The sequence below is a fragment of the Pongo abelii genome, chromosome 6, assembly GCF_028885655.2.
Source record: "Pongo abelii isolate AG06213 chromosome 6, NHGRI_mPonAbe1-v2.0_pri, whole genome shotgun sequence".
In the NCBI taxonomy this organism is placed as follows: Eukaryota; Metazoa; Chordata; class Mammalia; order Primates; family Hominidae; genus Pongo; species Pongo abelii.
In genome coordinates, this window is record NC_071991.2 from 67,605,846 (window position 1) to 67,750,024 (window position 144,179).

The 144,179-nt window shown below is 37.3% G+C and overlaps 1 long non-coding RNA gene across 1 annotated transcript; it reads left to right on the plus strand.

The window, feature by feature from the left end:
- Positions 1 to 44,273: 44,273 nt before the first annotated feature.
- Positions 44,274 to 119,237, plus strand: LOC129060375 (uncharacterized). Its single transcript, XR_008527025.2, has 6 exons — positions 44,274 to 45,166; positions 92,374 to 92,500; positions 110,614 to 110,736; positions 112,520 to 112,765; positions 118,348 to 118,603; positions 119,157 to 119,237. It is a non-coding gene; the product is annotated as an uncharacterized LOC129060375 (long non-coding RNA).
- The last annotated feature ends 24,942 nt before the right edge of the window (positions 119,238 to 144,179 follow it).

Consider the following 144,179-nt stretch of genomic DNA (forward strand, 5'->3'; position numbering starts at 1 on the left):
AGGATGAGTTCATGTCCTTTGTAGGGACATGGATGAAGCTGGAAACCATCATTCTCAGCAAACTATCGCAAGGACAAAAAACCAAACACCGCAGGTTCTCACTCATAGGTGGGAACTGAACAATGAGAACACATGGACACAGGAAGGGGAACATCACACACTGGGGCCTGTTGTGGGGTGGGGGGAGTGGGGAAGGATAGCATTAGGAGATATACCTAATGTAAATGACTAGTTAATGGGTGTAGCACACCAACATGGCACATGTATGCATATGTAACTAACCTGCACATTGTGCACATGTACCCTAGAACTTAAAGTGTAATAAAAAAAAAAAAAAAAACTACGGCTAATATCTAGAATCTACAATGAACTCAAACAAATTTACAAGAAAAAAACAAACAACCCCACCAAAAAGTGGGCGAAGGACATGAACAGACACTTCTCAAAAGAAGACATTTATGCAGCCAAAAAACACATGAAAAAATGCTCACCATCACTGGCCATCAGAGAAATGCAAATCAAAACCACAATGAGATACCATCTCACACCAGTTAGAATGGCAATCATTAAAAAGTCAGGAAACAACAGGTGCTGGAGAGGATTTGGAGAGATAGGAACACTTTTACACTGTTGGTGGGACTGTAAACTAGTTCAACCCTTGTGGAAGTCAGTGTGGCGATTCCTCAGGGATCTAGAACTAGAAATACCATTTGACCCAGCCATCCCATTACTGGGTATATACCCAAAGGGCTATAAATCATGCTGCTATAAAGACACATGCACACGCATGTTTATTGTGGCACTATTCACAATAGCAAAGACTTGGAACCAACCCAAATGTCCAACAATGATAGACTGGATTAAGAAAATGTGGCACATATGCACCATGGAATACTATGCAGCCATAAAAAATGATGAGTTCACATCCTTTGTAGGCACATGGATGAAATTGGAAATCATTCTCAGTAAACTATCGCAAGGACAAAAAACCAAACACCACATATTCTCACTCATAGGTGGGAATTGAACAGTGAGAACACATGGACACAGGAAGGGGAACATCACACTCTGGGGACTGTTGTGGAGTAGGGGGAGTGGGGAGGGATAGCATTAGGAGATATACCTACTGCTAAATGACTAGTTAATGGGTGCAGCACACCAGCATGGTACATGTATACATATGTAACTAACCTGCACATTGTGCACATGTACCCTAAACTTTAAAGTATAATAATAATAAAATAAAAAAAGAAAACTATACTTTGCCTTTTTATGAGATTAATAGTAAAGTAGATTAAGTAATATTAATTATAGACTCCTAGAAAGTAGGTAGTATACATTTCCTTTCTCAACACAGGACATACTAGAAAATTGCTTTTATAGGTGATCTCTTTGGCTTTTCTATTTTTCCAATTAATTGGTTATGACCATACCACTTAAAGCTTATCTTTCTGAGCACCATGAAAATGCTCATGATTGTAATACTTTTCATAAGCATATGTTTAAAAATGGTTTGTATTTTTATGTTTTTTAGAATACTGATGTTTTAAAAATATTTTATGCAAATATCTTTATGGTTTTTTTATGGATAAACTGTCATATACCATAGTCTTATTGTTTTCTTGTGGATTAAGAGTAGATTGGACAGATTGAGACTCTGGGTACTTTTTTTGGAATAGTTTAAAAATATTATATAACATATTGAAACTATAGAATATTTTTCCAGAACATTAAGGAAATTTATAATTTTACTGCTTGGCTTTTTGTCCATCAGATTGTTACTTGGTTAAATGACTTTTGATTAAAAAAAAACACTAAGGCTAATAACCTTGTGTTTCACCCAAGTAGAAATATAAGGATGAGATGTTTTATGTGCCCTAAAATAAGCTAGTTATTGTATTGTCTGGCTGATAGTACCCTGTTATGTAGATAGAGGACTACTTGTTATATTTAAATTGGTAACTGGGTATTTCTGGAGTGTATGAAATAAAAAATGTTTTAATAGCACTGATATGTGTAGTACTTTAAAATTTCTTGGTAACTTCCTCAACATCTTATGAGATAAACAGGAAGAAATTACTATTGTGTCAATTTAGTAGCCAGGGCATTAACAATTTAGGTAAGTTTCCAGGTCTGTACAAGGAGTCAGGATTAGAATAGCCTTCAGGTTTTGAAGGCACATGCATTCTTCAAATCCGCGTTTCTGATGAGTCACACTGGTGAAGAAGAAGCCCCTTTTAAGAGATCCTTACTCTCTGCTATTTCTGTGGGTAGCACTGTTTTGGTTTATTTGAAACCGACTTACTCATGAATCATTAAGCTGGAAAGGATATGTGGTCAGTTTATTATTCTTAAAACATATGCAAAGGCATTGGTCTAGTCGTGGAAATAAAGTATGTTAGAAGCGTCTCTTGTGCAGTCAGTACTCTATTGCTCATATTAATTGCTTTCCTACACATTTAAAACAAGGTTTCAAGTGGATAGAATTATTCAGAAAGTTGAGTATATATTATTTGGCTGTGTAAATATGCATATATACACATATATTCACATATATTTGAGAGGGAGAAGGAAAGAGTCTGTTTATATGGCCACAACTAAGGTAGTTTGAGGTAATAGAAATAGTTGTTTTTAGTGTCAGGAATTCGGAAGAAAAATGAGGGCAACAGTGAAAGTGAGCTTGAAATGTCTTTCCTAATGATTGACTTGTTATAAAAGATTATTTCTCACTGACAAAAAAGTTATCATTTTATTAATTTTATTTTTTATTTTTTTATTTTGTCCAGTAGTTATTCTTTATTTTACTTGCATTCTTTGTGTAACCCTGGCCAGGACACACCCTAAATTCTCTCCAACTCTTTTTCTTTTTTTCTTTTACTTTAAATTCTAGGATACATGTACAGAACGTGCAGGTGTGTTACATAGGTATGCATATGCCATGGTGTTCTGCTGCACCTATTGATCCATCCTCTAAATTCCCTCCCCTCATCCCCCACCCTCCAACAGACCCTGGTGGTGTGTTGTTCCCCTCTCTGTGTCCACGTGTTCTTATTGTTCAACTCCCACTGTGAGTGAGAAGATGCAGTGCTTGGTTTTCCATTCCTGTGTTAGTTTGATGAGGATGATGCCTTCTCTCTTCATCCATGTCCCTGCAAAGGACATTATCTCATTCCTTTTTATGGCTGCATAGTATTTCATGGTGTATATGTATCACATTTTCTTTATCCAGTCTATTATTGATGGGCATTTGGGTTGGTTCCATGTCTTTGCTATGTAAATAGTGATACAATAAACATATATGTGCATATGTCTGTATAGTAGAATGATTTGTATTCCTTTGGGTATATACCCAGTAATGGGATTGCTGGGTCAAATGATATTTCCCGTTCTAGATGCTTGAGGAATTGCCATATGTCTTCCACAATGATTGAACTAATTTACATTCCCACCAACAGTGTAAAAGTGTTCCTATTTCTCCACGGCCTTGCCAGCATCTATTGTTTCTTGACTTTTTAATAATCACCATTCTGACTGGCATGAGATGGTATCTCATTGTGGTTTTTGATTTGCATTTCTCTAATGATTGGTGGTGGTGAGCTTTTTTTCATGTTTGTTGGCCACGTAAGTGTCGTCTTTTGAGAAGTGCCTTCGTATCCTTTGCCCACTTTTTGATGAGGTTGTTTGCTTTTTTCTTGTAAATTTGTTTAAGTTCCTTGTAAATTCTGGATTTTTGTCTGATGAGTAGATTGCAAACATTTTCTCCCATTCTGTAGGTTTCCTGTTCACTCTGATGATAGTTTCTTTTGCTGCGCAGAAGCTCTTTGGTTTAATTAGATCCCATTTGTCAATTTCAGCTTTCTTTACAATTGCTTTTAGTATTTTAGAGATGAAGTCTTTCTCCATGCCTATGTCCTGAATGGTATTGCCTAGGTTTTCTTCTAGGGTTTTTATGGTTTGGGTTTTTACACTTAAGTCTTTAATCCATCTTGAGTTAATTTTTGCATAAGGTATAAGGAAAGGGTCCAGTTTCTGTTTTATGCATATGGCTAGCCAGTTTTCCCAGCACCATTTATTGAGTAGAAGAGCCTTTCCGCATTGCTTTTGTCAGATTTGTCGAAGATCAGATATTTATAGATGTGTGGTGTTATTTCTGGGGTCTGTTCTGTTCCATTGGTCTATAGGTCTGTTTTGGTACCAGTACCATGCTGCTTTGGTTACTGTAGCCTTGTAGTATAGTTTGAAGTCAGGTAGCGTGATGCCTCCAGCTTTATTCTTTTTGCTTAGGATTGTCTTGGCTCTACAGGGTCTTCTTTGATCCCATATGAAATTTATTTATTTTATATTTCCATAAGTTATTGGGGTGCAGGTTGTATTTAGTTACATGAGTAAGTTCTTTAGTGGTGATTTGTGAGAAAATATATGCTTTAAAATCTCTTTCAGACATGGGGATTATGATTTTCTTTTTTTTAAGAATTTTACTTAGTTTTATTTAAATAATTTTGATTAAAAATTTCACATCCATTAATTATAAAAGTTTTCACTCATTTTTAATAGGCACATTTTAATACAATCAAAGAAAATTCATTTTTTTAAAACATGAAAAATGTATACTCATATAGTTTACTTTCAGTTTAATCTACACTTTATGATAAAAATATGTTAGAACTTTGGACTTTTTTTATTATTATTATTATTATTATTATTATACTTTAGGCTCTATGGTACATGTGTGCAACGTGCAGGTAAGTTACATATGTATACATGTGCCATGCTGGTGCGCTGCACCCACCAACTCGTCATCTAGCATTAGGTATATCTCCCATTGCTATCCCTCCCCCGTCCCCCCACCCCACAACAGTCCCCGAAGTGTGATGTTCCCCTTCCTGTGTCCATGTGTTCTCATTGTTCAATTCCCACCTATGAGTGAGAATATGTGGTGTTTGGTTTTTTGTTCTTGCGATAGTTTACTGAGAATGATGATTTCCAATTTCATCCATGTCCCTACAAAGGACGTGAACTCATCATTTTTTATGGCTGCATAGTATTCCATGGTGTATATGTGCCACATTTTCTTAATCCAGTCTATCATTGTTGGACATTTGGGTTGGTTCCAAGTCTTTGCTATTGTGAATAATGCCGCAATAAACATATGTGTGCATGTGTCTTTATAGCAGCATAATTTATAGCCCTTTGGGTATATACCCAGTAATGGGATGGCTGGGTCAAATGGAATTTCTAGATCTAGATCCCTGAGGAATCGCCACACTGACTTCCACAAGGGTTGAACTAGTTTACAGTCCCACCAACAGTGTAAAAGTGTTCCTATTTCTCCACATCCTCTCCAGCACCTGTTGTTTCCTGACTTTTTAATGATTGCCATTCTAACTGGTGTGAGATGGTATCTCATTGTGGTTTTGATTTGCATTTCTCTGATGGCCAGTGATGGTGAGCATTTTTTCATGTGTTTTTTGGCTGCATAAATGTCTTCTTTTGAGAAGTGTCTGTTCATGTCCTTCGCCCACTTTTTGATGGGGTTGTTTGTTTTTTTCTTGTCAATTTGTTGGAGTTCATTGTAGATTCTGGATATTAGCCCTTTGTCAGATGAGTAGGTTGCGAAAATTTTCTCCCATTTTGTAGGTTGCCTGTTCACTCTGATGGTAGTTTCCTTTGCTGTGCAGAAGCTCTTTAGTTTAATTAGATCCCATTTGTCAATTTTGGCTTTTGTTGCCATTGCTTTTGGTGTTTTAGACATGAAGTCCTTGCCCATGCCTATGTCCTGAATGGTATTGCCTAGGTTTTCTTCTAGGGTTTTTATGGTTTTAGGTCTAACATTTAAGTCTTTAATCCATCTTGAATTGATTTTTGTATAAGGTGTAAGGAAGGGATCCAGTTTCAGCTTTCTACATATGGCTAGCCAGTTTTCCCAGCACCATTTATTAAATAGGGAATCCTTTCCCCATTTCTTGTTTTTGTCAGGTTTGTCAAAGATCAGATAGTTGTAGATATGTGGCATTATTTCTGAGGGCTCTGTTCTGTTCCATTGATCTATATCTCTGTTTTGGTACCAGTACCATGCTGTTTTGGTTACTGTAGCCTTGTAGTATAGTTTGAAGTCAGGTAGCGTGATGCCTCCAGCTTTGTTCTTTTGGCTTAGGATTGACTTGGCGATGCGGGCTCTTTTTTGGTTCCATATAAACCTTAAAGTAGTTTTTTCCAATTCTGTGAAGAAAATCATTGGTAACTTGATGGGGATGGCATTGAATCTGTAAATTACCTTGGGAAGGATGGCCATTTTCATGGTATTGATTCTTCCTACCCATGAGCATGGAATGTTTTTCCATTTGTTTGTATCCTCTTTTATTTCCTTGAGCAGTGGTTTGTAGTTCTCCTTGAAGAGGTCCTTCACATCCCTTGTAAGTTGGATTCCTAGGTATTTTATTCTCTTTGAAGCAATTGTGAATGGGAGTTCACTCATGATTTGGCTCTCTGTTTGTCTGTTATTGATGTATAAGAATGCTTGTGATTTTTGTACATTGATTTTGTATCCTGAGACTTTGCTGAAGTTGCTTATCAGCTTAAGGAGATTTTGGGCTGAGACAATGGGGTTTTCTAGATATACAATCATGTCATCTGCAAACAGGGACAATTTGACTTCCTCTTTTCCTAATTGAATACCCTTGATTTCCTTCTCTTGCCTAATTGCCCTGGCCAGAACTTCCAACACTACGTTGAATAGAAGTGGTGAGAGAGGGCATCCCTGTCTTGTGCCAAGGGATTATGATTTTCTGCTAAGTAGTTTACTTTTCTCATATAATAGGAAGTCCAGAGTAGGTGTTTGCTGGCATTGATTTAGCTCCCCGATGCTTCCATCAAAGATCCAGGATCTTTTTGTCTTTTAGTCCAACTGTCCTTGTTTTGTTGACTTTTGTCCTTAGGATTTCTGCCTGTGGTCACAAGATAGCTTCTGAAACTTCAGTTAATTACAGGATGCCTCACTAAGCAGGAAGCTGGAGGGAAGTGGCTACGCCTCTTGTGCCTATCTCCTTTTGTCAGGAAAGCACAATGACAGAAACCTACCAGGAGACTTCCCTGTGCTTCTCATAGCCAGGACTGGACCACATAACTATACCTGGCTGCAAGGGAGACTGGGAAATCAAGGAACAAAATTATGACTGGGTCAGTCTAGTCATAATCCATCACCTGTGCCAGGGCACATTGCTACCCCAAGGAATGACGTGTGAGGGTAAATATTGGCAACAACTAGCAGCATCAGTCTCATACGGTCATAGATATATCCTTCTCTACTATGATCTACTTAGTGCTCTTCTATATAATAGTATAATCCATGCATTCACTAAAAGAGAATTACTTTGTACTCTAAAATTCTTTACAAATGTCAAAAAATGCTCTGTGAAGTATCTTAGTATTTTTATTTATTGATTCTGTGTCTTTTATATTTGTGGGGGAAAATTCAACTGATTTGTCAAAGATTTGATTACAGATACAGAATACAGTAGAATTGTAAACACCCCTCAAAATTTGTAAATAGAAATTGTAAAACTTTCATGAAAGCAAAAGATATTTCCAAATTTACGGCGTATAGTGTGTTGCACAGGAAATATTGTTTCTCTCACTTTCTTGATTCTATAGCATTTGATAGTGAACAGATACCAAAGTTTGATTCATATGTCCATGTTTCATCATTCAATAAAGATGTTGAAGTTCATATTTAAAAACAATCTTAATAAATATATAGTAAACACTTTGTTTCAGGAATCATGCTAGCATACTTGCATGTATACGTACATATGCAAGTTAAAGTCTTCTCACAACAACAAATTTCTCAGTAACATAAGGTAGGATGTACAAAAAGTCTAAAGCGCTAAGTTTGGGGTTTTATTTTGTTTCCAAGACTTGCAACTTGAGTCTTGATATGAAGTAGGAGCCTCTAAATATGGGGTAGCTGGTCTTTTTTAAACAAAAATGAACAAACATAAAATCAAAACCTGCTGTTTTTCTAACTTAGGGATATAGAGACGCAGCAAATATTAGATAACAATATTTTCCTACTTTTGAGCCAATTGTTTTGGCATCCTGAAGATATAATTTAAGTTACATAGTCAAAAGAAATAATGCTGTTACATGTAGAAGATATTTTCACATACAATTTACATTCAGTGTTCATTCTAAAGACATACGAATCAAAAATGATTGAAGGAAAATAAAGTATCTAGGTTCACAGACATTTATTTTGACACCATGATCATCAGGCCTCCATGATAAAGCATGTGGCTAAAAGGTGTTCTGCCTTTCACTTTGGAGATTTGGAAACAGAGTCTCAGGGACCAGTAACTTGCCCAAATTCTTGCAGGTTTCATAGCCATGACAGCTCTGGCAACCCTAAGGGTCTAAGGGATAAGATTTCTAAATCCAATTCATACAACTAACAGTGGCGCTCAACTGTGACTCACATTAGAATCACCTGGAAAGCTTTTTAAAAAATACTAATGCCTGGCCTCTACCCTATAGCAGTGAATCCGAATTTTTGGTATTGGGGTCCAGGCATTGATTTTTTTTTCTTTTTAAATAAAAACACTCAGAAAGCCAAAAATTTCCTCAGGTGATTTTATTATGCAGTGTAGGTTGAGAAACATTGATTATGCCATAGACCTGAGAATATGATTAATTGGGTTGTTGAATCAGGGTGATCGTGATCCATAGCCAATAGGTTCTCAAACATTCAATTCATGTGCTATTTCATGACCTGAAAGCAAATGCAGACAAGTTTTTTGTGTCTTATTTGAAATGCTGTTGTCAGACAGCATCATCTTTTCCAGCTATTCTTCTCTTTTTATTTTCAGGTAACTCATGCGGAAGAGTGTGCTTGCTTCATGTTGCAACTTAGTCCTTCATATGGTTGTCCCAATGCCCCATTTACCTTTGGGGCCATTGGCACAGCCTGGAAGTTTAGAACAATGCAAGTCATCTTGAAATCTAAAACATGATTTCTGGTAATGCCTTAGGAAGTACTTTCAGGTTAATTTGTATTTCCAAAGCACCTCGGACTCCTTCCTGAAATAGATTAAAAACTGCTTATTGGCAAAGAGTGAGGGGAACTAGGTGAGGGGGATTGGGCTAACACTGGCTCCATGTGATTAGTCCTGATTTAAATGTTGGAAATGACAATGGAGTTTGTTTATGGCTTTTCTCACCCTGAAGATATCTTTACAGGAATATATATTTGAACACTAACTGGGTAAAGATTTATAGGGACTCAATTCTTTTTCAAGGAGCTGAGGGCCTAATTTTTATCATACACACCAATATATTTTTTTTCCTTTCAGGAAATGTGTGGGCGTATGTGCTTTTAAAAATTGTATATCATACTCTTCTTTCTTGCCTCAATGTTGCTTTGATAAAATGACTTACTTGAATCTTAAACTGATTATTTACCAGCTATAGGACTTGGGAAAAATTGCTTAACTCCTATGAGACTGGGCACAATCATCTCTGAAGCAAAGATAGGGTTATCTATGGCTTATTGTGGTTGCAGAAATTAAAGAGATAATTTCCATAAAGCAACCTAGTACAAAGTCTGGGATAGATAGTTCTCCAGAAAACATAATTTATCCTCTCTTCCTTCCTCTTCTGTCAAACAGAATATATTCTCCAGAAGAACCTGATATAGGTGGTTTGTACATAAATGAGAATTTGCCATTTTTTAATTTCCTCAAGTATTCTGTCAGAGTAGACTTTAATAATAGTAATACAGTTATAATGTTTGCCATATGCTTTACTATGAGAGTTGTTGATTGGATGGCTTATCTTCTTTGGGAGAATTCAGTATCAGTGAATAGGAAAGGTTATTTTTGAATGTGGTTGGTCAGGGAACAGAGAAGTCACTCCATACAAGCAGCTTTCTACTCTGCGTACAAGGTAGATCCACTAGAAGTCTCGTTGAGTGATGTGTTTGTGCAAACAGCAGTTAATGACCATGTAGGATAACCCATCATCAGAGCTCTATCCCAGCTGACTCAGAGTAGGATTAATCATGAAAGCCTGGATTTAGATGTGTTTCTGAAGATACACGTGTCCTGGGAAAGAAATTAGGCTGGACTTTTATAGAAATTGTTATAAAGAAGCAACAATAATTAGAATGGAAAAAATGGCCTTCAGCCATTTAGTGTCCTGGTAGACATGAACCAACACAGCCCACTTCAGGCTGGCAGATGTGAGAGAATCAGTGGAAGGGAGGCTTGAACCATCTTGAAAATATTTCCCAAAGCCTCTGCTGCTGGGATACTGGTCAGAAGTGCCCCAAGTCTGTTTATCTGGAGACATGGAACGCTTTATTTAAGGACCTGTGGAGAGAAGGCAGACAAGACCGTAGAGTCTGCACTCTCATCCTCTTGAGGGCACACCTTATTTACAAAAGGAGATTTAGATTACTTGATCCCATAAATCTTGGCATAGAGAAACGCAAAGCAAATATTTATTCTACAAGGATGGGTTAGCAGTGTTAAGGCACTGAAATTTACCTTGTACAACTTTAAAGAAGTTTATTGAGTTGTTAATGGAATAGCATTACCTATGATTAACTAATGTTGAGAAACTGCTGGCAGGTTCCTGGTAAATATTTAACAACACTTATGAATCAGACAACAGAAATGGAATAAAATTCCAAAAAAGCTATAGTTTTTTCATTTGGCTTGAAGTCAATATAGAGAAGTTATTTAAAATAAGACTTTTGTCCCACAGAATTCTCCCCTTTGTTATTGTATATCCTTCAGGTTTATGGGACAGCACTAGAGGAAAGTGACAGCTTCAGAGGAACTTCAGGTAAGCTGGCTCCATTTTGGTGACATATGTATAGAGGCATAAATACCTGGTTTTTACTGAGAATACCCTGGATAATTATTAAATTGGATTTGGACTAAGGAAGAAAAGGTCTTCTTGTTTTTCCTTTTCTCTCTCCACATGTATGTATGTATGTATGTGTGTGTATGTATGTATGTATTTATAAAAATATTTGAAACTTTGAACTCTTGAAATCCTAGACTTGGTTTCCTTGAGAATGACTGTTTTCTGTTGAAACTTCTTTTCATGCCAATTCTATCTGACTAGTTTCAGCTCTTCAATAACCAGGACTCTGTGATAGTTGATGTCATAGGGGTCTAGAATATTGGCATCTGACTTCAAACAAGAGGTCAAAACTAATTTCCAGACAAGTTCCAAGTGTGTTCGCTAACTGCTATAAAGAGCACTAAACATTCATGATTCATTTAACTGTGTCTACACCACATAGAATGAGTGGAGACTTGGTACTTTTCTAGTCATTTATTATCCACCTATGCTGACAGATCCCATTAATCAGACTAGTTGGTTAATTGACAGATCTCCATTTTGCTTTTTGTTTATAGATAGTTCTGGTGTATAGATGCCAAATGTGGTATTCTATCATTGTGCACAATTCTTAAAATGACTTTTGGCCAGTCTAAACACTGCCTAGGAGTTGTTTATCATGCTTGATTTAATACTCCTCCTGAAGCATGTATACTATTAATTTCTGCTTGAGAATTTCCAACAAGCAAACATTTACACAAAGAGGGTGATTCCCTTCTGGCTGTAGGGATGGATCAAGACAGTGCTACCAAAATAGATATGACTGTGTCCAAGTTCCTGAGACTTTAATCACATTTAATCACTGTAAAAATTGTGCTGGGAGGAAGGAAGATGTGGTGGCTCTCTGTGGCTGCACAATATATCTTGTCAACTCTTCAGCGAAGCTACGTACATGGCTGCAATAAAAGGGCTACCGTGTGTGTGTGTGTGTGTGTGTGTGTGTGTGTGTTTGTATTTTTCCAACTTCATTTACCAGTTTTTAGTAGAAAGCCATATTTTGTGTATTTAAAAACACTGAGAATAGGGCAAGGCAAAAAAAAAAAGATGTTAGGATAAAGGAAAATTTCCCACAGGAATTACCAAGAATTTATCCCACAGAGGAAGTCCTTCTCAATTGCTTCTTGCTCATGGAAATATTTTCACCTGCCTTGCCAAGGCCTTGATACTGATATCTGGAAGGTATTAAGCAATCCAGAAAGTTTATTCATCAACTTTGATTCATCTTAATAAGAGAGCTTAGAAATCAAAGTTATTTCCCTTCTTCCTGCAAAAAGTTCAGGATTTGTAATGCTAAATGGCTTGCTCCCTACTTAGAGCAAATACTTTAGTCAAATTTGATATATTGACTCATAACCCACACATTAGAGCCAAACATATCCTGTTATGAAAAATTAAGACTCTCTCGACACACAACTTGGCTCTGAATTTGATCCCAATAAACACATTTTGTTTAAATGCTCCATTTGAAAAGTAAATTAAAATACATTAGAATAAGTGTTTCTGATTCTGAAAGATAAATCTGGATCCAGGGCAAAAAATCCTGCACATGTTGGGTTTCCTCTCTGAAATCAATGCCCTTCCTTAGGGCTTCTGAATCAATGGATCTGAATTTGAGGCTGGGGTAATGGCTGTGGTTGTTGCAAAAAAAGAAGAGAAGGGAATTGAGTCTGTCTTACAGAGGCAGATCCTGGTCTAGTATGAAGAGCATCATTGATGCTTTGGATTGAACCTGAACTCTAACAACTCAGAAACTGCCACAGTTCTAACCATTAGAACCAAAAGATAATTGCCCAGATGGATGCACTGTGCATGATCTGCAGTCATAGCATTTTGATAACTATAAATCAGCAATGCTAAAAATACTGCTTTTTTTAATGAAAATATTTGAGATCCAAGGAAAGAGCAGACTAACAGCTAACTCCTTCTAATAAAGGCAGGCTTCAAAGAAGTTACCCAATCAGACAATATGTTGCCCAGTTTTCCGCAAGAAAAAAGGTCTCTCAAACTTAAAAGCAGAGTTTTTTTCCACTGAAATCAAGAGAATCCTTTAGGTTATGGGGACGTGATATTTATTATTTGGGGAACTTTAGATCTTGGCTATTTTTAGACTTACTTTTTCTGTATCTTTAAAAAAGTTTTCTAAATGGAGATGCTTTCATTTCTTGTAAATGTCAAAGCCACACTGCAGCTGTCTGCCATGTCCTCAGAGGTGCTTGCCCCGTGCTCACTTTCCCTGCAAGGTCAAGTTGACCTTTGAGTGCTGAAGCCAAGGGAAAGCAGGACCTGGTTAGAAGCAGCTAGACTGTTAGTGGCAAAGTTACCATATGGCAGCAGGCTCCGCTTAGCAGGGAGGAGAAATAGGAAATTGTGGATTGTAGGAATGAGTTTGAAGCCCTTGGAATCTGGGAATCAATTGTATATTCATTGAGTAAACTCAATGTTGTTTTCAGCATAAGTACCTACTATGTGCCACACACAATTCCATACTGTTTCTTACTGCCTTTGGCCTCATGGACTGTTATGCCTTGTGTCCTTCCTTCACCGCTACTAGCAGCAGCATGGTCTAATGGAAAGTAAGAGGGGTTCAAGTAAGAGCCCCAAATTCATATTTGAGCACTGACCTTCACTTCTATGACCTTTGGCTACTTAAATTACCTGACCCTGAGATTCCTAATTTATAACACAGGAATAAAAACACTGCCTATATTTAAAATCATTGATATGCTTAGTTAATTTTAGCTAATGATTTTTTTCTGGAGTTTTTAGACATGAGAAAAATATTTAAGGGACATGGCAGCAGTAAAGAAGAAATAAACAGATGTAAGTTTGGAAAATAGTATTTGTGAGGGGAAACCAGAGACCAAATGTGGCACGGGCAGTTTATGAACCAAGGTGGGTGGGATGGGTTGCCTGGGAAAGGATTTTAGAGGCATGCTGCTAAATGAGTCAGTTATATCCAGAACTGGTGTCCAGTCCTTTCTGCCCTGACCCCAACTTTATGTGGTTTGATTGATAATACAGCAGTCATTTTGATCCTATTTACCAGAACCACCTGTAGCAAAACAGAGCCCATCCTTTGTGCATGAAGTAGAGTAGGCCTGTAATCTTGGCGAGAGGACAAGTGGTTTGAGTAGAATCATTGTTCTGCTCTGAGCTGGGAGATTTCTATCTAAGGCCAGTGGTACCTGAATTAAAGTTGGGAAGTATGCAGCAAGGTACTCTTGAGCATGACCTTGTCTTTTTGCCAAGGCTATGTGAGTGTTCATAAAACTGAGAAACAGGGTTAGATGGGCAGACTCTTGGAAAGAGATAAATAAATGCCTTTTTTTCTTTTGCTGAATGTTTCCTTTTGCAATTTTTATTTCTTCATGTGCTATAATGCATCTTGATTTATTTTGAAAAAGTGAACATAGTCTACTTAGCTGGCCAGAGGTCCAGCTGAGAATAAACAGCAGCAATGTGTCAAGTCAGAGCAGTTGGCTAAAGCCAAGCAAGCATGAACGTATCTGAGATGCACAGAGGCGGGTGAGGCTCAGAGTCTAAGGTCAGATAATCAGTAAGTTCTTGCTTTATAAATGGGGCTAAATTATGACCTCACCAAAGAATCTGTGCTCTGCGCTTTATGTAGCCTTTTGGGGTGGGAGTTTAGGTGCAGCTTGCCACCAGATAGACATCTACAGGTACAATTTACCCCTAATCAAGAAGCACTAAAATTGTTTCATGTTGGCAGGCCAGGAGGGAGTGGAGATGATGGGATAGGAGGTAGACTGAATGAAGAGGAAGAGTGCATAAAGTGTGTAATCCTCATAGAGGAAACTGAAAGTTGATTGTGTCCAGATGGTTCTTGGACTGTTGGTTTATTCCGACAGTGATAGCAGCCAACTGCAAGAGTGACGTCCTTTATTGTGTGAGCCAGATTGAGTACTAGTTCACAAGTGGAAGTGTTGAGCTTAGATGGAAACATATTCATCTGAAGGAACAGTGGGGAAGGTGCAGTACACAGTAAACATGCAGTTATGTGGGTAGACCACTGGATGGAGAATGAGGACATTCTCTTACTGCTTCTGTTTTTCACGAAATGGGAAATGAGGCTATCAGCTGACAGTGAGAAGGTGGAAGGGTTGTTGGAGGTATGACTGGGGAGTGAGTCGCAGAAGGATCAAGGTTACTGGAGGTGAGGTGATGATCATGAGACATAAAAGCTGAGATAGGGGAAGGATTTTCTGCAGGGATATGAAGATCACAAGAACTGTGAAAACACTGGTGATTAAGGGACAGAGGGAGCCACAAGCTAAACTCTTCAAGAAATGCCCCATGAGATGGATGTCGGTAGGTGACCACAACAGGGAGGAGTATTGGGTACTATGATGTCAGAGGTTACTTTCAAATTGCTAGAAGTTTCTATTGATATGAGAAGAACAATGATTTGGAAGGAGCATTAAGCACAAGAAAGACAACTACTGAAACTACTGGCCTTGTGGCATAGAGATTTGAGAGACAAAACAGCAACCCCATGAGACGACTAAGGCTATAAGAGAAGCAATGTCCTCAAAGGAACTCAGGTTTCAGATACAGCAAGACGGTCAAGAGAGCATTTACATAAAATGTTTAGGATACCTGTGGATTTTGCTGATGACAGATTGGGAGTACCAGAGAACAAAGAGGAGTAAGAAAGATCAGAGTTGCCTGGGAAAGTAGGTCAAGTCAGGAGACAGACAAAGCCATATGGAAATGACCATGTGGGTGCTGAGGATTGATCTTGGGTCTTAGGAGATAAAAAGATCTTATGAGCATATTTTTTTTTTTGTAGCAAGGGAATGTGAGGGCTATGAAATTTAGCCTCATCATCATCATCATTATTAGACTGGATCAGTACTTATTGCTTTGGATAGAGCCTATATGAGATTTATTCTGTTAGTGTAGCTTCTATCTCTCAGACTATGTTTATTCATAGTGATCCATTAGACTTGAAAAAAATCTCAGAGGCATTTAGTTTATTCCTATGTGTTTTCTGGTCAGTTCTATTAAGGTATAATTTATATATAAAATTCACCCTTTTTGGTATATATTTTCATGTGTTTTGACAAATGTGTACCCTACCAAATCAAGATCTAGAACAGTTTCGAAAGTCCCCCCAAATCACTCTTACCTACCTTCAGTGCCTGGCCACCACTGATCTGCCTTTTGTTCCTATAATTTTGCCTTTTCTAGAATGATAATTAAATGGAATCATACAGTATGAGGCCTTTTGAGTCTGGATTCTGCCACCACCATACAGTTGAAATTCATTTTTCTTATCTGTATTAAAAATTTGTTTTTCTTGCTGAATTATATCTGTATTCCATTGTATGGATAAACACAGTGTATTTATGAATTCACCAGCTGAAGGACATTTGGGCTTTTACTAGTTTTTAGTGTTTGTGAGTAAAGGCCACTATAAACATTCAGTTTTTGTGGGGACAGAAGTTTTCATTTTTCTTGGGTAAGAGTCATGAAGCAGGATTTGTGTGGTTAAGTACATACTTAATTCCTAGGAAACTGCCAAACAACTTTTCAAAGTGGCTGTGTCATTTCACATTACCACCCGCAATGCCTGAGAACTTGAGTTGTTCCACATCCTTGCCATGTTGTCTGTTTTTTCCTTTTTTTTTTTTTTTTTTTTACAATTTTTAATCAATGAGTGGGGTAGTGTTATCAGATTATGGTTTTAGTTGACATTTTCCTAATGACTAAATACTGAACATTCTTTCATGTGCTTATTTGACATTTGTATATCTTCTTTGGTGAAATGTCTGTTCAGTTTTTTGGCCTGCTTTTAAAATTACCTTTTTACCTTTTCAAGAGTTTTTTACATATTCTAGATACAGATTCATTATCTGACATGTCTTTAAAAACATTCTCCAGATCTTATTTTGCATAGCAGAAACTTTAGCATGGATTTATTTTTGGGCTGTCTGTTCTGTTCCACTGGTCATATGGCTGTGTTTGTGTATGCAGTCGGGTCCACAATCAGTGGGCATGTAACTGCTAGAGGGTATGGGTGGTGTGAACCCTCTGTACTGGGTGGATGGGTCACCCTCTGGGACTGGGTGAAAAGGAGCTGATGGTGGGTAATGAGTTACTGCTTCTGGTTTTGCAGCTGCGTCAAGTGGTTGGACTGCTACCCCAGGGCACAGGCCTGCCTTGTCAAAGCAGCTTTCCGTGGCCTTAGGCTCCACCAGGGTGTCACAAACCCCCCCATCTAGATCCTGAAGCTCCTGAAAGTTTTATCCACAGATGGTTGAGAAATCAGTGCTTCTGGGATGAGAATTGGGCTGATGGCTGTTCTGCCATCTTGTTGATGTCATTCTCTGACATGTCTTTCAGTAATACCTTGTTTAGGTCAATTGGTTGTATTTATTTTCTTAACAGTATATTTGGAAGAGTAGAAGTTTTATATTTTGATAAATCTAATTTCTAAATTTTTTAAAAATGGAACATGCTTTTGGTTTTGTATATAGCAAATCACTGCCTAACCTAAGATCACAAATGTTTTCTCCTAGGTATTTTATGAAGATTTACATTTAAGTCTATGATCCATTTTATGTTAATTTTTGTTTATAATACAGGATAAGGGTGAAGGATTTTTTTTTTATTTTTGCATATTGATATCCAATTTTTCCAGTGCCATCTGTTGAAAAAACTATTCCTGCATGCTCATATTTCCTTTGCACCTTTGGCAAAAAAACTAATTGACCATATTTGTTTTAGTAAGATACTGTTTTGTTCCATTGATTTATGTTTCTATTCTATGTTAATACCATACTTTCTTGATTACTGCTTTATAGAAAGTCTTGAAATCAGGCAGTATGAGCTTCACTTTCTTCTTTTTCAATTTTTTTGGGGCTATTCTAGTTCCCTTGTCTTCAATTTTATTTAATAAACAGGCATGCAAATTAAAAAATAAAATTACTTTTTAAATTATTTAACTTCAAAAAAAGGGAAGAAGTTCCCTTTTATTTCTAGTTGGCAGAGAGTTTTTAGTATTATGGATATTGAGTTATATGATTTCTCTGCATTTATCAAGATAATTCATGTGGTTTTCTTTTTAAGACTGTTCATACAGTAAATTATATTGATTTTCCCCCCAATATTGAACAGCTTTGTATTCCTAGTTTAAACCCACTTGGTTGTGATGTATTATCTTTTGTATACAGTGCTTGATTCCATTTTCTAAGATTTTATTGAGAATTTTTGCCATTATGTTGATAAGGAATATTGGTCTGTAGTTTTCTATTCACTGTAATTCTTTCATCTAGGTTTGGTTTCATGGTAATGCTGGTCTCACAAAATGAGTCGGAAAGTGTTAGCTCCTTTTCTCGTTTTTTAAGATTTTATAGATAATTCATATTTCTTCCTTAAGTTATTGGTAGAGTTTGCTATAAATACATCTTGTCCTGGAATTTTCCTTTTTGGAAAGTTTATTTCAATTTCTTTGAGATAGACAGTTGTTTACATTATGTATTTCTTCTTGAGTAAGCTTCGGTAATTAGTGTTTTTCAAGAAATGTGTTCATCCCTTCTGAGTGGTTGAAATATTGGTGTTTGTAATTGTATCTCCTCTCCCTCTTTTTTTTTCTGTAATTCTGCTTAGAGGTGTATCAGTTTTTCCCAGCTTTTAGCTAAATTGATTTTTTTCTCCATTTTTTTCTTTAAAAAATTTTATTCGTTTTTCTCTTCTCATCTTTCTTATTTCCTTCCTTCTGCTTGTTTTGGGTTTAATTTGCTCCTTTTTTTGTTTTTGTTATGGTGTAAGTTTAGATAACTGATTTAAGCCCTTTCTTTTCCTTTTTTCCCATTTTTATCTTTTTTGAAAATCAATATATCGTAGTTGTACATATTTTGAGGGTCCTTTCTTCTCTTCAGTGTATTTAAGGCTATACCTTTTCCTTGACTCACTGCTTTTGCTGCTTTCCACAAACCTTTTTACATTGTATTTTACTTTATTTCAAAGAAAAATATTTTCTAATTTCCTTTTTTACTCTTTAATTCATGAGTTACATATAATCCTGCTGCTTAATTTCCAAATAAGTGAGAATTTCTAATATCTTTTTGTTATCAATTTCTAGATTAATTTTTTTTAGTAACATAGAACATAGTTTGTATGATTTTGCATACAAAGATTTGAGATTGATACAAAGGTTGAGATTTGCTTCATGGTCCAGAATGAGACCTGTCTTGTTGAATGTTCTTTGTGCAAAAGAATGGGTGCTGTTGGGTGGTTTTTGTAAATACCAGTGAGCTCACAGAAGTTGGTTGCTAGTTTTGCTAAGGTTCTATAAACTTACTGGTTCTCTTTCTATTTGTTTTATTACAGAAAAATGAAGAGAAAAATATTTAAGTTTCCAACTGTAATGTTGGATTTGTCCATTTCTGTTTCTAGGTCTCCTCTTTCATTTTGCTTGTCATATCTTTGTCATTAGGCACCCCTGCATTTGCATTGTTATGTCTTCTTTGTGCATTGACCCGTTTGACATTATATAATATCACTTTTTCCTTAAAAATATTCGTTGTTCTGAAATCCACATTATGTGACATTAATGCAGTCACTGCAACTTTTTTTGGATTAGTGTTTTTGCATAGTATATCTTTCCCCATATACTTATTTTTACCTTTTTTGTCATTAGAATTAAAATGAGCTTATCGTCAATCGAATACATTTGCATCTTGTTTTTTTCTTTTTAAATCTATCTTTATTTTATAATTAGTTTGTATTAACCATTTCAATATAATTGTAATATAATTACCATTATGGTTGGTTTAAAACATACAATCTTGTTGTTTTCTACTCTATCTTTTCTTTTTCTTTTATTATATATTTTAAGTATTTTTCATTTCCATTTTATTTCCACTATTGACTTACTATTTGTTTCATTATATTATTTCCACTATTGGCTTTCTAAAAATGTTTTTCATCTCATTGGCTAGCATTTGCCGTATATATCTCTAATTAATTTCAGTCTACCTTTATATAGTCCACCTCTTCATGAATAGTGTAAGAACTTTACAACAATATACTTCCAACTACACCCTCCCAGACTTTGAGCTTATATTGCTATAGATTTTACTTTTGTATGTCCTCAACATATACAATAAATGTGTATTACTGTTGCTTTCAAAAGTCAATTTTCTTTTAGAGTAATTAAAATGGAAAAAAGCCTTTTGTTCCTCTTCCTTTTAACCAGTTTCAAAGATCTTTAATTCTTTGTATAAATCCAAGTTTCTGACTTGTATCATTTTCTTCCTGCCTGAAGAATTTTCTTGAACAGTTTATAGTACATGGTTGTTGGTAATGAATTTTCTTTTTTGTATGAAAGTCTTTAATATGCCTTCTGTTTTGAAGGCCATTTTCATTGAGTATAGAATTCTCAGTTGCAAGGATTTTTTCCTCCCGGGCTCAAGTGATCCTCCCACCTCAGCCCCCCAAGTAGCTGGAACTACAGGCGCATGCTACCAGGCCTGGCTAATTTTCTTTTTTTTTTTTTAATTTTTGTAGAGAGAGGGTTTTGCCATGTTGCCCAGGCTGGTCTTGATCCCCTGGACTCAAGTGATCTACCCGCCTCAGCCTCCCAAAGTGCTTGGGACTACAGGCGTTAGCCACCACACTCAGCCTTAGATTTTTCCTCCCTCTTCTATCATGTCTTCTTACTCTAGCACTTTCTTTTTTTTTTTTTTTGCATAAATGAATGAGTTTATTGTTGCTGTTTTTGCTGTTACTTGTACTTTTCCTACTGTAAACTGGATCTGCAAATGACTCAGAAGAGAGCCTCAGATCCAAAAGTGAAATTAAGGTACCTTTCGGCTTCTCCTTTGAAGACTTATTTATTTATTTATTTATTTATTCATTTATTTTTATACTTTAGGTATATCTCCCAATGCTATCGCTCCCCCCTCCCCCCACCCCACAACAGTCCCCAGAGTGTGATGTTCCCCTTCCTGTGTCCATGTGTTCTCATTATTCACTTCCCACCTATGAGTGAGAATATGCGGTGTTTGGTTTTTTGTTCTTGCGATAGTTTACTGAGAATGATGATTTCCAATTTCATCCATGTCCCTACAAAGGACATGAACTCATCATTTTGTATAGTATTCCATGGTGTATATGTGCCACATTTCCTTAATCCAGCCTATCATTGATGGGCATTTGGGTTGGTTCCAAGTCTTTGCTATTGTGAATAATGCCGCAATAAACATATGTGTGCATGTGTCTTTATAGCAGCATGATTTACAGTCCTTTGGGTATATACCCAGTAATGGGATGGCTGGGTCAAATGGAATTTCTAGATCTAGATCCCGGAGGAATCGCCACACTGACTTCCACAATGGTTGAACTAGTTTACAGTCCCACCAACAGTGTAAAAGTGTTCCTCTTTCTCCACATCCTCTCCAGCACCTGTTGTTTCCTGACTTTTTAATGATTGCCATTCTAACTGGTGTGAGATGGTATCTCATTGTGGTTTTGATTTGCATTTCTCTGATGGCCAGTGATGGTGAGCATTTTTTCATGTGTCTGTTGGCTGCATAAATGTCTTCTTTTGAGAAGTGTCTGTTCATGTCCTTCGCCCACTTTTTGATGGGGTTGTTTGTTTTTTTCTTGTCAATTTGTTGGAGTTCATTGTAGATTCTGGATATTAGCCCTTTGTCAGATGAGTAGGTTGCGAAAATTTTCTCCCATTTTGTAGGTTGCCTGTTCACTCTGATGGTACTTTCTTTTGCTGTGCAGAGGCTCTTGAGTTTAATTAGATCCCATTTGTCAATTTTGGCTTTTGTTGCCATTGCTTTTGGTGTTTTAGACATGAAGTCCTTGCCCATGCCTATGTCCTGAATGGTATTGCCTAGGTTTTCTTCTAGGGTTTTGATGGTTTTAGGTCTAACGTTTAAGTCTTTAATCCATCTTGAATTGATTTTTGTATAAGGTGTAAGGAAGGGATCCAGTTTCAGCTTTCTACATATGGCTAGCCAGTTTTCCCAGCACCATTTATTAAATAGGGAATTCTTTCCCCATTGCTTGTTTTTCTCAGGTTTGTCAAAGATCAGATAGTTGTAGATATGTGGCGTTATTTCTGAGGGCTCTGTTCTGTTCCATTGATCTATATCTCTGTTTTGGTACCAGTACCATGCTGTTTTGGTTACTGTAGCCTTGTTAGTATAGTTTGAAGTCAGGTAGCGTGATGCCTCCAGCTTTGTTCTTTTGGCTTAGGATTGACTTGGCGATGCAGGCTCTTTTTTGGTTCCATATGAACTTTAAAGTAGTTTTTTCCAATTCTGTGAAGAAAGTCATTGGTAGCTTGATGGGGATGGCATCGAATCTGTAAATTACCTTGGGCATTATGGCCATTTTCACGATATTGATTCTTCTTACCCATGAGCATGGAATGTTCTTCCATTTGTTTGTATCCTCTTTTATTTCCTTGAGCAGTGGTTTATAGTTCTCCTTGAAGAGGTCCTTCACATCCCTTGTAAGTTGGATTCCTAGATATTTTATTCTCTTTGAAGCAATTGTGAATGGGATTTCACTCATGATTTGGCTCTCTGTTTGTCTGTTGTTGGTGTATAAGAATGCTTGTGATTTTTGTACATTGATTTTGTATCCTGAGACTTTGGTGAAGTTGCTTATCAGCTTAAGGAGATTTTGGGCTGAGACGATGGGGTTTTCTAGATATACCATCATGTTGTCTGCAAACAGGGACAATTTGACTTCCTCTTTTCCTAATTGAATACCCATTATTTCCTTCTCCTGCCTAATTTCCCTGGCCAGAACTTCCAACGCTATGTTGAATAGGAGTGGTGAGAGAGGGCATCCCTGTCTTGTGCCAGTTTTCAAAGGGAATGCTTCCAATTTTTGTCCATTCAGTACGATATTGGCTGTGGGTTTGTCATAGATAGCACTTATTATTTTGAGATACGTCCTATGAATACCTAATTTATTGAGAGTTTTTAGCATGAAGGGTTGTTGAATTTTGTCAAAGGCCTTTTCTGCATCTATTGAGATAATCATGTGGTTTTTGTCTTTGGTTCTGTTTATATGCTGGATTACGTTTATTGATTTGCGTATATTGAACCAGCCTTGCATCCCATGGATGAAGCCCACTTGATCATGGTGGATAAGCTTTTTGATGTGCTGCTGGATTCGGTTTGCCAGTAATTTATTGAGGATTTTTGCATCAATGTTCATCAAGGATATTGGTCTAAAATTCTCTTTTTTGGTTGTGTCTCTGCCCAGCTTTGGTATCAGGATGATGCTGGCCTCATAAAATGAGTTAGGGAGGATTCCCTCTTTTTCTATTGATTGGAATAGTTTCAGAAGGAATGGTACCAGTTCCTCCTTTTACCTCTGGTAGAATTCGGCTGGGAATCCATCTGGTCCTGGACTTTTTTTGGTTGGTAAGCTATTGATTATTGCCGCAATTTCAGAGCCTGTTATTGGTCTACTCAGAGATTCAACTTCTTCCTGGTTTAGTCTTGGGAGGGTGTATGTGTTGAGGAATTTATCCATTTCTTCTAGATTTTCTAGTTTATTTGCGTAGAGGTGTTTGTAATATTCTCTGATGGTAGTTTGTATTTCTGTGGGATTGGTGGTGATATCCCCTTTATCGTTTTTTGTTGCATCTATTTGATTCTTCTCTCTTTTTTTCTTTATTAGTCTTGCTAGCGGTCTATCAATTTTGTTGATCCTTTCAAAAAACAAGCTCCTGGATTCATTAATTTTTTGAAGGGTTTTTTGTGTCTCTACTTCCTTCAGTTCTGCTCTGATTTTAGTTATTTCTTGCCTTCTGCTAGCTTTTGAATGTGTTTGCTCTTGCTTTTCTAGTTCTTTTAATTGTGATGTTAGGGTGTCAGTGTTGGATCTTTCCTGCTTTCTCTTGTGGGCATTTAGTGCTATAAATTTCCCTCTACACACTGCTTTGAATGCATCCCAGAGATTCTGGTATGTTGTGTCTTGGTTCTCGTTGGTTTCAAAGAGCATCTTTATTTCTGCCTTCATTTCGTTATGTACACAATATCGTTCAGGAGCAGGTTGTTCAGTTTTCATGTAGTTGAGCGGTTTTGAGTGAGATTCTTAATCCTGAGTTCTAGCTTGATTGCACTGTGATCTGAGAGATAGTTTGTTATAATTTCTGTTCTTTTACATTTGCTGAGGAGAGCTTTACTTCCAAGTATGTGGTCAATTTTGGAATAGGTGTGGTGTGGTGCTGAAAAAAATGTATATTCTGTTGACTTGGGGTGGAGAGTTCTGTAGATGTCTATTAGGTCCGCTTGGTGCAGAGCTGAGTTCATTTCCTGGGTATCCTTGTTGACTTTCTGTCTCGTTGATCTGTCTAATGTTGACAGTGGGGTGTTAAAGTCTCCCATTATTATTGTGTGGGAGTCTAAGTCTCTTTGTAGGTCACTCAGGACTTGCTTTATGAATCTGGGTGCTCCTGTATTGGGTGCATATATATTTAGGATAGTTAGCTCTTCTTCTTGAATTAATCCCTTTATCATTATGTAATGGCCTTCTTTGTCTCTTTTGATCTTTGTTGGTTTAAAGTCTGTTTTATCAGAGACTAGGATTGCAACCCCTGCCTTTTTTTGCTTTCCATTTGCTTGGTAGATCTTCCTTCATCCTTTTATTTTGAGCCTATGTGTGTCTCTGCACGTGAAATGGGTTTCCTGAGTACAGCACACTGATGGGTCTTGACTCTTTATCCAATTTGCCAGTCTGTGTCTTTTAATTGGAGCATTTAATCCATTTACATTTAAAGTTAATATTGTTATGTGTGAATTTGATCCTGTCATGATGATGTTAGCTGGTTATTTTGCTCGTTAGTTGATGCAGTCTCTTCCTAGTCTTGATGGTCTTTACATTTTGGCATGATTTTGCAGCAGCTGGTACCGGTTGTGCCTTTCCATGTTTAGTGCTTCCTTCAGGAGCTCTTGTAGGGCAGGCCTGGTGGTGACAAAATCTCTCAGCATTTGCTTGTCTGTAAAGTATTTTATTTCTCCTTCACTTATGAAGCTTAGTTTGGCTGGATATGAAATTCTGGGTTGAAAATTATTTTCTTTAAGAATGTTGAATATTGGCCCCCACTCTCTTCTGGCTTGTAGAGTTTCTGCTGAGAGATCTGCTGTTAGTCTGATGGGCTTCCCTTTGAGGGTAACCTGACCTTTCTCTCTGGCTGCCCTTAACATTTTTTCCTTCATTTCAACTTTGGTGAATCTGACAATTATGTGTCTTGGAGTTGCTCTTCTCGAGGAGTATGTTTGTGGCGTTCTCTGTATTTCCTGAATCTGAATGTTGGCCTGCCTTGCTAGATTGGGGAAGTTCTCCTGGATAATATCCTGCAGAGTGTTTTCCAACTTGGTTCCATTCTCACTCTCACTTTCAGGTACACCAATCAGATGTAGATTTGGTCTTTTCACATAGTCTCATATTTCTTGGAGGCTTTGCTCATTTCTTTGTATTCTTTTTTCTCTAAACTTCCCTTCTCGCTTCATTTCATTCATGTCATCTTCCATCGCTGATACCCTGTCTTCCATTTGATCGCATCGGCTTCTGAGGCTTCTGCATTCTTCACGTAGTTCTCGAGCCTTGGTTTTCAGCTCCATCAGCTCCTTTAAGCACTTCTCTGTATTGGTTATTCTAGTTATACATTCTTCTAAATTTTTTTCAAAGTTTTCAACTTCTTTGCCTTTGGTTTGAATATCCTCCCGTAGCTCGGAGTAATTTGATCGTCTGAAGCCTTCTTCTCTCAGCTCGTCAAAGTCATTCTCCGTCCAGCTTTGTTCCATTGCTGGTGAAGTACTGCATTCCTTTGGAGGAGGAGAGGTGCTCTGCTTTTTAGAGTTTCCAGTTTTTCTGCTCTGTTTTTTCCCCATCTTTGTGGTTTTATCTACTTTTGGTCTTTGATGATGGTGATGTACAGATGGGTTTTTGGTGTGGATGTCCTCTGTTTGTTAGTTTTCCTTCTAACAGACAGGACCCTCAGCTGCAGGTCTGTTGGAGTACCCGGCCGTGTGAGGTGTCAGTCTGCCCCTGCTGGGGGGTGCCTCCCAGCTAGGCTGCTCGGGGGTCAGGGGTCAGGGACCCACTGGAGGAGGCAGTCTGCCCGTTCTCAGATCTCCAGCTGCATGCTGGGAGAACCACTGCTCTCTTCAAAGCTCAGATGTAAATGCAGAAATCACCAGTCTCCTGAGTCGCTCACGCTGGGAGCTGTAGACCGGAGCTGTTCCTATTCGGCCATCTTGGCTCCTCCCCGAAGCTACTCTAGTACTTTCTAATGAGAAATCTATTGTCAATTTTACCTTTCTGTAAACTTACCTTTAAGTAATGTGACTTTTTTCTATGTCTGTTTTTAAGATTTTCTTTTTCTTTTTACTTTTCTGCACCTTATATATGATGTGCGTGTGTGTGTTTTACTTGTCGTAAACTCTGAGCTTCTGGGACTTATGATTTGATGTTTTATTAGTATTTTTGGAAAATTCTTGACCACTATTTCTTCAAATATTTATTTTGCCCTATTCTCTCTCTCACCTCCTGGGATTTCAACTGGTGTATGCTAGACCATTTGATATTGTACATAGCCTGTTGTCTTAGTCCATTTGTGCTGCCATAACAGAATACCACAGACTGGCTAATTTATAAAGAACAGAAATTTCTCACAGTTCCAGAGGGTGGAAGTCCAAGGTAAAGAGACTGGCATGTGGCATCTGAGGGCTACATCCTCCTGACGGGGGGAATGCTGTGTCCTCATGTGGTGGGAGGTGGTGGAAGGGCAACAGAGGAACAAACCCCTCCATTAAACCCTTTTATAAGGGCGGATGATCTCATTCATGAGGGAGAAGCTTTTGTGGCCTAATCACCTCAAAGGCTCCGCCTCTTAATACTATCACATTGGAAACAGCTTAATTTGGGAGGGAATCCATTCAGATCATAGTACCCTTGTACACTCTCTCCTGTTTCAGCCACTATCCTTCTCTCTGTGTTTCAGTTTGGGTAATTTCTGTTGACCTATTTTCAAGTTTATACTGATTTTTTTTTTCCTTCAGTACTGTGTCTACCTAAGTGACACTTCAGGACATTCTTCATTTGTTTCTTTGTATTTGTTTCTAGACTTTCCATTTGACTCTTCATTTTTATCTCTTATGAAATTCAACATCTGTTCATGCATGTTGGCTACTTTTTTGGCTAGAGTTTTTAACATGTCATACTAATTTTAAATTTGCAATGTTATGGCTCATTATACAGGCCATCTCTGGCTTTGTTCATTGTTTTTTCTCTTATAAGTGGGTTGTTTTGTCTTTGTTTGTGTGTGCCTCATAATTTTTCACTGAATGCCAGGTATGTGTAAAACAGTAGAGCAAGAAACTAGTATTTATGCCTGGAATGGGCACACCCATCTTCTGCTAGGCTGTCATTGTGGGGTATTAGGTCATTCTACAAAAAAGTTGAGCCAGATTTGGGTTGTGTTGTTACTATGAGTTTATTCACTGTATCTCTGACATCAAATTCCTCCATCATTACTTTGTGTTCAGGGTGGGGTCTGCCACTCGGTTTTTATTAATGTTGCTGTACCACCCTCATCATTAGACCCTCTCTGTGCACCTGTATTTTGGAGATAGTTTGTCTCTATTCTTGTCACTGCCACAGTGATAGGCTGTTATTGCCTATCATTTAGCTTCTGCTACTCTAGTGGGGAGAGGGGCTCTGTTTTATTATTAAATAATCATGGAGAAGAATGAGTTGGTACAGATTTCCTGTCTGTCTGAAATTTCCAGAAGTTCTATATTCTCATAGTGGCCTACTCTTAGACTTTAAGAATGTATTAAATTTTAATGGAACTTGTCTTTCTTACTTGTATGGCAGCCGGCCCTGTCTTCTTTCTGCTGTCATTAGTAAGTCCATGCTTATATTCTCTTTCTTCTTGAAGACACCTGTCTTTTCTTAGGTTGGAGGTATCTAATTAGCCTAAAACTTCACTTCTTAAGGTTCAAGAAAAATTAAGATTTGTAGTATAGCCAGCTATTTCTGATGGATAGGGTAGGAGTGACATTCTTTCCTCATTGTTACATCCCAGCAGAAACCAAAGCCAGCATAAGCTTTTAAGGAAAATATTCGTAGCATTTCACTTTTATTCATACTAGAATGGATGCTGAAACATTTTGATCTTAACTATTTGATATTTATTCTGATAAAAAATAGAGCTGGGCTTATAGAGCTCTGAGCCCAGCTTGCGCAATTCCCAAAAGGATCCAACTGTATATTCTACAGACGATGATTCTACATGAAAGAACCACATCCTTGGGCACTGAGTTGGCCTTCATAGTCATTTATTGCCATACTATGAGCATAATGAGTCACAGGCACACTTCTAAATATATCAACAGCTCTGCAAAGTGTTTCAGGGGCACATCCATCAATTATGGTCATGGGAAAGGTCACAATAGTACAGGCTTTCATCATAATTCAGCTCTTCCTCCCCAGTTTGCCTTGGGTGTGTTGAAATACTGTGATTGTTCAGTTAGAAGCATTGTTCATTTTTGAGGACTAACTGGAAATGAGTAAAATATCTGAGGGAGGCCATCCCATTTGAAGGCTTATTGCCTCATTCAAAAGCTTTTTTGTGTAATAAAAGTATCTCAAAAACTCTTCTGTGAGATTCACCAACCTCGTTCCTTCTAAGCCATTGATTATAATCCATAATTTCAATGGAAGAAAAGATCCACTGTGAACTTGGATGCTAGCCCTTTTCACTGAATTCCCCTCTTACACTCCTGTTAATAACAAAAGCAGTGTAGTTCTCAGTGCTGTGGCTCTTCTGTCCAGCACAGTGGGTATTTCTGAAAGTGTAACTCCATCAGCATCAAACAGTCCATAGAGCCCTCTGACATTTTAATGTAGCTATAAAATAGGGTACGATCTTACAGAAAGTTACTCTGGAAATTAGCCTTGGATAAGAGAAAATTGTTCTGAATCCTGTTCCCTTGAATAGTGTTCTTTTTATTATTTTTTTTAATACCAAAAGCAATGATCCTGGCAATACTCCACAGCCTGTATAAATAAAATTAGATATTAGGAACCAGAAAATCAGAAAACATTTCAAGATTAAATATTAAAAGATCAAAAGCCAACACTCTTAACCAGAATTTTTAAGCCAGAATATTTTAGTTTCCCTTTGGTGAACAGTAATTTAAAGCAGTTAATGCTTTCCTTTGCTAACTTTTAAAAGTTATATAGATTTTTCAAACCTCAAGATTATTCACTTAAATAATTGTAGGAACCTGTTACTATATTCTGCCCACATTATGGCATATCAGTGTTTCCTTGGAAATTAAAGGTCATATTTTCCCCATACTATATAGATTCAGAATGAATTCCAAAACGAAGTCACACCTCTTTTTTGTCTGCTTACAATTTGAAACTCATGTGCTTTCCTATCCAATTAATATGGAGGGTTTATTTTAACAGTACTTCATCACTTCTTATTATTCATTCTCCATGTATTTATATTAACAATGAATGGTGAAATAGTTAAACTCCTAAGTTTATGATCACCCACAGCCCTGTGAAGGTCTGGAACCACATCATAAAAGTCTTTTGACACAAAAGTAGAACATATTTATTTTGGAAGAGAAACAACATTAGTGGAGATTTGGATATATTTTTGTTTGTACTAGAACTAAATTAATCAAGCCAGACAAGATTGCCTAGCAACATCTGACATTAAAAGATTCCATAACAAAAAATAAACCACATGAAGGATAAGACAGAAGACAGCCCAAATCCCATCCAGATAAGAGTCATACTCTGTAAATGGAGCTGCCTTTAACCCTAAAGAGAAAAAGTAGAAAAGAAATTGGAGTTAAATACAGAGGAAGAACTAAGTTAACATAAACTAGTATATATTGAGTGCCTACTAGATTTCAGATCCTGCACCAGGACATGGCATACATCTCATTTAATCTTAAAATACTGATGATCTCCATTTATAGAGAAGCAAGGCAATGTAGTTAAATACCATTTAACCTGTAAAGCCTGACATCTATTTAGATTCTTGCTAGATTCTTATCACTTACAGAAACCTAGGCAAATTTGTTATCTTCAAATTGCAGCCAGAAAGTAGTATGTTTTGAAAAAACTACCTTTATAGGTTTGAAATCGTTTCTCAGAAAGTTAACTAGAATATTCAACTTTTCAAACTTTCTGATTAAATTAATTCTTGTTGCTGAAACAGACACATACATGGTGTGCCCGCATCAAGGCAGAATTCTGTGGAGGCAGCACTGATAGGCAAAGCTGGCCAGGGCTACTGCCACTTTAGAGGGGAGGATGGTTCTGATGGTAAGAACCAAGAATTGATGGTTAGTGCTAGGTTTGGAGATTCTTCCAAAACTGTAAGTCTTTTAAATAACAGAATTAAAGTTTTTTTTATTTGTTCTGAAAAAGCTGGAGAGAGAGAGAGAGGGAGCGAGTGAGAGAGTGTACAATATCAAGTTATAGCAGAGGAAAGAAGACACCAGCTAAAAATAATTCTTAAGATGTAACACTCTACCAGAGCAGGGGGTCAAAGGATGTGTTATCAATGGATTCATACATATGCTTGTTTTGGTAGTAGATGGAAACCCTGAAGTGGTGACATGTGATCAACCATCTTGTGATTTGCATGGTTTAGACATTTATGTGGCTTTCTTATTTGGCTACCTTTTTAGTATGGGTATCTATGTTTGTGTATATGTGTGTTTTTTTTCTTTTCTTTTTTTTTTCTTCCCTTATGCCATGGTCCAAGCCACTCAGCACCCTGCCGATTTCTACCTCAGTGTTATCAAGGGGCTACAAGGCTCAGACCCAATTAAGAAGGAGCAGAGAAGCCTGTAAAGTCAAACCTTCCAGGGACCTGACTCTTCCCCACTACTCCATCTTCTTTCCTAAAATCACTGTTTTCTTTAGAGTGAGCAGAACTAGGCTTTCCTTTAGGCTCTTTTTCCAATCTACACAGAGCTGTCAAGGTCACATTAAATTAATAAAACAGTTCATTTTTTTTAAAGTCACATTATCTAGGCTAGAAAGAAAAATCAGAATGAGATACAAGTGGGATCTAGAAAAGCTTAATGAGTTTAATTCTACTCTTCAAACTTGGCAGGGAAAAACGTTGGCTTTCTTGGCAGATAAGGTGAGCATTCTCTCTGTTCATCACCATATTGAACACTTTAAGAAAGAGCAGGCGAGTAAGTTGGCTCCCGTGAGAATCACTTGGCCTTACTTCTAACGGTATTGTGAAAACATCTATTCTCTTTCCTGAATCTTTTCAGCAACAGTCTTTCTTCCTTCATCCCTCTGCACTTTCTCCCCTGAAAAACACAACAGAAGACATATCCTCCCAAGGTAGGACAATCTACCCTGGAGCAGTGGGCTCAAAGACACAGTAATCCTTCTTCCTCCTGTTTCACTAGGAGTTACGCATATGCTCCCCTAGCAAGCTTCCCAGTGTATTGTTAGGGACTAACCTTAAGGAGTCTGTAATTCTCAAAGGCACCTTAAGAAATATCATCTGGGAATTTTCAAGGTTATGAGGTCTAAGAGAAATATCATAGTTTTCATATTCTTCTAGCATCTCTCAAAAAATTACATGAATCTAAAACACACATCCTCATGGATAATAAAAAGTATTTTTACATTTATATGGGCTTATAAGTAAAAATAGTTTTCTGCAATGAGAAATCCAAAAGCATTTTGCCTTAGAAGAACAATACTGGAAGATATTTAATCCTGTCATTTAAGAATCCTGGGTTTTGAAGATTACTCAGGAAGGCATCATCACAGCTCATTATAGCTGACTTGAGTAGAAACTTGGATATTTTGAAGTAAATGTTTTATATGTGGAAAATGTTTTGGAAGACTTACATTTAGATAGAGTTTCTGGCTACAATGGTTGATTTCTATTGAGCCTTTTGAGAAAGACTTATTTACAGCCAAACTAGCTGTATATGAGTGTTTGGGCCAGGCAGTGGAGACTAGGAAACTAGGCGAAGTTTGATTGTGTCCTTTGCTACTTCTTTGTGCACTCTTTTGCTTCCCTTTCTTAGCAGCACATTCTCAATACTCAAAGAAGTTCACCTTGAAGTGCCACAGAAAAATCTTATTGGTAACATGATCCTACCAGGTCTAACTGTGAGTCCCAAAGGATCTCCTCCAAGTCAGGAATGGGACCTCCTTCATTCGGGCCTACTTCTTCAAATGGCCTTATTACCAACTAAAGATTTCTCTGGAAATATATATATATATATGTGTGTGTGTGTGTGTGTGTGTGTGTGTGTACATTGGAGGCCTGATAAATGTGGTGAAATGGAATGGTTCCTGTGTTTTTCAGAACCATATGTTTCCTAAGTGACTATTGCTTATTTTCTTTCCACATTCTTCACACACAAACACCCCTGTTGAGTATATTTGTTAAGCAGAGTACCACAGGAATGTTGGTTTTCTGTTTACTTGTTCCAAATTGACTAGGGGCGAATTCCACCTGGAATCCTAAGTTTTCAAACAATCCTGAGCAGCTAGGCCAATGGCTTGGCAAGGGGGACATGCATAATAGGGAAGATCCATTCTCCATGTATGCCAACCTTCCTTAATCCCTGCAGCAAACGCTCAGTATTGTGGGGTAGGGGAGCCCTCTTTTTAGAAAATTTTGATAATTACATTACAATCCTTAGTCATTGACTATCCTTTGCTTTGGAAGTAGACACTGTTCTGTAGATGCTGGAGGCCCATTTAGTGATGCTTATAAAGACTACTGTCTTTGTTCTTTATGATAAAAGGAATGCAAGTTCAACTCGAACAGTATCAACGAATGCAAACAAACCTATAATCTTACCATCCCAAATAATTTTAATACATTTTGGTGAATATCCTTTCAGTCCTTTTTTAAAAAGTCACTATGCATATGTGTGTATAAAAGAGGTGCTAGGTAGGAGAGGAGGAGAGAGCCGGGAGGGGAGTGGGCAGGCCTATTTGTCATAGTGCTTTGGAGCTTTCTTTCATCTTTTAGCTCATTGTGGACATTTTCTCATGACAATAAATATTCCTCTGTTAAAGTGATTCTCAACCAGAGACAATTTTCACTGTCAGAGAACATTAGGTAACATCTGAAACCTTTTTTTTTTTTTCTTGCTACTGGCATCTACTAGATGCTGGGGATATACTGCTAAACATCTTACAACGCACAGGACAGTCCCCCATAAGAAAGAATTACATAGTCTAAATGTCAATAACACTAGACTTTGCCATGGCAGATGAGCAGAAAGCAAAATGGTATGACCTGAGTTTACATATAGGCATTTGTCAGGCCCAAATCTAAACCATCAGATTAAAAGGAAATAATATCTATAAGGGTTTAGCATACAACCTGGAATAATAAGGGCTGTATACATTTTAGCTATTATTTAGGCTTAGAACCAACAAGTTTTCTAACTTTGCAGAATTCCCTCTCTGTTACTTCCTGCAGCCAGTCCAGTGTGGACTTCTCTTCACTGTGTCCTTGGTAGTTGATTATCATTTTGGTCATGACAACTCTGGTCAGAGCCTGAATTGCTATGCTCAGGGTCATGTCACCAATCCAATATGTGCAGCTGAACTCAAACAACATTGACAACAAAACAACCAACTTTTTAGAAAAGGCAGTCTCCTGTAATAGCACATTATATATACATATATTTCTTCCCCCTAAATGACCAGGTGAATATAGATAAGGCTGTTCTCCTTCAAATCAGTCATATTTTTAATTATTCTTCAAATTATTTTGTATTAGAGTCTGATCCTTTTTCTTTCTCTTCATCAGAAGCCAGGAATAGGTTTGTTGTATTGATGCTGACAGAAAATTAATTTTGGTATTCAACTTTTTACATGCAGTATTCATATTTTTGAAAGTGTCTCTTGATCTGTGTTCAGATGTCTGTAAAGCACCTTTTTAGTTGCCTGGAGGGAAATAACACATGCTTCCAATTTCCATTAACCTCATATTTCTCCAGGGAATGTCTCATGCCTTTTTCATCTCTATACCCAGTGCCTACCACGGTGCCTGATCGTAGGTGCTTAACACACATTTATTGAATCAAACTGAATAGGACACATTTCCCAGCATCTGAAATATCAAGTATTATAAAAGGTTAAATAAAATTGAAGAGCAATAGTTGTTGCTTTACCTGTCCTTAGCTTATTGAATCTGTCTTTCCTTCCTTCTTCCCTCCCTTTCTTTTCTGAGTTCCTTGTATTTCTGGGGCTAGGCAGGCAGTGGGATATAGTAAAAAAAAAAAAAAAAAAAAAAAAAAAAAAAAAAAATTCAGAATATCCAATTCTTTGACCATCTTAAATTTAACCAGTTGTGTTTACATATGATCTTTTCCGAGATCCTTTTTAAAATACTGTAAAGTGGGAGGTACAACATTTTAGTGTTTATGTTGTTTTTCCTTAAAGGACCAGAAAGTACTGACCACACACAGAGAGATTTTCTCTGTGTTCTGCTGTAAAGTAGATCACTATTGCTGTTTTCAGAAAATGAAGCCAGTCTAATTCCAAAGAGTTCAAATTGTCATCAGAAATATTGCGTTGCCTAATCTCGCACGATAAACAAGGTTCACTTTACACTGCAGAGATTCTTGGGAGGGTAGTAGTGTTCGCTTGAAGCAGCTCTTCTAGAGATGCTAGTAGTATCCATAAGTCACTGGAAAATTAGTTGCTAGTTGCATTTCTGAGAAAGTTAAGTCAGAGTCTTGAACCCCACCAAATTCTCTATCCATTGTCTAAATGCAAAGCACTTAGAGCCCTGTTTGGCATAGCATCAGCACTGTACAATTGTTAGCTTTTTATGGAATAATAGCAGGCATGCTGGTCTTGTTTATTCTTTTATGAAGGAAATGCTTTCACATTTTCCCACCAAGTACCATGTTTACCATAGGCTTCTGTAGAAATATTTTATTGGGTTCCTTTCTATTCTGAGTTTTCCAGGAGTTTCTTTAAAAATCATGAATAGGTACTAAATTTCATCTAATACTTTTTCTGTACCTGTTGAAATGATTGTATAATTTCTCTCCAATAATCTGTTAATGTGTTGAATCATTGATTTTATTATACTGACTTTCCATTCTTGAGATAAAACCAAATTAGTCAACATGTTTTGCCTTTTGTATTTATTACTAGATTTGGTTTGCTAGAATTCCATTTTGGTGCATCTCTATTCAGAATGAATTTGACTGTAACTTTCCTTTCACTTAGAAACCACCTCAGGTTTTAGGATCAAGTTTTTACTACTAGATTCAGAAAATAAGTTGTGAAATATTCCTTGTTTTTCTGTTTTCTCGATTAATGTTTCTAGGGTTAATATTATAGGGACCTTAAAATGATTGGTAGACCTTGGGTGTCATGTCATTTAGTCTTTGTGTTTTTTTGTAGAATTATTATAAACTGATCAATTTTATTAATTTTTGTGTTTCAGTATCTTTTTGCATTTCTCCTTGATTTTGTTAAATTATTAAAGAATTTGTTCATTTTAGTTAAGTTTTCAAATTTAGTGATATAAAGTTGTTCAGAATACTCTTTTAATCTTTGCCATTGCGTCCCTCGTTTCATTTCTAATGTTTGTGAATTTCCCCTGGTCGTCTTGTTCAATCTTACTGGAGTCTGTCTTTTTTTTTTTTTTTTTTTTCTGGTTTCTCAGCCTCATTAACTTTATATTTATTTATTTATTTATTTTTAGTCTTTTTTTTTTTTTTTTTTAAAGATAGAGTCTCGCTCTGTCGCCCAGGCTGGAGTACAGTGGTGTGATCTCGGCTCACTGCAAGCTCCACCTCCCAGGTTCAAGCAATTCTGCTGCCTAGGCCTCCTGAGTAGCTGGGACTACAGGCGCCCACCACCATGCCCAGCTAATTTTTCATATTTTTGTAGAGATGGGGTTTCACCATGTTGGTCAGGCTTGTCTTCAACTCCTGACCTCAAGTGATCCACCCACCTCAGCCTCCCAAAGTGCTGAGATTACAGACGTGAGCCACCGTGCCTGGCCGTCTTTTTGTATTTTGGTATGTCTTTGGGGAACAGGTGGTGTTTGGTTACATGGATAAGTTCTTTAGTGGTGATTTCTGAGATTTTAGTCCACTTGTCACCCAAGCACTGTATACTCTACACAATGTATAGTCTTTTATCCCTCGATCTCCTCCCACCCTTTCCCCACTGAGTCCCTCAAAGTTCATGGTATCATTCTTATGCCTTTGCATCCTCATAGCTTAGCTCCTAATTATGAGTGAGAACATAGGATGTTTGGTTTTCCATTTCTGAGTTACTTAAGCTAAAATAATAGTCTCCAATTTCATCCAGGTTGCTGTGCGTGTCATTATTTCATGCTGTTTTATGGCTGAGTAGTATTCCATGGTGTATATATACCACATTTTCTTTATCCACTCATTGTTGATGGGCATTTGGGCTGGTTCCATATTTTTGCAATTGAAAATTGTGCTGCTATAAACATGTGTGCAAGTATCTTTTTCGTATAGTGACTTTTCCTCTGAGAAGATACCTAATAGTGAGATTCCTGCATCAAATGGTAGATCTACTTTTAGTTCTTTAAGGAATCTTAAATCACACTGTTTCTAATAGTGATTGTACAAGTTTACATTCCCACCTACAGTGTAAAAATGTTCCCCTTTCACTACATCCGCGCCAGCATCTATTAGTTTTTGATTTTTAAATTATGGCCATTCTTGCAGGAGTGAGGTAGTACCTCCTTGTGGTTTTGATTTGCATTTCCCTAGTACTTAGTGATATTGAGCATTTTTCCATATGCTTATTGGCCATTTGTATATCTTCTTTTGAGAATTGTGTATTCATGTTCTTAGCCCACTTTTTGATGGGATTGCTTGTGTTTTTTCTTGCTAATTTGTTTGAATTATTTGTAGATTCTGGCTATTAGTCCTTTGTTGTATGCATAATTTGTGAATATTTTCTCCCACTCCATGGGTTGTCTGTTTACTCTGCTGATTATTTCCTTTGCCATGTAGAAGCTTTTTAGTTTAATTAAGTCCCATCTATTTATCTTTGTTTTTGCTGCATTTGCTTTTGGGTTCTTGGTCATGAAGTGTTTGCCTAAGCCAATATCTAGAATGATTTTTTCTTCTAGAATCTTTATGGTTTCAGGTCTTAGATTTAAGTCTTTGATCCATCTTGAGTTGATTTTCGTCTAAGGTGAGAGACGAGGATCCAGTTTTATTCTACTACATGTGGCTTGCCAGTTATCCCAGCACCATGTGTTGAAAAGGGTGTCGTTTCCCCACTTTGTTTTTGTTTGCTTTGTCGAAGATCAGTCAGTCCCCCACTCCCAACCTGCTGGGATTACAGGTGTGATCCTCCTCACCCAGCCACATTTCTTAGTTAGTATTTTTAGTTGCCAAATAGAAGAAGTTTAAGATTTTAAGCCAACTGAGGGGGGTCAAGGCTAAGTGTTTAATTTTAAATGCCTTAAATAGCCAGTTTTGAACATCTTTAAAGGCCAAATCTTTGTAAGGATTTGGCATTATTTCTGTGTTCTCTATTCTGTTCCATTGGTCTATGTGCCTATTTTTACAACAGTATCATGCTGTTTTGGTGACTATAGCCTTATAGTACAGTTTGCAGTCGGATAATGTGATGCCTCCAGATTTGTTCTTTTTGCTTAGTCTTACTTTGACTCTTTGGGCTCTTTTTTGGTTCCCTGTGAATTTTAGAATTTTTTTTTCTAGTTCTGTGAAGAATGATGGTGGTATTTTGATGGGAATTGCGTTGAATTTGTAGATTGCCTTTGGCAGTAAGGTCATTTTCACAATATTGATTCTACTCATCCATGAGCATGGGATGTGTTTCCATTTGTTTTTGTCATCTTATGATTTCTTTCAGCTGTGTTTTGTAGTTTTCCTTGTAGAACTCTTTCACCTCCTTGGTTAGGTATATTCCTAAGTATTTTATATGTTTTACAGCTATTGTTAAAGGGGATTGAGTTATTGATTTGATTCTCAGCCTGGTCGCTGTTTGTGTATAGCAGAGCTACTAATTTGCGTACATTAATTTTGCATCCTGAAACTTTGCTGAATTTATTTACCAGTTATAGGAGCTTTTGGAATGAGATTTTAGGGTTTTCTAAGTATATGATCATACCATCAGCAAAGCGACAGTTTGACTTCTTCTTTACCAATATGGGTGCCCTTTATTTATTTCTCTTGTCTAGGTGCTCTGGCCAGGACTTCTAGTACAATGTTGAATAGAAGTGGTGACAGTTCTTGTCTTGTCTTGTTCCAGTTCTCAGGGGGAATGCTTTCAACTTTTCCATGTTCAGTATAATGTTGGCTGTGGGTTTGTCATAGATGGGTTTTATTACCTTAAGGTATGTCTTTTCTATGCCAGTTTTGCTGAGGGTCTGAATCATAAAGGAATGCTTGATTTTGTCAAATGCTTTTTCTGTGTCTGTTGAGATGATCATGTGATTTTAAAAAATTTTCTGTTAGTCTTTAAAAATCAGCCTTTGGGCATTTGATTGTCTCTGTTACATCTGTTATATGTTTAATTTTTATTCACTTTTGTTCTTTCATTTTCTCTTCATTTCTTTAGGTTTTGTTTGTTATGTTAAGTTGGTTGTTTAAATTTGTCTCCACAGTTTTCCTTTTTAAAAACTGGTGTGTCTGTCTGTCTGTCTGTCTGTCTTTCTGTGTGTCTTTCTTTTTTTTTTTTTTTTTTTTTTTTTACCAAGTCTCACTCTGTTGCCAGGCTAGATAGAGTGCAGTGGCACAATCTTGGCTCACTGCAACCTCCGTTTCCCAGGTTCAAGCGATTCTCCTGCCTCAGCCTCCCGAGTAGCTGGGACTACAGGTGTGTGCCACCATGCCCAGCTAATTCTTTTTATATTTTTAGTAGAGACGGGGTTTTACCAAATTGGCCAGGATGGTTTCAATCTCTTGACCTCGTGATCCGCCCGCCTCAGCCTCCCAAGGTGCTGGGATTACAGGATTGAGCCACCATGCCCAGCCACATTTATTATTTAATATTTTTAGTTGCCAGATGGAAGAAGTTTAAGATTTTAAGCCAACTGAGGGGGGGTTGAGGCTAAGTGTTTAATTTTAAATGCCTTAAATAGTCAGTTTTGAACATCTTTAAAGGCCAAAACTTGATGATGAGCAAATGAGGCAAGCACTTTTCTATGCATTTCATATGGCATGGCTAATGACTGCAGTGTCCTCTCTTTATACCCTGCATGTTGTAATGAATGATGTCATTAGAAAATTATCCCTTTCTTCAAGCAGAGGTATTAATCCTTGGATGTTACTCAACCCACAGACTAATTAAATCCTTATTTTCTGTCTTCTCTTTCCAAAATTGTATCAATCATTGAGATATAGTATGTACATATTGTAAAAGCCTTATTGGTAGAAGCATCACATGACTGAGTAGTTTCTTCTATCCACTTGTCCAGGCATAGCAAAAGCAGCATTTTATGCATGGATTATAAATTATATTTTACGTAAAAAGCAGAAGGACAGCACAAATCTGATCCTGATTTGCAACATTTCCTATTAATTGCTTACACAAGATATGTATTTCAGTACCTTTCCAGTCCATTTCAGAGTTTCTTCTGGAGAAAAACATTTCCATGTTTAAGGTGCTATCATTATCTGTGAATTAGGGACTAAAATTAACTGCATTGAAAGCCAATGCTGTCATATTTGTGATTTTAAAACAACTGAAGTATGAGATTTTCCTCCTGTAAAATCTTTCTTCCAAATAAATTATTTTGATGACTATGGGCATGTTTCCTATATAAAATGTGCCTGGCCCATGTAAGTGTTTAATAAACTTCTGTGAATGAAATGAATATGACATTTTTTATTTGAGAATTCCTGCCATGTACTGTATCTGATGCCACAATTTTAAAGGCATAACTTGAAATTCTGTAGTTTCAGGAAAAATATTTTGTAATTCCAACAGCTACTCGTGACAATACCTGCAGTACCTATGTGGTGGGGCTGAGGTTGTGGGACCCTGCCTGTTAAGGCATTTCAAACCAGTATTGAGGCTATATGTAGGACTTGGACATAGTCCTGGTACAAATTATTTCCCTCCACACCAAAAGAGTATATAAATTTAAACATGTTCAAATTGATTTATGTGCCTGATATTTTTAAAAATGAATATTTCAAACTCTTAAAACTGTCCATTGTGTTTCATTTTTGAGGAATGAGCCTTTAACACTAGCAAAGATGTTTCCTTAAACATGTCAAATCTCATTCTATATAACAGTATCAGATGAAAAGGGACTTATATTTTATTCATTTAGCAATGTGTCTGCCATTTTCTGAGATGTGTGTGGGGGGGTGGGTTGTGGAAAAGATAGAGTGTTGACCAGTGGTGATTTCAATTCCTAGAAATGAAAATGTTACTAGCTTTGGAAACAAAACCATCTTGGATTAGAGACAATCGCCAGGATTGACACTATTTACACAAATGTAGTCAGGCACCCACCATCAGCCTACCAAAAATCTAAAATCTATGAGGTAATATTCTGTCTGAATGCAGATGCTAGGTCCTGGTATATTGTATTTCCAGTTCAATAATGTGAATTGGAGGTGAAGGTAGTTTGACTGTGATTTGAATAACAAGAATAAATAAGTGATTTCCCAGAAAGAAGTGATTGCATTGGGTTGTAATGAACAGAAAATTATTTCAGATGGATTAAGCAATACTTTGGGGAATATACTGTAGCCACCTTTGAGAAGGCGAGCTTCTTCCACTTAATCTTCCAGTTCTTCAGCTGTATGTAACATGATAGGCAATCTATTATTTTGTTCGATCTTTGGTTTTTCATAGTAACATCGTCACCTGTTTCTCTTAATGTTTTTCCTCTTGTTTTTGTTTCTAGTATCTGCTGTATGAGAACATTTTATATGCTTACTCTCAAATTTTATTTTTGGTTTAATAATTCTGCTTTTTCCAATAAACACCTTTTATGGTTTGAATAGTTTCCCTTCCAAAACTCATGTTGAAATTTAATCTCCAATGTAGTGGTGATTACCTCACCTCCAACTGAGGGATGAGGTCTTTGGGAGGTAATTGGATCATGAGGTCTTGGCCCTCCTGAATGGATTAGTGGATTAATGGTTAGTGGATTTTAATGGGTTATCATGAGAATGGAACTGGTGGCTTCATAAGAGAAAAAGAGCCCTGAGATAGCACACTCGGCCCCCTCATCATGTGATGCCCTGTGTGGCCTTGGGAGTCCTCAGAAAATGCCCACCAGCAAGAAGGTTCTCACCAGATATGGCCCCTTGACCTTGGATTTTTCAGGTAAGAAATAACTAAGAAATAAATTCATTTTCTGTATAAATTACCCAGTTTTTCATATGCTAAGCAACAGAAGATGAAGTAATACAACATATTTTTTTTCTTTTAATGATTATACCCCTAAGATGCTATATTGCTCCTCCCTTTAAGCTCATGTTACCCAAGGCACGATAGTTGCTTAGAAAGTAATATGTGTGAGGGTGACCTTCTTGATGAGTTTAGTTGGTTTAGAGATGTTGGTAGTGATTTTTCCCTAGAGGTGCTTTTTAAGAAGACCGTTGGGATGGAGTAAAGGACAGAGTGGGAGGATGGGAGAAGGACATGCTCAGGAATGGACAGATTTGCTTACTTATGTTGTTAACCCTTCACCTTCCAGCCAGGCCAGAATTGTGCTCCAAGTATATTCAGCCACCTCCAGTGGGCACTGGATGGGCCCTGGCTTTCCTGTCTTGTGCTGGTGATATGTAAGGCAATGACGTGCTCAGAGGGATGCAGGAGAGAGAAAAGGACACACAAAAATCACTCTGCCCCGTCCACTGTGTCTTTGAATCTGTAGGGTTGCCTGAGTCATAGTGGAAGAAGCTGGAAAGATGGGAGACAGGCGAACAAGAAAGCAGTAGCTGCTGGGTGACTCAGGAGTGTGGTCAGTCCTTGTGTGTGGCAAAGAACAAGGAAGTAGATATTTGTGCAACATATATCACCACTTCCTGGTCCTTCCTATCAGTAAATCAGTTCTTGAAAGCACTCCCTCCCCATTCTTGTATTCATGACTCTTACCTGAACAACATAATTCACCCTGCCAGGGATCAAAAAATAATTCAAGAAACCTTTTCTTGGACCCTTGCCTTCATTGTGCCATGGTCCACAGGAGGTTGTATAATTTATTAGTGGGCCTTTTGTGTTTTATCATTTATGTCCCTGTCTGATGAGTAACCCATTTTATTTTTTAGGCAGCTGATGTGGCAGTTGCATCAACAAGCAGCTATAAAAACTAAGCATCTGTAAATCCTTCTGATAAATATTTGTGAAGTTTCAGAATCCTCATGTCTGATCAGTGTAAATCAGCAAGCAAGACAGTCTCCTAGGAAAGCCATTTGGAGACACAGTAGTACATTCTGACCATGGGAACTTCCTCATGAGGGTCAGGGATAAGAAACTCATGAGGTCTTCAGCAAAGATAAATTAGCCTTCACAGAAGCAGATGCTTCAGACTACTAATACTAAATTTTACTGGGTCAAACACTGAAAACCTCACTTCTGAGCAAGGAGGAGTTGGAGGATCAAAAGTCTGGTTGAAGGGGGCAAAATAAGAGTCCGTAAAAGATGTCCCTGCAGTTTGCCCTCCTATTCTCATTGAACAGAGGCAATATTCTACATGATGTGGAAGAAAATTTTAAACGGAGTTTTTGTAAATTTGCAACTATAAATAAGCAAGGTAAATAGACTTTAATATAGATATACCCCTTATGATATTTTCCTGAATTTTGAACATGGGCAAAAATATCCTCCCCGCCACCCAATATATTTTTCACTCGAGCAATCCCTAATATTACCTGCTTTGTTCACTAAAAAGATATTAGAAAGTAAAATCCCAACTGGATCAACAACCTCATGGGCTAGACTCAGCAGTATAAAATTAGAAAATAGCTTCATTTTTTCTGCTACCAGTTTTGCAAACCTCTCTGTTAGATATTCCTTCCTTTTTCCCCATGATATTTTATGGTCACTTTCAGTTTCATTTTTTTCAGGTATTAAAAGCTCAGTCTGGTCTAAACTAAACTTCTGATATCCAGTTTAAAGCTCTTCCCTTTCTTTTGGGCCTGACCTAGAAGGTTGGGGAAGAGGTATGGTGAGTCTCTCCTCTCTTTCTTGTTCCGTATCCTTCTGACATGAAAGATGTCATGGTGGTGATGTGCCTCTGGATCTTCCAGGGCTAGATGGGACAGAGGATTAAGACCTATGAAGACCTAGAAGGCAAAAAGAGTCTCATGTACTTAGCTGGTACTCTTTGTAGAGCTTACTTGGCTGTCATGGGCTCTCTGTCATGGCAGGCTCTTTCTTTAATATGGCACTATCGTGGGTTTCCTGGTCAATTCCTTGCTGCAGGAGTTGCACTTTCTGATGAACCCATTTCCTTCTGTTCTTTTTGCCTGTTGTAGTTGTACCTGCCACCCCACAGTTTTACTTGCACTGGGATCACTCAGATGTGATAACAGCTTGTCTGAGTGAACTTCTTTCAAGGTTACTCAATCCCAGTGGTCTTCTATAGTCTTCCAACACTGGGAATCCGGCCACTTTTGAGGAGTTTATCATTTTATCTAATTGTTATATCTTGGAACAGGTCCAACTTCTATAGCTCAGGAAGTATGATGGTAGCAGCGGGGCGTGTGTGAGAGAGATTTCGGTGAGAGAGACTTCAGCAGTCTCTGCTCATCCAGTCATGGCCTGTAAAAGGCAACATTGATGCTAGTGGAATGAGGCATAGGCCAGCTGAAGACATTTACATTGTTGTAGTTCAGTGTGAAACCCAAATAGCCAAATGAAAATTTCTAAACATTTGAAGATGACTTTTGGAGACAAACCGATGTATTTTAAGACTCAAATGAATCTGAGATGATGGTCCACTAACCACCATTCAGAATCCACACAGGGGTTCCTGACTGGACCAATGAGAGTGTATTGGTTACAAAGGAGGATTGAGAATGTCTTTATCTGAATGTGCCTGTAGGTGTCACCAAAGTAAATGACTCCTTTACCCTTGGTTTGATAACGGGGGCAAAAAAGTAAAGTAAAAAAATGATATATTGTAAAGCCTACAGGGGTAAAAAAGTAAAGTAAAAAATGATATTTTGTAAAGTCTGTCTATGTTGCTATATTAACACCACAGAATAGCAGCAACAAGGTCATTCACAGTAAGTCTGCAAATTCTCCTTCCATTTTGCAATTACGATTTATCTTAGACAATGAAAGTATACTTGGCAAGGGAACAGTCTTCAGTGTATAGCAAGCAAGGAAAACTCCTTTCTCCTCCCCAGCAGACACATCTCCTTCAAGACAGGAGAAGTTTCTTCTTTACCTGATTCTAGTCACTCATTAGACACACTGTCTTTAGGCAAGGAATACTGATGCCTCATGAAAGAAAAAAATTACGTGGGCATTGGTAGTTAAAGAAGAAAAAAAGTGAAGACAACATTTAAAAAAATGATTGGGAAACATTCAATTCCAAAAGTATTTAAATTTTTTTCCTCTGCATTGTTTTTTTTTTTAAAAAAAAAAACTATAAATTTTGATTCTTTAGAAAAAATTAGTATTTTTTCTCTCCTTTTAAGGAAGGAAAATCCACTGCAAAATGATCAGCTAGAAACTCTTATCTCTGAGCTTTCACAGCCAGGGACGGTATGTGATGTTACCCAGAAAGTACTTGGACTTGGCACTTGTATTTCAGTACTGTGAAGGATGTTTCCGGCTGGGCTCACATTCTGTACGTCATTCTTCTCACCAAGAGGCTAAAACAGCATTTCATCACAGAATGGCCAAGACTGAGACCCACTGAAAGAAGAATGCTCAACAAAAAGGAATTTACACAGCTCCAGCGCCACGTTAACAGAGTGTGAACAGCCTTTCCTATGTTAGCAAGAATTTTGTAGGCCTAATGAGAAAAAGAATCCTCTCTAGAAACTTCTGGTATTTAAAGTGAAATCTAAGCAACAGAAAGACACAGAGAATAAGGTCTCTGGAAATGTTATTTGTCAATGAAACATGGCTCAGGACAAGAAAGACATAAAATACCGAGAATTATCAGCAGAACCTAGAAGAAAAAAAAATTCAGACAAGGACAGAATATACTTGTAGTTATTCTAGAATAAGTACTACATATTGTGTGAGGAAGAATTGAAAGTTGACGGTAAGACTTCATTGTATATACTTTGTGATAAATAAGCATATGCGAATACTAAGAGTAATCTTAGGTATTTCAAAGTAATATCTTCAGATTCTAATTTTAAGTAAGGATTTAGGCATTTTCTACTGACTTTTTTCCTTATAAAGCCCTATGCCTTTCTGGTATTATTACCTATAGATACATAGCACAGTCATAATTCTGTTGTCCAGATTGAAAAAAAAAACAAAGTAAACAGCATCTTTTACAAAGTTCTGTCATAATGAGACTTATTTATGTTTGGAACATTTTTTTCTCTTTGGTAATGTTACTCAAAATATTATTCCACTCAGTATATACAGTAAAAAGTTTTAAATGTGCTTTAAAAATATTTCTCAAAGTTAAAGATCGAATTACCACATGGCCCAGCAATTTAACTCCTAGGTGGCATATATCCAAGAGAAATTTAAAAAAACATATGTCCACAGAAAAACTTGTGCACAAATGTTTAAAGCAACATCATTCATAGTAACCAAAAGATGGAAAAAACCCAAGTGTCCATCAACAAATGAATGGATAAATAAAAGGTAGTATATCCATATAAGGAAATATTATATGACAATAAAAAGGAATGTGGTGCTGATACCTGCCACAACATGGATGGACCTTGAAAACATTACACTAAGTGAAATAAAAAGCTGATCAAAAAAGACCACATATTATATGATTCTATTGAGACGAACTTTCCAGACTAGGCAAGTCAATAGAGACAGAGTAGATGGCTGACAGGGGTGGGGCGGTCTGGGGAGTGGGAAAGGAGATTAGGAGGTGACTGCTAATAGATATGGGAGTTACTTTTGGGGGTGATGAAAACATTCTGGAATTAGATAATGGTGATGATTGCACAGCATTGTGAATAGACTTAAAAACTACTGAGTTGTATCCTTCAAAGGGGCAAATTTTATGGTATGTGAATTATATCTCAATTTAAAAAGATGGATTGTTTGTTGGGCATCATGAATTCAGTTTGAATTTCCTTCATTAATGCTTCCATGGAGAGAAAGTTTCTCATTTGATCAATTAAAGAGTGAAAGGGTAGTCATAGGACTGTACCTCTCTGTTTTACTTGTAGGGATAGAGAAAAATGTCTAGGAGACATGTATTATACTGGGGTAGACAGACAGATGTAGTCTTTTATTAGTCACTCTGAATACCTTTTTCCACTGTGCAGCCTATCAGTGAATACAAATAAGTCATTGCCTAAGGTAAATGAATCACATTAAATTCAGGGGGTGAGGAATCCTAAAATAAACAGTGGATTTATATTAAAAATAACACATTTGGCCAGGCACAGTGGCCCACACCTGTAATCCCAGTATTTTGCAAGGCTGAGGTGGGCAGATCACTTGAGCCTAGGAGTTCGAGACTAGCCTGGGCAACATGGCAAAACTCTGTCTCTACGAAAAAAATACAAAAATTAGCTGGGTGTGGTAGCACACACTTGTGGTCTCAGCTACTTGGGAGGTTGAGATGGGAGGATTGCCTGAGCCCAGGAGGTTGAGGCTGCAGTGAGCAGTGATCACACCACCACATTCCAGCCTGGGTGACAGAATGAGACCCTGTCTCAAAAAATAAAAAGAAAAGTAAAAATAACACATTTGCAGAGTTTCGTGTGTATATGCATAGATATTATACAGGAAACCAATTTAAAATTTTTCTGTTTCTGCTTTTACTCTTTCTGAGTGAAATATAGTGATACCCAAAAACACCTTTAAAACTACAAGTATAATTATTTTAAGTACAATACTTTCCCCTTCCAAACAATATGAATAAATTACATTCAGTTCAAGACAATCTTGTCATTATATGGTTTACTCCAGTGGCTTTGAGTATAAAGTGTATTTACGAAAACCCAATGGAGTTTTGTAACTAGCAAAGCCCCAAATATGCTCCTAACTATAACATGTGGTGTTCAGTCTGCAGGTGGATGTTCTGAAGGCTTTTTTGTACACCTTGGACTGTTTGTGTTTTACCATGTGCTGCTGTTCCTCTGGCTCAGGATGGATTCCCGTGATCAGTAATCAGTAAATTAGTGACAGTACCTGAGATGACATTTATTTTCAGCTCTTTGAAATGTTTATTTTTACTTCTTAATGTTTTTAAGTGCACTTAAAAGGTGTCTAAACATTGTTCCCTCCAGAAGCCAAAAAAAAACAATTTTCACATAGTTGCATCAAAACTCATTAAAAAGTACGGGTGGAGCTCATGCATTTCTAGGCAGCCTAACACTTAAAAAGAAAAGATGAAAGAGTAACAGCAGAATAAATCTAAAGCCTCTTCTCCAAAGAGATCAAGAACTGCAGATATAAAATTAGGTCTTCCGGGAATAAAGCCCTCATCACTGCATTTGGAGGCTCTGTCCCCTCTTCAGCCTAAATTCATTTTCCTTTATTGCCCTTCCCAATATGAAGCCTGCCAGTAGACAAGGTCCACCCATCTTTGTTTGAAAGACCTCACCATGAAATAAAAGATAACAGCAGAGGGGACTCATAATTTATATCCTAGAAAATCAACCCAGTCCACTATTCTTCTTCCTAAGAAGACAGCCAAAGATAATAAAAAACATAAATAAAGCAAGCAGCACAAAATAACTAAAACAAGAACATTTACTTTAGAAGAAACAGATAATTCAGAAAAAGGGGAATGTTAAAAGAACCTAGTTATGTTTGCATAAAAATTTGAGAGGATATTGCATGGAAAAATAAGACTAGAAAAGTACAAAAGGACAATGGAGAACAAGAGATATTTTGTCTTGAAGATACAATTGCAAAAATTCAGTAGACAGTTATGAAGATGAAACTAAGAAAATCAGAACAAGAGAAAAAAGACAAAAGAGAAAAATTTTAAAAAGATAAACATAGAGGTTCAATCCCAGAAGCTTGACATTGACCTAATATTCTGGGAAATAAGAGAGGGAATTGGAGTGGGAGAAAGTTAGCAATGGAAATATGCAAGAAAATTTTTCAATACTAAAGCACCAGAATTCTTTAGGCCCATTGGGTTCCCAGGATGCTGAAAAAATTTATATCTGAAATTTCAGAACACAAGGAATTTTTTTAAAACTTTATAGTTAGGATGTAGTGAACACAACCGTATTTATTATTCATAATGTTAAAACGAACCAGATTGACATCAGACATCTCACCAACAATACAAGATCTGAGAAGCAATGAAACAATGCATTTGAAGCTCTGAGAAAAATTCTAGGCTTAGTCACTTGGCAATCAAGTGTGATGGTAAAATATAGCTATTTTCAGACTTTCAGAAACTTTCTCTTATGTACTTCTGTAAGGAGGTTACCTGAAGATTTGCCTCCAGTAAAACAAAGGTAAAAACCAAGAAAAAGACATGGGGGAAATATACAGAAAAATAACCCAGTTCTATTGAAAACAAATGCCAGCACACACATCAATCATATACGAGATCTGGAAAGCTAAGCCCAAATTACAGTAAGGCACAATCAAGATGAGACCAGCAAGGTGGTATCAGAGTTAGTGTCTAAGGTTGCAGGGAAAGGAGAGAAAGAACTAATGACAAGGACAAGAAATGAGACTGCAAAGTTACAGGAAATAAAGTTCGTGCTGATTGTATGTGATTTTTCTAAGAGTAGTGAAGACTGAATATTAGAACTGAACACTTTTGATAGGTAGAGACAGTATTAACTAGAAATTACTATCTGAAAGCATGTGACAGCAAAAATACAAAATAAAGAATGGCTTAAAAACAGTTTGTTCTATTCTAAAAAGTTCAATAGTCAGAATTTTAATAAAGAATTTCCATTAATTCACAAAGTCCCAGGTTCCATCCAGCTATTTTCCTCTGCTGCCCAAGGGTATGACCCTTGTCAGTATTGTCTGCATTTTACCCAACAAGAAAAGTGGAGGCAAAGCACACAGCGCTTCCTTTGCGGAGATTTGCTCACCCCATTTCTGTGTACATCTCATTGACTAACAGTCACATGAGTGTACCTAAATGAAATTGGGTGTCACTGTGTGCCTGTGGAGGTTTGGGCAGGGGGCTGTCTATTTGTGAAGATAATGAAACTGATAACTGGGGACATAAAGGGCCTTTTCCACAGACCCCAAGCAAAAGTTCTTTTGGTGGTAGTTTGTAAAATAGGTCTTAATGGCACCTTTTATTCCCTGTTGAATTTCCGTTAAAACTTCTATTGTATTTGTGAAGACACAGGACGCAAAGATTTTTAGAAAACAAATAGATTGGCTAAATCAGGGCATTAGGGTTTTTGCAGAGATCCATGAATTGATAAGGATCTCAAATATTGTTATTAAATAAAATAATATTTACGTATTTATTACTATTCATATGGGTACACTTCTGATTCATAAAATACAATTTCACATAACTGAATTTATTGTAGCTTATTGCATTTTTCATCAATGTCTACTTGTGTAAATAGAATTGTTGGGTATCATGGCTGTGGGGGGCACATTGTCATTTGGGGGTGATCGATGAAAACTTCTGATTTTAGAAAAAGTGACCTCATACTAAAAAGCATTGGGAACTATTGTTATCAGATGTTTTGGTAAAGATTTGTGTGTTATTTATTCTTGGCTTCGTTTCATAAGCTCTACCTTGTCTTTTTGCCTGAATTATTTCTCTTCTCATGTTGCAATATTTTATTGTTTGTAGGGAACCTTATATTGTTTTTGAAACAGGTTGGGTATAAGCATATACCACCTTCACCTTCTCTGCAGCCAGGTACTGGCTACTGGGGTCGATAACATTTTAGTATCTAGGAATTGCAAAAGAACTCTCATCTAGGTGTATAAGGATTTCCAAGTGGTTGGGGCAGTGGCCTTTGGATGTATAATTGTCCTTTGAACCCATATTTAATTTTGCCCTTTTCTTGTTTGAAATGGCTTGAAATGTGCATCAATTTTCAACTGGCTTCTAGTTTCCTGGAAATCCTGGTTTCCTGTTAAACCCTTCAGAGTTTCTTCTCACACTCAGTGTGCCCCAGACTTGCGGTGCCTTTAGCTCTTCACCACCTTACTCATCATCTCTTTTGAATGCTTGGTTTCCCTCCCTCACTTTTTCACTTTTGTTCCCTGGATATTTAACATTTTTGTTATATGTGGTCAGTTCTTTAAATCGTAAGTGGTGCTATTGGCTTGTTTCCCTTTTTTCTCCTACGATGGGGAGGAGATACTAAGTATTTTCCCTGGAGATCTTTAGTTTTCTTTTACATTTATTTGTAGCCTTCTCTGGGGCTATTCAATGTAGACGTTCTCTCAGTTATCTTGAGTTTCTATGGATTAGCTTGTCTAAACAGCCAAACATAACTGACAAATGTACAATTTTCGTCTTGGCTTGGGTCAATCCCCTGCTCTTTTATGAGCTGTACTGAGACCTTTGAAATACTAGTTCCTCTCTCCACTGATGGCTGCTGGCAAAGATGCAGGCAGCCTGAAGTTGATGGTGGCACGGGCCGGTATCATTGCAAATAGCTGCGGCATTGTAAACAATGCAGACTATCTTGCCAAGGACTACTCATTGACCTTGTTTGGCTCTGGGAGCAATGAAATAAGGCTATTGAAATAAGTTTGAGATTATGAAACACTAGACTACCATCAAAAACGTAAAAATAGGATAATCTTTTTCAGCAGAGTATGTAAGAAATTTTCATAAAAAGCATTATCACTCTGTACAGACTGGGGATTTTCTTTTGGTTTGAAGAATTTGACATTTGCTGTGATTTACCAAAATGAATGTTGATGGATCTAAGCTGAATGTAACCTGAACTGTGAATAGAGCCAGAACTGTGCGGAACTTCCAGTCATCTCCATAGAAATATAGAATGCACTCTAGTTGACTATTTTAGCTCTGTGGACTTAATATACTATACATTTTCAATGTAAGCCAATTTGTCTAATAAAATTATGAAAAAAAAAAAAAAAAGAAAATACAAGGGTAAGAAGAGGAATCATGTGGAAGAAGAGTAAACATCTGGTATTAAATGTTTATAGCTACCTTTATATAGAATATGCAGATCACTTTAGGTTAAGCAATTACCCAAGTGCTAATCAATAGTACAGAAGTCCAAAGAAACCCAGCTGGAGTTCTGATCAGGAAGTCCATATTCCACAGGAGGCTAATAGAAGTGCTTCTGTTTTTTGTGTTTCAATTAGCAATCCATATGGAAATTAGCAGATTGAGCAGAAATTTGCTTGTGTTCGTGAAGTTGGTGGCTTATAAATTAGGATAATTTCACTGCTTGGTAAGATTTTAAGTTTTCAGGAAAAATGATTTCTTTAAAAACATGTTAGAGGCATTCTGCATATTTATATGCCTATGGAATAAGAAACCAGTGAGGCCTTACCATACCCTTAAAATAGTGCCCAAGGCTTGATCCCTAAATGGTCCTGTGGCCAGCCATTGATTTATGAACCTTTCAAGTTGTCTGGAGCTAACTATCAGGGTACTAGGTCCTGCTTCTGGAAGGTTGTCATAATTGGCTTCAGTTATTTTTTTATGTTGGTGGGGCAGCTGATCACTTAAAAGGACAATGCTGGCATTTCAGTGAAACTACAGTACAGGTTGTTTTTTGCCTGCTTGTTAATGAATGTTTATATAATTGTAAGTGTGGGAGAATTTTGTATGAGACTTGCTTTCGTCACAACTTGGCAGTTCAGTTTTACTGAATGGTTGACTTCCAAATCAACCTGAGAAAACATAAGAACAAAGAATGTATTATTGGCTATGCCTATCATTTAAAATGTTTACTATTTTAAAGAACTAAAAGTATGCCATTTTCTTTAAATTTTATTATAGCTTTGATTATTAAAGGTGAACATTATTTGTGTTAGCCATGTGTATTTTTATTTTTCTGAATGTTCAGTTCATGCTCTTTTTTGAATTATCTTGTATATATTTTATCCAGCTTGTTTTTACTATTTAGGTTTCTGAGGTTTTACAATGGGCAGAAATAAAAAATTTTAGATCTTAAAATCTAGTAATCTGTTTCTTTGTTTTTGAGCTTATGCTTTTTCTTCTGTGAGTGACAAATTTGTTTATTTAATTTTGTTTTTTATGTTATAATATTTGGTGTTTTTTTACATTTTACTATCATTATTTTGGAATTGTTCAGAACAGTTTCTCAAACAAATCTCCTTTTCATTCATGGAACGCCTCATTTATTACTTTCTTGATTCTTAAGTATTTGACAGTACCATGCTCTTCACCTCGTTAGAACTTCATAACATGTTAATATTTCGTAGTGCTAAACTCTTCCCCCATTACTCTTCCTTTTCAAAATGCTCTTAACTCTTCATCATTTATTCTTTCATATTAAATCTAGAAATATTTCAAAAGAAGCCCCCTTGACATTTTGGTGTAATTGCCTCATAATTATACATTTGAAAAGATCTAACATTTAATAATAGTCGATTTCCTCATCCATGAACAGGGAAAATTTCACCATTTGTTCATGTTGTTTAAATGAATAACTCAGAAAGGACATTCATGGTTCTTGCTCATTTGTTTAAAAAGACTATTTCTATATATTTTTCGTTCTTGTCTACTATTTTTGTTCTATCTTATTTTTTAACCAGCTATTGCTGACATGCCAAAGAGTGATTGCTCTTTTGATTTTATCTGGTATCTGTCTGATTTACTGAAATTTCTTATGAAATCTAATAAGTTTTCAATTGATTATCTTGAATTTTCTAGGTGAACTAGCAAAATTTTTTTGCTTTATATTTTGATAATAGTTGAAAATCCTAGAAAAATTCAAAATACTGGGATTATGAGCATCCTTTGTCTATTCCAGATTTTAATGTATGGCTGCCTAATAGTTCCTCTATTAAGCAAGAAAATGGCTATTTTAGGTAGATTAGTGTTTTTGCATATAAAATGCTTTTTCATCCTGATGCTAACAAAAATTTTAAATCAGAAATGGGGCTGACTTTTATCAAAATGATTTCTAGCAGCTGTTGAGCTAATCAAATGTTCTGTGTGTTTGTTTTGGGTCTCTTGATACATTACATAGAGTTCCGATTATTAAACTCCATTTATCCAAGGAGATGTTTCCAAAGGTAAAACTCAGTGAACCCAGCATACATTAACACTTTATTAAATCTCTCATATAGAGATTATAATATATATATAAAACAAAAGGAAACTTTACTGACATGTTTCTTTGTTTTTCTTAAATAGCTCCTCAATCATATCAGATATCTAGAAAACAAAGTTGAAATTTTTTTTTTTTTAAATATTAAGGCTGAACTTTCCCCACCCTTTGTTTGTTTATTTGTTGCCTTAGGCTCGGAAATGGGTATTTTGCTTGGGAAGATTTTTCTCTTTTCAATTATATTTGGAAATTTTACTGTTTCACAAAATGACTTGCCAATGTTTTTCTTTCACATAGCTTATTCCTTCTCATACCGGTTTCAGGAAATTATCTGTGGCCAACACTGTTTTGTTATTTTTGTTAGCATGTGACTCACGTCCTCTGTCTTCCTTCCTTCATTTAGTTTTTAAAAAGCTTAAAGGAAAAGACCAAGGGATTGAGTCTATGTAGCAATGACAACAATTGAAAAAAATACATGTGTAAATGCTAAGATTAAAAGAATCATTATTTAACTAATAATCTTGAATTTTGTACAAACAAATTACATGTAACCAAGGTATTTTGTGAGCTATCAGGGACTTAGACTGTTATCTTTTAAAATTGAAATTTGCAGGCTGAGGTTGTTAATACCATCTTTTTAGGGAAAGTCCACATTAATCACATTTTTTTTTCTTGGGGCTCAGCTCTTGTGTTCCTTGGCTGTAGCATTCTGTACAAATTCATTATAAGTGAAGGATATGAAGAGAGTCAATAAAGGTTTTAGAACTTCTCTTCACTAAATAGCATAATGAGAAAGCCTAAAGACTAGCTAGTATAATGAGAGAAACTGAATGGTCAGATACATCATTGCAGAGTACAAAATACCTCTCTTAATACAGACACTTGTACCATTTAGTCATGGACCGAGCATCTAGAAGATATTTCGTGGGTAGACGATATGTACTAGCAACTAGTATTTGAAAATAGTTTTGATTAAATCCATTAAAACTCTGGGACATGAAATAGGAGAATCTGAACAGTTACTAAAACTGGGAAGTCAGTCATATTATGAGAAAAAGAAATTCAACATTGTTACTTATTTTTTTAACCTGATTACAGTTTATAGTTTAAAAACAGTAACAACTTCTGAATGCTGTGTCAACCAATGAAAAAAGGGAAGACAAATGTGGTTTTGAATCCCCTCTGCCATTTATCTATGTGGTTGGACAAGTTAACCTCATGCATTTTCAGTTTTTGTATTGGTAAAATACAGATAATGATAAACATCTATCTCATGGAATTGTTTTAATTTTTTCATGAATCTTCGTGCATAAATATGCATGTGCATATGTTTACATATGTATATGTATGTATGTGTGTGCATGTGTATATATATATTCTCTAGTCTGTTGCTATTCAAAGAAGTTCCAGACTAGCAACATGGGCATTACCTATGAACTTGTTAGAAATAAAAATATCAGCTCCACCTAGACCTAATGATAATCAACATTTTAACATGGACCCTCCTCCATGGAGCTTCCTTTGCACATTAGGTATAAGAAGTGCTGCCCAGCCTAGCACAGGGCCTAGCACAGGGTGGTGTCCAGTTAGTGTAGTTTTCTTCTTTCCAAATTAAATGAGTTTTAACCCATGAACTTGACTACCTTTGACATAAAAAGAAACAAAAACAACCCAACAATAACAACTGTAACCACAAAATACAAGATTGATGTATTCTCTCATTTGAGCTTATTTTTGGTAGTCCTCCCAAACAGAAAATATATATACATATATATATATATGGGATTTTCTTCTCTTTGACATTATTTATGCTGACCTCTTGAAACAGAATGTTAAAATTGAATTTTGAGCAAGATACCAGAAAAAATAGAGATGAATTTCACAAGACAGATCCTAAATGTAGAATTCACCAGTTTCGTAATTCTTGGACCCTTCACCAGGTAGAAGATATAAGACTGAGGCAGAGTATGGATTGGAAGAGAGTGGATTTTGGGGGAGAAGATATCTTTGGAGAAAGCTATGTTATGAGCTATACACCCTGGAGGCAGGGTGCCTGCTTCCTATCATCAAACCCAATGATGAGGCTTCCAAGGACACTTGGGCAATTTCATATGTTGCTCCCGCATTGAGGCTTTTGGTAGTGTGGCTCCCAACAGGGCTATTTAAAGGGCAAAAGATGCAAGCTGCTGCTGGTAATGAAGCCAGTAGAAGGAGCAATGTTGGGATTTGCCTGTACTTCTAAAAATTGTTGGGGCTAAGGGATGTTTGTTTGTCATGGAACCAGTGCTGTGCTGAAAAACTGATTCCTTAAAAAAAAAAAAAAATCCACAAAAGCAGTCCTCTTCCCATCCTCAATTTTTAGCACTTCTGGCAGTGTATATAGGGAAGTTATAACCTACCTGAAGCTGTTAATTTGACATCATTAAATGTGGAGTTGGGCAGAAACATCACAGTCGGCTCTATTGAGCTTGTAGGAGCTGGCTCCAGCACACAGAGAGCTAAAGACTTAAAGTGACTTTAAGACTGTTTATTATCCAAGAGTCAGTCTTTGACCTGGTGCTAGAGGAAACTGCTCCTATTGAATAAGGTTTAGAGGACAATTGTGGGGATAAAAATATCATATTTCAATTAAGTCACGTATCGTGCTGGGTCAGTGTAGTAGTCATACACATATAATACTTTCAAGTTTCAGCTGTCAGCTAGAGATTCAATCTATAGGTCAAACTTCACTCCACACTGGGTATTCTTTCTGATACTGCCTTAACAATTTAGATGTGTTTTGTAGCATCTTGTATAGTAAATCCTTAACATTTATTATGTTCTTGTGAACTCTTGACTTTTTCCTGATGCCTACATAAATGTTCACCTAAGACCGAAGACTGTTTCTTGTACTACCTGTTTTGTTTTGTTTTTTCTTTTTTGAGACAGGGTCTGGCTTTGTTGTCCAGACTGGAGTACAGTGGTGGTATCTCAGCTCATTGAAACCTTCCCCACCCCCTAACCCCCACCCTGCCAGCTCAAGGAATCCTCCCAGCTCAGCCTCCCAAGTAGCTGGGACCACGGGTGTGCACCACCATGCCTGGCTATTTTTTTGTGTTTTTAATAGAAACTGGGGTCTCACCATGTTGCCCAGGCTGGTCTCGAACTCCTGAGCCCAAGTGATCCACCCGCCTTAGCCTCCCAAAGTGCTGGGATTACAGGCGTGAGCCACCATGCCTGGCCTATTTCTTGTACTTGATGTAACTTTTCCTTCTCCACTAAAACCTTCCAACCTTCATTTCCTAGTAAAGAATATGGCTGACAGCTGCTTGTTAGAATGGAATTAAATTATTATTTTCAGTGACTTTTTGTTTTGTTACTAAAGCAGAAATAAATTTAAAAAGCACATCAAAAGAGGAGAGACATTTCTTGTGTAAACCTGGCAAATTTGGCCCCTTAATATGGAACATATTACAGGGAAAAAGGATATTTGCAAGCCTTTTTATGTCGTATTCTTGAAAATGTCATGTTTGCAATCTAAATGGCTACTGAAGATAAAATGTTAGAATTTCTTGAGTATGTTAGGTCAAGTTGCCTTCCCAGTAGTATCAAGGTCAGTGCTGTGTGCCTAGCCTTCCATACATAGTAGGTGCTTAACAATGTTGGATAACGTTCTCTTACCTCTTCCATAATAAGAGACTGAGAGTATAATAAAATAAAATTAAATGTACATATTTAACAACAGTCACCAGAATTCTTCTTAGAAAGAATTGGAAATATTACTTCAAGAGCCCATCCAGTAGGAAGTTGGATCCCCAGAGCTTTGGTATTGGCTGGCACCAAGGTTCTGGGGAAAAGGCAGACAGTGCCTATAGCTATGAGAGACTGGGAAAGAACCTGTTACTTCTTCAGAGAGGGAGAAGGGCAATGAGAGAATGTATAAAATGAAGCATGGAGAGGAAAACCAACAAGATGGTGAGAGCTAGGATTACATAAAGTGAAAGGCCAGTGGCAAGCCTGGTGGGGATGTAACCAAATGAAATTTTAAGGTAGGTGATACCTATTATTTCATTTGAAGTTGATTTTTGTAGCTGGAACATGAACTTTTTTTGCGGTTAAGTGATTCCAGGAATCACTTAACAAAGTCTAGCATACCCTCAATTTTTTTTTTTTTTTTCTTGAGATGGAGTCTCTCTGTTGCCTGGGCTGGAGTGCAGTGGTGCCATCTCGGCTCACTGCGATTCTCCTGCCTCAGCCTCCTAAGTAGCTGGGATTACAGGTGACTGCCACCATGCCCGGCTAATTTTTTGTATTTTTAGTAGAGATGGGGTTTCACCATGTTGGCCAGGCTGGTCTCCAATCCCTGACCTCAGGTGATCCACCTGCCTCGGCCTCCCAAAATGTTGGGATTACAGGTGTGAGCCCCTGCACCTGACAAATAATCCCTCGAATTCTTACTGTGTTTGCTTATTTATTTGTTCTGTAGAAATCAGAGAAGATTTATTTCAAGTTTAGGTTGGAACAGAAGAGAGAGAGCAAGTGTGAAAGCAGAATTCTAGATCAAGAAGCCACAGATATAAAGATCTTCACTCTCCTTCCCCATGCCATATGAGCAGGTAGAGAACATGGGGAGGTTTTTATTTCTTATATTTACAAAACCCATGGACTTGTTTGGAGGTGAAACGATAAGCGAAATTAATGGGGTGTTGTGTAACTGACATTTGGGTTACAATCTCATTATTGCCTATGTTTATATTTTGGTTTGACAGTTCTTCCTTTTGAAAAAGATCTCTAATAGACTTACTATAAATCCCATGCATACATCACAGCAGCCTTTTTCTTAAATATTCTTGAGGTCAAAGTATTAGGAATTAGGAAACCATTTTCTTGGGAAAAGCTTAGCCCAAACAACATCTTGATTCATCAACTTGAATGGGAAAATTTTTGAGCAGCAATTTAATGGCAGTGAATAATTATAATCAGCTGCCTATATTGGCAAGTATGGCAAAATGCCTGACATCTGGATCTGCACGGCACAACATCAAGATCTTCACACACTCAAAATTAGGGATGGATGAGTCAGCGTAATCCAGCATTATAGTGCATATACAATAAAATCATCCTAACATAAAAACTATTCACTGTGAAGAAAAAAGGACAAGACTTTTTTGTAAGCTACTCAGTATTTTAAGGCTAAAAATGAACTTTCTAGATTAAATCTTCCTTTTTATCTTCCCAGTCTTTTTGTTGTTATTTAAATATCCACATCATATGTCAGAAGACTGACAATGCTAAATGGTGGCATGACTGCTGGATCATATGGTAAGAGTATGTTTAGTTTTATAAGAAATCACCAAACTCTCATCCAAAGTGGGTGTATAATTTTGCATTCCCACCCCCAGTGAAAAGTTACTGTTTCACATCCTTGCCACCATTTGGCATTGTCAGTCTTCTGGATTTTGGTCATGCTGATTAGTGTAGTAGTATCTCATTATTTTGATTTGTATTTCCTCAATGACATATGCTGTGGAACATCTTTTCATATGCTTACTGACCATCTAAATGTCGTCTTTGGTGAGGTGTCTCTTAAAGTCTTTGGTCCATCTTTTAATCGGGTTGTTTTCTTATAGTTACGTTTTAAGAGTTCTTGTATATTTTGGATGACGGTTTTTTATTAAATATGTTTTTGTAAATATTTTATCCCAGTCTGTGGTGTATATTTTTCTTTTCTTTACAGTGTCTTTCACAGAGCAGAAATTTTTAATTTTAATGAAGTTCAGCTTATTAATTGTTTTTTTCATGGATTGTGCTTTTGGTGTCATCATCAAACCCAGTGCCATCTAGATTTTTTTTCTATGTTATCTAAGAATTTTATAGTTTTGTGTTTTATAGTTAGGCCTGTGGTCCATTTTAAGTCAATATTTGTGAAGGGTATAGCGTTTGTATATAGATTCATTTTTTTATATGTGGATATACATTTGTTCAAGCATCATTTTTTGAAAAGACTATCTTTTCTCCATTGTATTGTCTTTGCTTTTTTGTCAAAGAGCAATTTACTGTATTTATATAGGTCAACTTTTGAGCTCTCTGTTCTGTTCCATTGATCTGTTTGTCTATTTTTCAACACTATTACATTGTCTTGATTATTGTAGCTTTAGAATTAGTTGCAAACTGAGGTAAGTCCTCCAGTTTTGTTCTTCTTCTTTAATGTTGTTTTGGCTATTCTGAGTCTTTTGCCTCTCCATATAAACTTTAGAATTGGTTTGTCTATATCTGTAAAATAGATTGCTAGCATTTTTATTGGGGATGCATTGAATCTATAGATCAAGTTGGAAAGAACAGATATCTTGACAATATTTAGCCTTCCTATCCATGAACATGCAATATCTCTACATTTATTTGGTTCTTCAATTTTTTTCATCAGATTTTGGTTTTTTTCCTCATATGGATCTTGTACATCTTTTGTTAGACTTATACCTATTTCATTTTTTTGGTGCGAGTGTAAGTGCTATTGTGTTTTTAATTTCAAATTTCACTTATTCATTGCTGGAACATAGAAAAACAATTGCTTTCTGTATAGTAATCTTGTATCCTGCAACCCTGCAACAAAAGCTTATTAGTTCCAGGAGGCTTTTTGTTGTGAATTCCGCACCCCCCCCTCCCAAATTTTCTACATAGACAATAGTGTCATCTATGAAAAAAATGCAAGTTTTATTTTTTATTTTCCAATCAGTATACTTTTTATTTCATTTATTGTCTTGTTGTATTAGTTAAGACCTTCCAGGACAATGTTGAAAAGGAGTGGTGAGAGAGGACATCCTTGCTTTTTTTCCTGATTTTACTTGAAAAGCTTTTCATCATTAAATATGATGCTAACTGTAGGTCTTTTTACAGTTATTCTTAAACAACTTGAGGAAACTCCCCTGTACTGCTACTTTATTGAGGTTTTTTATCATGAATGGGTATTGAATTTTCTCAAGTGTTTTTTCTGTGTCTGTTGATAAACAATATGCTTTTCAGGTGTACATGAAACATTTACCAAGATAGAATGTGTATTGGGCTATAACATATGTCCTAACACACAGAAAAGGTAAAATCATGCAGTTTGCTCTCTGATCACAACAACTAAACGGAAAAAAACTAGCCAAAAGATATATGAAATACCTTCAAATTTGAAAATTAAACAACACTTTTCATTAAAACAACACAAGGTCAATGAAGAAAAATCATGAAGTCAACTAGAAAATGTAATGAAATGACACCTAACACACAAAATATCAAATTTTGAGAGATGCAGCTAAAGCAGTGCTTAGATTAAAAATTACAGTTTTAAATGTTTATTTGAAGAGAAGGAAGTAGGCCAGGCATGGTGGCTCACGCCTGTAATTCAAGCACTTTGGGAGGCCAAGACGGGTGGATCACTTGAGGCCAGGAGATTGAGACCAGCCTGGCCAACATGGTGCAACCCTGTCTCTACTGGGGGAAAAAAAAAAAAAAAAATTAGCCTGGTGTGGTGGTACTCACCTGTAAACCTAGCTACTGAGGAGTCTGAGGCATAAGACTTGAACGATGAGGGTGGAGGTTGCAGTGAGCCAAGATCGCGTCACTGCACCCCAGCCTGGAGCACAGAGCAAGACTCTGTCTCAGAAACAAACAAACAAACAAAAAAGTAGAAGGAAGTATAAAATAAACTCTCTAAGCCCCATACTTAAGTAGGCTAGAAAAGAGAAGGGCTAATTAAACCCAAAATAAGTAAAAAACAAAACAAGGCTGGGTGGGGTGGCTCACACTTGTAATCCCAGCCCTTTGGGAGGGCAAGGTGGGTGGATTGCCTGAGGTCAGGAGTTGAGACCAGCTTGGCCAACATAGTGAAACCCCGTCTCTACTAAAAAATACAAAAAATTAGCTGGGCACGGTGGCGGGCGCCTGTAATCCCAGCTACTCAGGAAGCTGAGGCAGGAAAATCACTTGAACATGGGAGGCAGACGTTGTAGTGAGCCAAGACTGTACCATTGCACTCCAGCCTGGGCAACAAGAGCGAAACTCCATCTCAAAAAGCAAAACAAAACAATAAAGATCAAACTTAGTTAATTAAATATCAATGAAACAAAAGCACATTCTTTGAAAACATCAATAAAATTAAAAATATATAGGGGTATTAAAGAAAAATGAGAAAAGACAAATTACTAATATGAAACATGAGTCACTACAAATCCTAGGGACATTTAAAAAAGGATAACAAGGAGAAGTCAGCAATCCCTTTATACCATAACCAGACAGACATAAAAATAGTATAGGCCAATATCCTTTATGAACATAGGTACAAACACTCTTAACAAAGAATCAAGCAATATACAGAGAAGACATTAAGGGCAAGTTGGATTTATTTCAGAAGTGGAAGATTGGTTTCATGCTTGAAAATCAATGAAATTCGCAGAATTAACAAAGGTGAAAAATCCTTTATAAAATTATCTCCATGGATGTAGAAAAACATGTGGTAAAATTTAACATTCATTATAAAAATTCCCAGGAAACTAGGAATTGAAGAAAACTTTGTTACCTGAAAATGTATTTAAGGCAGCTGTGAAAATCCTGTAACTCATATCATCTTTAGTGGTAAAAGGTTAAATGCTTCCTCCTTAAGATCAGAAACAAGGCAGAAAATGAACTCTTAACTCCTATTCAACATTTTGCGGGAGTTCTTGCCCAGTGCAATAAGGCAAAACAACACTTCAGATTTAAAAGAAAGAAGTAAAACTTTTTTATTTGTAAACAATATAATAAACTGTGTAGAAAATCTGATAAACAAAAATGCGATTAACATTGACAAGTGAGTTTAGGTTTAGCTATCTGTAAGCAGCAGTGGTAGCTTACCCTAACTGTGATTTGAAAGTAGAAATAACAGAATCCAGTTTATTCAAAGGCTGGTTCTCCAACGACTACTTATTCTTCATTTGATATCTAATTTTGAACATACCATATCTCATGTGCACACCACAATTGAATTAGTTTTTTATCTATACGGAAGTTCTCAACAACCTGACCTCAATCCTCGTAGATTGTGAGCTGTGTAGATTAATTAGCTGATAAAAACATTTGGTAGAAGATGTGATGCATACATTTTGGGTTTATGAAATTTAGTTCATATCATACTTCCAATCCCAGAACTAGATGTTAATTGATATTTATATTTTGAAGGGAAATGCAGTGGGGTATTAATTTATTAAAGATAGAATTTCTGATAGTGAAAGTTATAATTTCCCACTTTGGAAAACATAGACCAAGCATTTTTTCTGGAATAGAAATCCACATGTTGGTATTTTTTTTAATAAGCAGCATTTGCACTTAGTTTTTTGGCCAATGCCAGATCTTGGATTTTAAAAATATACTTAAAACACACAACTTGGGAGAACGCAGCATGGTGTTAGCATAACCAACAGAAAAATGTCTTCGTTACTTAGTTGCATTGATACTTGTTTATTTACATCATTACTCAAATAGAACATTTTAAAGGAGACTAAACTCCAAACATCTGTGGACATTCCCTGCATCTGTTTCTGAAAATAATCGCTGTGCATTTATTGTTTACATCAATTGGCATGGAGTCTCACTCTCTCAATATTTATATATTGTAAATCTGCCAAGCTGCCTTAGAGTACATGATCATCACATTTGAAGGGATAAAAAACTAAAGATGAGAGTTAATGGTCAGAAATTGATAGAGTTAAAAGCTTCCTTGTTGGAATGAGATGAAGGATTTTAGAACCTACCAACAAAAAGAGATTGGTGCCTTGTCATTTAATGACTTCTATTTTATTGCAGCATATCCATATATCCATGAAAGGATGAATCAGATTTAAATGCAGAGAATTAACAGCATGATAGCATTTATAAATATTTGAAGGGTATAAATGTCACGAAGAAGCAAACTTTAACATAGAAAATGAAAAAATGTTGAAACTTGGAGCACAGCCACATATTTAAGGCAAATGGAAGTGTAGTTCAAGTATGTAGAAGAAAAATTGTTCCATGAATAATAGTTTATATTATTTTGATTTAAAAATCAATATATTAGAGGACATGCTATTTTTCCTTATGTACATCCCTAAGGTCTCCTCTTACTCTTTAAATTTTAAAGAGCTCTGGCCCATTTGGAAGTAAACAGCTAAGTGAAACAGACATTTGAACCTCACAAAGCTAAACTATAGCAGATTAATTGGGCATCTAACCATAAAATATTCCACATGAATAGAAAAAGCTTTTTGAAGATAAAGTTCTGGTGCCATTGTTAATGAAACACTGGAATGTTTACAGAAAGGGGGAGAGTGGCAGTTTAACATGCTTCATGACTAGATAAAACCTATTTCCTTGCGTATAACACAAGCAAATAAATAAGGCATTATTTTCACACATTTTCAGAAATACCTGTCAGCAGGTGCCTTTAATAAAAGGCTTTTTTGTGTCTTCACTTTTTTTCAGAGTTAATAATTTGTTTACATGCCCTTCTTTTTTCAATATCCTTGTAGCTTCTGGTGAACCACTATACCCCTAAAATTGCTTATCACTTTATCTTAAAAAATTCATGAAAAGTGAATGAGCAACTGAAATAAAAATACAATAGGACCTTATATGCGTCTACCTACAAGGTTTTGTTTCTTTTTACCATAATATGCTGGAAATCATGGCAACAGCCAAAGTAATTTCAACCATAAATTGTTCTAACCTGAACAGTTAAAGAGGAAGCCCCCATTATTCAATATCAGCTCAGCCATATCTTGATTCTCTAAATATATTTAGCTACTTTCACTTTTCCATGAGATTGATGTTACAATAAATTTGATATGAAGAAAAAAATTATTTAGATTGCTTTAGGAGAATGTGTGTGTCCGTATGTCACTAAAGATGAAGGGCTAGCCCCGTTTATTTTTCAGCATTATCTTCTGTGATTTATTTCTTATGAAATAATATGGTTTTCAGTGTGTTTAAGACAACACTAAATGGTAATCTTGTTAGTGCAAAGGGTCTGGAGCATTTAAAGTTGTTGGCCAACATTTTGTACAACTTAGTATGTTGGTGACAAATTTCTGTATGAGCCACCTGACATTTGGAATAATACTGTCTTATTAAAAACAAAACAAAAACAGATACATCTTGTAACTGGAAGGTATAAAGACTGAATTTTTCTGAAGTAGGGGTGTGCAAACTGGCTAACATTTCAAATCTGGACTGACAGGTTGATAATAAAGTTTTGTTAGAACACAGCTATGTCCATTTATTTAGATTGTAGTTAAATAGTTTCAACAGAAACAGTATTGCCTGCATAACCTAAAATGTGGATTATGAAACAATTTACAGAAACAGTTTTTTTACAGAAACAATTTACCAACTTCTGCTCTAAAACATTAGAGAATTAGTGGTTTAAGTTGCAAACTAACAAGAGAAATGGACTTACAACTTTTAACAATTTGGTGTTTGGATTCCATTTTTGCCTGACCTGTTCTTGCCTCAGATTTAAAATGCAAATTTTGCAAACACATTAATAGCCAGTTCTTATGTTAAGTTCTTAGAACTTAACTTGATACTCAAATTCTGTTCCTATAATCAAGACTATTAGTAGTTAAAGTAGAAAGCAGTCTTAACATGGCTCTTGGCAGAGTTCTCTGGGAGGTGGAAGAGTAAAGTAGAGGGGTAGTTGCACCTGAAACCTACTGGATCCTAATGAGAGCAGAAACTTCTTTTAATAGGTCAGTACAGAATTCACTGAACATTCAAAGGTAGTTTGTGGAGAGTCCCTTGATCCATCACAGCCATCCTAACTCCCGTGCTCGAGACATTTTTGTTACGTGCCCAAGTATAGTAAGAGGAAACTTTTTAAGATCAGTGAGAAATAGTTACTTCAACTGTGGCCTAAGAAATATATCCAGGGTGATAACAAAGAGAAGCTCATTATTAAGCTTTCTGTAACTCCTTTTGTTACTTAAAATATGTTTCTATTAGTTGCTATTCAAATTGTTGTATTTCTAAATCTCACTGACTAGATATTTTCGAGTTAATTCATATAGTTCTAGGAAAATGACCTATAAAAAAACCTCTAAACCCAAATCATGTAAGTCATTTATGTGTGTAGTTTTGGAAAATATCATTAAGGATTCTTCTATTTAGATTTTTTGAAAGAAGTCAGTATTTAGATTGGTGCCTAGTATATATAGAACTTACAATTTATAGTATTCAATTGGTATCAGACATCAAACAATCTTCTAGTATCTGTGTTGAAGGAGTATGACGATTAAGACATAAAAGTCCTTATTTTTTTTAAAAAAAGGAATCAAAGCAGAAAACAGAAAATTCAGTTTTAAAATGCATGGGAACTTAGTATCTTGCAGCACTTACTGCAAGGAATTTTATAGCCGGGGGTGTGAGATAAGTGATCCTTCTCTCTTGGCTTCCCAAAGTGCTGAGATTACAAATGTGAGCCCCTATATCTGGCTGCATTATCTTACTAAATTGTCCCAAGACCACTATTACTCCAATATTATAAATGGAGGCTTATAGAGGTTAAATAATATAATAAAAATTCAGGGAATAGGGTTCACTTCTCCAGAGATTATTAGACAGCCTGTAGCTCTCTACATTCAGGAGATCTAGTTGTCTTTTTTTTTGGTTTTTGTTTTTTTAAATCCATGATAAAGGACAACTGACAAACTTCTAGTGGGCGCATCCTTTGGTTCCCGAACCAATGCTTTATTATGGATCTTATGATTATTTTACTTAAAATTTGCATATAAATAGTTTTTAGAACTCTAACATGTTTTGAATATTAAAATAATAAAATGAATTGGGAATATTTCCTTTTTTATGATCTGGGATTATTTAAATGACATTTGAACTGTCTATTTTATTTTTTGACATATAGATGGAACTAAGTCAGAAAACCAAGTGGTCCTTGTCTGTTTTTTTACAAGAGGAATTTTAACAAGTGTAATAATATCTTTGGTAATTGGTCTATTCATGTTTTCTACTTCTTGGGTCAAATTTGGTAATTTATATTTTGGAGATCTGTTGAAATAATGTATTATTATACAATATGATTAAGTTTTGTTCTAAGAATGCAAGAATTTTCAATATTGGGAAACCTGTTCAGTGTAGTTCATTACAATGAACATGTTAAGGGATAAAAATCCAAATGTCCATAGAGTAGATGCTTGTAGAAGTAACTGCCAGTTGTCCTTCAGTATCTGTTCTTCACATCTTTAAAGATAATAAAATCCCAATTTTAGCTGGCCACATGATTTCCTGGAATAAATACTTTCTCAGACTCTCATGGATTTACTCATGGCCATATCACTAAATTCTGACCAATGTAATGCAAGCAAAAGTAGCATATGCATCTTTTGGCAATGTTTGTCCAGGAAGGGGACTTGCCCTTGATTTTTTCCATTTTCTTCTCCTTGTTTTCTAGAATTAAAACATGATAATTGGCCCTGAAGCAGCCATGGGGCCACAAGCTGCTCGCTGAGGTGGCAGAACAGGAGAGGAGGAGCCTGGGTGCCAATGGTTGTGGGTCTGTTTTACCAGCCCTTGACTTACTACATTTATACAATAGAGAGGAGTTCCTATTTGTTTTAAGCCACTGCGATTTTCAGTTATCCATTTCTCACAGCTGAACTTACCCTATATGACAACCATTGGCACCCAGGTTCCTCCTCTCCTGTTCTGCCACTTCAACAAGATGGTGTCTCCTTATGTTGCCCAGGCTGGTCTCAAACTCCTTGGCCCCAAGCAATCCTACCACTTTGGCCTCCCAAAGTACTGGTATTAAAGGTGTGAGCCAAAAAACAATAATTTTAAATAGTTGGAAGGCATATTATATTCTTAGGTGGAAATAAATACCAATATTATAAAGATATCAGTGTTCTATTTTTATAAACATATAAATACAATGCAATTCCTATTAAAATGCCAACAGAGTTTTCTGCACTCAATTTCCAAAAATGATACTTTATAATTTTTGGAGCCAGGCGTGGTGGCTCACTCCTGTAATCCCAGCAATTTGGGATGCCAAAGTGAGCAGATCACCTGAGGTCGGGAGTTCGAGACCAGCCTGGCCAACATGGGGAAACCCCATCTCTACTAAAAATATAAAAATTAGCTGGGTGTAGTGGCAGCCATCTGTAATCCCAGCTACTCAGGAGGCTGAGGCAGGAGAATTGCTTGAACCCAGGAAGCGGAGGTTGCAGTGAGCCAAGATGGCTCCACTGCATTCCAGCCTGGGTGACAGAGCAAGACGCAGTCTCAAAAAAAATAATAATATAAATTTTTTTGAAAAAATTAATCCTCAAGAATCACCAATATTTTTGGGGAAAAATGAGGTTAGAGTTGCCTTACAAAATATTAGAATATAGATGAGAACTATTTACGAAATCAGTATGGTTTGGCATAAGCATAGAAAAATACGTCAGTGGGGCAGAACAGAATCAAGAAACGATCATATGTAAAAATATATTTTAATTTAGTGGGAAATCTATGATTTATTAAGTTGCATTAAACACTATCCTTCTGAAAGAAAGTAGGACCCCTAATTTCCATCTGTTCCATACCAAGAAGGGCTCCAGCTCATTTTTGTAAACACTCCAAACCCCATTTTCAAACTCCATTCACGTTCTGTGGAAGCAGTCAACCCTTGGCTCTCTCTTGGACTTAATGAGTGTGTGCTCCTACAGCCTTGCCTGCCCTTAGAAGCGGGCCCTCACAGAGCCTATTTGGGGAGGAGTTCTGATGATCACAGGACTTGCAGCAGAGTCTACATTGGAATGGGAATAGATAAATGGACTCAGAGAAGCCATGACCTTTAGCCCTCCAGACTGCTCTCGTCATAAAGAAGCACATGACTAGAGGAAGGCCAGATCAGACTGAAGAGTGTGGACCAGAGCAGGGCAACTCTTGCCTGGGTCTCAGTGAAGTAGTGTCACCATATTCTTTTTCCTTTTGCCATTACAAGTGCAACAACCTCTTCCTCAGCCAGAATATAGGAGTAAAGATAACTTTGAGCAGAAATACAGCTGACCTAAAAAGATAATATTTATTTTTGGGTGTTATAGTGGCATCACTGCTAGCCATTCCTTACTAATACGTATGTATATCTTTGTATGTGTACATATGTCTGTACATGGAAGTTTATCAACTAGTTTGTTCATCTAAATGACATGTGCCTAAATCTAAAAGGACATATGCCTGTGGGTATTTGTACACAAGGGAAGTACATTAAAGGATGGGTGCTAAAATGTTAATGGTGATTATTTAAACGTGATATCTCGGGGGGTGGGATATCATGTTTTTACTTTCTTTCTTAGAGTTTTATGTCATTTGAGTTTTCCAAATGATTGTTATTTAAGTAGCAAGAGAAAAAGAATGAAACCATTTCATTATAGAGGAAAACAAAACATTAAGCCTGGAGAATGTCGGCCAGTTTCTCTCCTTGAATTGGACTGACTTCCTTCTCATCCCAATAATTGTGACCTCTTTTCTTCTGGTGAACTGCAGTTTGTTCCCAGAGTTTACCTAGATTTCAACAATTTTATAGGATGGACATCATGAAGTTTTCCCCAGTTTCATTAAATGGATTGGCTAATTCATGAGAGAAGGACACCACAATAATTAAGCTCTTAATGTGTGCTATGGATGTTAGCCTTATGCTGCGGCCATATCTGGGGCTGGTGTGTCGATTGGGTTACCTAGTGTAAAGGGTCCATGATAGTGGTCACATCCTTCTTTCAAACTGATTTCACAATGAAATGATGTGTCTGGGAAAGGAATTTAGGAATCAGTTGTGGAGATCTGGAAGAGATGTTGTAAAACCCCTAGGAAGAAAGAACATCTTTCACCTCTTCTTGCTTAAGGCCTTGACTGACCTCCTATATGCCTGTCTTTAGCCAATATTTCGCTTGCCAGTTATAAAAGTTGGGTAACAAAGAAGATGATAAAATAACCAAGATAACATAAACAGTAAGATAAAGTGGTATAAAATGAGCACTATAAAATGGCAAAGTAAAAGCCAAGAATTAATAACAAATGATATATGTTAGAAAGCCAACGATGAAAACTAGAAACTGAAGATTAAAGAAAATAAAATTGAGTTTAAAAATAATAGCTTGAAGAGCAACATACAATCATAAAATACAATATGTAAATTAGCTAAGATAATAAAATTGTTAGACTAATAAATGAGGGGTTAACTGGGACCCTTTGGGGGCTACTGTGAGCAGCATCTGAGCTTCAAGCTCAGTTTTTCCTCCTAGGCTAGGAGTCTGTTGGCAGTGATTTCTGAACTTTGAGGTTCCCATATGGTTGATTTCAGGAGAGCGGAGCCCTGAGGTTTTGGCCATGAAGGTCCCTTCTTGTATTTTCCCTATCATGACCCCACCCATCATTTCCAGTCAGGCAGTTGACCTCCTTACCTCTGTACCTCCTCAAACATGATTGATGCAATCTTTGTTTTAGCACATACTCAAATATTTGCATTTCTTTGTACTAGTTTATTTTGGTAAAGGGAAAGATTAAAATGAAACAAACTTAGCAAAAGCCCCTAAATTTTACATTTAGCCCTTACTCTCATTTTTTTAAAAAAGAAATCATTAAACACATGACAGTCTCCTAATTTGTAAAGCCGGTTGTTTAAATCACTTCTGTGCCAGTGCCAATTCATATTGCAAAATTATAATGTTCACTTCATTATATATATATATGAAGTACTTAAAGATCTGATTTTTCCCCACATTATCAGCTGTATAACAGGAATGGCCTACACTGCTTTGAGTCTTAAAATCTAGTTTTACCAGGGTTTTATTTCAGTCCTGTAAATAAATGAAAAACTTTTATTAAATGAAATTGATGTCATTGAGATTTAAGTAATGAACAAGCTTTTTCTTAAGTAGGTTAATCATTTTATTTAATCAACCTACCATGATTATGTCATAAGCAAAATGATTTAATTTAAGCATATATCCTTGAATAAAATTTCACCTTCATTTGATTCCCATTTGACCAAATCAGTTGTAAACTAGTCACACATTGTACATACATAGTACCACATACATGTATTTACTATAAACAGGCAACAGATGGTAAATATATCAAAACTGACACACAAGAATAATTGTGGTTCAGAAAGATCTTGAAATCTGGGAGAATTTGATAAGACCTCAAAGGGAGGCCTCATCAGAGGTGCTCAGTGGGAGAAAGCAATAAGGCCATTTGGAGATTTGGGCATTGACTGTTTTCTAATTCATTCATTTCAGAATTAGTGACTACTCTCCTTGAGGTAAGATTTCCGCAATATAGTCTACAAAACCTCTTCAAAAGTAATTATTCATTAAACAACAGCAACCCTAGGATTGCCTCTTCAGGATTAGCTAGTTATTTTAGTTTAATATTTCAGACCTAAATGAACTTCTCTCAAATAGTCCTAGCCGGTTTAAATTGGTTTTGATGTCACAGTTGTAAGGGAAGCCTCGGTACTGCTGGACCTACTGGAAGATGAGAAAACAGCAGGCATGGTGGTGCCACTGTATAGACTGCATGGCAACATTGTCTGGCAGAGCTCAAGAGCTGCCCTCAAAAAGCCACAGAACTCAACATACAATGAAGGGCCACCTGCGTCGCAAGGCCATTGTCACCCTTCCTATGCCATGACTTGCTTTGCGGAACCAAGTTTAAATGTATTTCAGATGCTTATGGATCAAGTATGCTTGAGAAACTATATGTATTCCTGATTCCCAAGTACTTTGGGAAATGATACTGTCAGAATCACTATTACCTCTAAGTCCCCTCCATCATAAGTCCTGATGATGGATTGACCGAGAAGGTCTAGTTCAGCCGTTTCTTAGGACATTATTCATCTCAGACAAAACAGCAGTTTCTACAGGAAGCATTTGGCTATATAACATAATCAAAACTACTGTTTTGAACCCTGGGCTTATAATCATGTCTTTATTTCAGAGTGACCTCATTAAAATATTTGGAGGAATTTGCGTAATTACTTACAAATTTTTCTATACTCTCAAGCAGAACTGACCCTTCTTCTGGAAGTATAGGTGTTACAGATACCACCTACAACTTCTCTGCTTTGCTCAATGGATCTCAGTTTTGTCTGGTGCTTAGAAAAATATCCATACAGGCTGGGCACAGTGGCTTACACCTGTAATCCTAGCACTTTGGGAGGCTGAGGCGGGTGGATCATTTGAGGTCAGGAGTTCAAGACCAGCCTGACCAACAACATGGTGAAACCCCATCTCTACAAAAATACAAAAATTACCTGGGCATGAGGGCAGGTGCCTATAATCCCAGCTACTCGGGAGGCTGAGGCAAGAGAATTGCTTGAACCGGGGAGGCAGAGGCTGCAGTGAGCCGAGATCGCACCATTGCACTACAGTCTGGGCAACAGAGCAAGACTCCGTCTCAAAAAAAAAAAAAAAAGAAAGAAAGAAAAAAATATTCATACAATCTCTGGTTTACTCCATTTTACTGTTATCGGCACCCCACACTTTGGAGAAATCTTTGGTTTGAAGACCAGGTATATGTACCTCTATGTCTTCTTTGCCCAGTTCTACCACAATGTTAAGAACAGGTATCTAGGCTTGTTTTATGTTGACTGATCTATTATCTTGCGACTTTGCTCAGTAAGACTCTTTTAAGTAGCTGTGGCCTTGAAACCTCCCACAGTCACTAAGAAACCAGAATGTTTAGGCTTCCAAGACTATAGAGATATAGCATTCAGGGAGTGAAAGGGACGCCGAACACAGGAGTGCATTTGAAAAGTCCACTTTGACCCACATTTTGTAGCCGTTTTCTGCCAGATAAGCCTTTGTACCTATTTTCTCAGCTTGAGTTCAAGGATAATTTTTAGTTTAACTCGCTTTTTTTAGAAGCCTGGCCCTTTCCTGCCCTTTCACATCTCCAAGACAGCTTGCTTAAAAAAAAAAAAAATCCCAGTGTATGCTGAGATTATACCAACATAACTTCCTGGCTGTATTTTCTTCTACCTCTTGGATTCCCCATTTTCAGATTCATATTCCCTGGCTCTAGCTCTGTAAGCACCAACTGTGTGTTTTCCTGACTTGACTTTTGATCCCAGAATCCTGATCATCTCTTACATTTTACACAGCCTTTCTTCAAAACGATAATTGATATTAACCCCCGCTTTCAGTATTATCCAATTATTTTAGTACCAATGTACCATTGTTACAGACATTTCATTCCAGGCATGTCTCATTCTACAGGCAGGCATTGGACAAAGCTAAGACCAAGAGAAAATTGATGAAAGTGGTTCAGTCCAACGTAAGTTAGTTCAGCCTAGTTCTGACTATAACAAACTTGGTTCAAGGGGATTCAAGCTAGGTTAGAGTAATTAAAACTGGTGACCACAACTCAAATTGGAGATTCAGTTTCATCTAGTTCTGTGCTAGTCAGTAGCCTGTTTAAGATACAGTAGGAATAAATTGGAAAAGGAGAATGTTTTCTTCATTTGGCATCTTAAGACCTTATGTCTGTAAAAGAATTCTTTACTCAGTAATATTCATATCAATCTACTTGAATCTAAGTAATTTCATTTTGAGAAACACTAGATAAAATGTGCTCATTCAAATGGAAAGAGGTTACCTGAAATCTTAGAAAAATATAGATTAGAAAATACATACCACTTCCAACATTTTTTCTTTGAATTTCTAAATGGTAAAATCATCCATGTCTGAGGATATGAAAACAGAAAGCAGCATAACTTTTAAATCCAATATTATTAAGGGAAATGGGGAAAGAAAAGAGAATGTTAAAACTATGCAAACTATTTCCATTTGAAATGTAGTTCTTAAAATTCTAAACTTTGACCTACACTTCTTATTGAGTCAACGCCAAAAAGTATATATTTTTAGGCATCGAGTTGTTCCAAAATCAAAAGAAAGGAGTCTTGTATTAAAAGGATAAAAATGTGTAGTGTAAAACTCATTTTCCTTTGAAGCAGTGTTCATATCCAGTTTTTTAAACCTACCTAAACATCTTATTCAAGCACCATGTTTTTTCAATCAGTTTTTGGCAATATATCTTAAATTTAGAATTAAAACTGTTCCATTGAAGGCTCCCAGAAAAGAGAAAATGAAAAATTAAGTGCTGATTTCAGGCTTATTGAAGTCTCTGTCTAAATCTGCTTTTGAGAATTAATAGTGCCAAAGTTATTTCATTTGTGACTTATTTACCATTTGGCTGAAATGAAAGAATAGAAATCATTATCTTATCACAGCTCTGCCTCCAGGGCCAGCAATTTCCCTTCAGTGAGTACCTCTTAAGACAATAATTTTTATAGAGAAGTGATGTCTTGTTTGAAAGCAAATATTCTCTTGGCCTCTACTGGAGATGTCTCTTCACACTTAATGGATGGATGGTGCTTAATGTTTGTGTTGTCCTTTGTGAAAAGCTTAGTATTTTTGGTACTTATTGTATTGTATGCCGTGCAAAAGAATCAAGTTATTGTGCAACTCTTTGTCCTTTAGATGCAGCCTAACTAGTGAAAATAAATAGTATCATATGAATCTAAGTGATTTGAGGGCAAATGCCTTGGTAAGAGGAGAAAACTATGTATCGCTGAATCAGAATGTCAAGGGATGGAAAAGATCTTTGAGATCATTCAGTCCAAACTTATTTTAGTTAGAGGTGGCAAAATTAAAATTTAGATAGTTTTGGATTGTTCTTCAAATTCCACAGATTGTTTAATGCAAGAATCAAGCCCAGCTTCCAGAGTTTTTCTGGAAATGAATTAAGTAAATGTCCACAGTGTACTTTTAATCAAAAAGGAATCTCTAAAGTTGCTTGGTTGCCCACAAGCACTGTTAGTCAAGCTGTATATTGTGAATATCATGATTCAGTTAGAAAAAAAAATACACTTCTGTTTTCATTTGAAGTTGGGCCACAAATACTCAAATATGCAGTTGGCAGAAAGCTAAATTTCCATCAAATTTTGTTTTGTTTAGCTGATTTTCCCCATCTGACCCAATGTCCAGCCAATTTTGAACTTAATTGAAGGGCCCTATTGGGGAGCCTTAGATGATCATGATGATAATTATTCTGCATGATTCATAATGCTTTCTATAGCTCTCTGGGTTAACTTTTATTTCTGGGAAATGGCCATGGCAGTGGTTTTGAACATTGGCTCAACATTGATATCACCAAAGGGGCTTTAAAAATATTAATGCCTGGGTTGCAACTACAGAGATTTTTATTTAATTGGTTAGGGTGCCACATGGGTATCAGATTTTAGCCTGAATGTTCTCTGGGTGAATCCAATGTGTAGCTAAGTTGAGAAAAACCACTGGGTAAGGAAAAATGGTTACTGTAACTATAGCCAACTGGAGGACCTTGGAAATCTCAGCTGCTGCTCCAGTCCTCTTAGGAATCCTCTTCTTGCTCTTGTGTCTCAAAGGTAATATGGTAGACTACTATGTTAGGGGGTCTCTCAAGTAGGAAGTGCTTGCATTTCTCCTTTTTGCCCTTAAGAAATCTTTTCCTGGAGAGTTCCTATTTGGACTCCAGTGTTTTCCTGTATTAACATGGCAGAGATGTAGGAATGTAAGTGAAAACCAAGTGTACTGCCATGTTGGTAAGACAGCCAAGTAAAAAGGGCCTCTTGGCAGAACTTTCTTCTGGTCTGTGCACTGAGAGGAGTGTGCACTGAGGTGGAGCCTTGGGAAGTTTGCACTGTTTGTGAGGGGAGGAGCCTGGCCTCTCTTGTTCCAGGTGGAATCTGGGATTCAATCTGTGAGGTGGGAAGCCAGCTGGCAGGACTGTTTCCCATTTTTTTTCCCCCTCTTTGCCCAATACATTCCATTTTTCTCTTCAAAGTGTCTGAGAGCCTAATCTCTCATGGTCATATGACAAGGACTCCGTTTTTAGCTGAACTAAGGAGAAAGTCCTACAACATTGGGTCAGAAGTCCCAATGCCACGCTTCCTGGCTATTAAGGGTCACACACACTGGTGTTCTGCGGAATACCAAAATCAGCAAAGTGATGCTGTGACAGACCCTTTTTTTATTTCTTTTTAGTCTTGAATACACTTTCTAGTTGCCAAAGTTATAGAGGGGACTTGACAAATTTACCTAAACCAACTTCAGTATAATATTTCTGTTCCATTTGCAAAACACACCCTTCCAGACTTCTCTAATTTTATATTAACCATAGTAAATAAATATGTACCTGCTATTGCCTTTAAAGTTCTTTGGATAAAGTTACCCATATGAGATAGAGCTTAGTAATATATCAAAACCTACTCTTGGGACTTACAAGTTAGGGTTTATATTAACATTTGTTTTGGCCCATAATGTTTTATGTTAATATTAATTCTCTCCTAATCAGTTGTTACCAAGCCTTTGAGGCCACCTCAGTTTTGGTTTCTAACAGTGAGTTTTATATATGTCATATGAGCTGGTTTTCAATTAAACCATCCCAAACATGTCATCCAAATTTGGAGGAAAACTAAGAAAATTAACATTGTATTTCTTTGGAATGGGGTAATGATAATCAAATAGCCACACATGTAATTTTATTATATTGATTATAAGGTAATTAACCAGTTCTACAGGTTCTAACAGATCCAATGACCTTTTTCCTAACACAGTTTGGCAATCCCCTTCTCCTTGGTGCCTCTTTGACAGGCATTGCCATCCACATGTCTTTTCTATTATAATCCCCAGCCCTGACTCCCCCTCCAAATTCTTCATCTTTTAGTTTTCAAATTACTCTACTTCCCATCACTGTGTGCTGTGTCCAGTATGTTTTTCTCTTTGTACAGAAACAGTATGTCTTGTTCCAGCTCCTTATCCCAATGTGTAGTTTCATTCTTATATTGGGATTTGATGCAAAAGATATTCACCCAGGTAAGGGAAGGGTCTTGATGAAGTTCAGACTCATTTAAGAAAATTGGCACACTTGCTGAATACCTTGACAGCTTTCTAAAGCAAGAATCATATCAAGAAGAAACAGTTTAAATTTTAGTTTTCACCAGTCTAGCTTACTACAAAGGAACCAGAAATCGTGGGTTATTACATGAAAGCTCCAGTTTCTTTTGCTAGGCTTCTGATTTGACAGCTAAAGCCATAGATGTTCTAAGCAGCCAAATTTGTTAAAATTTTAACAATCTGACCTCTAATAGAAAAGCTGATCTGTTACAGATTGAAAGAAAATACAATTTGAGATCCATGTGAATTCCTTTTTTTTCCCCCAAACTATTTACTCATTATACGTTTAAAGGTCACCAGTACACAACGGTGTTTCAACTATCTGGGAATTTATTCACTGCTGGTAACTTAAATGCGGCCGCTCTGTTTTTCATTACTGGCTGGTATTTTTAAGTCTGAGCTCTGACCTTCTAACTTAGAACAAAATTACTTGGTTTCAACATCCTCAAACATGGCAAAGAGGTTTCTTATTCCCAAGATGACCATAGGAACCGATGTCATGGTATCTCCTTCAGTAACCAACATTATTCTAAACAAGAGACTCATATTTTTGTCACATTGGGCTAAAGATGAAGCCACCTTTGCAAAATTATAACTGAGGAAATTATGACAGTGAAAGAAATCAGACCTAACTGCCTCCATCTTTCTTCTAACCTTTAAGCTGTCCTTGTTCATTCCTGAGCGTAGGCTGAACTAACTTTGGGAAGGAAGTCAGTTCATTGTTTGACTCTGAAACAAAATCGATAATAGTCCTTTCCTGAAAAGCCACTGCCCTACCCTTCTTGCCTGGGGATCAGTCTATCTTTGCAGGACTAACAAATTAGCTACAAGATTAGAAATTACAATTTAGGGGTCATGCAGCCTCTGGCTGCAAGAGTCTGAACCTCTCCAAATTGCTCCTGGGGATAACATCACTATTATAAAACCTAAGATCAGTGCTTGAGATATTTTGCAGACCCTACACTGGATGGATCAACTGACACCACCCAGACCAGTAATCTGGCTCAACCAGTTCTGCCATCCCACCCAGGAACAGAAAACAGCAAGAAAAACTCACTTTGACCCCCTATGATTCCATCTCCAACCTGACCAATAAGCACTCCTCGCTTCCCAAGCCCCTACCCGCAAAATTATCTTTAACTACAGGAGACAGGAGTAATAATAAAACTCTGGTCTCCCGCACAGCTGGCACTGCGTGAGTTACTCTTTCTCCATTGCAATTCCACTGTCTTGATAAATCAGGTCTGTCTAGGCAGCAGGCTAGGTGAACCCATTGGGAAGTTACACTGATGGGTGAAAGTTTCAGTTAAAACATTGCCAAGTGTCTGTTGGAGCAGGATAATATTGTCTCTTTCAATAACTTGTTTTTATTCTCTCTTTAGAAACAGTTCTTTGGATGGAAGAATAAAGTTATCAATAGCTACATGGTGGGATCACATGTGATTTCCATTTGTTTGATGAGGTTTTTCCGTGTTTTAAAACTTGTCACTATAAAAATGTGGGGCTTTTTGTAATTAAAAAGAAACCTACCAGATATTACAATTATAATTAACGTTGTCACTAGGCTTTTTTTTTTTTTTTTTTCAAATGAGTGTTTTTTTATCTGTCATTCTGGGCAACCGTTTTGAGGAGGAAATTTGCCAAGACTCTAGTGCTTCTCACACTTTAATATGCATAGAAACCACCTGGGATGTCATTAAAATGCAGTTTCTGATCCAGTAAGTTTGGGGTGGGGCCTGAAATCCTGAATTCATCTTATGAACTCCTTGGCAATGCTGCTGCTGCTGGTCTGATAACCACACTTTGAATAATACCGCTCTGACCCGTGGTTTCAAACTTTAGCTTGGCACCAAAATCACCTGGAGGGCTTGTTGAAATGCAGTTTGCTACTCTTCCACCTGCCCCATCCCATGACTGATTGAGTATATCTGCGGTTGGGCTTGATAATTTGCATTTCTAAACAGGTTTCCATGTGACATTGTTGCTGCTTCAGGAACCTCATTGTGGCCGCTGATCTAGAGCCCTGTTAATCAAAGCCTTGTTTCTGGACCACAGCAGCATCACTTGGGAGCTTGTTAGAACTATAGAATCTTAGACCCCACTCAGACCTACGAGGGTAGAATTTGAGAAGCACTACTTAGTCTCTTTGTGCTGCAGAATCAACAACTCAGCTTTAGCTTGTTAGAATCAACTGTGGAACATTTAAAAATCCTGATGCCCAGACTGAACCACAGGACAGCTCCATTAGAATCTCTGGGGCTAGGGCCAAGGCATCATTAGTTTCTAAAGATCCCCAAGGGATTCCAGTGTACAGTCATGTTTGAGAACACAGTGTAGATGGAACTGAAAAATCCAGAGAGAATAATCTTGTTTCCCAACAGAAGGAGACGTGGAGGACTAATTTTCCCTGTTGCCATCCTATTAGACAGTGTGTCATCAGCCACTGGACCAACAGGAAACACTTGGGGCCCAAGCATTAAATTGCTTTGATCACTGGATTTTTAGCAGCCTGCATACACATTTCGGCTTTGTTGTTTGGCCTTACTTTGTTCTAGCTTTGTTACATACCAACTGGAGCTAACCTCTCCTGTATTCTGCCATCTCTGGGCTAAGACCTTAGAAATATAGCCCATGGGTCATTAGCTTATTTCCCCACCTCACTTTCATTCAAAACGTATATTCTCTATCAGATTTTAATGGGAACAGAAAGTTCTCCTGCATGGATGGGTCAGAATGTAGATTAAGCTAGATAGAGAAATAGTACATAATTTTACAGATATGAGATGAGTTTTGCAATGTATTAAATAGAACAAAATACTGTCCTTGAGCACATATTGGTCATTTTCCCTAAAAGCACAGTTAGGTTTTGTGTGGGCATGTGAGCTGGAATATTTGCCATTATAAGCCTGTCCTAATATTATCCAGTTTTAAAACACTAGGCAAGCCAATGTTTGTGGTTGATGGTTGATTTTGGAAAAAATCATGTATTACTCACCTATGAAGAAGTGTTACATTGTTATTTCCAACGGTTATAAAGGCTACATTTAATTCTGGATAATGTTGAAAGGGTGAGCTACCTTTCTATATACAAACCAAAGGAATTCCTGCATGGATAAGAGCTGTGATCTATTTTGTTTTGGCAAGAAAAGCATAGTTTATGAAGAGAATTGAATTTATTCCAAATACCCTCCTCAGAGATGAGAAATATGTTTGAAATGTTGCTTCCTTTGTACCTCTGTCAACTTTTTAATTTATTTAAGTTTTTTTGATTCATCTTCTACTACCTGTCAGGCTAACGATTCCTGTAAGCTGACACCTGTTGTCTGAATTCATAAGTTCTTTTCACTCTTCCTACATTTCCTTCCCTAGCAAGTTGGCACCTGTTGACCTCGCTGTCTGCCTGATTCCAGAGACGAGACTACTCCCAGCACCTTCTCAGGCATCTCTTTCAGGCTATGTGTTGTCCCTGTCTAGAAGTTCTCTATCTCTATCCTTGTGCCATCTCCCCCTGAGGAGAGCAAGCACAACTACATGCAGAGTTTCAGATATGCTTCAGTTTGCCTTCTCATTCAGTTGGAAAACAAAATCCCCATCATAAACATTATTGAGAAAGTTATTGAATAAACAAACCATAAACTATGGCATTTTTATTACATGGAAAACTCAAAAACAAACATCCTTAAGGAATCCTCCTTCATTCCTCCATAAATGTTACTAAATGTTTAACAACTATCTTTGGGGGTAGAGGTGAGAGGCTTGATTTGTAGCATTTGCTGATTTCAGTGGCATAAAGATTCCTATCATGAGTGACTTCAAGCTGTTGCATAGAGATGTACACAATACACTCTTGCAGGTTATTGTGAGTCAGACCAGGCCCAGCACACCAAAATATTAGGTGCCAAAACATTTGTGATATTTTAGGCTTCCAGATCTCATTTTCAAATGACAGGGAGACTTATTAGTCAGAAGATGTCTCAAAGATATGTATTTCCCTAGCAGATGTTGTCTTTGTAATCTACTCCTGTATGACTGGTTTTCAGGACGGTTTTAGAATCATCTCAGGAATCTCCAGTACAATGTACTTTTTCGTCTGACCAGCATTCTCAAATTCCTGTAAAACTCAGGGTGAAAAGCAAAACAGCTCAGTTATAATCCAATAGTATATTCAGGAATCAAGGTGTAGTGCCTAAACCATAAGTCACAGAGCATGAGAATGTTTAGAGCTGATTTAAAAGCCATCTAAAGTTGTGTTTCTTAAAAAAATGTAAGTCCATGTATGTCCATGGCTAGTGAAAATAAAAATGGAATGGCCTCCTAGACATGTTATGTCTTCTACCCCCTAGTTGAAATCATAAAATCTATGAATATTGCCAACAATTGAGATTCTACCAATTTTTAGTCTGTATTGTTATAAGAAGAATATTTTTGTTTTCAAAAATCTATTAAAATGCTCAATATAATTTGAAAAATGTATATGCCCTACTCTTTTCAATCTCAAGATTCTAAAATACTTGGCAAAGGAAAAAGCAATGTGACAGACCCCCTATTGTACCTCTGCCTCTCATTGAGAAACTCTGATCTAAAGACTGAGCAACCTGCCAGAGGCCACCTAATAAAACAACTGGTAGTAAGACGGGAGAGTTCCCTGGTCCACCTCACAGGATGTGTGACAAGGATGTGGCTCTCTGTTTGGCTGCTGCAAGCTCAAACCCTTATGGGACGGGGAGCACAAAGATGGGCAGGTATGGGAACTAGGGTGAGCGCTTTTGGGCTTTGGCCCCACAGCAGCATCTAGGGCTGGGTGCCTGTGACTGTTGAAGACCCAGTGTTACATTTGCTCTTTTAGCTCTGCAATCCACAGACAGCTTAAGTGTTAAGCAATTTAGTGGACTCCCATTGGTACCCAGGTTCTTGTCCAGCATCCAGGAAGGATCAGGTCATACACAGATTTGAAGGATGAATGCAGGGGTTTTCTTGAGTGGTGGAGGTGGCTCTCAGTAGAATAGATGAGGAGCTGTAAGGGAAATGGAGTGGGAAGATGATCTTTCCCTGGAGTTTGGTTGTCCAGAGGCCGATCTCCTCTCTGATTGTCCCCAGCCAAACTCCTCTCGGTGTACATATGCTTCTTCTCTACTCTCCTTCTCTGCCATGCTGTTCTGCCATTCATCTGCTCAACTGCCTCTGGAGCTTGGGGTTCAGGGTTTATATGGGTACAAGATCAAGGGTGTGGTAGGCCAGAAGGCAACTTTTTGAGCGTGAAAACAAGAATGCCTGTTCTCATTTAGGACCGTGGGTCTCCAGGCTTGAGGCTGGGGCCTTTCCTGGTAGCATTCATCTACTCAGTATTTCCCTCTCTCCTGTCCATATCAGTGGGGACCACAATTTTTTAATTATAGAAACAAATATACTACCACCCTTCTGATTAGACTTCATATTAAAAGGCTTATGTATATGTTTTATATATGTCATCCTTCTGAATGGCAAAGTCCTTTGGAAACCAGTTCAGTAACTTGGAAAGTAAAACATTTAACTTAAAGTTTTCATATGGTTTAATACAATGTTTATCTCCAGGTAAATCTCTATGAATAACCCACACAAATGCATAGAAAACTAAACACATTAGATATTGTATGGACTACATTTTATGTTTCTTAGGCTAACATTAAATATACATCAAATTCTCTGGCCCCAGAATAAATAGGTATAATTCTTGTAGCAGGGTACTATGGAAATCCTATGTTAGCCCTAAAATATTACATAGCGAAATGCAAACCTGCTCCTTGTTAATTTAATAGCATTGTTTGCATCTCTCAAGATACTTTGGGGATACCAACTGTATGAAGTTAACTGGACACAATTATTTAAAGTAATTTACTAATTTTGGTTATATAAGTATATTGGAAATAACAAAGAAGCAATGTATATATGCCGTTTCACAAACCTAGATTTCGTCATTATTTTGTGTATTGGTGTTAGAACATGTGGAATGTGAATTGCTATAAATTTTACTAAAGAAAGTACAGAAGTGAGGCAACCATCATAATTGTTTTATGTGTTTTAAGGTGTTGCTAATGCTTTCCTAGATGTTAATTTTCCATTACATTGTTGTGGTTATGTTATGACATCCTTGCTAGTAAGGGGTAAGCCTAGCAACATTTATATATAGCTTCTTAATGATTGTATTCCAGTTCTGGTTAGTCTTGCCTTACTATAGGTGGCTTCTCTATGAGCATAAGGATGGTAGAGTTTCAGGAGCAAATTAATGCCTACAGGATTTGCATATTTCTTACTGAAACAATTCTCAATCTTTTACCAGTCCAGTTTCTAACAACTTATAAGTCATGTGAAATCCTTATATTTATATGAAAATAAATTTTTAGTGTTCTTCCTTCAGAGTTGGATAAACTTGACTTTATAGCTCTGTCACTTTCTCACTGTTAACTTTAGGCAAATTATGTTCCATCTATAAACCAACCTCAGTTTTTTGTTTTGGAAAACTGGACAAACACTTTGGGGTTTGTTGTGAGAATTATATGTGAAAATGAGCATAGTCCTGGCACTATGCATATATAATTCATTACATGCTATGCACATATAGGCATAAATACATATAGACATGCGTGTGTATCAATAAATAGAGATGGAAATAACCGTATATGCATATAGAACTTAAGCTTTTACATAGTCCTTGCACAAATTGTCACACTTTTCTGCAAATCTTTGGAAACCTTATAGCCTCAGTGTTACCAGAGATGACATGCACTGCTGTAAACAAGGAGAATACATTCTTTCATGACCAGAAAAGAATTTCTATTGTCTGTAGGTGGACATGACAATCTTTTGTAGGACAGGGACTTTTTAAGAGGTTGGTTCCAGCAAGCTTGTTTCATAGATTCTTACATAGAAATGTCCAGTGATCAAATGAGCTGTCTAAATAGAACTATAGAATGAGAACTGGAGGTGTAGTCAGTATCACCTTGCCAACCCCTTTATTTACACAGTGGCAGACAGAAACCCAGAGAACTAGAAAAATGATATTTGAGGTTTCACACGCTGAAAGTGAGCACAGAATTACTTGCCGTTTCATGTTGACGATTCTGGAAAACTCATTTCTTGTTAGGGCTTGCATGATCTTAGCCCAAGAACATTTTGAACACAATGCCAACCATCCAGCTTGGGGACAAATGGAACAAGCTTCTCAAGATGAACTGTCTAAATATTCAACTGGAAGCTGGGAAACAGCAGTAAAATAGCCAATCATTTTGTTTCACATGTTATATATGATGATAGATTAATTAGTGTGAACCTTGTGTGAGTAGGAACAGTATGTAATTCAGCTCTGAACCTTGGCCAATAGGAGGCATCTAATAAATTTATGTTGTGAAGCATCTAGAATACCATAGGATCCCAATTAATGTGCGTGCAGAGCAATTAGTACATGCTGGATAAATGCTGAATTAAATTTGGGGGTTGTAGGCATACCAGGCCACTGAACACTATGATAATGATTTTTGTATCATCCACATTTACAGATTCTCTAACATGAGAACAAAGAAGAGAAACAATGTAAATTACAAGTTACATACAAATGCAGAACATAGAAATAACATAAGCAAAGAAATCACATTTGGAACATAATTAAAGAAAAGTCCATTTGTAATGTGTTTGTGTTTAAGAGTTTTATTCTTGGCAAAACAAATTGTTGCTTGAAAGATAAAAGGCTTATTTTACAAATGGCTTCAAATGCAATTACTTTCTACAGAGCAATTAGTTACCAATAGCATTTTAATGGAATAATATAAATGAATAAAAAATATATGAACCTGACTCTCCTGAATTCCAATATGATTGCAAACGAATGGAAAAGATACTCTTATGAATACTTTTAGATTTTTAAATCCAGAAATTGTTGTTGGTAGCTTGCTATATGAAGGATCAAAAATGTATCTGGGCCAGGTGTGGTAACTCACCCCTATAATTCCAGCACTTTGAAAGGCTGAGGTGGGAGGGTTGCTTGAGGCCAGGAGTTCAAGACCAGCCTGGGCAACATAGCAAGATCACCCTGTCTCTAAAATTTAAAAAATAAAAGAAAAATGTATCTGAATTTACATATCCTTGGTCAAACATTTATTCATTGCTTCTACACACATTCACTGAGAGCCTAAAATATGCCAGGTACAGCAAGCAATTGTTACTTAGGGACTGAACAACACTTTCATTAGGGCTTCGAGCATCAGAAATCCAAATTTTAAAAATGTTCTCTTAACTTTTTGCATCTTTTTGCCCTTGGTACTTGGGTGGACATAATTGCCTTTGGTATGCCAAGGTGCAAAAGTGATAAATTAGCTCAATTAGGCCACATCTTGCAATGATGTACTTTACCTTCTATCAGCTATTTGGGTAACTCTGATATATTTGCTGCATTTTCGATTACATACACTTTTTCTTCCTCGTCTTGGTTGTGGTCTTAAGGTCTGTATCCTTGACATAATACATTTCATTTGTTTCACACGTTACATAGAATTACAGTAGATGTCTCCTAGGTTTTTTATTGGCTTTGTGTGATGCTTAGCTTCTCAAATGGAATAGATAACGTAAACCCTAAGAAGCCCTTGCGAAGATTTTAGCGCCAATCTAAACGGTAGAAATCAAGGTTCCTGTTACTTTGAGTCCTTCTAAGAATTTCAGATACCTTTTATGTTTTCTAGCAGAGCTGAGAAACCTCAAGTGTTAGAAGATTTGAGGTGTGGCTCTTTCAGAGAGAAAATTTTGAAAATCTAGGTTGATGTTCCCGAAAGTTCCTAACATAAAAATACAGGCTTGACATACGTTGTGATAGCAAAACTCTAAAATTATCAAGTCCACTTCTTCAAAGGAATACATGTGGAAATATTAATTGTCATAAGAAGGTGAACAATCTTTTATAATATAAACAGTAAAGATAAGCTGTTAAGTACTCGTGATACATTGGTCCATACCTTTATGAAGGAATCCATAATTTTGAACAACATTAGACTTTGGGGGGCTGGGGACATTACATAGCAGCACATACATAAGCTCATTGTAGCTAATATATGCTACATGTTATATAAGCTTATGTAAGCTGAGTTTTCAGGTGAAATTTAGTAGATAGCTTGTATGGTGAGTAGAAGGTGAGACACCTGGATGGAGGCGGAGGATAGGCCAGGAAAAAGAATTTAAAAAAATTATTGGACTATAATTTAGAGTATTACATTTTACCCAGTAATACACTTGTACACCTCATACTTACCTGTATAGCTGAAACAAAAGTAATGATATTTATTCTGTGTCGGATGCTTTCTGGTATTTTCAAATCTATTGCATGACATTAAATAAACACTGTGTCCATTATAGAGATTTCACAAAAAGCTAGTGGTCATAAACTTCAGTTGGAAAGGCACTGAACTTGAAGGCGGTAGTGGGGACAAGGCTGGACAAGTGTAGAGGGGAAGGACAGTCAGTCTAGGGCAAAGAGGATGAGGCTTGTGAGGCAATTTAAGTAGGTACTTACTCAACTTCTTAACATACCAACCCTTTACTCGCGACCTGCAAGTGAGTGCCTCCTTAAATTTTACTCCTTTGCAATTCACTCCATGCCGTAATCTCAGCTCTGAAGACCTTCCTTATAGGGACATACCCATTTCATTCTGGCAGAACCAGGAAGAAAAGTGAGTTCAGAAAGAAAAATAGAGCAAAGATTTTTAGGGCAAACAGCAGGTAGAAAAAAATCACCCAATAAACCAGTTTGCAGCAGAATATTCCAGGGGGCAGATCCAAGTTAGAAAAGTCCAAGCAAAGAGGAGAGCTACAAAAACAAGAGGCTTAAGCTAGAAAGGCCGGATGTTGCCATTGCCAGTGATCTTCTGGCTGGGATGAAGCACTTCTGTTCCAGGGGCAGTAGTTTGGTTAGAGATTATGTTTTGTTGTATGTATTCCGAAACCCTAATAACAGTGGCTTAAATGGAGTCTTATTTTTGTCAAGTAGCATCAAGTCTAGGGGTGGAAAGTACAAGGCTAGTACAGTTGCTTTAGGGACCCTACCAAGGACTCGGGCTTCTTGTTCCATCATCCTTAGCATGGACCTTCATCATCACAGATGCAACTTGGCCACGCCACCCCTAGCCTCACACATTCCAATAGTGGAAAGAGGAATAATAATAGGAGGAGGAAGAAAAGGAGAAAGCAACAAGAAGGGGACAGAGAAGAATACTTTCCTAGAAACCTTCAGCTGAATTCATCTTGGGTCTTCTTGGTCAGAATTATGTCATATGGCCATTCCTAGCTGCAAATAAGGATGAAGGATGTTGTTTTTTAAACTGGGTACATTGCTGTCTCCCTCCCCTCACTAAATGCTGGAATTCTGGTAGCAAAAAAGGAAGAATGGATATGTAACTTGTATTGCTGGCCATGCACAAGAGGAACTAATCCCAGAATGACCAACCCATGCAGAGCAGTTAATTGAGAACATCTGCTAGTGGAGAAAATAGGTGTTTGCATTCCCATTTTACACCTAAGAATGCTGAGGCTCAGAGGGTAAGCAAAGGGCAGTGCTCAGATAGAAACTCCAGTCTGTTTGACACTAAAGCCAGATTTTTTTTTTTTTTGACACTATGATATTCTCCAAGGGTAAGTTAGCATGTATCAGTTCCTCTCTCCCAAGTTGTTATCTGCTGGCTCATTTGGCCAAATCTTCTTTTCAGAATAAGAGCTAAAAACACCCATGAGTCTGTAGCTAACAGAGAGAGAGGAGGGCATCATGTTGGGAAAAATGACTCATCAGATTAATTATCCTGAAACTTAGATTCTAGAGAAAAGGGAGGCAAGAAAGAATATCCCAGTGTTGTCACCTTTCTGGAGGTGAAGGAACCAGTGTGTCTGCTTCAGAATATTTGGGGAAGTTCAGTGCCAACCCCTGGGCAACAGCGTTTCTCCTATGTGATCCATGGATTAGGTAGATCAGAACCACCTGATGTCTTCTACAAAATGCAGATGCTAGACAAACGTTCCTGGCATAGAAAATCAGAATCTCTGGGGATGGGGCCTGAGCATGTGAATTCTAACAATATCCTCAGGTTAATTATGATGTACAATACACTTTGGAGTCCATTGATATTAAGTATTAATAGCATTTATTGAGCACCTATTTCAACAAGCACTGGATCAGACACAGATAGATATTGTTTAATCCCAACACCCTTGCAAGATCCACTGTCTTATGTTCAGGCTCAAAGAGATTAAGTATCTTTTCAAACTCAGTTGGTTCTTAAATGGCACTGGGGATTCCTTCCTGGAGTTTATTTCAGTCATCTTTCTTCCCAGGCACCAGACTCATGAGAATAGGGGAGCATTCTATATTGTTTTCTTTAGAGAACCCATTTAAACGAAGTTTCTAGATCCATAAGAGAGTTGAGTGTGTAGCTAAGGAGAAAGACACATTAGACACATACTGTTGTGGTGTGAGTTGAGGCAAGAGAATTACGGATGGAAACACCTCTCTCAAATGTCCATATTCTAACTTTGGAGTTAGGTTTCTCAGCTTTGGCATTATTGAGATTTGGGGCTAATTTATTATTGTGGTGGGGGCTAGGGGGCTGTCTTGTGCATTGTTTAACAGCATCTCTGGCCCCTCCTTACCAGATTCCAGTAGCCATCTTCCCTTTCTTCACTGGTTATGACAACCAAAAATGTTTCCAATCATTGCAAATGACTTCTGGGGGCAAAATGGTCTCTGGTGGGGAACCACTGGGTTGAATTATAAACCCTGGTAAAATCCCCTTCTGGCCTTCTGGTGGTTTCACTGATAGAAAATTCTACTTATGTCGAGAGGCAGGAAAAAGGCCATGTGAGAGCGAGGGGAGACCTGCCAGTATATTGGGGTCTGCTGACTCCAGCCCTGAGGGTGCATGGTGAAGTAGGCCCTCTTCCTTTATTTGGGAAGGCTAACAATAGGGAAGGGAGAAGAGCAGGAAAACAGTAGATACTCCAGAAATCTGCCTTTGAATCTGGGCTGAAACGGCAACAAAGAGGGCAGAAAAGACCGAGCAGAGAGCTCTCACTTGGCTTGGATATTGTCTTGTCTTTTCTGGGAGTAACTTTTTTCCCTTAACAGAACCATTTCATCTGAGTTAGGAAAGCAGTAAATAATTAAGCTAATCTGTTTGTGAATGTGGTTCAAAGAAGCCTCCAGAAATGGTGGTTCTGTAATTCTAAAGCAGTGAAGCCAAGCACAAAAGCAAACCTTCATCAGTATAATGCACTGAATGTGGGGCTGGGAAAGGACTGACTTTAATTATTCATCCTCAACATCTGGAAGGTCAATTTGGCTTTTAGAATTTGATTATATTTAGGATTAGGGTACATTTTGTTGTCAAATGTTTCTAAGGCCACAATAGGGACAATGGCTTGCAAATGGGTCCATATTTCTTACATATTCTCTCTTCCCAAACCAAGTTTCCACATCTTTCCTTTTTTCCATTTTTCATTTATCTTCTTTTACTTATTTTTTTTTCCTTCAATCCTTCACCTCCCACTCTCTTTGTTCTTGTGATTTTCCACACTTGCTTTCACTGTTCCTCACTGGGGACTTTGTACTGACCTAGGATTTCCTAACCATTGATCTGTGGAAGCCTAGGCAGTCCATGGAAGATCCTCCCTGAGGTTTGTGTAACCCTTGAAATCATGTGCTGCATTTTGTGTGAATGGGTCTGCTTTTTTTCTATACAGTGGGTCCTTAGATCCCCTAAAATTCCCAGAGTCCTTGACCTGAAAGTGGTAAGAGCCACTGAGGAGCATTTGCTATGGACCTTCAGCATAGAAAGGGGAGGGCATGAGTATGGCAGTGCCTTCTCTTTGGCAGGCTCATTGCCCTATTCCCTCATTTAATCCACACAGCCTCTATATAACATGAGGTGGTGTTATTTTCATAGGTAGCTGAGGACATGAAGCCTTGAAGACATTAGGTAATTGACAAGGATATCCAACTTTCAAAATGTCTCCATGCTCAGAATTTAAGTACCTCTTTTTGATACTTGCTCAAAAGCCTCTTGCCTGGACTTAAGATTGAGCCATTGATAATTAGGCTGAAATAGAAAGGCCTTATATCCCCATGCTCTCCCCACCAGAGATGGTAAAGAGAACTCAAGTGGGCTGTAACCAGCTTCCTAGAAAGAAAGATGATTAGAACAAGGATATTCTTCTTTGCATTACTACAATATTTTAATAGCCTACACTATAAATACCATCCATGCCTTCTGACTGCTATGTTAACACAAAGTGCTGTACCAGCACAAAAGGCTGATGGCAATAGATGTGAGAAGAATGAATTTATAATTCAGTTTCACTAATTTGTTGGAAACTCAATTTTTAACATTTTAAATTAATTACTTTACAACACTTATTGCCAACTAACCATGTAGTACACGTTAATGGCAGGTTTAAAAATAGTGAACCTTAGTCTTGATTTCACAGAATGATCCAATTTATGTTGCCCACTCCTCTCTGACATAAACAAAAGGCTTATTAGAATGTGGTCACTTCTCTCAATTGCTTTTGGAAAAGAAAAAGATGACTCATCATTACTGTTTTTAGTTTCAAAAATTTTCTTTCAGTGTTTATTTGTTCTCCTTATTCACTTAATATTACTGTCAAACATTTCCCCATGTTTCTGTCTTTTCCACGTTGCTATATAGTCATTAGACTTATTTTAATGGCTGTATAATATTCCATTATGCTGATGTATAGTAACTTAAACACTACCTTATTGCCGGATATTTCAGTAATTTTGTATTTGTTGACAATTGAAATGAGTTGAAAGAAATCTCCTTGTGCAAATAGCTTTTCTCTTCTATTGGATCATTTTATTCCAGGGTAATAGATTGGCAAATCTATTTTGAGTCATGATTCATCAACTTTAATCAGAGATTTTTAAAATGTGGTTCTCTTTATAAAAATCAAAAGCCTTAGAATTTTGTATACACTTTGACCCAGCAATTTCACTTCTAAAAATTCATTGAAAAGTAATTGTTGCATGTGTGTTGAGAATAATAATGACCATCCTCACACTCACGTTGACTCTGTTCTGTGAATAAAATGGGAGCCATTTAAAGATCTGCTTAATGTTATTCTATAGACAAATAATAGTAACAGTAGATAGGAACAGTAGAATAACAGTAACTAATATTTATTAAGCACCTAGTACATGTCAGATATTGTGGTAAATTCTTCATGTCCTGTGCATTTTCATTTAACGCTCAAAACCTGAAAGGATTCATTCATTCTATAAATATCAAATGCCTATTATGTGCTTGGTATTATACTAGATGCTGGAGATACAATGCTGAATACTGTAAAGTCCTATAGTTATGCTCCTAAGGAGTTTGTGGACTGTAGGGGCAGATGGACATTAATTCCATCCCTAGAAGAGAGGGAATGAGGGAGAGAAGGAAGGAATGTAGGAGCCTCTGTTCTCTGGCATCTCCGTCACTCCTCCTTAGCCCCCAGTACTTCATCTGCTTTTCAGAAAGCATTTCTTGCAACTGTAAAAAGTTATGGACGGGCTCATTAGACCTCATTGATGAGGGCTGTGTAGACCTCATATTAAGTGCCCAAGGCTGTAGAGATGACTACCTGGGTTCAAGGTTGGGCTGCAACACGTAGTAGTAGGCAAGCTACCTTTTCTTTTTCCCAATTTCCTTGAGTAAAAAATGGGATTAATAAGAGCTCCTACTTTTAAAATTATGACAGTCATTTAAGGTATGAAATGTAGTGCTCCATAAAGTTTAGCCACTATTACTAGCTATATTGGTGATGATATGGTTGGAATCTAAAATTTTCCTTTTGCTGACTAGCATGTAACACTGTCAACTTTTACACCTTATTGTCAATTACTTGTTTGTTTGTTGTTTTTTTTTTTTTTTTTGAGGCAGAGTCTTGCTCTGTCACCCAGGCTGGAGTGCAGTGGCACGATCTCGGCTCACCACAACCTCCGCCTCTCAGGTTCAAGCAATTCCCCTGCCTCAGCCTTCCCAGTAGCTGGGATTACAGGTGCATGCCACCATGCCCAGCTAATTTTTGTATTTTTAGTGAAGATGGGGTTTCACTATGTTGTCCAGGCTGGTGTCGAACTCCTGACCTCAGGTGATCCACCTGCCTCGGCCTCCCAAAGTGCTGGGATTACAGGTGTGAGCCACTGCACCCAGACACCAATTACTTTTAAAGGCAGAACCAGTGCAAAAACAACTGTTTGAGGTAGTATGTAGATATATATATGTTAATGTGTGTGTATTCATATATATTGAATAGTATGAAATCAAACTTATAGTTAAAACTGTGGACACTAGATTCAACATAAGTTGTAAGTTTCATTATTAGAAGTGAGAAATTGAGAGTTGTGTATTAGTCTGTTCCCACACTGCTGTAAAGACTACTACCTGAGACTGGGTTATAATAAAGGAAAGAGGTTTAATTGACTCACAGTTCTGCAGGCTTAACAGGAAGCATGGCTGGGAGGCTTCAGGAAACTTACAATCATGGCGGAAGGCATAGGGGAAGCAGGTACCTTTTTCACAAGTGTGACAAGAAGAAGTGCCACACTTTATAACCATCAGCTCTCCTGAGAACTCACTATCATGAGAACAGCATGGGGGAAACCGCCTCCATGATCCAGTTATCTCTCATCTAGTCCCTCCCCTGATATGTAGGAATTACAAGTTTAGATGAGATTTGGTTGGGGACACAGAGCTGAACCATATTAAGTTGAAAGATGTGCATTAACTCTTGATAACCTAGTATGTTCCAAGCATTGTTTCTTAATGATGTAAATATCTAGATGTACAGTAGTCCCCCTATAACAGAGGAGGATTCGTTCCCAGACTCCCAGTAGATGCCAGAAACTTTGAATAGTACCAAACACTATATATACTATGTTTTCACCTATAAATACATACCTATGATAAAGTTTAATTTATAAATTAGGCACAGTAAGAGATTAACAACAATAATAGAGCAATTATAACAATATATTGTAATAAAAGTTATGTGACTATGACCTCTCTCAAAAAAAATCTTAATATATTCTACTCACCTATTTTCAGATGGTGTCCTGGGTAGCTGAAACTGGAAAGCAAAACCGTGGATAAGGGGGAGCTACTATACTGAAAATGTACAAAATAGAGAAGATTTCATTGAAGAAGTCTGCTGTTTCTGGAATGGGAAATTAAGGTAGGAATTTAGAAAAACATAAACATTCTGAATTTCAATGCCACATGGCAGGGTGGTGAGGAGGAAGATGGAGCCAGGGTTCAAGTAACTAATGAGTTCTCTAGTTGCTAGTTCTAGTTCTCTTTTGAAAAGAGTTATTATTAGATAAATTCTCTTGTCATCTATTATTTTTATTTTTTATTTTTTATTTTTTTGAGACAGAGTCTTGCTCTGTAGCCCAGGCTGGAGTGCAGTGGCGCGATCTCTGCTAACTGCAAGCTCCACCTCCCAGGTTCACACCATTCTCCTGCCTCAGCCTCCCAAGTAGCTGGGACTACAGGCGCCCACCACCATGCCTGGCTAATTTTTTGTATTTTTAGTAGAGACGAGGTTTCACCATGTTAGCCAGGATGGTCTTGATCTCCTGACCTCATGATCCACCCGCCTCGGCCTCCCAAAGTGCTGGGATTACAGGCGTGAGCCACCGCGCCTGGTGTCTCTTTTCATCTATAAAAGAAATATGTCAGAAGAAATTTGTAGGCATTCTCCAGTCCAGAATTTTATGATTTTAGTATTGTAACTTGCATCATTGTTTTAATAATGAGAATATAATTTTCTAAAAGAATTGTTAAATATATTTAAATTGTCATACAGATAAAAATTGAAGCTCTCATCTTCTATAACATCATTGGTACTTTTGAAGCATAACTGGAACAGTTATCAACTGTGATTCTTGCTGGGACCAATAACCTTCTACAAATAGCAACATCAGTTTCCATGAAAGGCAAAGAGCTGACAGGTATACAGACTGCACCCCAACATTAAGCTACCAGGAGAAACTTCCAAGTTACCCTCTTGTTACTTGTGCCCCAGAGGTGAACACTATAAACTGCTACAGCATGCAATTTAGGTAAGCATTCAGGTAACAACAGTGCCCATGATGAAAAAGATGATGACTTTTCATTGTCTGCAATCTTTCATTTGGGCGAACTTAAAAGGATTTTTTTTAATAAGGAAAAAAATATTTCCTGAAATGTAGTCAATTCTATGATGAGGAATTATACAGAACATTTTTTTAAATTGAGATATAATTCACATACCATAAAATTCACCCTTTAAATGTACAATTCAGTGGTATACATAACATTATAAAATTAGATCATTTTAAATGGGTCTGGCACACAGTAGCCACATCATACTTATTAGGCTCTTTTCATTACATCAATACATTTTGAGCCTGAAATAAATGAAATGACACAGGAGATATCTGGGGTGGTTTTGTTTGGCCATGACCCCCATGGTATGCTGAAGCCCTCTCAAGAGAGCCAGTTGTCTGCATCTCTTCACAACTCTGTGTTGACTGATGCCACATAAGTAGCTTGAAATAGGCCATGATGGGAATATTTATATCATGGAAACTGACCAATGCTACAAAATCAGAGCTTTTTTATTGTTTGAGAGCTGATTGTTAAGCTTTGGCCAGCACATCACTGCTAGTGTATATCAATTTCTTCAAGAGTACAATTTATTATTATTCAGGGCCACATTCGGAGCCTCATCTCTTTGTCATGACCAACAAATTTAAATCCTCATCAACTGGAAAGAGGAAACTTCAACTGGATAAATATAATATTCATAACTAGTACGTTAATTCTGTATTACTTTTTGGGGGATGGTTTTAAAGAAATTTTTATTGTGATAACACATAACATGAAATTTACTGTCTTAACCAATTTTTAAGTATACAGTTCAATAGTGTTAAGTGTGACTTATTAATTTTTTTGTCATCCATAGTATGGCGTATACTATAGATGATGGGTTTCATTATGAAATGTCCAAATGAGTTTTGAAATTTCGTTCATAATGAGGTAGTTAAATTTTATTCTGGTCAGGCTCATGCTCTCAGAATTAGTTTTTGGCTGATTTATTTCTGGCTAGTCTTTCAGAATATCTTACAACCAACTTTATATTAAGACGACCAGCTTTAGGGAAGTTGGTAGCCAGGCATCCTGGCCCTCCTTCCTAGAACACTGCAGTTATGTGATGCAGCTTGAATGACCCCTGACATCTCTCTGATTCTCAGGTCCAAATTCCAGATTCCTAGGAAAGTATTGGGATTCACCAAGCTTGGGCCCAGAAGACACAGCTGCATTGTTCTTATGCTTCCTCCCATAGTGATGGTTTTGAAGGACATGCTGGTAGGGGCAGAGTTCAGGACCTGTTGCTTCATATTAGAGAGATGCTGGGCAGTTAAAGCATCCAGTGTCTAGTAGGAATGGTTTCATATCAGATGATAATAAATGATGACTTTAAAGAAAAGATTTCATCAAAATAGTTGGTATTTAATTAGGGATATTTAGAATATTACAGCATAATGTAGATAAAATTGGCATAAAACTTCTGTAATCTTAAAAAGAGAAATAATAGAGTGAATTAACATAATTCATTTGGGACTGTATATGGTTAAAATTTTAGTTGTATAATCATACAACTAAATTATACAACTAAAGTTGTATAATCCTTGGACTACAAAGGAACTGTTCTGCCTGACAGTTTCTGGTATGATTTAAGCATAAACACATGTATTCTCAGATTGTTCAAATGAGAAAGGAGGTTTCAGAAAATCTCTACCCCATTTAAAGTGGACAAACTGTGATAGAAACAGTTGAAGTAAATAATTTCTAGGCACTCGACAGTTTACAATGAGGCCTGGTCTTCTCCCAGCCTATGTTTCCCCAAGAGGCAATCAGAGTATATGAGTTAGCATGGAGATTTGAAATGTGAGTCACTTCTACCGTTTTTACAGTATTTATTAATTATATGATCTTGGGGATTTCACTTGAAATTACCTGAGCCTCAATTTCCTGTCCATAAAACACAATAATATGTATTTGACACTGTTGTTTTGAAAATTAAATAATGTATGTGAATATCCTTGCAAACTATGTTGTTTGCATACATACAATGTAAATTAAAAGTAATTGTAAAAACCACAATTACTTTTTCACCAACCTGATATTAAATACTTTTACTCAGTTTTCAGTTACAGGTTATCTCCCTCATGTTTAACCAACTACTTACACATATTTAATGTCTATAACTTCCTCAACCATTTTTGGCACTCACTATGTGGCAGATACTGTGCCAGTTTATTGGAATACTAAGATCTATCTAAAATAATCCCTGTTCTCAAGTGGCTAAACACAAAACTCTTTGTATTGAATATGAGTGGTTGTCATCAGTGCTTATCTTATAAAGCCATACCTGAAAAGCACTAACAATTGAAATACCAGGATTTTGCACATGATCTTCACATTCAGTGGGCTATAGGTTATGCAATCCTTACAGTGAAGAGTGTAACAAATAGTAGGCTTGAGAGATGGCCTCTCCTGGAAGGATATTTCTGGAAGAGGATTCTTTGTGGCACTTAGGTTGTGTAAGTGTATCTTCATTAGTGATTGTGCATCTTCTGTATAACATACTGAGATTTTAGTTTATCAGAAAACATGCTTAATCTCTTTTAAAAATCCAGATTGATTTATGTTTATGACTACAAATTAATCAATTAAGGTGGACACTGTGATACAACGCCAGAACCCCTTTGCAAGCTTCAAAGACTTATTCCTCTAGCTGCCTGGAGTGCCACAAAATACCACAAACTGTGTAGCTTAAAACAAGAGAGATTTGTTCTCTCTGAGTTCTGGAGGGTAGAAGTCCAAAATCAAGTTGTTGGGAGGGCCATGCTGCCTCAAAGACTTTTAGATGAGAATCCTTCCCTGCCTTTTCCAGCGTCTCGTAGCCCAGGTGTTCCTTCACTTGCGGCAGCATCAACCCCAATCTCCACTTCTGTCTTCACATAATGTTCTTTCTTCTGTGTCTCTGTTTCCATGTCTATGTACAAATTTTTTCCTTTTATAAAGACACTAGTCATACTGGATTAGCATCTTCCCCTAATTTAGTACAGCCTTAAATTAAATACCTTTGCAAAGGCTGTATTTCCAAATTAGGTTACATTCACAGGTACCAGGACTTAGTACTTGAATGTATCTTTTGGAGGGACAGGATTTAATTTATAATATCCTGATTATTCATCTATAGCATTCTTATTAATTAGATGTTCCTATGGCACTTTCAATAATGGTTCTGGAAAATTTAGTTTTATATAATCACATTCTGTTTATTGAATGTATAGTCAAGGGAGACAGCAGTGGGCTGACTCCTGGCTTATAAAACAGCTCAGAAAGTAATAGCCTTAACTGAACTCACTAAACAGAGTACAAGAAGAATATGTTTTCTGTTCTAAGGACCAAGAACATATCTTGAACCCTTTGCAATTTTGCATCTCACTCAAGAGTGTGAATCTACTGATTTTTTTTTTTTTGAAAGGATATTTGGGAAGAATGTAAATGCCCTTATTGTGACTAAATGTTACAAGGCACATTCTGGAGCTATTTCGTAGTGTGGTACTTTGAACTATGGCATACAAAAACAAGTGTCAATGCCAGAAGGCTACCCCCACAAAGTGACATTTGGTATTATGGAGGATGAGTTAAAGCTACCACCCTACCAGCCACAGCAGAAGCTTCCCCTGTAAGGGTCACAGGAGTCCCTTGCATCTTGTCTGTCAACTCAGACAATGTGCCAACTGTGCCTTCGGGAAGTCTGTTGGCAAGGAAGCCTGTGATATCTGCTCCCAGTGCTGCAACGTGATCTTTCTTCTTTTCTCTGTTTGTTTTTTTTTTTTCTACAAAAAGTGGCAATGAAGACATCTATTGAGGAGGGAAGTGAAATAAACCATTGAAAATAAAATAAATTTAATGAACAAGACAAGCTGATCTGGAAACCAAGGGATACTATAGTGTTCGATGAGGATTTATACTCATAAATAGTTATATGTTTTGGTTTTGTGTTGTTTTTTATTTTGTTTGTCTTTTAGAGCATATGGTAGCATCCTCTATATTTGATAAAAATAAAATTATAAAAACTGAATAAGAGGCATAAAGGAACTTCTAAATCTGAAGTCTCCTAGGATATATATAATAAAATGTACTGAGCCTTGAAATTCAGAGCTAAATAGGAATTATTGTTTATGATTTTTGTCATGGCTTGTAGTGGTCATTAATAGTGACAGGCAAGGCAAGAACTTATCTTTAATTGTGCTGGATGGCTGTTTGTAAAACTTGAAACATCTTCTGATATGTTAAGAGAATATGTGTATTCTGGACTAGGAGTTGACGTATGAATTAACAACTTTGGGCTATAATATAGTGTGAATTATTTTTTAACCAAGAAAAGAGATGTTTTAAGAGAAATAACTGGCTCTTGATATGTGAATACTTAGTTTGAGCCCCATTTTAATACCTCAAGTGTAAAAGAATAAAAACCATATGGATTACATCTTCCTTCAAATATCCAAGTCAAGAAAATAAAGAGAATATGTGCTTGACAAAATGATTGAATGTATTTCAAGTTAGTAACACAAATTTTGGCTGATTTAGCTATTTCAAATGGATTTCATGCTTCTATTTGTGGAATTTGTTTTCTGTCACTTATACTATAAAACAATTATCTATTTTAGAAGCACTACAAGTATCATTTCATGATACTTAAATACATTCAAATGTCTTCTTTCATTCCATTCTTTTCAATGCTATGCATAACAAAACTAAAAGGAATGGATATAGCTTATTCAGAGTACTAACAGTTTAGGGTGTTTTAACTAATATTTTTATCTCTATTAATTTATAAATTCCTCATTTTCATCAAAGACCACTTGTCTTAGATAAATATATTTACAGTCCTTGCCTGATAATTCGACTCCAGTTTCAGATGCTTTTTTCAAGTTACATCTGTGCTTAGAACCATTTTTTTCTTTATGTCCTCCTTTGGTCTTCCAGTTTGAAAACACTCTCTATTATTCAAATACTTCCTAAAATACGACTTCCTCCAATAAAGTTTTTAAAAACTACTTAGATGACACTTTTATGGCCAATATAAAAATACCATTCAACTATATAAGAGTTTAAGATTTGCCAGGAGGAGACTCATGGTTCACTCCTTCAAAACTATTCATCCATAGTCTTGGAGGCTATAAAGCAATCTAACAAGTGGTACCACCTTTCTAGCTGTTCAACTATTATTTGAATAAACTCTCAGGTCCTGACAGTGACAGATCTGGGTAGACAGCAGCATTGTGGCCAAAGGTAACAAATATTTACATCCATAAATTTTGGTTATTAGTAAGTTTCTGGGACCACATCAGTGATATAGATATGGAATCTAAGTGTGAGGACGGTGGCATGTCAGCATCTTCTGAATGCTTGGTTATGGAGAAGCAGAAAATCCTCTCCTGAGAATGGCTGAGAATGCTTAATCAATCATAGGACAGCCTGGTATGAAGTCCAAAGGCACAGCCATCCTAGGTCAATGTGAAATATTTGTGCCATATTGTCTCTCTAGAACCAAGAGATTAATAATAATAAAAAACAAGGAAAAACAGACAAATGTATTTCATTTAATGTAAATATTAAGTCCTAAGGAATGACCAATGTATTCCTATGTTTAAGTGATAGGGATTTCTGCAAAAGGTTTATGAATTGTTAATCGGATATCCCAACCCTTAGACCTACATATTTCCCTAAGAAATAAACTCTGGTCTGGATCTACCAGGCAATGTTCTTCTACTTTTCCGAATAAGAGTTTAAGCTAACTGAATTCTTTCCTACATTAAAAAAAATACATAAAGAATAAATAAAAGTCTTCTCACATTAATTGGCTCAATTTAATTTCTGATGAAATGCCATTCTAAACATTACTTTGCAGAATGTTAATATTTTTATGGTTAATATAGAAATATTCATTAGTTTTCTCTTTAAGGAATCGAAAATTTTTTATTCAGCTGATAAGAATAAAAGTGGAAGTTGAAATACAAAGAGTTATGGCATTTATTAAAATGTCAAGCTTATTACTAATTAGTCTTCACAGTATTTGTAGCTAATACATTTTCTAATCTTCAAACTGAATAATAAACTTTCAAGTCCTTGGTTCAGCTACTGGTTCTACCAACTACCTGCTGAATGCTCTACTAAGCCTAGGCACCCAGTCTAGACTTACAAAAAGTTTTCCAAGATCTTTACTTTCACAGAACACACAATTTCCTGAGGTAGAAAGTATCAGTAAGAATAGAAATATTTGCCTAGTGGTATTGCTATCAGAATTAAGTATAGAATGGTTATGAAAGAGTTTAGTGCATTTTTGTTTTGTTTTGTTTTGAGACAGGATCTTGCTCTGTTGCCCAGGCTGGAGTGCAGAGGCATGATCTCTGCCCACTGCAACCTCCACTTCCTGGGTTCAAGCAATTCTCATGCCCCAGCCTCCCGAGTAGCTGGGATTACAGGCGCATGCCACCACGCCTGGCTAATTTTTGTATTTTTAGTGGAGATGGGGTTTCACCATGTTGGCCAGGCTGGTCTCAAACTCCTGACCTCAAGTGATCCACCCACCTTGGCCTCCCAAAGTACTGGGATTACAGGCGTGAGCTACCGCGCCTGACCATGAATTTTTAAAAGAGAATATTAATGGTTATTAATAATTTTAAAAGAATTAGGTTAATAGTTATTTCGATGTGATTAATCTGTTTCTGAACTACTTATTGTCCACATGAGATTTACTTTATTGGATGAGCTAATACTTTCTATATTTAAATTTAGTAAGAATTCATCAAGTACAGCTTCTCACAAAAAATAGTCATTGCTATTTATCTCTCATAAAAACAACCATTAGTGGCTGGGCACGGTGGCTCACGCCTGTAATCCCAGCACTTTGGGAGGCCAAGGTGGGCAGATCACGAGGTCAGGAGTTTGAGACCAGCCTGGCCAATATGGGGAAACCCCATCTCTACTAAAAATACAAAAATTAGCTGGGCGTGGTGGCACGTGCCTGTAATCCCAGCTACTCGGGAGGCTGAGGCAGAAGAATTGCTTCAACCCGGGAAGGCGGAGGTTGCAGTGAGCCTAGATCGCACCACTGCACTCCAGCCTGGGCGACAGAGTGAGACTCCATCTCAAAAAACAAATAAAAACATTAGTTACCAGATAAATGTTTTTTCTTTTTATTCATCCTCACATCACTTGTATGCACAAAACCTTAAGGAGTCCAAGTTTTGGCTGTTAGATTCTTTTTCCACCTGGATTCCAACTAGGAATTCACTTCAGGATAATCAGAAAGTGGAGTTAGCTGCTCAAAGAGCACCAACCGGAAGGAGAGAGCAGAGGGGCTGAAAGCACCCATGAGAGAGGAGGTCGGCCCCCTGCAGGATGTCTCAGGCATTTCTAAGTAGTGAGACAACTTTGGAGCAATACCTAATATTTTAACATTGGAGCCTTGCACCTTGGATTAGGAGGAAGTCCAGGAGAAAGCCTCCGCAGGTGATTAGTGTGTGTGCATTGGGGTGAGCGTCAGGCTGGCTCTAGGTCCCTGTTGCTGCTTGCATAAGAGCTGGGCACCTCTGTCTAGGTGTAGGTCAGCCTCGCCCTTCTCTACCTTCTCCCCCGACTGCTGCAGCTGATCCTTCAGATTCACTGACCCCTGGGGCTCTTCTCTCTTCGTGAAGAATGAAAAGAAACTCCATTCACTTCTCATGACCAGCGCGCTCCCAGGAGAAATCCCATAGTAGGACTGGGCCCTTAACTGCAGTCCTTTCCCTGTCAGGGTAGGCAAGAATGTTGGATGGGGAAGGTTAGAAGGACTGTTATGGGGTGTGAGTGGGGCTCCCATTGTGCCTGGACCCACTGCTCGCTCCAATTTACAAGTCTACTCCGAAAGTCTTCATCTTCTCCATCTTTATGGCCAGATATTTTTGTTTCATTTTGATTTTTGTTTGTTGTTTCCTCGAGGCTCTCTGTTGTCTGTTTGCCTCCTGTCTGCTAGACAGGCCCACAGATGTCAGACCTGTTAATAATGACCTCCTAATCCAATTCATTTGCTATGTAACCAATAACAGATTTAGAAAAATTTTTGTATATAACAAGGACCCATATTCAGAATGTGAACGTTGAATCTCAATTTATCCCCAACTGTGACTGAAGCTGCACCAAACACACAAATTGTGAACTTGGATGACACAAGGAAGGGACTCCAGGCTAGACTGGAACCAAGGCCCTGGTTATAGTCATCCCAGATTCTTTAGAGCAAATTCTAAACTATATCCCACAAAGCCATTGTAAGTTGTATTTTGTTATCTACACCTAAATAATTGTTTAAATCAAATATGCAGTAAACTTTGTGTATCCTGCACTTCATAACCTGCTTTGCCATTATCAATCCTTTAGTGTCTTCACAAAGTTGAATTAAACAACCCATCTAGGTATAGTTTTTTTCAGCAAAGAATCTCTTGCTCAGACTGAGCAAAATCACACCAGTGTTGCTTTAAGAAGGCTTCCTTTGCCTGGTTGGCTTTATCTGATACCAGAACAGGATGAAGATACAAGTATTGTTGAAAATAACATGGATGTGTTAAAATTTACAGATGGTATAATGTGTACCAATTAGCAATAAGAGTTCATTAACAGACATTAGAATGTTGTAAGAGAATTTGCCAAACTTTGCAAGTTGACATCATTGGGAGAAAAAAGCATTTGGGGCCATCATCAGAACGAAGCTCTTTTTAGCCTGTGGGACAATTCTAATGACTTAAAGAAACATGGTAAGAGATTGGGGGCTCTGTTAGAGGTATAATACCTCATTAGACCTGTTTGCACATTCCTATTTTATTTTCCTAGGATTCTGTAATCTTATATATTTTGTTGTACTTTAATTTTTAATGCTGCTATTAGTAGCCAGAAACATAAGAACAAACAGAAAATATTTTCTTCCTCTCCGGGTGACTTATACTTGAGATTAGCCTGACACATGCAAAAGGGAAAGATAGAGGTAAGGATTTCTAAAGGACATAGTTAATTAAAACCGATAAAAATATAGGCCCAATGAACGGGAGTCAAATCAGATGTCCTGAAGATAAATATAACTTCAAGCATGTGTTAGACAATGTACAGGTTTGCACAACTTCACTGTCCCTGATGACCAGCAATTCCAGGCTGGATCCCCAACTCTAGGATGACTTTACACAACACAGAATATAAATGACTCCTTGCTATGTTTTGTAACACTAGTAAAAGGCTATTGCATTTGTGACTTTCTAAGTATATCTAAGAATCAATGCAGGAGGCTTTGTGCACTGGGTATTAGCTGTATCATCTTTGATGCAACATTTAACTTTCAACTACTTCCATTTCCTCTTAAGGTGAAAAAATTGTGCTGGATAGGCTCTAATGTTCATCCAAGCTCTACCATGATTCATATCAGAACACAGAAGTACACTTCTTTCTTTCCTAATAAAATTAATAGCACTTACATAATTTTAGTGTTTGCTAATGGATTAACACTAATACAAGTCTGCATAGAATATAAACAATTTAATGGAAATGCCAAACCATTTAAAGATTTAAATATTCTATGGTCTATTGCACTGTATTATAAAGGCAATTATACTTTCACTTTTTTTCTGGGCCATTGAATTCAACCTGTGAGTATATTTTTGGTTAGAAAATTTGTTTTAAAATGAGGCTTGCAGGAGTTCAAGACCAGCCTAGCCAGCATGGTAAAACCCCATCTCTACTAAAAGTACAAAAATTAGCCTGGCGTGGTGGCACACACCTATAGTCCCAGCTACTCAGGTGGTGAGGCACAAGAATCACTTGAACCTGGGAGGCAAAGGTTGCAGTGTCTCAGGATCACACAACTATACTCCAGCCTGGGTGACAGTGCAAGTCTCAAAAACAAAAACAAAACAACAACCAAAAAAACCCAACGACGACAAAAAAAACCATGGCTGGGCACAGTGGTTCACACTTGTAATCCCAGCACTTCAGAGGCTGAAGCAGGAGGATTGCTTGAGCTCAGGAGTTTGAGACCTGCCTGAGCAACATAGTGAGAACTAATTTCTACTAAAAATAAAAAATTAGCTGGATGTGGTGGCGCCTGTAGTCCCAGCTACTGGAGAGGCTGAGGCAGGAGGGGATCGAGCCCAGGTGACTGAGGCTATAGTGAGTTATGATAGCACCACTGCACTCCAGCCAGGGCAACAGAGTGAGACCCTGTCTCCAGATAAATAGACAGACACCTTTTTTCTTTACTTACTGGATTTCTGTGCCTTTGAGTCATGTAATATATGATTACTCAAGTGACAAAGGGCATGGTAAGGTAGATTTCTATCATAAAAATATACCCAGTTAAATTCTAGTTGACACATTATTAAAAATTCAGAAAATATATAATTCTTAAAATGAAACTTATGTTGAGGTAAATGTAGATTCCCATGCACTTGTAAGAAATTATACAGAAAAATCCTGTGTACCCTTTAACTAGTTTTCTTCAGTGGTAATATCTTGCAAAACTACTGAGTACAATATCACAACCAGGATATTGACATTCAAAAACACAAGATACAGAATATTTCCATCATCACAATGATGCCTCTGTTGCCCTGTTACAGCCATACACATTTCCTCCCATCACCACATCCTTCCACACCTTCCTTAATGCCTAGTGACCAGTATTCTCCATTTCTGTGATTGTGTCATTTCAAGAATGTTACATAAATGACATACAGTGTGTAATCTTTGGGGATTTTTCTTCCTTCACTCAGTATATTTCTCTGGAGATTTTCTCAGGTTTTGTTTAGCAATTGTTTGTTTTTTATTGACAAGTAGTACTCCAAGGTATAGATGTACCATAGTTTATTCACCCATTAAGAAACACATAGGTTTTTTTCTGTTTGTGACTATTATGAATGAAACTGCTATAAACATTCATGTACATATTTCTTTGTGAATATTTTAATTTTTCTGGGATAAATGCCCAGGAGTGCAGTTGTATGGTGTTTGCATGCTTAGCTTTTCAAGAAACTGCAAAACAGTTTTCCACAGTGTCCGGGCTATTTTATCTTGCCACCAGAAACATATGAGTGATCCATTTTTTCCACATTCTCACCAGCATTTGGTGTAGTCAACTATTTTTTATTTTAGCCATTCTGAGAGCTTTGTAATTATACTGTGGTATTAATTTGGATTTTCCTAATGGTTAATGATGTTGAACATCTTTCCAGATGCTTATTTTTCATCTGTACACCATCTGCAGCAAAATTATTTTTCATGATTTTTGTCTATTTTCTAATTGGATTTTTAATTTTTTGACTATTGAGTTTTTAAGACTTCTTTATGCACTCATTTATCAGATATGTAATTTGAAAATATTTTATCTCAGGCTATAGCTTATCTTTTCATTGTCCTAACAGAGAAACAGGATCTCTTACAGAGCAAAAGAGTTTTAATTTTGATGAAGTACAATTTATCAATTTTCCTGATTTGGACCATGCTTTTGGTATCAAATCTAAAAATTTTCTAGCCCTAGATGCAAAGATTTTCTGTGCTTTTTCCCTGCAAGTTTCATAGTTTTATGTTTTAAATTTAGGATATTTTCAATCTGCCTGCCTTTTCTTTTTCTTGACTTACTGTACAGACTAGCACTTCTAGCCCCATTTTGAATAAGAGTGGCAAGAGTCACCTCCTTGTACTGTTCCTGATCTTTGGAGGAAAGCATTCAGCTTTCTACTATTAAGCATAATGTTAGCTGTAGGTTTTTAGTAAATGTGCTTTATCAATTTTGGGAAGTTCTCTTCTGTTCCTGTTTTTTTAAGAGTTTTTATTATGAAGGGGTATAAAATTTTTGTTGACTACTTTCTCTGCATTGATTGATCATATGATTTATTTTCTTTAGCCTGTTAATATGATTGATTACATTCATTGATTTTCAAATATTGAACCAGCCTTGCATCCCTAGAATAAGCTTCACTTGGTCACAGAGTCATGGAGTATAATTTTCTTTATATATTGTAAATTCCATATGCTACTATTTTGCTAATAATTTCTGTATGCATATTCATGAAGGACATTGGCCTAAAGCTTTCATTTTTTTGTACATTTTTGCCTGTTTTTGGTATTATCGGGTGTCTTTGTATGTTCTGGCTGCTGAAACAAAATATCTTTGACGGGGTAACTTAGAAACAACAGAAACTTATTTCTCACTGTTCTGGAGGCTAGAAAGACCAAGATAAGGTGCTAGTGGTGTCTGCTTGAGGGCCCACCCCTCATGGATGGGGCCATCTAACTGTGTACTCACATGGTGAAAAGGGCAAACATGCTCTATCGGCTGTTTTTCTAAGCGCACTGATTTTATTACTGAGGGCAGAACCGTGGGCTTCCTCCAGGAACACAAGGCTGGTTCAATACTTGAAAATCAGCTAAGATAGCTGGCCATATTAATAGGCTAAAAGAGAAAAGTCATGTAACTATACTAATCAATGCAGAAAAAAGAATTTGACAAAATTTTATACCCATTCATGATTAAAACTTTAAGAAAAATAGGAATGGAAAGGAACTTTCTAAAATTGATAAAGAGCATGTACTAAAAATCTATACTTAATATTATACTTAATGGTAAAAAGCTAATGCTTTCCTTCTAAGATCAGGAACAACAGAGCACTGGAAGTTCTTGTCTCCTAATAGTATCATCTTGGGGGTCAGAATGTCAGGATATGAATTTGAGGGGGGAGCATAAACCTTCATATTATAGCATAGTATTAAAAAATGAATTGGGCTATTCGTTTATTTGATGTTGGGTGAGGAAATTTCAGTCATGTGATATGTGCTCTATGGTGGGTAAGCACAGGTACTATGAGAATCCATAGATGGGGCCTGATTTAATCTGGGCAAGAAGGTAGGCAGGGGTAGGGAAGGCCTGCTAGAGAAGATGATCTATTAGGTTGGTGCAAAAGTAATTGCGGTTTGGCAAAAACCTAATAGAGGAGAGTTAACCAGGCTAACTAGGTGGGTGGGTAAGAGATCAGGATGTGTCAGTAAGAGAAAACAGTGTAGAGGGGATAGTGGTAGAGTTCATTAGGGGTCCTGCATTTTTTATTGTGTCTAGAGCTAAATGTGTGTCTGTTGGGGACTGGACAAAAGAGGATCTTGAGGGGAGAGAGAATAAGAGGTAAGACTAAGGTGTAAATAAAGACTTAATCCTGGACAGTCTGGTAGGACCTAAGGAGTTTGAACCAGTAAGTACAATGGTGGGGAGTCATGGCAGAGTGTCAAGTCCAGAAGAGACAAATGATTGTTGACTTCAGTGTATACAATGGAACTTTTGCCTGTGAGTACTCGCTGTAATAAGGTATGTAAAATGTAAAGTAAAATATATTCAACCAAGACTAGATTTTCTTTAGATTGCATTTTCTTAGATCTCTATTTAGACTAGAGAGAGATTGTTCCTAAGTAACAAATCCATTTTTTAAAGAACCAAAACAATTTGGGTTGCCCACTTAAAAACTGAAGTCCAACTCTCATTCTTTTCCCACTGCCTAGGAAAATGTAAACCATTGGATGGACATGTTTTTATTGAAACATTTAAGCACTTTTTTGTTTTCTTCCTTTTGACCAGTCATAAGTAATTTAGGTTTTTGTAAATTACTAGTCAATTTGTCTCCCTTTAAATATTTTAACATACATTTAGTGAATAATTGTGAACAAGGGCGCATCACTTGTGAGACACCTGAAATGTCTCATAGTCTCATCCCACAAGTATCATATGATTGGAGAAAAAAGACATATATGTAGGAAAAAATTCATAATAATACAGGATGATGTGTGATATCAAATAAGTGGAACTGACAATAAGGGTGATTAAAATTTAGGGAAGGCAGAGAACACTTTGAACATGATGCAAGGGGAACTGGCTTCTTTATCATTTCATTCATAACTTTATTGAGGACCTGTCCTTGGCGTTGAGCCAGATAATATCCCTGTTCTCATGGGGCTTACTTTCTTTGAGGGAGATAGACATGGTAAAAATAAGACCGTTTCATTATGAATACGAAACAGGGCAAGGTAGACTAAGTGAAGTGGGTACTATTTAATCAGGGAGGCCTCTCTGGGGAGGAGACATATATACTGAAACAATGCCAAGAAGGAGCCAGCCATGATTTAAGGTGAAAATTCTAAGCAAAGGTACCAACCAATCCAAGGAATAAGCTTGGGGTGTTTGCCAATGTGGCTGAAGGGACTGCAAAGAACAAGAAGGGATGGTAGAAAATAAGATCAAAAGGGTCTAGATCACATATGTCATGAAAAGCCATTTCAGGATTTTTAAGTAGAGGAGTAAAATAAAATGTTTATTAAAAAGACAATCTCGGCCATGTGGGGTGGCTCAAGCCTGTAATCCCAGCACTTTGGGAGGCTGAGGCAGGTGGATTACCTGAGATCAGGAGTTCAAGACCAAACTGGCCAACATGGAGAAACCCCATCTCAAGTAAAAATACAAAAATTAGCCTGGTATGGTGGCGCCCAGCTGAGGCACAAGAAGCCCTTAAATCTGGGAGGTGGAGGGTGCAGTAAGCAGACATTGCGCCACTGCACTCCAGCCTAGAAGACAAAGACTCAAAAAAAAAAAAAAAAAAAAAAAAAAAGGCTGGTGACTGGAGAAAGAAGGAAAAAATCAGATTCAGATGTGTCAAGTGCTACTGGGTGTACTAAGAGTTTAAAGAAGTGACCATTGGACTTGATAACATAGAAATCCTGTGACCCTGACAGGAGCCACTTCGGTGGAATAGCAGCAAGTGAAGTCCCAACAGGAGTTGATTGAGGGGGAAGTACAAGCCATGAAACACATTTTTGTGAAAGTGATTAAGTGCCTTTAAAAAATATTCTGCTAAAACATCGCCTTCTGCTGAAACACTTTGCGTACTCCTAAAACGTGTTTTTGAACAATGTTTCTTAAGTTGGAAGGAAATTTAGAGATGATCTAGCCCAACCCTTTCATTTTACAGATGGCCAGAATAAGGTCTGGGGAATTTAACTAGTTTGCAGAGCCAGATGCCTAACTTACAGTTTGCAGTTTTTGTTTTTTAATTCTACACTGCTACTAATGGTAACTAACATTTAACTGAGTGCTTACTAGGTGCCATATGCTATGTCTAAAGCTTTACATATATTAATATAATTCTCATGATAATCTTGTAGAGTTGTAGTAAAATCTCCATTTACAGCTGAGAAAATGGAGGCACAGAATGTTGAAGTATCTTGTTTAATGTCATATATCTGACAAGTTCTGTGGCGCCAGAATTCAAAACCCAGATACTCAGGAGGACACATTCTTGATCGGTCTTTTATTCTATTATTTTTATTAGTTCCAATCCTTATGACCCTGTTTAAAATGAGTATCTGCATTATTGTGCAAACACTTCTGAGATCTCATCACATACCTGATCCCATTTAACTTCAGTCTATCCCTCCATCACTTTTTGTGGAAAATGCTATCTAAGTTGGAGGTTCAGCTTGAGTATTCTTAATTTTTATTCTTTTTAATGCATACGGTGGTCAAAGTAAATAGCTAACATATTGGCATCAAATCGTTGCCTATTGAAGCAAGCTTTGAATGAAATTGGTTTGTCATTGACCACTGTAAGAAACTCATTTGTGAAGATAAAATGTAAAACATCATGACTCTTGTATATGCTTGCCTGTCTCTGAACTCCACCTCTATCAGCATACTCAATAAATTGCCTCTTTCCAACATTTATCTCCTATTTTGGGAGAAAGTTTTGTGGGAGCATCTACCACGTTGCAAAGATTCAACATTTCTCCTAAAAATAGGAGTTTCTTTTAGATGTAAGCAATGAAATTTCAAGCAACAATATTACTTCTCTCATGTCCTTTGCTTTTTTAAGATCTGAACCTCAAGATTCAAATGGATTTTCATTGAAATTCACCACGATCCTCTCTGCAGCTGTGGTCTGAAAATACCATTTCTGCATTTGTTTTAGCCCATGGAATAACTGTGCTGAGAAACCACAGAGTCAATCAGATTCAAAATGTTAAAATCCTTCCTGCTTGGAGTTTTCCGTCTTCACATCAAAGCATTTCATGCCCGTCAGCAACTTTTTAATGCATTTGCTCCTCGTTTGCACAATTTCCATTTAAAGACGTTCCTTGGCTGACTTCTCTGATGAAGTTTCCTGCTTGCCAGGAGAGCACGCTAATGCAGAAATTACAAAGGGGGCTTCGCATCCCTTTTCTGGAGGACCTGATATTTCAGATAATTTCCAGCTTCAGTTTTGGAGAAACTACTGTTCTTTGCACCAGGGGAAAAGAAACTGATTTTCAGTGTGAGCAACCTGTGAAGATAGAGACAAATATAAGTAAATGAGAATGTCATTTAGGAAGAGAATTGAAGATACAATAGAAGCACTTACTAGACTCCATATAATAATGTCATCATATAATAATGTCATGTCTTTGTTCTAACTTAAGCTTGCATGTATACAATGGGGTTCAAGAAACTCGGCAAGAGTTTTTGTTTTTTTTTTTTTTTTCTTCCTTAAACTGAGTTAAACAGTCTTGATTGCCTTCTTTTAATTAAAAGAAAAATAATACATGTAACAATAGATTTGAAAAGGAAGAGCCCAAATCACCAAGGGCAGTAATCTTCTGGAAAATGTTAATATTCATGAGTTATAGGAAAGTGATGAGAGCCAACACATCACTTTTTTTTTTTGCTCCAAGTAATCAATTCTTTGCCTACAGCCAAACCAGGCCTTTTAATAAAATTATTATTACTTAAAAAGATAAAATTATTATTTAGCATTCATAAGTCAAAAATAATAAACCCAGGGTTTATATTTTGATATACCTTTCACATCATGTAAAACTATATTTGAAAACAACTTGTTTCATCAAATCATAATATTTCTGTACTAAACAACAGAGTTGAATGAAGTTTGGCTTAAATATCCTTATTTTATTTCTGTATTTGTCCTAAATCAATTCACCATGGTTCAGATTCAATATTTAGTTGATAATAAGTGAACTGGCTAATATATTTATTTATTGAATTTTCATCCTATACTACATAATATTCATAACTATACAAATATACAAATATGGAGTTCCCATTCTATGACTGCTAAATTAAGCACATCTAAATCAGCCTTTTATCCATTATTCATGTTTCCTTCCTTCTCTTAGGAAGAGTTGTGATTTCTGAAATGGTGGGAAAATTTGAATATCTACATTTCACCTCTACTTTTTCGGGGAGAAGTTCATGAAGAAGTGATTGGGAAGGAGAGCAAGTCTTGGCTGGACAGTGTGGTAAGTCAGCAAGGGTGAAAAGAGAGGGGGTCCCTGGCAACTATATATATAGTTCTTCCAGGGAAAGAAACATAGCCTCAAATTTGCTTTTCATCCTGTTCTGACATTGCAAGGACAAAATAGTGAAACTCCTTGGACCACTTTTGTAACTTGCAGTGTTCTCATTGAGCTACATTTTTTTGCTTGCTTCAAGGACTTAGAAGTCTGTAAAGTGCAAATCCACAAATAAAAGCTTAAAATCATACAGTTAATCACAACAATAGGTGAGAAAGATGTAGCATGCAGAATGCCAGACTATTAGTTGATTAACTGAAAATGTGTATATATTTTTCAGCAGTTAGTGGAGAGATCAGTAGAACACATATTTAATTAGCCATGTGGTTTGTTTTACTGGGACTGGAGCTACATGTCTCTCCCACTCTGCCAGGCTTTTAGGACTTCACAAGCTTAATATATACGCACACACATACATATTTTGTAAGTTTTATTTCATGTATATATATATATACACATACACACACACACTTACGTATTTTGATTATCCAAAATGAGACTTAATATCCAAATCATATTTAGTTATGTTGCTAAAAAAGTAAGAAAAACATAGCAGTCTAATTTCCATTCTTTAAAGAGCAGGAAGGTTGGAAACTTTTGGTTTCAAGTGTATAAAATGCACTGTTTTAATTCTTCCATGTATTATGAAAGAAAGTTTATATTTTATAAAAGATTAAAGCATGTTATGTATCTTAGAAAAAAGCGTCAAGAAAATATAGTTTTCATGACTTAGTACTTTACTGTTTTTTTTTAAACTATCCATTTACTTTGGGAGAAATTTTATGTTAACTATTTTCTAGTCATAGCACAGATCTAGTAAGGTTAAAATATAATTTTAATTAACATAAGTAGGATTCATAAATTTTCACTCAGGAAAAACAAGCTACTTGGGAAACAGGTAACATTCTTAGATCTGAATATTTACCACATAAAATCCACATTGAAAAGTAGCTAATATATATATTTTATTAAAGATGAAGTTATAATATATAAATGTAAAAAACAGCATGGAAATAGAGCTGATGATTTTAAGAATGGTGGCAAGCTCAAGCTCAGTAGTCAAGTTCTATACAGTTGATATTTAAAGTTCTAAGATCTGTGATATATATATCTATATACAGAGATATCCTTTTCCTCTGCCAAACAGGAAGCTATAACCACAAGCTATTGAATGCAAGTTACCTACTGAAACCTTATAACACTGGTTCGCAACCTTTTTGGCACCAGGGACCGCTTTCATGGCAGATAATTTTTCCAAGGACCAGGGTAGGTGGGGGATGGCATTAGATTCTCATAAGGAGTGCGCAACCTAGATAACTTGAATGCAGAGTTCACGATAGGGTTCATGCTCTTATGAGAATCTAATGCTGCCGCTGATCTGACAATAGGCGGAGCTTGGGCAGTAATGCTGGCTTGCCTGCCACTCACCTTCTGCTATGTGACCCTGTTCTTAACAGGCCATGGACAGGTACTGGACTAGGGCTTGAGAACCCCTGCCTTGTAATAAAGAATTTATTTTTCTATTCTCCGAAAGATTCCATAGAAATGTGAGGAGGAAAAGTTGCAATTATTTCTGAACCTTCCCATCAGCCTTGTCTCTGATAGAATTGGCCTATTGTGGACGGGCTTTGTCTAGATTAGAGAAAGTAGAAGATGCTCTTTTGGTGTAATTGTTCAGGTGAGTCCTTCATGTCAATTATTTCGTTCTTGTTCTTGTTATTTGTATCAGTCTGTTTTCATGCTGCTGATAAAGACATACCTGAGACTGGGCAATTCACAAAAGAAAGAGATTTCTTGGACTTACAGTTCCACATGGCCGGGGAGGCCTCACCATCATGGCAGAAGGCAAGGATGAGCAAGTCACATCTTATGTGGGTGGCAGCAGGCAAAGAGAGAGCGAGCTTGTGCAAGGAGACTCCCGTTTTTAAAACCATCAGATCTCGTGACACTTATTCACTATCAAGAGAACAGCAAGGTAAAGACCTGTCCCCATGATTCAATTATCTCCCACTGGGTCACTCCCATAACACGAGGCAATTATGGGAGCTACAAGATGAGATTTGGATGGGGACACACAGCAAAACCATATCGTTATCCTTTTTATGGATAAGTTACTAATCATAATATATAGTCATTTTTTCAGGAGGTTACTGTGAAATGACCTTCCCTCAGGCAAGAAAACCTAATATCGCAACCCTCAGATTTTATGAGTCCCTTTCATGTAGGAAAATAACTGATACTTTCCCTATCAAATCAATAATGTTCAGCCAGGCATTTATTTTTTATTTTTATTTTTCAGGATGAAGGTAAAATCTTACAATTCAAAGTAACAATGTGGTTCGTTTGACCAAATACTTACTGTGGACTTTAGGACCATTTATTCAAATTGCTGTCTTTGATTAACTCGAGAACTCTTGGTGCCTTTTTTCTTCTAGCTTTCTTCAACAACTGTAATTAATCACAGAATTTGTCATCAATCTTTCCACCAAGGCCATGAATACTCTTTGAATGAATGACGATTCTTTCTTTGTGTTAAGTTTCTGTGCCCCAAGGCTATTAAAATTTCATAGTTTCTCCACATTCTTCAAAGCTTTCAACTTTTGGCTAAAAACAACATGACAGAACAAGATCTATTATCTGGGTTTATGAATTAATCTGCATTCAAATGCCTGGTGATTATAGCACTTAAACCTGTTTATCAAAGCACAGGGCTTTTGGAGAAAGTATTTCTGAAAGTTGTGCCTATAAAAAGGGTAGAAAAGACTCCAAGACTCCGGTGTGATCAAAGCATTTGGATCAGGCAGCCATTCAACCACGTGGACTATTGGGACAAGGATTAGGCCCCCACAGAGTAGCTAAGTTTATAAAATGATTCAGAAGAGCCAAAAGATCAGAAAATAGTAGGATTAGTTGTCTGTTTTATTGTTCTGGGATTCTGTTTCTACGTTATGAAAGATCAAAGGGGTTTTCCACCTCTTCCCATGTTGATGTCTAGAACTTCCTTTCCAACTAGTGTGGTAAGGCTTATCCGTATATGATGAAGATTTGGGATTTTGCATCTGGCTTTTAAACTTCTTTGTGTAAATTGGACCTTTATCCCTTCACTTCATCCTCTTGATGTGGAAGCCAGCTAAAACATCCCCTCCAATCTTAATCTCTCTGTCTTTGCATGGCAACAAATCAGAATTGTTGCTCTTCTTTCCCCCTAATTCTCTGACATTTCTTATCTATTTCTTAATTCCTTTCTTCTCTGCTCTACCTACTGCCCTGCTCCCATGGTTCTAAATGACCTGTAGAAGGCCTTCATCACCCATGCCTATCCTAGTATTCATCAGTTGGCAGGGGGACTCCCTGCTTTCTCAAAGACTTCTCAACATAGAGAAATGCACAATAGAAGAGAAAGGGAAATATGGTTAAGCAAAGTAAGGATTTAGTTTTTGGAGAACCTTCAAAAGAAAGTTGTGAAACCTATGGGAAAGGTTTAGAGGAAATAGTTTCACTAAGAGCTAATGGGGGCTAAAGATTGTTGTAGAATGGGGGCTAAAGATTGTTGTAGAGTACATGTCAAATTACAATGCCTGGAAGCAAAGCGACAGTCTGGTCTCTAAAATAATATGAGGAAAAATATATGGTCAAATTGTTATAAATTCCATGTTTTCGTGGTAAAAATGTTGTGGTCAATAGGAAGACAATAGGTAAAACTAGATTCAAACTTCAAATTACTCATACACGGAGAGAAAGAGAAACTCAAGCAGAATAAATCCTCCACAAGGATTGTTGTCCATTGCGTTGTGACATCATTAACTTGGGCAATTACCTCAGTGCCCAATTAATATGATGTTGGAATGGATTTCTAAGCCCACATTGCTCACCTAACCCTGTAGACTCTTCTCATTATTTGTGTTGTTCATTCTGTTACGTGCCAGGCGATGGTCTAAAATTCACTGAATATCTTACTATACCCAGGCCCCATCTTTGACGTTTTATATTTGTTAATAGAATTAATCTTTACAACTAATACAGGAGTTATTAAGAAATAATTTTTAGGCAGCTAGAAAGAAAGGGTAAAGATTCTTGGTGGTAATTTTCCTGTAAGAAGCAGCAACCCCCAAACCATTTCTTTTCTAACAGAAAGGCAGCTTGAAGGCCCAGACCAGCAAGCTTTGATATGCAAATGCAGGCCATTAGAAACTGGGTCCACCCAATATTGGCAATTCTCACCTTCCTCTTGTCGCAAGGTGTGCCCAGTGTCATGGCCACCTCCAGATAACTCAACATGTTCAGGACATCATGGCAGCCCACATTTACATATTAAAAGACTAAGGTGGGAGGACCAGGTTTTTCTGTGGGCTACGTGAATGATGCACCTGGTCAAACCAATCCCCTGGGCCCTATGCAAATCAGACACCGCCTCCTCCAGCCTCCAATATAACTGACCATTTTTCCACTGCACACAGGATTTCTCTCTTGGAGCCTCCCTCCCTCTGTCTCTGTATGGGGGAGCTGCTGCTTTCTTGCTTGCTTGTTAAACTTTCTGCTCCTTAAAACCATTCCATGTGTGTCTGTGCTGTTTTATCTAAATCAGTGTGAGACCAAGGACCCTGGTGCTCCTCCAGTCATTGCAGCTGTATCACAACTACACTGACAGGTGAGTTGTACCACCCTCATTTTACAGAATATAAAACTAAGGTTCAGGATGGTTAACCAACAAAGGTCATATGCTAATAAATGTTAAAGCTTAGACTTCAGGCCTGACTTCACTGATTGGGCATTTTATCAACTGTATATATTTAGAGTTCTAAGTAAGTCCATTGTTGCAAACTTGAGATTAATTCCAGGAAGATTTGGAGATATATGACATGAAAGGAAGGAGGTCATAGTTTTTAGGTCAAATGATGTAACAAAGTCAACATATCACACAATTTTCATTCACCTTATGCTGACCCTTTTAAATGAAATGACATGGGTAATCAGGGTCACCCTTCCTGGAACTAGGTAGAAAGAAGTGCTGTTTCCTTTAGCTATTTAAGGATCAGCCTCCTACATTCATGGGGAGCTTATTATACAGGGCAATGTGACAGGCAATAGGGATATAAAATAAATGATTTCATACCAGAAGGTGTTTTTAGACTCAAGGAAGGAGTAAATATGCAAATGAGTAAATTCCATCAAGTTTAAGGCACCATTAACTTATCTCTTACTTTCTTTTCCAAGGAAAAAAGATGTCAAACTATATCATGCCTTCAGTTGTAGGATTTGAATATTCCTTTTAGAATCAATTACTTAGAGTATATGCCATGCCAGATGTCAATGCATTTACAGTGATGATGTTACAGCTGGGATGAGGATGGGCCCAGAAGAGAGTCAGAAAAATCTCTCTAGGCCAAGTGACCTTTGAATGTGGAAAGGTAAGGAGAAAGCAGTGTGAAGAAGAGATGTGCAGGCTATTCCATGCAGAATAAATAGAATGGGTAAAAAAGTATGCCTTTCTAGCTGGGACCCAGCCTGGCGTGTCCTGGGAAGATAAGGAAATGAGGAGGCTGTGTTGCGGGAAGTTAGGGACCCCTAAAGGAGGGACCAGCTGGAGCTGCAGCAGAGGAACATAAATTGTGAAGATTTCATGGACATTTATCAGTTTCCAAATAATACTCTTATAATTTCTGATGTCTGTCTTACTTTAATCTCTTAATCCTGTTACCTTCGTAAACTGAGGATGTATGTCACCTCAGGACCACTATGATATTTGTGTTAACTGTACAAATTGATTGTAAAACGTGTGTTTGAACAATGTGAAATCCGTGCACCTTGAAAAAGAACAGAATAACAGCGATTTTAAGGGAACAAGGGAAGACAACCATAGGGTCTGACTGCCTGCAGGGTTGGGCAAAATAGAGTCATATTTTTCGTCTTGCAGAGAGCCTATAAATGGACATGCAAGTAGGGAAGATATTGCTAAATTCTTTTCCTAGCAAGGAATATTAATAATTAATACCCTGGGGAAGGAATGCATTCCTGGGGGGAGGTCTATAAATGGCCGCTCTGGGAGTGTCTGTCTTATGCAGTTGAGATAAGGATTGAAATATGCCCTGGTCTCCTGCAGTACCCTCAGGCTTATTAGGGTGGGGAAAAACCGCCACCCTGATTTGAGGTCAGACCAGTTTTCTGCTCTCAAACCCTGTTTTCTGTTGTTTAAGATGTTTATCAAGACAATACGTGCACTGCTGAACATAGACCCTTATCAGTAATTCTGCTTTTGCCCTTTGCCTTGTGATCTTTTTTGGACCCTTATCAGTTTCTGGTTTTGTCCTTGTCCTGTTTCCTCGGAAGCATGTGAGCTTTGTTCTCCTTTTTGCCCTTTGAAGCACGTGATCTTTGTGACCTACTGCCTGTTCTTACACCCCCTTCCCTTTTGAAATCCTTAATAAAAACATGCTGGTTTTACAGCTCAGGTGGGCATCACAGTCCTACCGATATGTGATGCCACCCCGGGAGGCCCAGCTGTAAAATTCTTCTCTTTGTACTCTTTCACTTTATTTCTCAGCCAGCCGACACTTATAGAAAACAGAAAAAACCTACGTTGAAATATTGGGGGTGGGTTCCCTTGATTAGGCTGGGGCATCATTGGGGGCCTGGAGGCAGGATGGTGGTTAGGAATAAGGCTCCCAAGGTTCAGGCCAGACTGAAGGTCTTAATGCTAGGGAGTATGCGTTAACTTATTGCAGACAATGGGAAGCCACTGGAGAAACTCAGCAGGAAGCTGAGGCTATCTAACATCTTTTTCTTCCTTCTTTTTGGGTATGCTCCTATCAGAGGCTTTATAAATAGCTACTTTTATATCAAACTACATGCAACTTGTTTTCCCTGCTGGACTCCCATAGGTGTGAAGCCATGATTACCAGAATTTCTGATTCAAAGCTTCTTGGTGAGTTCCGCTCCTCTGAGTCTTTTATCTCCTTTCTCTTGATTTCTCTTTGCCCTGATCTTTACTCTGAAATTCTACTCATTTCAACTGCTGCTTCTCCTAGGTATTGTGTCTTGTTCTTCCCCAAGTGTACAGCAGCTTACCATCATTATATGAACCCCCTTATACTTTGAGCTCTTACTGAACTTCTCTTGATTTATATATTTTGGTATATTTGGTCTTTTAGATTGAGCTCTTTGAGTATAGAGTGGGGATCTTAATGTCTTATCAATTCTATGTTAGACTGAGCTCAAAACAAACAGATACTAATAAAGATGACATAATAGGTATATTGAACTGTGTACTTATACATGGAAAAAACATCCCCTTTCCATATCCCCTGTTCTGCCTCTGAGGAGCAACAGAGGGAATAAAATGCCCCTACATTTGTATGCTTCTTAGTGTGATAGCCAGCCTCCAAGGCACTCCCAATGATCCCCACCTCCTAGAATTCACACCATTGTGAAATCACCTCCTATATCATACCAGCGTTGGTCTGTGGGATCAAATAATATGGCGAAAATGATGGTATGTTACTTCTGAGATGAGGTTGTAAAAGAACGCTAGCTACTAACACCTTGACCTCTCTTTCTCAGATTTCTTGCTCAGGGCAAGCCACCTGCCATGTCGTGAGAACACTCAAGCAGCACATGGCGAGGAATGGAGATGGACAGACATGGGCCAGCAAGAAACAGGCTTGCCAACAACAGCTTGTGTGATCCTGAAAGTGGGTCCTCTAGCCCCATATGACTCTTGCCCTGGCCAACAACTTAACTGCAACCTCAAGAGATACCTACCCTGAGTCAGAACCACCCAGTCAAACTACCCCTGGCATCTTAACCCAGAGTAACTGTGAGATAATTATGATGATTTTAAGCTTCTCAGTTTGAGGGTAATTTGTTATGCAGCAACAGATAACAAAACACTTAGCAAATGTTATTCCAGTGTTATTTGAGGGCCATAGGGATACAGGAGAAAAGAAAGGTGAACACTCAGGTTTAGAAAACAAAAGAAATTACAATCAAATCATTTTTCTAATAAAAAGTGGGTACTTTGCAATTTTGCCTTAGCTTAATTTTAAGGTAGAGCTATGTCAGAGTTCAAATTCAGTGTTCAATAACTTATTGCCTAAATGTACAATGATATATCTAGTCTCCTAAAGGAGGCCAGAAGAAAAGAAGAGTGAGCTGGTAAAAAGAGGGCTAAGATCCTCCAAGAACTGAGTTTGTGTTCCAGCTCTGTCACTTACTATTTGATTATCAATGGGCAATTTATGTAATCTGTTTTAAATCATGGTTTCCATACCAGTAAAAGGGATATAATAATTTAGATCCTGCATATCTGGAGACTAAAGGAGACAGTGTGTGTGGTGCTTTATAATACTGATGTGTTTTTGACTTAACAGGCCCCACTGACTGGAGGATGGCCATTTGACAACACATTCTTTCCTGAGGAAACTTTTGACTTCTGGTGACTTGGGCCCCAGGCAAGTATGTGCCAATCACAACTTTCTGGCTCATCCTAGGCTTCTCAGTCTCTGTCCCTCTATATTGAATTTGATTTTGAGAGGAAGGCATCCAAAAGAGTTGGTGTGAACCTAATACTGTCACAAAGCTAGGAAAATTTTGGGCTCAATATTTGAGACAGGAAGAGAACCCCAGCTGCCTTACTGAGACTGACTTATAAGAGTAAATTATAAAAATGAACATTTTCTGTCTTATATTTTGAATACAAATTTTTGCATGTATTTGTAACTCACCTTATACTTTATATGTATTCAATGCTGAATGGAATTTTGATAGACTTAAAATCTGATAATCATTTTCTCTGCCATTTTCCAAAAGAACTGGAGTTTAAGCGGACTATGTAGAGGCCCAGCTATTTTCAAAGGCTTTCAGGGAAGATATTGAGTAACTTCTCTATTAGATGCTATTGGTGCCCAACACTTATTCCCTCAGTGCCCATGATTTAAAACAGATTACATAAATTGCCCATTGATAATCAAATAGTAAGTGACAGAGCTGGAACACGAACTCAGTTCTTGGAGGATCTTAGCCCTCTTTTTACCAGCTCACTCTTCTGGCCTCATTTAAGAGATTAGATGGATCATTGTACATTTAGGCTATAAGTCACTGAACACTGAATTTGAACTGTGACATAGATCCACCTTAAAATTAGTTCCTTTTATGGCTGATTAGTATTTCATCATATATATTTACATTTTCTGTATCCACTTGTTGATTGATGGACATTTGGGGTGGTTCCATGTTTTTGCAATTGCAAATTGTGCTGCTATAAACAATTGTACTTGCTGTAAACAAGTATCTTTTAAAAGATACTTGTATACACATAATAATAAGATAATGACTTCTTTTCCTCTAGGTAGATACCCAGGAGTGGGATTGCTGAATCAAATGGTAGATCTACTTATAGTTCTTTAAGGAATCTCCACACTGTTTTCCGTAATGGTTGTACTAGTTTACATTCTCAACAACAGTGTAAAAGTGTTCCCTTTTACCACATCCATGCCAACATCTATCATTTTTTGATTATGTCCATTCTTGCAGGAGTAAGGTAGTATCACATTGTGGTTTTGATTTGCATTTCCCTGATAATCAGTGATGTTGAACATTTTTCCATATATTTATTGGCCATCTGTACATCTTCTTTTTAGAATTGTCGTCTATTCAGGTCCTTGGCCCACTTTTTGATGGGATTTTTTTCTTGCTGATTTGAATTTCATGTAGATTCTGGATATTAGTCCTTTGTTAGATGTATAGTTTGTGCAGATTTTCTCCCACTCTGTGGGTTGTCTGTTACCTCTGCTGTTTATTTTGCCATGCAGAAACTTTTTAGTTTAAGTCCCACCTATTTATCTTTGTTTTTGGGTTCTTGTTCATGAAGTCTTTGCTAAGACAATGTCTAGAAGGGTTTTTTTCCATGTTATCTTCTAGAATCTTTATGGTTTCAGGTCTTAGATTTAAGTCTTTGATCCATCTTGAATTGAGTTTTGTATAAGGTGAGAGATGAGGATCCAGTTTCATTTTTCTACCTGTGGCTTGCCAATTATCTCAGCACCATTTGTTGAATACAGTATCCCTTCTCCACTTTGTTTTTGTGTTGCTTTGTCGAAGATCAGTTGGCTGTAAGTATCTGGCTTTATTTCTGGGTTCTCTATTCTGTTCTATTGGTCTATGTGCCTATTTTTTATGAGTATCATGTTGTTTTGGTGACTATAGCCTTATAGTATAGTCTGAAGTCAGGTAATGTGATACCTTCAGATTTGCTCTTTTTGCTTAGTCTTTCTTTGGCTATACGGGCTTGTTTTTGGTTCCACATGAATTTTAGCATTTTTTTTTCTAGTTCTGTGAAGAATGATGGTGGTTTTTTGATGGGAATTGCATTAAATTTGTAGATTGCCTTTGGCAGTATGGTCACTTTCACAATATTGATTCTACCCATCCATGAGCATGGAATGTTTCCACTTGTTTGTGTCATCCGTGATTTCTTTCAGCAGTGTTTTGTAGTTTTCCTTATAGAGGTCCTTCACCTCCTTGCTTAGGTGTATTCTTAAGTATTTTATTTGTTTTGCAGCTATTATAAAAGGAGTTGAGTTGTTGATCTGATTCTCAGCTTGGTCATTGTTGGTGTATAGCATTGCTACTGATTGTGTACATTGATTTTATATCCAGAAACTTTCCTAAGTTCATTTATCAGTTCTAGGAGCTTTTTGGAGGGGTCTTTAGGGTTTTCTATGTATATGATCATATCATCAGCAAACAGTGCTAGTTTGACTTCCTCTTTACTAATTTGGATGCCCTAATGCACAGACAATCTAAGGTCACATACTTCAAGGAACTAGAGAAACAAGAACAAACCCAAACTCAGCAGAAGAAATAACAAAGATCAGAACAGAACTAAACGAATGAAAAAGCTTGTTCTTTGAAGATAAACAAAATTGATAGCCCATTAGTGAGATTAACCAAGAAAAGAACGAAGTTCCAAATAAGCTCAATTAGAAATGGGAGATATTATCACTGATACCAAGAAATACAAAAGATAATTCAAGGCTACTGTGAACACCTAGAGGAGATGGTTAAATTCCTAGAAAATACAACCCTCCTAAATTAAACCAGAAAAAAATAGAAACTCTGAACAGACCAATAACAAGCAGGAAGATTGAAATGGTAATTTAAAAATTGCCAACCAAAAAAGACAGATTTACAGCTAAATTCTACCAGACATTCAAAGAAGAATTGGTACCAACCAACTTCCAAAAGATAGAGGGAATCTTCCCTAGATCATTCTATGAAGCCAGTTTTACCCTAATACCAAAACCAGGAAAGGACATAAAAAATGAAAAAACTACAGACCAATGTCCCTGATGAACACAGAGGCAAACATTCTCAACAAAATACTATTTTTAATATACTGGCAAATTGAGTAAATGTTTGAGTTCTGTAAGCTATTCTAGCAAATTACTGAAATTCCCAGTGTATAGCTGGTCAGTCAGAAGTACAGGAGGCTGGGACCTGCTATTGGCATGTGAAATGTGGACAATCTTGTGGGATCTAATTTCTGATACATAGTGTTAGAATTTAATTGCATTTTAGCACACCCAGTTGGTGTCTGCTAGGAACTGGAGAATTTGGTATCAGAAGTGAAGTGTTATTTACAGGAAAGACCATTTAAATATATATATACACATATATGTGTGTGTGTATATATATATGTCTTTCAGGGTAATCTAAAACTGGTTATTGGTGGCTTTAAAGGAGAATGTCCTCCCTTGGGGAGCTAGGTGGGCCTGCAAGGAAAGCCTGCTCACTGCATAATTCCTTGAGCTGGAAGAAGCACTCTACTTGCCCCCAGGGCAGTCCTTTTGGTTGACATATCAACAAGCAGACTTCCACCTAGCTATCTTCTGTGGTGGTCTCAGGATACTCATGCATCCTTGTGAAACGGAAGTGGGAATCTGAAATGCATCACTTCCCCCACCTAGTTTCCTGTCTTTCCCATTTTCTAATGCGTATAGATCACCAAGTCTCCTGCAATACAATTATAGAGCATATTCCACCCAATATGTCTAAATATGTGAATTATCAATCATTAGCACTTAATATGGTACACAAAATTATGGTACTCAAACAGATATTGGTTGAGTGAACAGAGGTTTAGTTATTCAACAACTCTTTACAGACAAAGATGGTTCTCAAATCAGAGCCACAGTGCTCCCATCTTGTTCTATTTTCATTGTGGAACAACATCTGTTCATTTGTATGGTGTATTATATATACTGAGACTGTAATTAAGGCACCCACAGCTTTCTCCTCTTTTGGCCAACAAACATCATTTCCATGGTCCCTTCCTCTTAAGCCTGGGTTTCCAACTCTTTAATCATCACTGCTCTCTTCTAGATCCAAATGTCCCACTTACTTTTAAACTGTGGTGACCTAAACGGAAAGCTATCATAATGATGCTGTAAAAGTTTGGCAAATTTCAGCAAAAACCAACATCTGTTTGGTCCTTTCTCATTATCTTCTTGCTGACTTTTCATTAAAGAGTTTTGGAAAAGCTGTAAAATGTATTTTTGAAATTAATTCAACAATATCCATTCTGGCCCAAGTCTCTGCATGTATACAATTTTTATGCACAAATTGATTCATAAATGAAGGGTTTTTAAGCTTACACATATAAGCCTTTATATAATATTTTAAAATATTTTGCATGTTCCTTTTTTATTTGTAGTTTTGACTGTATTAACAGTGGCATGGCTTTTGAATAAATTATTTTAACTTAATGTTTTTATTTAAACCTTTCCCTTGGTATATACCCATTGAATAAGAAAAAGAACAGTGTTACATGCACTTACCATGTGCCAGAAAAGGGTTTTACATGTACTAACTTAATTTTCATAACAACTCAGTGAGCCAAATATTATTGTCATCTCTATTTTTCAGATGATGCAGTTTAGGGAGAGAGAGGCTAAAGATTTGCCCAAGATGAGCCCAGCAAGTGAGGGTCAGAGGTGGAACCTAAGAGCACAGACTATAGGGCGAGGCTTCTAGTGTCCATCATGATATGCTGTTGTATGTACATGAACACCTGGGTGCACTAGCCCTTTAGTAGAACCTTTTTATTGGTGATCACAAATATACACAAGCAGAAGTTTTCTTTGTGTTTAAAGATGATTTTTCTAATATAGTAATAATACTTGAGTACTGATGCTTGTTTAACTGAAGAAATGACTCATGACTATTTCTTTATGGTTGTACTTTCTAAGCTCCCTTAAAGGTTTCATTTATTTTTTTGTTCTGAGAATATAAATCCTACAGTTGGTAAATTTAACTTTTTTTGTTCAAATATTGAGCTCATCTTGCCATTGTGAATAGCAAATGTAGGAGCCTCCACGAGCCCTGTAAAATTAGCCCAGGCAGCTGCGATGTACATTTTAGGCTATCTACAAATACAGAAGAATGCTTTTTGCCCTGAATATAGTTCATTTCAGGGTCAGGTTTCCAGAACAGATGGTACTATTGTCACTACCCAGGTCTTCCTGTGGGGCTTTCAGAAACTGTATTGCCCTTTCAAAGAACTCTTGATACCATTCTGAGAGGACTGTCTGCACTACGAAATTAGTGGTGTGGTGTATCCATACCTCAATAAACTTGCTTCAGCTACACCTATTTGTTCCTTAAAGTTTTCTTTAAACTTTAGGGAAAAAAATTACCTTGATAAAAATCATATCCCAGCTTATTTTATTTGCCTTAAAAAATTGAACATAATATTAAAAATTTCTCTAAAAAACCAAGAGTAGAGGTGCTTTCTCTAGCTATTTAAGGTCATTTGAGAAAACCCACAATCCTGGCTCCAAATGTGCCTTTGAATTTACTATCTGTATAAAGTAGAAGGAAGCAATGCTTCTAGTCATAGATAAGCATTTCAAAGAAATTTTAACACGTACTCTTTACTCCCTAAGTGTTCTCTAAAACAATGATTTCTCTTTAAAAATATTATATACATACAGTTTTATGGTAGGATCTGCATCTATTAGGAAATAAACATCTTTTAGTATGCTGATTTGTAAAGAATTCATAGCAAAATGAATTCATAACAAAATATGAACAATGTTTACCTTTCTGGAAGTAGAATGGGGACTGTTGGGAATGGAGATGAAGACTTCATATTATTCATTTCCTGAAATGATAAAAAAGAAGAACAAACTCTGTACATGTATTTCTTTACAAGTAGTTATGTGAGCGGTGAGATTGAGCTACTTTGTTTTCATATATTTTTGTGAATTAAATAAAATTAAATGATTTGTCTAAGTTCACACAGCTAGTTAGTGGCTAGACCTAGAATCCTGGTCTTCTAACTATATCATCTTCCCTAAGTATTATTTATAAAGTATATCCCATTAATTTAATTAGACCATAAAACCAAGCCTTAGAACAGGTATAAATACACATAAGAGATAAATATAATGACTCATAGGTCAAATGAATTGTAACTGTGTAAATACTAAGTGCTAGAAATTAAATATTAAGTGCTAGAAATAGGCTCAGTTCGAAAATAAAATGAGGCACAGTTGAGGGAAAACTCATTTTTTAAAGATGGTGGATTCTAGATGAAAACAATGGAGGGAAATGGTCAATATGGCTGTCTAGAAGCAGCTACTGTGTGTAGCTCTCATGGAGAGAAACGGAAGGGGTGAGTAAATACAACACCTTCAACTGAAACATCCCGGTATTCACAAAGGGAGTAATCAAGGAAACAACTTGACTCATGGAGAACAAAGAAAACCAAGACAGGACAAAGCCCATCTGGGAGAAATACGGAGACAGGGGACCCTCCCCCACCTAAGGAATCCATGCTTCTTCGACAGATCTTTGCAACCCTTGGGACAGGAGATATCCTTGTGAACCCAGTCTACCAGGGCCTTCAGTCTGACAGAGCTACATGGAGTCTTGGCAGAGCAACCACTCAGACATGCGTGGAATCACACCACTCAGACATGCGTGGAATCACTGGAGCCTTAGATACTTGGGCTTTCCAGCAAAAATAGCTGCAGCTGCAGCCAAGTGGGAGGTTAGACCCCTGTAGATACCCATAGAAAAGAGGCTGAATTCAGGAGGCTGAGCAGCAACAGCCTGCAGGCCCCACGTCCATGCTACTTCACAAGATAAGACCCATGGCTTAGAATTCTGGCCAGCCACTGGTACCAGCATTGTAACTCCCTAAGGAAGAGCTCCCAGGGGGACAGGCAGGCCTCCATCTTTACTGTTCAGGTACATTAGCTGTTCCAGCCTTCAGGCTTTGCAGAATCCAGGCCAACCAGGGGCAGAAGGGATCCCCCAACACAGCACAACTGCTTTACCAAACATGGCCAGACTACTACTTTAAGCAGGTCCCCAATCTCATTTCTTTCACTAGGCAGGACCTCCCAACTGGGGCACCTCCAGCCACCTCTCCCCCAAAGGTGTTCTCTGGCCAACAGAGATTAGTAACTTCCCAGGGATGGAGCTCACGGAGGGGGCAGGCAACCATCATTGCTGTTTGGGTGACTTAGCCATTCTAGCCATTGGGCTTTGGAGTGTCTAGGCAACCAGGGGCTGAAGCAAATGCCCAGCAAAGTATACCTGCTCTACTAAAATGTGGCCAGACGTCTTTTTTAAATGGGTCCCTGATCCTGTTCCTCCGCATCAGGCAGGATCTCCCAAATGGGGTCTCCAGCCACCTCCTACAGGTGCCTTTGGGCCAGCAGCAGGCACATACCTCTCTAGGTCAGAGCTCCCAGAGAGAGGGCCAGGTTGCCATTTTGCTGCTTCACAGCCTTCACTGGTGATACCTCCAGGTACTGGAAAATCTGATGTGACTAAGGATTGGAGAGGATTGGAGCAGGCCCCAAGCATACTGAAGCAGACCTACAGAAAAGTGGCCAGACTACTACATGGGTGCTTATTCCCATATCCCATATCCCCAGGTCTTTCAGACCTGGGCCTCTAGCCACCCCCCACCAGAGCTATCAAGCCCATAGCAACTTGGCAACTCCCTGGACAGAGCACCCTGGGTCAACTGAAAGCCTCTCCTGTATTGCTTTATTTTGATTCTTATTCTCCTTGGATTAGAGTTTGCTTCCCTCCTGAATCTCAGTGATCCTCTTATCCATATTCTGAATTCTATTTCTATCATTTCAACCAGGTTAAGAACTCTTGTTGGAGAACTGATGCAGTCATTTGGAGGACATATGACACTCTAACCATTTGAGTTACCAAAGTTTTTGTATTCGTTCTTTCTCACCTCTGTGTGTAGATGTTCCTTTAACTGGAGTGTAGGTTGAGTATAGTCCATAGATTTCTTTCCAGGAGCTGAAGGATGAAATCGCCAGTATAAAAAAGAACCTAACAAGTCTGACAGAGCTGAATAACACAATACAAGAATTTCACAGTGCAATCATAAGTATTAACAGCAGAATAAACCAAGCTGGGGAATGAATCTCAGAACTTGAAGACTGGTTCTCTGAAACAAAGCAGTCAGACAAAAATAAATAAAAAAGAAAAAGAATAAACAAAGCCTCTGAGAAGTAAGGGATTATACAAAGAGGCCAAATCTATGAATCACTGGCATCCCTATAAGGAATGGGGAGAAAGCAAACAAGTTGAAAAGCATATCTCAGGATATCATCTATGAAAACTTCCCCAAACTTCTAGAAAGGCAAACAGTCAAATTAGGAAATAGAACTCCTGCAAGATTCTCCACAAGAAGATCATCCCCAAAGCACATAATTGTCAGATTTTCCAAGGTCAAAATAAAATAATGTTAAAGGCAGCTAGAGAGAAAGGGCAGGTCACCTACAAAGGGAACCCCATCAGACAGTGCAACTCTCAGCTAAAACCCTACAACCCAGGAGAGAGTGGGGGCCAATACTCAACATTCTTAAAAACATCATCTTCAAGAATTTCATATCCAGCCAAACTAAGCTTCCTCAGTGAGGAAATAAGATCCTTTCCAGATAAGCAAATGTTGGGGGGAATTCATTACCACCAGACCTGCCTTACAAGAGATCTTGAAAATAACACTAAATATAGAAAGGAAAGACTGCTACCAGCTAATACAAAGACACACAGACCAGTGTCACTGTAAAGCAAACAAGCCACCATAATAACCAATTAACAGCACAAAGACAGGATCAAATCCACACTTATCAATACTGGCCTTGAAGGTAAGTGGGTTAAATGCCCCATTTAAAAGGCACAGAGTGGCAAGCTGGATAAAAAAGCAAGACCCAATAGTATGCTGTCTTCAAGAGACCCATCTCATGTGTAATGAACTCATAAGCTCAAAATAAAGGGGATGGAGGAAAACATACCAAGCAAATGGAAAATGGCAAAAAGCAGGGGTTACAATTCTAATTTCAGACAAAACAGATTTCAAACTAACAAAGATAAAGACAAAGTATATAATGGTAAAGGGTTCAATTCTACTAAGAGACATAGTTGTCCTAAATATATATGCACCAAACAGGAGCACCCCGATTCATAAAGCAAGTTCTTAGAGAGCTACTATACAAAGAGACAAAGTCTCCCACTATTATTCTGTGGGAGTCTAACATTCCACTGACAATATTAGATCATCGAGGCAGAAAATTAATAGATATTTAGAACCTAAACTCAACATTGTACCAATGGATCTGATAGACCTTTAAAGAACTCTCCACTGGAAAGTAACAGAATATACACTCTCTCATCACCACATGACACATACTCTAAAATTGGCCACATAATTAAACATAAAACAATCCTCAGCAAATGTAAAAAGAATCAAAATCATACCAAACACTCTCTTGGACCACAGTACAATAAAAATAGAAGTCAAGACTATGAAAATCGCTCAAAACCATGCAATTACATGAAAATTAAACAATATGCTTCTGAATGACTTTTGGGTAAATAATAAAATTAAGGCAGAAATCAAGAAGTTCTTTGAATATCATGAAAATAAAGATACAACATACCAGAATCTCTGGGACACAGCTAAGAAAGTGTGGAGAGGGAAATTTATAGCACTAAATGCCCACATCAAAAAGTTAGAAAGATCTCAAATTAACAACCTAAATTAAATGGAAAGAATTAGAGAAGCAAGGATAAATCAACCCCAAAGCTAGCAGAAGACAAGAAATAACAAAAATCAGAGCTGAACTGAAGGAAATTCAGAGACAAACCATTTAAAAGATCAATAAATCTAGGAGTTGTTTTTTTAAAAGAATTAGATAGGCCACTAAATAGACTAATAAAAAATTAAGACAATTAGAAATGATGAAAGAGATATTACTGACCCCACAGAAATGAAAACAACCATCAGAAACTACTATAGACACCTCTCCACACACAAACTAGAAAACTTAGAAGAGATGGACAGATTCCTGGACATATATACCCTCCCAAGACTGAGCCAGGAAGAAATTGGTTTCCTGAACAGACCAATAATGAGCTCCAAAATTGAATCAGTAATAAATAGCCTACCAACCAGCCCCCCCAAAAAAAAGCCCAGAGCCTGATGGATTCACAGCCAAATTCTACCAGATGTACAAAGAAGAGTTCATACCATTCCTACAGAAACTATTCCAAAAAACTGGGTCGGTTGCAGGGCGGGGACTCCTCCCCCACTCATCCTATGAAGCCAGCATTATCTTGATACCAAAACTTGGCAAAGACACAACAAAAAAAACATCAGGCCAATATCCTTGCTGAACACTGATGCAAAAATTCTCAACAAAATACGTGCAAGCCGAATCCAGCAGCATACCAAAAAGCTAATCTACAACAAGCAAGTAGGCTTCATCCCTGGGATGCAAGGTTGGTTTAACATATGCAAATCAATAAATGTAATTCATCATATAAACAGAACTAAAGATGAAAAACACATGATTACCTCAATAAATGCAGAAACGGCTTTCAATAAAATTCAGTCTCAGCAATCTGGGAGGCCAAGGTAGGCAGATCACCTAAGGTCAGGAGTTCAAGACCAGCCTGGCCACCATGGTGAAACCTTGTCTCTACTAAGAATACAAAAATTAACTGGGCATGGTGGTGTGCACCTGTAATCCAAGCTACTAGGGAGGCTAAGGCAGGAGAATTTCTTGAACCTGGGAGGTGGAGGTTGCAGTGAGCCAAGATTGCACCACTGCACTCCAGCCTGGGCGACAATGCAAGACTCCATCTCAAAAAAAAAAAAAAAAATGAAAAAAACAAAAAAAAACAGTTAAAAAAAGAAAATAATGATCTTATGGTTCATATTCTGATATTCTGGCACTCTTTCAGAATGTAACAAGACCTTCTAATTAGACTTCATATAAACTCTTTACTTTTAAATATCTTCCTTTTTTTTTTTTTTTTTTTAACAAAGGTTGGCAGAGTAGAGACATGTCTTTAAGGGAGAATCTTCCTACTTAACTAATAATTTGTCCATCTGTCCATCCTATGCCTGTCTTCTTTCTCCTTGTTTTCCCTCAATATGACCACATATTGAACACCTATAATATGCCAAGCATTGTGCTAGATCCTATTCCTATTTCCAAAAAGTCTTAGCTGCCCTCTTGGAATCAGCGAACAGCTACATATATAGGATTCTTGGAGTATCCTTTTTCCATTGCTTATAGAAACACACATGTGCTTTGCTCCTTGGACTGCTAACCCCCACTAAGGAAACACTGTCCCAGAGGGATAGCTCCTTTCCATATAGAAACAGTGATGCAGCACTGAGTAGGCACTCAGTATTTACTGAATAAATTCATCAAAAGCTGTGACAGCTTTCCCCTCTCCACACCAAACTCCTAAGTAAGCTTTGAAAATTCTTCAAATTTACTTCTATTCCTTTCCATTCTACCATTTTTGAAATGGAAATACGTGAAGGAAAATGGATCCTGAATAATTTCAGCCCAAATTCCTGGAGGAAAATAGTAAGAAAAGGGAAATTGCTACTTATTTGGAGCTGCCCGCAAGTTAAATTTTTATGATACAATAAATTCTTATTATTTCAGCATTACCTCCTTCCTGGTAAAATTTATCATTGGTAGTTACCCTCATTTGCATTACTTAATATGCCCTGCTAGGTTAATGTTATTTTTATTTTTTTTCACATGTCAAAACAGAGGCTTTGAAAAATTAACTGACCACACAAAGAAGTCACTGGGTCAAAGACGGGGCTAGTATGAGGGTTTGAACAACCTGTTTAAGAAGTGACAGGTGCTGAATTAGTGGAATGTAAGAGTTGGCACTGAGCAATAGGCAAGCCCAAAAGAAAGAAGGCTGACTCACCAGGAAATGGAATTAGCACAAAAGGTCAACTTTCTCTCACAGATAAAGGAAAACTCACAAGTCATATCCCTGACAGGACAAAAGCAAAGACTAGACACTTCAGCAAAAACATAGCATGCCCAGAATATGACTTTTCTAGGAAAACTTTTGAGTAAGACTTACATATGGGAAAAATGTTTTAAAAACTGGGTACATATTGGGATAGAAAGAATTTCCAGGTATGCATTAAGGATATTTCTAGATCTCTTGTCTCCTCTGGGTACAACTAGGTGTACAGAGAAAAATATTTTACGAGTTTTCATTTCAAAATAAACAGAACAAGGAAAATAAAGAATTCATTAAAAGAGTATAAAATAAATTTTAGTTGCAAAATAGTATCACTACCATTTAAACTAAGAAACAGCTCTTCTAGCACTGCTACTACGGGTTCAATTCATTACAACTGATAAGATCTGGAGGACATGAAAGGGAGAGAAGGGCTGGATAGGAAAACCTTCAGGAAGATGGGGGAAAATCACTAATAGTCATTGGTTCTAGCAGTCCATTAAAACATTTTCCAGCCTGCTTATTGAAGCTGTGGAAAAACTGGGGACTCATATTTCTCACTCTAGGATGTGGAAAGTTTAAATTACAAGAAGATGGAAAGGAAGGAAATGGCAAAAGGAAGGAACACCATGAGTTAGTTACAGCTAATCTGAATTTATGGATATTTCTTAATTTAAGAAATGCAGGGAAAATCAAACAAAACGATGGGGATTATAACAAAACTGCCATGAATTTACGTACCAAAAAAGCTGAAAAAACAGGGCTTTCTTAAAGCTTATACAAATGAAGAGAAACATTAGACTGCATACTTCAGTATTATAATAAATACCTATTGAGTAGGCTGTCTACATAATGCATGTACATATAAGAGGGCAATAAAAAATCAACTGGGCAACTTTTTATTGTCCTCATATATACATAATTGGGCAAGTATAAGTCAATGGACTTATACATTAGATATGGGCATTCTGAACATGCCCATATCTAATGAATTGGCAGCTATCACTTAGATATTAGAATTGCTACTATTCATTAAATGCTTCCCATGCTGTGGGCATATTTTAAGGAAATTTACATGTTATTTCATTGAATTCCTCTAGCAGCTCTGAAGTAAGTATTGTTATCCTCAGATAGATAGTAGATGAGAAAACTGAGGCTGAGAGAGGGTAAGTAACTCATCCAAGGACACATGGGTAGGAAATAGAGAAGCCAAGGCTTAAACCTAAGGATAATTCTCTCAGAGTTCATGCTCTTTCTACTATGCCACACTCTTTCACCTCCATCTTACTCTAGGGTATCTACAGCTTGATGAGGTAGAGAAATGCTTCTAATGACATGGAAACCAAAGGCAGTACTCCTCAGGAGAGAGGGCTAAATAAGAGTATTTAAGATGATAGCATGGAAAACAGAGTGCATGTTGTAAACACCTAGCACAATGCTTGGCATATCGTAGGTGTTCAATGTATGGTCATGTTGATGGAAAACAAAGAGGAGAAAGAAGGCGGGCATAGGATGGACAGATGGACAAATAGTTGGTTAAGTGGGAAGATTCACCTTTTCCTTTGAAGTTTACAGGGATCTGTGTGAAAGCCAAAATTTCAAAGACATGGAGGGAAGCATACACAGCTGAGGTTGTGCCAGAGTCAGGGTTCTTACAGGAGTGGAAGAACATCATCCTGTCAGGACATGAAAGTTGGATACGTGGTCTCTAGGACTCCAAAGAGAAGGCATTTTTATCCCTTTGCTCATGCAAGATAGGCAAAGCATTTAAATATTTGGGATTAGAATATATTATATTCTATATATATATATTTTCTATGTGTGTGTGTATATATAAAATAAATATTCTCCCAAACTTTTGAAATCCCAAATCTGTAAAAAAAAATACATATATATATGGCTATATATGTAGGGGAATAGGTATGTATAGATATAGATATGTATAGACACAGGCAATTGCAAGATATATATGCCTATATATACACACATACCTTACAATTGCTTGTTTTGTCATTTACTTTTGTTAAACTTTAAAGCTGTTTCTGTGTTAACTTGTTTGCAAGGATTAGTGTAGGAGGAGAAAGTGATTTTTTGGTTCCGTGTCTTTTCTCATGCCTACTGTAGTTCATGGTAGGCTTTTTTTTTTTTTTGTCAACATTACAATCTGAATTTTTAGCATCATATTGTAATAAGCTTTCCCTTGTTTTCCTGATACACTGAAAAAATTTAAGAGCATTCATGATGCTGTTGAATGTTTCTTTAAAGAAACAGATAACAGGGGCCAGGCACAGTGGCTCATGCCTGTAATCCCAGCACTTTGGGAGGCTGAGGCAGGCGGATCACGAGGTCAGGAGATTGAGACCATCCTGGCTAACATGGTGAAACCCTGTCTCTACTAAAAATACAAAAAACTTAGCCGAGTGTGTTGGCAGCCACCTATAGTCCCAGCTACTTGGGAGGCTGAGGCAGGAGAATGGCGTGATCCTGGTAGGTGGAGCTTGCAGTGAGCAGAGATTGAGCCACTGCACTCCAGCCTGGGTGATGGAGCAAGACTCCGTCTCAAAAAAAAAAAAAAAAAAAAAAATTTAAAATTAGAGAAAATCTGAAGTGTTTGGAGGTTTTGATCAGATGTATTCTCAAGTGGAGGGCTTCTATGAAATAGCATAGCTGTAGGAAGAGGCAGTCAAGCATGAAATTCTAGGTAGCATTAAATAGAAGGCAAAATAAAAGTTGCATGTTTTTAAACCACATTTCTTAAAATATCTTAACATGTCTGAACCATGCCTAAGCCTATTTTATCAAAGTTACCACTAAAAAATTAGCTAACTGTCTTCAATTTACATTTCAAACATTTCTAGAGTGAAACTCTTTTTGGTCACTTTCCTTGATGTATTGGTAGTAAATTATATTTTTTACAATATACATGTAAGTATTTCACGAGTTCTTATTAATATAAAAAGTAAGGCATCATTTTCACCCTTTCGGAAAAAAAAACACAAAAAAACACAAAACCAAAGAGGAAATGTCACCATCCAAAGACAACAATCTTGATATTTCCTATAGGGTTTTGTGTGTGTCTTGGAATGGAGAAGGATGATAAGCTTCTATAGGACTCTCAGGCAGCCAAGATCAAAACATGTGCTCTTCTTGCTCTCTGGGACTCATTGCCTCTAAGAGAAGTGTGGTCTAGGAAATCCACTGTGATGGCTGTATTATCTTAAGTCTGTAGTTGCAAAAAAAAATAGAATTCTACCCGCCCTACAAAGTAATAATCCCATCTCTAGAAAATCAGGCACAATGAAGTAATTCTTTAAATTATAGATAGTATATAAAATGACTTCAATTTTCCAAACAGTCTGCATGATTTTGCATATTCATAGCTCACAGATGACTCCATAGTGACCTGGCAGCAACCTCTCTCCTAATTGGAGCCTGATTCCCAGGTTCCAGGTCTCATTTTCATTCTAGAGAAGATTCCCCCACAAGATTGTTTTATACTTAAATCTAAGGAGACTCACAGGTTTTTGGTTTGCATTTCCTTTTCTAGACAGAGGGTACTGATTACATCCTGTACTAGAATAAGTTCCTGTATACCCTTTGATATGGTTTGTCTCTGTGTCCCCATCCAAATCTCACCTTGAATTGTAATAATCCCCACGTGTCATGGAAGGGACTTGGTGGGAGGTAACTGAATCATAGGGGCAGGTATTTCCTGTGCTGTTCTCATAATAGTGAATAAATCTCACGAGATCTGATGGTTTTATAAAAGGGAGTTCCCCTCCACATGCTCTCTTGCCTGCTGCCATGTAAGACGTGACTTTGCTCCTCCTTTGCTTTCTGCCATGATTATGAGGCTTCCCCAGTGGAACTGTGAGTCGGTTAAACCTCTTTGCTTTAAAAATTACCCAGTCTGAGGTATGTCTTTATTAGCAGTGTGAGCATGGACTAATACAGTAAATTGGTGCTGGTAGAGTGGGGTGCTGCTATAAAATTACCTGAAAATCTGGAAGTGACTTTGGAACTGGGTAACAGGCAGAGGTTGGAACAGTTTGGAGGGCTCAGGAGAAGAAAGGAAAATGTGGGAAAGTTTGGAATTTTCTAGAGACTGTAGGGCTTAGAAGACAGGAAGATTTTGGAAAGTTTGGAACTTCCCAGAGACTTGTTGAAGAGCTTTGACCAAAATGCTGGTAGTGATATGGACAATAAAGTCCAGGCTGAAGTGCTCTCAGATGGAAATGAGGAACTGGTTGGGAACTAGAGCAAAGGTCACTCTTCCTATCCAAAGAGACTGAAGGCATTTTGCCCCTGCTCTGGAGATCTGTGGAACTTTGAACTTGAGAGAGATGATTTAGGGTATCTGGCACAAGAAATTTCTAAGTGGCAAAGCATTCAAGCAGAAACAGAGCATAAAAGCTTGGAAAATTTGCAGCCTGACAATGCAATAGAAAAGAAAAAACCCATTTTCTGGGGAGAAATTCAAGCTTGCTGCAGAACTTTGCGTAAGTAACAAGGAGCTGAATGTTAATCACCAAGACAATGGGGAAAATGTTTCCAGGGTATGTCAGAGATCTTTGTGGCAGCCCCTCCCATCACAGGCCTACGGGTTGCGGGGGCGGGGGATGGTTTCCTGGGCCAGGCCCATGGCCCCCCTGCTATGTGAGCGTAGAGACTTAGTGCCCTGCATCCCAGCCGCTCCAGCTGTGGCTAAATGGGCCAAGGTACAGTTCAGGCCATGGTTTTGGAGGGTGCAAGCCCCAAGTCTTGGTAGCTTCCACATGGTGTTGAGCCTATGAGTACACAGAAGTCAATAATTGAGGTTGGGGAAACTCTGCCTAGATTTCAGAAGGTAAATGAAAACACCTGGATATCAGGAAAAAGTTTACTGCAGGCATGGAGCCCTCATGGAGATCCTCTGCTAGGGCAGTACAAAAGGGAAATGTGGGGTTGGAGCCCCTACACAGAGTCCCCACTGGGGTACTGCCCAGTGGAGCTGTGAGAAGAGGGGCCACTGTCCTCCAGACCCCAAAATGGTAGATCAACTGACAGCTTGCACTGTGTGTCTGGAAAAGCCTCAGACAACACCAGCCTGTGAAAGCACCCAGGAGGGGAACTGTACCTTGCAAATCCATAGAGGCAGAGCTGCCCAAGGCCGTGGGAACCCACTTCTTGCATCATTGTGACCTGGATGTGAGACATGGAGTCAAAGGAGATCATTTTGGAGCTTTGACTGCCCTGCAGGAATTTCAGACCTGCATGGGGCGTGTAACCCCTTTGTTTTGGCCAATTTCTCCTATTTGCAACAGCTATATTTATCTAATGCCTTTACCCCCATTGTATCTAGCAAATAACTAACTTGCTTTTGATTTTATAGGCTCATAGGCAGAAGCAACTTGCCTTGTCTTAGATAAGATTTTGGACTATGGACCTTTGAGTTAATGCTGAAATGAATTAAGCCTTTGGGGGACTGTTGGTAAGGCATTATTGGTTTTGAAATGTGAGAACGTGAAATTTGGAAGGGGCCGGGGCTCTGTGTCCCCACCAAAATCTCACCTTGAATTGTAATAATCCCCACATGCCATGGGAGGGACCCAGCAGGAGGTAATTGAATCACAGGGGTGGGGTTTTCCTGTGCTGTTCTCGTGATAGTGAATAAGTCTCACTAGATCTGATAGTTTTGTAAAAGGGAGTTCCCCTGCACATGCTCTCTTGCTTGCTGCCATGTAAGATATGACTTTGCTCCTCATTTGCCTTCTGCCATGATTGTGAGGCCTCCCCAGCCATGTGGAATTGTGAGTCAATTAAACCTCTTTCCTTTATAAGTTACCCAGTCTTGGGTATGTCTTTATTAGCAACTTGAGTACAGACTAATACACCCTCCTTTCTAAAAGATCCTTTCTTAAACTCAGGCATTAGGCTGCATGGCTTCATTTTTAACAATTAAGAAGGTTATTAGTTTTACTGGTTTCTCACTCAACATTTTTTCTTGTTTTTATCTCTCTTATCTGGATTCATATTTTACTTACTGGAGTATGTTCACAAGTAATTCTTGGACATCTGAAAAAATGAGACTAGCTAGTTTTTGTGTGATACCTATTAATAATGCCTCTGAACTAGTGTTTTATGAAATACACTTTGGAAAACAATGACATAAATTTACTTACATTGACCAAAAACATTGAGATTTCTGAGTTAGATTTGATTTCATTAAGATCAAACTTTCTTGTCACCAGTGAACCCCCATAAATATGGATTCGAATGGACCTCACAGAAAGAATTACTAGGAATACACATTTATCTTCCCTTACTATATTTTTGAGTCATAGGCAAGTAAGCAGAAAGAGGATATCAAACACTTTTCACCTAAAGTCTTAAAGAACGACTTCTCAAACAAGGTAGAATAAATAAAGTTGTAGACTTCTTAGAATCCCTCTACCCCACTCTTTCCACACACCCCCCACATAGGTAAATGAAACCATATAAAGGACAAGAAGATACACATTTTTCTACTTGTGAGCCAGTGTTACTATTGAGCTTTGTATGGCCAAATTTGTTTTTGCTACCAACTTAGGGAAAATGAGAAAATGAGATTTAGATAAGAACAAATGCTATGGTAAAGAGTGAGGCCAGAACCCCAGACTAGAATAACAACACTATTTGAAGTAGGACTACATAAATAAATGTTTTTCATTTATACCTGGTAATTTCCATCCTCCTCTTTCACCCTCGAGTTCCTGTAGTGTGAAGGCATTTGAAGAAACATAATGAGCTCTCTCTGGGAAATATAGAGTTAACTTTGAAAGACAAATCTCTTATTGGAGATAGGCTACATGAGATTTTGCTGGATATGGAAAATAAATGTGATAACCTTCACCTTCATTTCCTGGAGTAACCCTGACACGCCCCCCCATAATTCCCACTTGGGAACTTGAAATAAGATTTGATTTCAGTCTCTACAATGCACATATGGTGTATGTACAAATAGCTTCTAAGCCTTTTGATGTCCATTAAGAGGAAGGAGTGGGGAGCTGTTTCCTGTAGGAATATGGGGCACTAGGGAGCATTAAAGAAAGAAACAATGGCAAAGGAAATGTCAGTCTTTTGCACTCATTATGTTTCTATGAACAATGAATTTCATGAGTTTTGAGGCCTTTAATGGATGCGTTACAGGTTCCAATTTTGTTCCCACAACTATCTTGGGGAGCCATACATAATAGATTTACATTTGAAAAAACACCCAACATCATCCCATCCCTCCTTTCCTTGGTCACCTAATGGGGATATTGGATTGTTGTGATTCCAGATAATATGAAAAGCCTTTTGGAACATTTGTAGTTAGAAGATCTATTAAAATGCATGATTATATCAAGTCTTGTTCTTTCTGCCCTCCAATTCTCCACATTAATTTTATTGGGGACAGAGAATATTAGAAAAACAAATAAGACAATAATAACCCTTCATAAATACATCAACCAGAAATAATCTCAATATATATCCTTCAAGTCATATAAGTATGTATATATTTTGTCAAAGAATTAAAGAGTTTTGTGTTATAACAAAGGGGATTAGTTTATTAAGCACAGTTATTAAAATAGAAGTCTATTATGTATTTTAATTTCCACAAAACCTTCTTTTTGCCAAACACCCTAATTTTTATTTTTTCTCAACTTAAAGCATAGTAATACTTTAAAAGTTTTAAATGGACTTTGTATGACCTAGACATTTCACATGTATTATTGAGCTTGTATCATCCAAATCCTTGGATTGTTCCAAAGTTACAGAAAAAGAAATCAGAGTACTTGGGGTAGTGCCTTACTCAGAAATTCACATATGAATTTTTTCAATGGACAAAGCTCCAGCCAGAGTCTAATCCACACTTAAGCTTTTTATCTTAGGACTTTCAATGTTGAATATGGTTGAAGAATAAATATTGAGCTAGCAATTATCTAGCACCTATAATTTCCAAAGAACTATGTTGGAAAGTTTATTTATAAGACAATTCATGGCCCTATAACTAAAAAGGAATGACTCCTGTTATGTTTTTAGAGAGGCTCTTTAGGAGAATTGTTTTGTACTCAGCCTCCACTGTGTAACCAGTTAATTAAATCATTCAGGAATGAAAGTTATTTAAATTTCAAGTGATACCAGACCCAGCTCAGTTCTTCCCATTCCTCTCCTGTCTGTATTTAGAGCTGTGCATCATGTTTCTAATTGCCCCTCCTCTTCTTCTAATACTTATCAATCTCCTGAGAAGAACATAAATGAGGGCAGGAAAAAGCTTTTTATTGAGTATTATGTCCTCAGTAATACTCTACATCAGCAGGTGCTTAGCACTTATTATCTTATTTGACTTTTACAACTATTGATATTGATATTTCTGGTTAATAGCTATTTGTCCTCAAAATTCCATTCTCCCTTTTTTCCTGGGCATGTCTTCCCTATTCAAGATTATGTTTCTCAGCTTCCCATGTGGCAATAGTCATGTGACTAAGTTCTCACTAATGGGATCTGAGGGAAAGAACGAAAGCTCCTGTGTGTGAGACTTATTGAAAAACAACTGCTCATCCTGGACTTCTTTTCATCCTTCTTGCAGGCTGGCTGAATTTGCCAAGACCCAGCTTTGCCCTTGCATGTGTGAAAAATGGCCTCAAGTATGACTCCATGGCAAGATGGAAAGAAACTGTGCTCTTGAATAGCTTAGAGATTCAGAGTCCCCCAACCAGCTTGAAACGCCCACCTCAAAACAATGACATGAGAAGAAACAAACCTCTAATTTAAGCCACTGTATTTTTAAGAGCATTGTAGTTTGAGATCTCTTTCTTTCAGCTGTTTAGTCCCCAGCTAAACACTTATTGACCTTATCTTACAGGTCAAGAAAAATGAAGTTCTGGGGTACAAGTCACTAATGTATTAGAAATTTGCCAGCTCTCCCTTCCTTGCCCAGCAGAGTATATTTCCACTCAAACACAATGAACCCATTTGGAATAGGACAAAACAAAATGGGGTGGGCCTGGAACAAGAGAACATTCAGCTACACAGGATCCAGGTCCAAACTCTTTAATCCTCCCATTTCTGGATCTCAAATGAACACCTTTTTGTCTAGCAGTTCTCAAGAGGTTTGCTTTCCCACAACAGCTTGTCAACAATGTAAGAAGTTCAAAAAGAGCTTTTGGGGTTGCAGGTTGTGTGGCATCATCCCAGCTTGTCTCAACACCTCTGATGAACAGTAGCGGAAGAAAGGGACTCTTTCCACATGAGTTGCTCGGCAGTCCCCGTCTCTTAGGGAGTTTATAAAAAAAAATCCATTGTCTTGTTCTACTAAACCCAAGTAAATATAATTAACACCAAATTTGTGTTCTGCTCATCAAACTGTACAGCCATAAAGAGATAATCTTCGTAAAATAAATGACTAGGCTTCCTTGATAAGTCAATAAGGCAAAAACCTTGAGAGTAAATTAAGACAAATGGGAAACCAGCTGGAAGAAATCAAACAGGCAAAGCAGGTGGGTTGGCTTGTGTTTGGGAAGATAAAACACAGCATGAAACATTTGCACATTTACACAAAAGCAAGATCTATAACCTTATGCTTTGAACTGAGCTAAATTCATGACTTATTTAAGAAGAGCGGGTAGCTGGGAACTGGTTGAACTAAGAGTGTCAAGACCAATTCTGACGATGTTTTCTTGTACTTTGCCTGTTTTTACATGCTCTGAAGATTGCCAAACAACCAACAGCAGATGGTCCTGTATCTAAGTGCAATGCTAAGTGGTGTGAGGGATGGCATGAGTGACCATTTATTCAGAGTAGCATAAAAGAAGGAATTCTTGTTAAAAATGCCTCTGTTGTATCAAGTGGCTGTAAAACAGGCAAGAGGTGAGTAGACCTTCAACAATCTGTCCCTTATTGGGACAAAACCAACACTGGGTCCAACAGCCCTGAGGCATTCCAACATACATCTATAGACACGCAAAAGCTCAAAAGCTACAGCATCACTTGAAATACATCCTTAGGTGACAATCCTGCGTCCAGCAACTCCATGGCCTTTTCCCAAAGAATATGCCTTGCTGTTGTAAACGTAGATTTAGACATCTCAGTTGATCCCATTTTGGCAGGATTCATTTGGCCAAAAATAACGATTGCCCCTTTCATTTTGGGCCTCTGACAATGCTTCAGAAGTTGTAGTCCAAGCACACACAATAGTGCCAGGAGTTGAGTTTCCAATAACTTCTGGCTAAAAGCCTCAGAGTTGGCCTTTCCCAATTTCTCATGCAAAATGTTCAAAATTAACAAAAGCCACCTCAAACCGCAATTTTCAGAATCTGGGAACTCTTACATCCAAGAGCAAGATGGATACACTTGGATTGAAAAATGCAACCAAGACCCACAAATGCCAAGTCCTTGCCACAGAACAAGCTGTCCAGCTGGAAGAAAGTAGAGGAATCCCCAAACCATTTGTCCTGTAGCTCAAGAACACCAGAATTATACCAAGACAAAACTGTGCAGCTGTCACTCTCCTGCACAGGTGTACCGCCTTGTGAAGTGATCAGGGAGACTTCTGTGTTGCCAAACCCTCCTCACATACACTCACTCCCACTAAAACAGCTCTTTCTATACAAATTAGAAACTGAGGCTCCCAGAAAACAACTTGAAAGGAATGTAGAGAAATTTATGATTGTCAGATTTAGCAAATAAAAATACAAGGATGCCCAGTTGAACTTGAATTTCATATAAACTACAAGTAATTTTTAATATAAGTATGTCCCAAGTCTTAAAAGAGGACTACAAATAATTTGTTAGTATGAGTATGCCCATAAGTATTTGGGACATACTCACACTAACAAATTATTTGTCATTTATCTGAGATTCAAACTTAACTGGGCATTCTATACTTAACTTGGCAATTTGAGGGAGGGCGAAAAAAGAATACATTATTACATTGCGTCATGGAGATACAGACCTTAAAAATAAAAATGTTGTAGGCTGAGGCCAAGACACAGAAGCCTTTGCAGCAGTGCTAACTGGGTATTATAAGTTTATATTTATTAACTCTTTTCAGAAATCGTAATCTTGAAGGAAAATATCCCAAATCATCTCAATACAGACAATATCCCTACAAGGATACTACTTGACATATTCAATCAAAACAATATGAATTCTTACAAAGTAAGAATTGGACTAGAATTTAGAGTGTATGCTCATTGGCCTTTTAGCTATCTATAGCTGGAGTCCAACAGATACCAAATGTCATGAATGGAAATCCACATGCCCATCATTGATAGTCTAAACAGAACTTGTTTGATTAAGAATAAAGGAGGAGGAAAACAACAAAGGAAACTATATTTCAGAATATGGTAAAGTGATTACTATCCCAAGAGTATAAAAAAGTATTTTTATACTATCTGACATAATCAAAAGAATATGAATTACATGAAACAAGAGCCAGAAGGTACAAGGATGAATTAAGAAGCTTGTTAGGTGAGTTAAAGACATTTCAAGAAATTGAAAATTTAGGAGTATTAGAGTCTTTATTGAAATCAGTGAAGGAATTGACAATGTCTATCATTGAATTAGAGTTTAGGTATCAGATGCTGTCTCAGAACTCATAAGAAAAATCAATGATAAACAGATGATAGCTCTAAAATGGTAAAAAAAATAAAAAAATAAACTACACAATTTAAAAAGGAAAAAAAGGTTTGCATAAGATTTGCCTTCTGCAACAATAAATTCCAGAAGAGAGTAGAAAAATATCTATAAAATTTGAGTAAATATTGCTCCTCCAAAGTACATATTTACTCGGTTTTCCTTGTGTAAAGAAGTGAAAAAGACATTCTCACATATGAAAGAAACAGAAAACATATCACATGTGTACATTTCTTGAAAGTACATTTCATTGGGAAGTTTAACATGTGCTCAAGAAATTAACCAAATTATTAATTCAAAACTAGGTAAGTTCTGGAGAAAAAGCCCTGACAGTTTTCATAATAATCTGAGGAACACCAAGGTCCATGCTGGCTGAGCAGTGTGGTCTCTAACAGCGGTTTTTAAATATGAATGCACATGATAATTACTGGGGGAGAACATTTAAAAACATCGAGATTAGACCCCCACTTCAGATTAATTAATCAGAAATTCAGAATAGTGGATGGAAATGTGGGCATTGAAAGTTTTAAAAGCTCTGCGGCTGATTTTAATGTGTATCCAGGGTTGAGAACCATCCTTTAGATAAAGAACAAGCATGAAATCAGGTCTGAGTTTGAACTCCTTCCTATGATTTATGGGACATGAGGTGATTGCAGGCAAATGGCTCAACCCACCTAGACTTTATCAATTTTAAAATCTGAGATAATTGTATCTCTATCATGTTATTAGCATAAAATTAGAAAATATATGTCATTTACCAAAGGTGGGGTTACACAATTTGTAGCCACAACAAGGCAATATTTTCACAGTATTTTCTGGGAATGGCAGTATGCATATGGTATTTTTATTTTTCCATCATAAATAAGAGTTTTGTAGTTAAGCAGGCCTTTCTCCTGTACACCATTAAATTCTATGTAATTCTAAATATATTTCAGTTCTACAGAGAGCAGCAGCTCATTTGCCAAACTTTAAGGACCTCTAATATCTGTCGACTTCCACTTTTAATCTGAACCAAACACACTGCTCTCCTTGCCGAATATTCATGCAAACCCAAATGGTCCCACCATAGCCCTGCTCACTTCTGCCTTGGTGCGGCTGCTCACATGGGTCACTGGTTCACACCTGCTGTCTTTTCCCTCATTGCTCTTTCTTAACTCTAGCTCTAACTGACCTTCTATAGTGCCCTCTAAATTTACTACAGTTCTCCAGTAAATTTATGTATTTACTTATATATTTATATATTTACTACCTTATATATCATAGTACTGTATTGTTTATTATTTTGTATTTATTTTCCCCAATCTAAACTTTAGTTTCCTGTGGATGGTGTAGGAAGAAGAAAGGGTGATATGGAAAGAGTATTTAACAATGCACAGAAATGCTCATCAGTGGTATTGAAACAAAAGTAGTTCACTAAATGAATCTATAAT